Source organism: Anastrepha obliqua, chromosome 2 (genome assembly GCF_027943255.1).
Source record: "Anastrepha obliqua isolate idAnaObli1 chromosome 2, idAnaObli1_1.0, whole genome shotgun sequence".
NCBI lineage: Eukaryota > Metazoa > Arthropoda > Insecta > Diptera > Tephritidae > Anastrepha > Anastrepha obliqua.
Genome location: NC_072893.1, coordinates 45,467,721 through 45,595,727, shown reverse-complemented (window position 1 = coordinate 45,595,727; position 128,007 = coordinate 45,467,721). Strand labels below are relative to the sequence as shown.

The 128,007-nt window shown below is 36.5% G+C and overlaps 7 protein-coding genes across 14 annotated transcripts; 2 read left to right on the top strand and 5 right to left on the bottom strand.

Annotated features, from left to right (window-relative positions):
* Positions 1-25,483: 25,483 nt before the first annotated feature.
* Positions 25,484-26,035, bottom strand: LOC129238110 (probable serine/threonine-protein kinase fhkB). Its single transcript, XM_054873150.1, has one exon. The coding sequence runs from the start codon at positions 26,033-26,035 to the stop codon at positions 25,484-25,486; it is 552 nt and encodes a 183-aa protein (XP_054729125.1).
* An 84-nt stretch (positions 26,036-26,119) lies between these two features.
* On the bottom strand, positions 26,120-49,189 carry LOC129239583 (B-box type zinc finger protein ncl-1). Of its 8 annotated transcripts, none has more exons than XM_054875177.1 (9): positions 49,102-49,189; positions 33,607-36,328; positions 33,331-33,520; positions 32,442-32,897; positions 30,545-31,946; positions 29,092-29,632; positions 28,859-29,022; positions 28,567-28,799; positions 26,120-26,233 (listed from the first exon to the last, which is right to left on the bottom strand). In XM_054875177.1, exons 2-9 carry the CDS (start codon positions 34,179-34,181, stop codon positions 26,129-26,131), a joined length of 3,666 nt encoding a protein of 1,221 aa, XP_054731152.1. In that variant the 5' UTR covers positions 34,182-36,328; positions 49,102-49,189; the 3' UTR covers positions 26,120-26,128. The 8 variants fall into 8 exon arrangements, with proteins under 8 accessions (XP_054731152.1, XP_054731154.1, XP_054731155.1 ...); XM_054875179.1 differs by lacking the exon at positions 49,102-49,189 and adding an exon at positions 36,425-36,509; XM_054875180.1 differs by lacking the exon at positions 49,102-49,189 and having other exon boundaries at positions 33,607-34,828; positions 36,256-36,417.
* On the bottom strand, positions 46,045-46,350 carry LOC129238109 (kinesin-like protein klp-19). The gene has a single exon (XM_054873149.1). It carries the CDS (start codon positions 46,348-46,350, stop codon positions 46,045-46,047), a length of 306 nt encoding a protein of 101 aa, XP_054729124.1.
* Positions 49,190-49,790: 601 nt separating the features above from the next.
* Positions 49,791-52,826, top strand: LOC129237569 (anaphase-promoting complex subunit 4). Its single transcript, XM_054872392.1, has 9 exons — positions 49,791-49,997; positions 50,089-50,205; positions 50,264-50,412; positions 50,492-50,871; positions 50,941-51,117; positions 51,179-51,341; positions 51,412-51,664; positions 51,722-52,500; positions 52,562-52,826. Exons 1-9 carry the CDS (start codon positions 49,886-49,888, stop codon positions 52,700-52,702), a joined length of 2,271 nt encoding a protein of 756 aa, XP_054728367.1. The 5' UTR covers positions 49,791-49,885; the 3' UTR covers positions 52,703-52,826.
* On the bottom strand, positions 52,715-55,029 carry LOC129237570 (uncharacterized protein F54F2.9). Its single transcript, XM_054872393.1, has 5 exons — positions 54,503-55,029; positions 54,340-54,438; positions 54,160-54,272; positions 53,886-54,093; positions 52,715-53,798 (listed from the first exon to the last, which is right to left on the bottom strand). The coding sequence occupies exons 1-5, from the start codon at positions 54,959-54,961 to the stop codon at positions 53,109-53,111; spliced, it is 1,569 nt and encodes a 522-aa protein (XP_054728368.1). The 5' UTR covers positions 54,962-55,029; the 3' UTR covers positions 52,715-53,108.
* Positions 55,030-55,697: 668 nt separating this feature from the next.
* LOC129239267 (N-acetylglucosamine-6-phosphate deacetylase) lies at positions 55,698-57,913 on the bottom strand. Its single transcript, XM_054874636.1, has 6 exons — positions 57,519-57,913; positions 57,383-57,449; positions 56,777-57,042; positions 56,483-56,701; positions 56,096-56,417; positions 55,698-56,016 (listed from the first exon to the last, which is right to left on the bottom strand). Exons 1-6 carry the CDS (start codon positions 57,651-57,653, stop codon positions 55,781-55,783), a joined length of 1,245 nt encoding a protein of 414 aa, XP_054730611.1. The 5' UTR covers positions 57,654-57,913; the 3' UTR covers positions 55,698-55,780.
* A 7,730-nt stretch (positions 57,914-65,643) lies between these two features.
* LOC129238108 (uncharacterized) lies at positions 65,644-66,870 on the top strand. Its single transcript, XM_054873148.1, has one exon. It carries the CDS (start codon positions 65,644-65,646, stop codon positions 66,868-66,870), a length of 1,227 nt encoding a protein of 408 aa, XP_054729123.1.
* Positions 66,871-128,007: the final 61,137 nt, after the last annotated feature.

Below are 128,007 nucleotides of genomic sequence, written 5' to 3'. Positions count from 1 at the left end.
ATTATTTGACATTCTGACACTCAACTACATACACAAACAACACCAAAATGTAACGCACGAACATACAAATATATTAATAGAATATCTATGCATGTAATTAATTTTATTTGGTTTTCCTTTTTTTATTTCTAATTTGCAAAATACATATTTATGTATGTAGTAACTGGTGCATTTGGCAACTCTCACGTCTTCTAAGCGGCGCATCTATTCACATATCACTCGACTCGCAGTAAAATAAAGTAAAATTTAATTGTTGCTTGTTTGGTTTGGTTTTGTTTTATTATTTTTTTTTTTTTTTGTTTTTATTTTGCTTGGTTGTTTATGCATTTTTTCCTTTTAATAGATTTTTAATGTTGACAATCTGGAAAATCATTTTTCAATATTTTTCACTACAGTAATTTGTTCACTCTAATGCACAATGCAAATAACAATGTTATGCTTTTTTAATCCTGATAAATAAAACTGTTTTTCTTATAATTTTATGTTTAGCAATTTTTGCAAAGAATTTTCCGCAATTCTCATTAGTTCTCTTGAATTTTATTCCTTTTTCTCTTGGCATTCATATCCAACTTATGCGCGCATTATTCGCGACACCAAATCTGTCGACTTTTGTATGTAAGAAAAATGTTAAAAACTGTTTCACTTCGTTGGAGCTTTCGCGAATGCGCGAAATTCTAGTTTGAAAGCGTTAATTTGAAAATGTTTGTTATCGTCACTTTTTTATCTTTCTCTTGCCCAGAGAGAGAGTTGCTATTCCAGTTGTAGGAGCGAAAGAAGTCTTAAAAGTGTATGCGTTTTGAATAGCCACCTGAATAATAAAATTAGCTGGTTAAAAAGTAGCCTATATTTTGCTCTACCTAACAGTGAAAGTCCCATCAAATTCGGTTCATGCGTTCCAGAGATTAATGTTTCTCAATGGACTAGCACACAAGATGGCTGTTACACTACAGCTCGCGAGAGAACGATAGTAAAAAAAAATGTCTCAAAGCAAATTTGATTGAAAAATTAATTGATTAATGCCCGACACTGCCGCCAACTATGAAACTCAATAGCATTTCCATTTTATTTACTGCAGCAAAGAACGCGGTCTAAAATGCAGTCAAATAATAAGCAAAATGTTAACATTTATGTTAGTTGCATCGTACGGTATGTCAAATTTGCGCATACTGCAAATCGTGCTGCATTTCCGAGGAAACCCGATGTTATGTCGATTGTGCACCTCAAAAGTTTCGTTTATCTCTAACAGCACTAGAATTATTGCTTTTCTCTCGCTTAGCCATTAATCTCACTATTAAACATGCGATTTACATTCGTTACATGTTCATGACATTCGTGCCATTAGCAACACTAGCTTTTAGAGTGAGCTTTTTGTCACCTACATTTTCACTCATGCACATTTAATTCCTTGAAATTTGATAGATAAGTCGCTGTGTGGTTTAATTCGCTTAATAATTGTTATTACTATGTTAGATTGCATAAAAAATAATATTAAAAATATAAAAATAAAAATAAATATTCCTTACTTTATGCTTCAATCACTTGTTTATTTTCGGTTTACATGTTTGCATCTATTGGCTTTACACTTTATGAGCCTTTATTCGTTCTCACATTGTATGAGAGACATTAAAAGTATGTTAGGCATACTTTTAACGCTGCTCTTTTCTTTACCTTCCTGTTACAGGCGTCACTCTGTTGAAACGAGTCTCATTCGCTGTATTTACATGTAAATGAGTATGGGCATTGCGCGATTGAAAATTTCTGCGACTATTTTCAAATTTGCTTTCTTGCAGTTATCAAAAGTGGTATTCTGAAATTCGCTCCACTACATTTAGAAAATACATACCATAGCATGCGACACACAAAATATACCTACAAAAAAGTTTTTAATATCAAATTCCATTAGGCGCATCTTTTCTATTCATTTAGCGACATTTAGAGATGCATTCTTGGCGTTGAGAATTTTAGAAAAATATTAAGCGTTGTTGTTTTCATTTTTTTAACTTAAGTAAATCCATTAAAAAGAAGCGTTCTTCTGTCTACTCTTATTTTAAGTTATGTTTTGTTCTTGCTTAAAAAGTTAAAGCCTTGAAACTCAGATTGCATTTGTTCTTTTTGTTTTTTTTTTTTTTGAGTGTAAGTAAGTAATTTCAATGTGTTTTAGGAGTTTTTTCTTACAATATAATTTGTTTGGTTTTTTGTTTTTGTTTGTTTGTTTTGTTTTTTCTCAAAAAGACATTTATATAATTGTTGTATGTATTTATGTGTGTATGTATATTTTGCCCTAGAGTTAATAATTTACTTATGTTTTGCTCATTTTCACTCTGATTATTTTCAGTTTAATGTTTTATATCTATGTAGTTGTAGCTTATTGAAAATTGATTTTTTCATATTTTGTTTATATGTATGTATGTATTTATTTTTATTGTTTTTTTTTGTTTTAACATTTAACATTACATTTTGATGTGCAAAAACACTAAATTGATTACTTATGTATACATTTTTTTTTTTGGTTTTTATATATAATTTTGTCTAAAACTTGCAAGCTGGATTTGCTCTTTTGGATTTTTCTTATATTTAAATTTTTTGTATATTGTGTGCAACGCAACATTTTTAAAATTGTATATTTAATAAATACTATATTTAGTTTTGTTTTTTTCTCTACCAAAATATCATTGTTTATGTAATTGGCGATTTTAGCCTCCAATGTTCAATGACTTTTTTGTTTTTGTTTTTTGTTTTCATAATTTTGTTTGGGTTCACAACATATTTTTAGGTATATTAAGTTTTGTTGTAATTTATGATTAATACAACTACCTAAATACATATACATATACAAGTATAATATATGCGCTTAGCTTTGCTGAGCCAACGGACTCAGTGTAGGGTTGCGTTTCGGACAAAAATCGGTACTCAAGAATGCTGGTACACATTTGGTTTAATTAATACAATACTAATAGGCCTGTATATACGTTTTCTTTGTATTTATGTATATTTATTAATGTAAATATATTAATATATATATGTATATATATTGATGTATATATGTTTTTATTGTATATAGTTTTTTTTTTTAATTTTTAATGATATATACTGTGTATATATGCTATATGTTATATATATATGTATATGTGTGTGTATATCACCTAAAAATAAAATACGTAATATTTATGCATACATATGTATACTTAGTGAACGAAATATGTTTGTAACCACAAATGATCTCTCAGATGCATCTTAGACCGCTTACACGTACATAGAAATCTTTATTATTATAAAAAATTAAGACAAATTTGGAAGTCGTTGCATTTAATGACACAAAAGAAAAATATACAAACAATTTCAAAATGTTAAAGTTATTTCCAAAAATAGTTGATCAATATTTGATATATTATAAAAAAAATACGACCAAGACAACGTTAAATAAAAAAACTATAAAATGTATTGAGAAAAGTATAATACGTATAAAAAACTGTTTTTCAAACGCAATAAAGCCGATCATGTATCTCATAGTCGAACCTCATTTGAGTGCGATAATATAAATAAATATGTATAACATTTGTGGCTTCGAATCCCACGTAGAGCACGGTCCTCGCACTTTTCCAAATCTACCTACTTTCCCTCTTTCTAAAAAAAAATCTCATTCCTCGAACCCAAAACCTTATCCTTTTCAACTTCACTCCCGTATAATAGTCAGCGCGCATAATTTGCTTGTGGCTGCTAAAACAAGCAAAAACAAACAATTACACATTTCATCGTTGGCGCCAGCAAGAAGAAGCAGGCAACCGCAGTAATAGCGCATACATACCAAATTTAGCGAAGTCCTCAACCATCTGTGCGATCCTTCAGGCAGAAAAATGTGAAACACAGATGGCCAAGCAGTAAGAAGGCGTTGTTTCTAAGCAACGACCGGTGGGCATTCCCACTATTTAGCACTGGTAGTAGCAGCCTAATCACCTACCCTGTCAGAAATCAAATATATTAACGAAACCAGCGCAAGACAAGTCTTGTCGAGGCCCTATGCTCCCGAGAGGAGTGAACAAGGAAAACAAAAAAAAAATATTTATCCAAACCAAAACGATTGTGATGATATTCTACTAAAGCATCAATAGAAAAATGTCCCAATATGGTTTCGTTGATTGTATGTTTAGAACGGGGGATCATAACGGGAAATATCCCGCATTTAGTGCTGGTATTTTATTAACGCGCAAGTTCTGTGCAAAACGAAATAATTATAAGACCAAAAGCGTTTGCGTTTAATTTAAAAATGTAGAATACAAGTTATTACGTTATTATTATATTATAAGAGCTTTTGATCGCTTTATCTCGTTCTCAAATTTTTTCTATGCCCACAATTTCTTGTTTCCTTCGGTTTTCAAATTTCAGCTGTATTTACTTGAGAATTGTAGATGTACGAAGAAATTGTGTAACCACTGTTTGTCCGTTAGTCATTTGCAGTGGTATTATGAGTTGTGCAGCGAATGTGTTTGGCGAAGCGAAAGCTCTCGCGAATATTGCGGGCATTGAAATTATGAGAGGCGTATAAACACAATCACTTCGTTGGTATACCAACAAAAAAAGTGCTCATCTACATTAGCCAATTTAGACAATTCAAATCAAAATTATTCTAAACAAGAAGTGACACTATTAAACAATCAGAAATAGTGATGATACCTGAAATTTATTTTCGGAGCTCGTTCGACGCATGTTCGCTTCGCTACTCACAATACAAAACAGATAATTTCGTGTGAAGATGCATGCGCTTTAGCATTCGTAATACCGCTCGTATACTAGAGTTCTCGATTTTGTTCGTACATTTTCCGGGCGTGTGAGCGACAACACCTGTTCGTTGCTTATTACACGAAAATCTGCGAGCATGGGCTCGTGTATACCGGTTTTTTTTGGAGTAATTTCAACGATGTTTCTTTTGATTATTTAGATTTTTTGGTCAGCTCATTTTTTAAGTTTTACAAATTATTCGCACACAGTGCTAACGTCGTTGGAAGCCTAAGGAAATGCTGACAAATCAAGTTGACCAATTTTGTTTAGCTGCACAAATTGTTCGAATGTTCGAAAATTTCGTAAAAAAATTACATTAGTTGAGCAATGAACGCAGTTCGCGCGAGCATAGAGCTACTCACACTCGGGTGGATAGAGCTATAATTTGAGCCAACAAGAGATTGCCGCTTATGCGAGCTGTCTGCGACGAGAGCTTTCACAGTTTCAGTGACTTAATATCATAATGTGACATAAATCACATTCCCTGCCTAAGAATTAGTGCTTATGTGTAGGTGGCGTCTAAAAGTATGCGATAATTAACTTTTGATATCACGCGCGAATGTGGTTAACTTTGAGTTACGTGATTAGCATTTTTGCAAACGTTGCCGTAAAACATTTTTTTTTTAATTTTTATTCAACTTTGTCTTGCCCGAACGTAGTATAATGTGTAAATACTGCGCCTAAAGAATGCAATGTGAAATTAAAAATTACGAAGAAAAAAAAAAGAAAATATTATTAGGCGCTTTAATCCTTGGCGATTTTTGGGTTACCACACAGTATAAATATTATGTACGCATCATTACACCTATTAAACTACTCACATTAAACATTCGAAAATTGAATGTTAAAAAAAGTATACATTTAGGCGCACAATCTTAAGTTTTAGACATAGTTTGTGAGTTTAATTCTAAAATAAAATATTTGAATATTTTCACTTATTCCCTGCAAATTATGTGCGGGCAACTTGCGTTCAAGAAGGTTATATAGTATTATATTTCAAAATATCGCATTTTGGTTTTTGCTTGTTTTCATCATCGTTGATTACTATACTCAATTTATTTATGAAGATTCTCTAATGCTTTCAAAAATTACAGTTATTGCTTTTTGTTTACTCGTTTTGTTGACATTAAATTTGTTTTTGCTATTCACTTTGATATTTTTAATTTTTCTTATTTTGTTTTGTTGTTGCTTGTTTGTTTTTGGGTTTGTTATATTAATTTTACTATATATTATAATAACTGTTTCGAAATGCAAATTTTGACTTTTCAACTTTGTATGCTTTAGTTTTCCAAATATTAAAATAAAGTGAATTGCAGTAAAATGCGCCTAAAAGTATGTTGAGTTGAAAATATGTGTTATTGCATCAAATTAATGCGTATTAATTTTGTTGTGAGACTCAACATAATTTTTGGCGCTCACTTTTGTGTTCACTTGCAATGATTTTTCGAAAAACAAAAAATTTTGCTTATTATTTGGTGATTTTTCGTGCTTTTTTTAACTGTATGGTTCTTAAAATATATTTTTAGTTTTTAATTATATGGCGATTCAGTTGCCTGTCGTAAGACGTTGTTGTTTTTAGTAACTGATTCGTTGAGCGACAGTTATACAATACATATTTGGAAATCGAGCCCTTCTTCCATTACAAGTTGTAAGTTTTATAGTACATATTAGGTTTCTTTTTGTTATTTTTTGCCTGCTTAAAATTAGTATTATTTAACACCTTTTTCTGCCCAACCTTACTTACATAATTTATTTTTGTTTTTTCGTTTCCTCCTTTTCGTATGTAGCCCAGAGAAATGTTGTGTATGCTTTTCCTTGCAATGTAAAGTGATTTTATTTGCTTTGCTTCTGTTTTGTTTATTTTACTCTTATTGTTGATTCATTTGTTTTTGTTTTTTTATTTCTTATTTGTTACTTATGTACGTAAGTACGTAGACGTTACTAGAAAAACTTCATTGATAAATATTGTTTCATATATTACAGCATAAAAATTGTTGTTATTGTGTTTTTTTTTGTTTTTTTTTTTTTGTTTGTCATTTGTCAGGGAGAGATCAGCTAAAAAATAGGAAGAATCTTTATCATTCATTCATTATCGTCTTCGGCATCATTTTCAAATATAAAATATTGTAGTAGGTACCTATGCATGTACATACATGGCGTACTTTGTTGCTGTTGTATTGCACTATTACGTAATTAATTTGTTAGAGAAAATTTAGGAAGATAATGTACTGTAGTTTTTAGTTAGTTTGTTTGTTTTTGTTATTCAAAATGTCTTACATTACGGTTGTGTATGTACAAATATGTATACACATATGTGTGTGTGTGTATGCTTCAAAAGAGCGCTTCTGTTGCCGTTACAGGTCCGCCATTCTTAAAACTACTGTATCCATTCCACGATTTATGTTTGCCATACTCAACACAGCAACATTGCGCCTTTCTCTGCTTTTTGCTTTTCAAGTTTTCCTTACAGCTGGACACTATTTTTTTTTTATATTACTAGAAAAATAAAGGACTTTTCGATAGCTTCGTTTTTCCTTTTCGGTATGTCATTGTTTCAAAATTACTTTCTATTTGTCTGGGTATTGTTTTTCTAAATCTGAATTTGTGCTAGTTTCATGTATTAGTAATTTTTTCTTATTTTAACCATTTGCAGTATTTGCTTCGAATTTGTAAAAATGTCATTTAAAAAAAATATGGCACTAATTTTTACTTATTTTGTTTTCATTTTTATTTTTTGTTTATAATATTTTTACCTAAAAAAATTGAAATGTACTTAAGTTGCTAACCAATTTCCGCTCAAATTTTGTTTTTCGGCTATGCGTTTTTTGTTCTTCGATTTTAATGTGGATTTTTCATGGTAGTAAATTTGCTCAAAGCATACAAAAAGAACAGCGCGTGAGAAAATAAAAAAAAGGTTAGCGTACAGTTAACCAAATTTTTTAACGAAAGTAATGAAACTTTGAAGACTTTGGAGTTAAAGAAAGAAATTAAACGTAAAAATAAGTGAATATAAAAAACTAAAAAAAAAGATAAAAAAAAATTAAATAAAAAGTTTTCAAGATGCCTCCAATTCCACATTTAACCCTTTAAATGCTTATGTCGAGTATGGTAATGGTAATGGTTGTACGGGTTAGGCTAAGGCCTTTATGCACTGCGATACTTAATTATAATTATTTAGTATAACAAGGAATCGAACCAGCTCTTTAGGGGGGAGCAATTGTAGGTCTTCCTCCTCTACTAGGTGGCCTAATGCCTTACAGTTGCTGATTAAGTTTTCCATAGACTCCTCTTCATCACAGGAGAGCCTGCATGATCTTGTACTACATAACCCCATTGCGTTAAAGTGTTTATTACAGACAAAGTGACCTCTAAGTGCTTCACAGAGTAATCTGAGGTCCTTTTTATCTAGGGTTAGAGCAGATTTTGCTCTGCTGGCATTCAAGTTCAAAAACTTTTTGTAGTGATGAAGGTCACTTGTGCCGTTCCAGTGTTCACTGATTTTAGTTTGGATCCATTTTTGGGTTTCCTGTTATATACAATATATATTATTTTTGTTAAAGCCGTAAAATGGGGTTGGTCAAATGAAAAGCCCTTTTGCCCCTTTTTTAACACAAAAGTCTGCCTTCTCGTTTCCTTCATGTCCTGGTTCCCAAATCAGTGAGACCTGATTAGGAGTGGCCAGTTTGTTGAGTGTATTCTTACACTCTATTAGGGCTTTTGACTTGAATGTGAAGCTATTCAAGGCTTTGAGAACCGATTGGCTGTCCGAAAATATTTCAATTTTTACTCTCTTGAATTCTCTTTTGGATATGATTTCCATTGTTTCCATTATGGCGAAAATCTCTGCATGGAAAATCGTGGTATCTGTACTTAGTGTTAGGGATTTTTGCGCTCAAGGCCCCACTATTCCTGGTCCTACTCCTTGGATTCATCTGTGTACCATCTCGTCAACGAAAATTTTTCGTATAATGCCAGTATACCCGTTGTGAAGATAAAAAAATCGCATTCCTATTATTATTCAAAGAATCAACTGTAATTTTTCCCCCTGAAACAGGGCTTATAAAAGAGAATATTCATTAAGTCTGGAAACCTTATTTATTTTAATACACAATAGCCTGTACACTTAATAATCTTTTTACACGATAGATACGTTCGCAAATAATTTTTATAAGAAACGAAATTAGGTGAAAACCGTAGGCCGCCGTAGCCGAATGGGTTGGTGCGTGACTATCATTCGGAAGAGAACGTAGGTTCGAATCTCCGTGAAACACCAAAATGAAGAACAAGTTTTTTCTAATAGCGGTCGTCCCTCGACAGGCAATGGCAAACCTCCGAGTGTATTTCTGCCATGAAAAGACTCCTGCCATTCGGAGTCAGGTTGACTCTGTAGGTCCCTCCATTTGTGAAACAACCACAAATAGGAGGAGGAACTCCGCCAAAACACCCAAAAAATGTGTAAGCACCAAAATTAAAGAACAACTTTTCCTGAGACTTATTTAACCGCTTCGTACATACATCGAAAAATCCCACTCTATTTGCTTTATTAATTTCAAAAAAAAATTATAAAATATTGAAAATCGTGTTAAAACAAAACAATTCATGTACAAAAAGGAGTTTTTTTTTAAATTGGGTTAAATCAGATTCGTGTAAAAAGAGTGTATCAAGTTGAAATAAGAAATCTGGCGAAATACCACTACAACACGATTTTTTCAAGTAAAAAAGCATTTCGTATGCATTTCTCAGTTGATTGTGCGATGAATAAAAATATAATTTTTTTTTATTTAAAATTGGAAAAGTAATGAATTACAATCACAATGATTTTAAAGCATTAGCGGCTAGGCCATCAGCTTAAATAAAAAAAGTCTATATATTTTCTGCATTTCATGTAATAACACGCAACATTTGATTTCTGATCACAGTTGCCTCCTTTTACACGCAGAAGCATTTTACTCTGTTTAAGTCGAGTAGGCTCGTCTTCGCTGGGAAATATTAAGCAGGCAGACATTTTTTTGAAACAAATTAATTTTAAGGGTTACAAAATTTCAGGAACCCGTGATTAATGCAAGCCAATCCCGTTATTTTCGGGACCTGAACAACACCGAGATCCTGAGAATGGCATCCCTAGTTCATACACTATATTTCACGGAAAAATAAGGTGCTCCTTTTATGAAAATGAGAAAAAACTTCAAAATATATGAAAACAAATATGAAAAACATATGCATTTTGAAAATTTTGCTTTCAATTATTTCTTAAATCCACGCGTCGAGCTGTCTGATTCTACGCGATATCTCGATAGAATCGTTGGGTTTTCGGGCTATGCGAGCGATTTAATACGAAAATTGTATAAGTGCGTACTTAGGAGTTTTTCACAGTAAAAACGGTGCCTAATGCGAGATTTTCGCTTCGAAGTAAAATTATAGATGTTGACAGAAGCACTATTACAAATAATGTTCTTACAACTAGGCTCTAAAAGGACACTCTCATGCTTGGGTGGTATTTTTCGGGGGAAAAAGTAGCTGTCGATAATTTTTAATGGAAATTAACCGACTGCGATGGTTTAAGTAAAAAATAAAAAGATAGATAGATAGAAGAGTAAATAGCAGAATCGGCAAACAATTTTGGGCCCTATCGATTGAGGGAGTTTGCAGACGAAAGTTTTTTAGCAAAACTTTGGAAGATGCTAATAAAATATAGCTTTAAACGGAATATTTGCGTAAGAAACTTCTTGCTTAAACGTGCTGAGCAAAGAATTTAAAACGTAGGAGTCGAACAGATTGGAACCTTATGTAATTTTTTCATATAAGGATTAATATAGGGCCTCTTATATTCGCCATTTATCTCCGCTCGCTATCTCTCTACTCGATTAACTTGACGAAAAATTTGCATGCGAAAGCCACAACAAAGTTATCGAGCAAGATTCGTCGCTATCGCCTCATTAATTTGGTATAACTCACTGCCTTACAAACACATGTAACTTAAGGCAGCCTATATACCCACGTTGCCAAGTTATGTTTATTTATACCAGTTGCTTCATCTATTCATCACTTGCTAACGCTTGGCGGCGAAAAGAAGAGGCCTATAGAGTATACGGATTTCGTACATATACTTGCCAAATCGATCTATGGATGCAAATTGTCAAAATGACTCGCCCTCCACTCGGTATGCCGTCCTATGGATGTATGTACGCGGGTTCTTACAAAAACTTGCCAAATTTGATCGCGTGTGAATAAACGGCGCATTAAGTCATAGAAGTCGAACACAAAACCATTCGGCCTTATCGATGAATGACGATACTACAACAAAAAAAGAATTGTAAGAATATTTATTCTCATATTATCTTCTAGTTTGTGGGAATATTGGTCCACATGACTTTTCCGATAAGGATGGTAAAATTGTGAAAATTTAAAATAAAGATAAGCTAATATTTTATAATAAAAATATAGTAAAATTAATTCACCTGAAAAATTAAAAAAAAAAAAACAAGAAGAAAAACAAAAATAATTTTTTGGTGAACATTTTTTTGTTTGCAATTTTATTAAAAAATAAAATTAAAACATAAACAAAAAAGTACAATCGTATATCGAATAAAATAATAATAAAATCGTTGGCATATAAATTGGATATTATTTAAAAATTATTTTATATATGTATGTATGTATATATTAAAATAATAAAACTGGAACACAACACATGAGAGATAATATTTCATATATACTATATAATATATTTTATATATGCATGTATATTTTATGTAAAATGCAGAGTAACTTTTTTTTGTGTCGTAAACATTTTATGTATTTTTTTTTGTTTTGTTGTGTAAACACGATTGGAAAAGTTATTACAACAGAAAAGAAAAACGCTGCTGCTAAATCAGAAAAATCCTAAATACACTTTAAGCTAACGGGGGAAAGTTAACGGTAGTTAAACTCTTTTCATGAGTGTACACAATAAAGATTGAAGTATTTTTCATTTTGTTATGAACAAAGTTTGTAAATAGTTGTAGCTACTTTATGTGCATTTTCAACAATAGCATTTATGTAATTAAATATTTCAGCAAAATGCTAAGTGAAATATTCTTTTTCATTAGATTAGACATTAATTTTTCCTTTTTCTTTGTTTAAAGATGTCACACACTGTACATTGGAGATAGCTAAAAATACCGCTAAGCAGAGAGTGTTTGTTTCTCATTCAAATATTTTTGTTGCGGTCATTTCTTAAAAACTAAAATTAAAAAATTAGATAATAAATAATAACGCATAAATGCGCGGACATGGCGGGTATGTGTGAGTGTGGATGTTTATGTGGGCAAACTTACATACATATGTACATATCGCACATGTTCTTCAAAAATGACACAACTCAAGATATTTCAATAACACTTCTATTAAGTGATACTTCTTGAAACTTTTACTGCTACGTTTTCTGGCATATAACAAATTTTGAGTTGTGTATCTTTTAAACAGTATTTGCGATATGCATTCACTACTATTATGCTCCATCTATTATTTCTCTAAGTGCATATTTTTTTATTTTGTTTCGTTTAATTGTAGTACATATGTATGTATGCATGTATGCAGAGGCATATATTGCTAAATTGTGTATGTGTGTGTGTGTGTGCTCGTGTGAAGTACAATATTATTTATGCTTAATTCTTATTTGTCTTAAAATTGTTTAACGTCACACATTCTCTTTACAAAACTACATACATACTTCGTTTCTTTGCTAGCTTGTTTGTTTTTTTGCTTTCGATTGAGGAACTTGTACACCACAGATACATAAGCAATTTGTTTTTGTTGTGTTTATCTTTGTTGCTGTTGATTTGTATTCTTCTTTTTTTGTTGGTTGTATTGTATTTTATGCTTATAAATAAAATAAGGGTAATAGATTGATTAAGAGAATGTAAGTAAATCGTTTATAATTTTCTTTCGATAGAAAACAGAATGTTAAAAAATGTTTTAACACTATCTTATGATTGCTGCTGCGGCTGCTGTTAACTGCAGTAGTTTATGCTACATTATGTTAAACAGCGCAATATTTTATTGTGGTTGCTGACGGTGCTGCTAACTTCAGTAGCTGTAACCAATGTTATGTTAAATTGCTGCTACTAACATCATTAGCTGTAACCAATGTTATGTTAAATTGCGATTGCTGCTGTAGTCGTATATTTACAATGCAACATTTATGCGGTAAAGTAGCTTTGTTTGACAGAAGAGAAGAATAGCTTGGAATGAAAAAAAAATCATAATTTGGTAATAAAAATCCTATCGGTGTTTTTCAAAACTGAAAGAAAAAAAAAACACATAAATGAAAATAAAATTTCTACTAAATCAGTTAATCAACGTTTTCAGTTAAAGAACGTTTTCGTCTACTTTAAGCAATTTATTTTGGCTGACAAAGCGCAATTTCTTTCTTTTAAAACTCATCAAAACAGTCAGTCATAAGGGCTTGCTGATGCCGCTATTAAAAAATTTATTTGTTTTTATTTTCATTGATGTTCAAAATTGATGTTTTGCTTGACGAAATTGCAAAAGTTCAACGCTTTTGCTTTTAATTTTAGGTTTACATATTCTTTGCTTGCAGTCAAACAAAAAAATAAAAATCAAAAGAAATTATAAAAAAAAAAGAATAATTGCATCAATGAAGTTCTTCAGACTCTGCTGCTAAGTGTGTGAAGGTTATTTTTATTTTTTTGGCTTCTCATTTTTATTTTTTGAATTAATGAGATAATGATCCGCCGCAGTAAGGTTGCATAGCGTAATTAGAAAAAATTGTAATGACCGTTGCTCTATGCCCAACACTTAATTTGTTTCTTTAATTTATAGTTTTTGTATAAACTATATGAAAAAGGGTTTTTTGATAACATTGCCAAGATTTTCATGGAATTCGTATGATTGCTTTTACATTTTTTTCTTTATTATATTTGAATTAATATATTTGGTACCAACAGTCTGGTGTAAAATTTTGCATCCCAAGCAAATGTTTCTATTTAAGTCAAACAAAAAGCTGCTTTACACAAGTAGAGATGAACTCAGGTATCTCTATTGTAAAATTGTTTGTATTTTGAGCGGAAATTGTTTGCATATGTATATATATTTTTCATACGTAAGTTTGCTTGAAATTGTTCTTATTGCATTTCGTGTCTTCAATTATTTAATTGTTAATAGTTTATTGCGTTATTGCATTGCATTTTTATTATTATTGATTTTCTATGACAACTTGTTCAATTTTTTGGCTTCATTAAATTTAAATTCTTTACCTACTTCCATTTTTGTTTTAGTTTATTATTTTAATTAATGATATATACCTAGTAATATATGTATGTATGTGCATTGTCATTTTCATTGCCTGATTTTTTAACTGTCTTTTTTTTGTTTTGTTTTACAATGCAAATAAAAAATATCATTGAAAAATTGACATACACTAAATTTCAATGCTTTCTTTGTTTTCACAGTATATATGTACCATGTATGTACATATATTAAGTAAACGGTAAATACCATTGTTTGCAAAAACTGAATGCTCTCGCAAATTTACTTTCGTATTATTTTTGTTTAATCAGTTTGTTTAGCTTAAATTATTTCGCTTCTTTTTTGTCCTAAAACATTATTCAATTTGAGTGTATATTCATTTGCTGCTTATTATTGTTACTTAACCTTTTTGTTGTTTGTTAAATACTATATGTATTGTATGTATGTACTATGTATGATGCATGTATAGTAATTGTATATGAACTTTTCTCTATGACTCTAATTCTCTTAAAGGTTATATGCATTTTTGTTGTTATATTTTATAATTATTATTGTTATTAAACGCTAATTTCTTTTCGTAAAATGTATGTATGTATGTAGGTTTTTCTGGTAGATAGTAAAAAGGAATAGCAATAAGATCTCTTTAGTTTCTTCTAGTTTTCCACAAATTTCTTTACTGATTAACTCCCTACACACGTCAACTGTTTCATGTCCCCGCGCTAAATAAATTTTACTCTTTTTTATTTATTCACTTGTGCACTACCCATTCTCCCCCCGTTTGTATCATAAATTCGCCTCTATTATTTGTATTTGTATTTTCGCATTTTTTTTCGTCAATTTAGTTTGTGGCAGAAATTGTGAGAAAAAAATTGACATAGTTTGTGTGAAAAAACTAGAATTATATAGTCTATATAAATACAATTTTAAGACAAAAGCACAGCTATATGTATGCGTGTGTAATGGAAGAGGTTTCAATAATAAATGTTGATTGAAGAATATTATAAAATCCAGGAGTATTCAAGCGAATTGTTTTTCTTTTGCGCGGTGGGAGCCTAGGGCGGGCGGGCGGTGCTATGCTATGCTATGTCTATCTAATGTAATTTATACGGAATTTTTTTTTTTTTTTTATATTATGAAAGATCACAAACGAACCCGTAGTGGCTATAAAAATGTATATAAAAATTAAAAACCAATGCCAATCTTAAAAAAAAATCTTGTTGAAAATGAAGAATTCAACAAAGCGCTTGTTTACGCCGGTATACGCAAATATGTATGTGTTGGGTGAACAAAAAAAAAAACAGAGAAGGAAATACAAGTAATACAAGTCGAAGACTATCTGGGATAGAAATAGAGCACTCTCGATATGTTTAAATTCGATGTGAAGTTTTAATTTGAGGTTATGCCACACGACAAGTTTTTTTTTTTTTTTAACAATCAATCCGATTGTCGATTAGAAGCGAGCCACGAGCAACGGTTATAAAGGTTTTGATTCGGCTTGCGTACACAAAATAAATCTTAGCGCGACCAATTATACTCGTATTGAAAAATGTTGAGCAACATTGATAACGCCTGTAAGATACTACCGAGTAAATGCTAGAAATATTATTTGCACTAAAAATTTTGCATTCTCATCAAACAAATTTAAGGCAGTAGTACTTTGCTCGCACTAAAATTTTTATTTTATTTTTTTGCCGAGCTCGGTAACAACGCTCGTTTGCACACGCATTAAAGTGTTTTGAATACGAATAAACGCCTAGGATATGTACGTAAATAAACTGGCTTGTAATGAACTTTTTCCGTGCCAAGCTTTTATTTTTCGAACATAATTCCGCAATACCAATTTTTACTCCTTATACATATTTTTGTATAAATATTAATTTTATAATAAAGTCGTAATGAACACGATTAGAAATTTTTTAATTAAAGGTGAGAAAAAGTTCAACGAATATGACAAGACTGAATACATATTTTTGAGTACATAAAGTACCAAAAAAAAACATTTATTACACACAAAATAAAAAATACTATAATCGAGATATTTGTGCTCTTACGCGCCCGGATGACTTGATTTTATTGAAGAACTTCATTTAAGTTTATTTAAATATAAATCACAAGTAATTTTTTTTCTAATAAAATGAGTTTTTACGGCAAAATGAGTTAGTGGAAATGTATGTCTGTATGCAGATGTATATGAAAAGTTTGAAATTCGCTATCTTAAAAACAAAACAAATGCGCGACATAATTCTTCTATTACTGTATTATTGTGAAATTATAGACTGGAAGTAGTCAAAATTTTTGTTTTATCTAAAACAACCTCTTTGCAAGATTTTTAGTGAATAGTTAAAATTTAATGATTCAGTTATTTGAGAAGAAATTTAATTACTAACCTAAGTAAATCTAAAAATGAAAAGCTACAAAAAAATACTTTTAGGTTTCCCTGTAAAATGGCAATCTCAATGTTATACTCTCATACTGGTTTGCTTTGCAAAAAAAAAACAAAAATTCGTTGTTTTAGAAAGTTTTTGTGACAAATAAGTTTTTAGTGGCATACATTTTAAAATGTATTTTTTATTATTTTTTTTTTTAAATTAAATTAATTGACTTGAAAACCACTTTGTTATACAAAACTTGAAAATATTTTTTAAAACACAAAATATTTTTATTTTATTTAAAAAAAAAAAGATGTAATTTATTTAAAATGAATTGGTTATATCTTTTTATTCATTTAAATTGATTGAATTGAGAACAACTTAGTTATAAAAAAAAAAAAAATATTTTTTAAAAAAGAAAATATATTATATATTTGATTTTTTAAAGATAATTTATTTAAAATGAATTGGTAATATTTTTTTTAATTTAATTGATTGAATTGAGAACAACTTGGTTATAAAAAATTGTGAATTTTTTTCTTTTAATTTTAAAAAGTATTTTATTTAAAAAAAAGATAATCTTTTTTAATATCTCAATTAAATTGATTGAATTGAGAATAACTTAGTTATACACAATTTGAAAATATCTTTTTTTTTTGTTTCTTTATATTTTTAACACCGGACACAACGGCAGGCTATATTTTTTTCACTCATTTCGAAATCTTCAAATTTGCTGAGCCGCTTGTAGAGATTTATGTTAATTTAAAATTATTTTCCGATTATTTTTTTAACTTGCTAAAAAGTTTTTCAAAGCCTAATAATAATCTTTGGTAACAACATATGAAGTATAACGCAAGCGTTTACTTTAATTATTATAATTTGTTTTTTGCACATTTTCAATGGAAAATGTAGAACTTAGTAGTGAAGTTCGAAAGCGTGTATTAGTTTTCACAATTTCTTCAGTGAGATAGAATAATTTTGCATTGAAATGTTTATGTTGAATGGGTTTACTTAATATATATATATACTTATATATATATATATATATATATATCTACATATATATATATGTATGTATGTATAATAGTAAAACCTTATACACCTCTTGCATACTTTCCACTCAATAATTTTCTTGACTCATTTTACCGTATTGAAAAATAAAAATCGGAAAACACAAAAACGAAAAGATACCAGCATTGAAAATAATGACATTTTAATGACGCAGTAATTACTTAATAAAAATTAAGCGATATGCAGTAGTAAAATTTGTTTTTTAAAGGTGGGTACTTTGATTACTAAAATTTAATACAAATTGAAACTTTCAGTACTCTAATAGAAATTTATGCCAGGGTGATTATAAACACATATCAAGCGTCTAACGAACCTTTGTAGCGTATTAAAATGCATGATACAATACCACTCATTGGGTTGAGTTTATTAAATACATAATTTTTTTGTTTTTTCGTTTTTTTTCAACATTTTCTTGCCACATTTTCAATTTACTTTTTGAAAAATCCCCGGTTATCAAAAAGAAAAAAAAAAAAACCATAGCTTACATGTTAGCCGAAAGTGGTTTGATTTTATGTTATGCATTATCTATTTATTTATGTAGATATATATATTTTTTTATGTAAATATTATATTTTGTAAAAAGGAATTAAACTTAGTTGTAAAAAAGGAAAAACAAACAATATTTATATTGTAAATGTAAATGTAAGTTGTAAAAATTCATTTAAGGTAAATAGTCTCGTTTTGTTTGCTTCAATTTGTTTTGCTTATTATAACCTGTCACCTCGACACCTCCTCTCCTCAAACTCGCCACTCCAATATTAAGGGAGCACAAAAACTTTCGCTTCGTACTTATATACATGTATGTATGTATATATATATATAATATGAGTTGGTGTGTGAGAATGATATCATGGACCCACATTTTAATTGACTAATTAATAATATGAAAAAGTTAACAGTGCAATTAAAAAAAAAATCCATTTTAAGATGACGTGTGTCGTTATTTGGCCCTCAATCTATTATTTGTTGGATTCTCTAACAAAAAAAAAAAAAACAGCAGACTGACTTCTATTTTTTGTTTTTTCAATATTTCTTCGTTTTCCCCCATTTTCTTTGCTGTCGTTTGCACAACGTTCTCGCATGTTTAGCATTAAATACAATTCGTCGTATATATATATATAAATGTTTTATGTGTACACAAACAAATTAGGTATATATAAGTTCACGCATTTCATGTGTATTCATACGTATATGTATGTGTATTTAATCGTGTAACTATAGTATTAACTTTTTTAAATTAATTTTTTTATTATAATCATTTTTTAACATAAAAGTAAACAAAATCACTATTACAATTCAGAATGTAATATTTGTAAATATAAAAAAAAAAAATATTTGAAAAAACCAAAATTGGTGGAACGTGTTAACAATTTCGTTTTTCTAGGTCTTTGCATTTGAATTCATTGCTTCGTTTCTTTTTTTTCATTTAAATAGAAGTGCATTTAGCAATTTCAGTTTATCACAAATAGAAGAGGTTAAGGTGCAAATGTATGTGCGCGAGAACTCACCACTGAGAGCTAAGCTTTTGAGAGAAATTAAACTGTGGGGAAATCACAAATATAGAGGAGTGCGTTTTAAGAGAGATTGCAAATATTGAAACTATTTGAGTGACTTGAAGCGACAACAAGTCATAAGAAATTAAACCTAAAAAAGTTGTCAAAATGATAAAAATGTATTTTCGATCATTTATTGGATACAAATCACAATAAAATGTTAAAAAAGTGAGCTGGCGATGTAGAACAGTATAAATAAAGCAGAGAAACGCTTAAACATAAAATATCTAAAATGTGGAATTTTTCACAAAAATACAATATTAGCAAGGGTTGCGCAAATTACAAAAGAAAAAAATTTTCTGTAATTTCTGAAAACGAATCGATTTTTTAATTAATAAATTATTTTCAACCGAAACCACCTTATTAGCGATAAACCAAAAAATAGCATTTATACATACAGTGTGTCAACTATTTGATCAGTGGGCGTTTAAAAAATAATCAAGTTTCTTCAATTTCATCAGATTTTATACATCACTGAGGCTTATTTCAGAGCGGACCATGTATATATACATATATATAAGTTCCTGTCGTTCCGTTAAGTGGCAAAGAGCCTTAACAAGTTTTATCCACGCTATGAGTAGTGCTGCAATATGGCGCTACTTCCAGCTATGAACTGCTGTGTGTGTATTCTTATGGATAAGAGCCAAAGATATCAGCGTGAGAGCGAGCAGCAAAGGGACTTTTAGTGATTTCGAGAGTACAAACTAGTCAAGCAGGTGGTATAATGGTTTATCGCTTGAACTTTCACTGATTTTCCTTGTGTATGTTTTTTTTCGGTGACGTTTTAGTTGTTGTTTTGGTGGTGCTTTGAAAGTTTAAATACGCACATTTATGTTTTCCAATATTATTAGCAGAAAGTTTAAATACGCACATTTATGTTTTCCAATATTATTAGCAGAGATGCATTTTGAAATTTTAGCAAGTGTTTTGATTTTTACTCGTGCGAGCTAATCGAACCAAACAACGGAAATCGTTGTAGAAAAGCTAATTAACGATTATTTTTTTGCATCCAGTGAATAAAATTAAAATTATATATAAATATAATTTAATATTATATAAAAAAAATTAATATATATTAGAAATTGGTTAATTTAATGTATTCCAATTTTTTTCTTTTTCTCAAATAAATTGGTAAAACCACCGCTTCAAATACAAACTCTTCGTCCGATTCTATTGTTCACATTTAAAGCATACAAAGGAATACAGCAGCTCGCTCAACTTTTTTGCTGCTTTCACTGACTTCTTATTGTAAGACTACTCTCGGGTGGAACGACTATCGCTTTAAACTTCGCATAGCTTATAACGTTCGCTCTGACATCAACCTTAGAAAAAAACAGATTTTTTTTCAAGTTTTATCAGAAAAAAAAATTCGCCATGGCAAGTGGTGACTATCTTCACCAAGTAAGATTAACTCCAATTATGATCAATAAAGGCAGAATGCAAAAGACAAAAGCATGGTGATCAAAAAAAATTCTTTAGTTTTTAAGAAACCAAATTGAAAGAAATCAAGTGTGTAATTGTGATTGAGGTATCAACTTATGTACAAAAGTTGTGAAAAACTCTGAACTGAAACACAAAAGTTCGAAAAAACTTTGGTGCTCTTTAACGAAAGCCACCGAACGATCTGAATTTACATTCAACAAAGGATTGTCACCTCAGCAGCATCCTTCAAAATATATTGGGAATGTTTTATACTGTTACATCAATCATCATGAAATAGAGTTACCAGCATAAATAAAAAAGTTTTAATTTGTGTTTTTGGATTAAAGAGCTGGGCACACTGCGTATATAGAATGTGTCTAAGCTAAGTATGCAACTTCTTTTTTAAACAAAATTTTCATGTATTTGTATTTATTTATATTTTAGATGTTTGTGTGTGTGCAGGTATGAGTTATGTATATAAATATAAATTCTAAACACTTAATTGCGAAAAGGAATATAATAAAGAGGTCGCTAAGTTCTACAAGTATGCAAATTTCTTACTTTTTAATTGCATGTTTGTATACATATGTATGTTGTATGTATGTAATATTTGGAAACCACAAAAAATAGTAAAATAGTTAAACTTACACTTAATGTTTTTTTTATAATTTTTTTTTTTTTTTTTAATTTTTTAATAAAAAGGTAAAAGCACAGCAAAGTGACGTTTTATCAATTCTAAATTTTCGAGCACAAATTCAACATTTTAACAATTTATAATTATTATAATATATAGTATATTTATTTTTATTTTTTGCTTCGATAAACTATTTACGATAAGATCTTGTAAAAATTAAATATTTGTTTTAATAAATTTTTATTGGAACGAAGAAAAACCTTCCTACAAAAACTAAAATAGCGTCAAGTACGAAAGTCTCACTAACACAACAAGGACATCATTAAAAGCGCATTACGTTGATCACTTATTATTAATAAAAAAAATTAAAATATATATAATTAAATTAAAACTAGTTTTTCACTGCAATATTACAACGAGGATTCTTAAATTTTCTATTGTAAAAAAAAACAATTTAAAATGTAATGTTAAATTAAAAGCACATTTGAACTAAGTCAAACCAAATAAAAATGGTAAAAACAAAAAATATTCAATTATAAATAATTACACATTAAAATCACTTCAAACTAATAACACTTGTATTATTTTTGTAATTGTTGTTGTAGTCATTTTCGGTGAGTGGAAGTGAAAAATAATATCAATACGTTTTGGCATACAGAACGAAAATGCTGTTTGCTGCTGATTTCTCTGACGTTAGTTTCGTTAACGAAAATGGAAAATAAAAGTAATAATAATACACAAGTCTTAAGTTAAAAGTTATATAACATTACCTTAAAAAGAGAAAAAAAATCTATAGAGTAGAGAAGTTTTGTTTGACAAAACCAAAACAAAGAAAAACACAGAGCAGCAGATTTACAATTTAAAAAATGATTAGATGTCTAACTAAATCTAAAATGTAAATTTTTATATTTAATAAAATTAAGCCACTTATTAAGAAAGGGGAGTTAATTTTTTTCGGTCTATGTTTTTTTTTTGTTTTTTTTTTTTTATGAATTCAAAAGCACATTTTAAAAATAGCCACTCGAACAAAAACAAATTTACTACAATTGGCGCATAAGTGGCAAGTGTTTGAGTATGTGAAAAGAAAATTAGGTTATGTGAAAAGCAACAACCGACCAATCAATGAGAACCAAAGTGCACAGCTTGCACTTTGAAATAATGCACAGATTTAGACGTTTCAAGCTTTATGTAAAAATTATACAAATTTGTTAAAAAAACTTATAATTGTCACGTTTTCGATATCTTAAAAATTTCCATATTCATTAAGCTTCGCTTAAACTCTTTTCAAGCGCTCTAAACTATTTCTCGCTAATATATATGTGTATATATATATTATATTTTTTTTTTCATACGCTGAAATCCTTCTGTGGTAATTTCATATAAGTATATAATTTCTACACTAACAATTATTGTAAACATTTTTAAGTCATATCTACTAAGGCTATTTATAATTATAATAAAATTATGTAAATAAAAAAAATGACTTGAAAATATGCGATTATTGGTTGTGTTTGTTATGCTTTTGTTGTTGATTTTGTAGTTTGTTTCTCTTATTATACTTTCTTAATAGCATTTACTTTCCCACGATCTTAAATTTTGCCGTATACTACTGCTAAATACAGTTTTTATTATCATCTTTTTTCGCTTCATTTCACTTCAATAAAAGTCTTATACATTTACATGTTGTAAAAATTAAAATAAAACAAAACAAAAAGGATTCAAATTAAAAATTAAATAAAAAATAATATATAAAAATTGCAATAAAAATTCTTAGGTAGCTTTTTGTTTTTTTTTTTTACATTTTTTGTTATTGTTTGCGTTTTACATATTTCTTTTGTAAATATACAATAAGTTTTAAGATTTCTATTTATTCGTAATATGAAAATAAAATAAAGTTAAAAATATTTATAATACAAAAAATGACAAGAAAATATTTGAAACACGCAAGTTGCTGGTATGTTTTTAGTTGATTTTCTTTCATTTACAACAATTAATAAAATAAGTTTGCAAAAGCTAAAAAACAGGAAGAAGAAAATAGAGTATGTACTGATAATATTAATAATATTAAAATGGGGCGGATGCAACGAAAGGCCTTTTGTTAAATAGAAAATAATAATAATAATAAAAAAACATATTCATTTTTTATGGAATTTGTCGCCAACCGCCAACGTTGTAAAAGTAAAGTATTTACAAATTTGCATTTGCATTTTTGTATGTAAGTTAAGTTGTTGTTGTTTTCAGTTTGTGTGTGTATAAAGATTTAATATTGAATTTCAATACGAAAAAAAGTTTTATTTAACACAAAGAAAGTCGGATTCAAATAAACGTTAAAATATGCAGCGCAAAAAGAAAATATGTAAAATATTTCGCTTTGTTTTAAAATGTAATATAATAATTAGTATTTAAATTTTAATTTAATATTAGGTAATAATAATGTCTTGGAAAACCAGCCTTCTTTATGTTGTTTTTGTTTTGTTGTTGTTGTTGAATTCGTTTTCTATTTGCTTCTTTGTTGTAGTTGTAACAAAAATTATACTATATGTGTGTATATATATGAAGTTTAGTATTGCTTTTCCTTTACCAACCGTTTGAAGAACAAAAAAGTTAAGAAAAAAAAAATGCAGAATGATACGCGCAATCGAAAGATCTTTCACTTTCCCCACTTCTGCGTTAGTTTTATGCATTTGTCGTAGTTTTAGTTTTCAACGTCACTCTATTTCTAATTTTGGTTTAGATTTTTTATTTTTAAAATTTTATTTGCTTTGTTCAAAATGATATATTTATATAAAAATAGCAGAAAAACCTAATGGTAAAACCTACATAACCTTATATACACAGGCATATATACATATGTATGTGTGTATAAAGAATTTGCTTGTTTTCAAAAATAACAAAAGCTTAAGTTATTTTTAATTTAAAAATTAAAAATGACTATGAAGCACCCTATGGTGGCACTGCATGTTGACTTGACAATCACTTGTCACAACATCAATAACAACAAATAAAAAAAGTGGAAACCTAAACAAATTGTCAGTGCTAAATGCTTATTTCAGATGAATACAAATTAATTATTGGATGAATATGCCTGAAAATTGGTTTCTTGCAATTGCAATTCCATTGTCTGAAAACAGTTATATAAAAAAAGTATGCTTACTATGCGTCGGTTAGGCAAATAGTGTAGCGGAGGTTGTGTGCTCGTCAGGCTAATGCTAAACGTATACAAAAACATCTAATTTGCGTTTATTTAATTTTTTGCGAAAGCTAATTTTTTATTCATGTTTTTATGCGCTTAATTTAGTTCCAGCGAAAACCAATGTTTGATTTCAAAACTATAACAACTGCTGGTACATTTTCGATCGCTTAAATTTTATCACAGAATTATTCTTGGCAACACTTATTTTTTTATTATTGTTTTTTAAGAAAATTAAAATTTTTTAACATTGTGCCATTGCCATTTTATCTTCATTTAATTTTTTCTGCTTTACCACAAACTCTTTCAATTTATTTTAAATATTCCCTCGGAATGTGCCTTGTGAAATAGCAAATAGATGTATTAAATAGTTATCGGCATTTTTTTTCGTATTTTTTGTCCTTTCCTAAAAGAAGCACCTGACGGCTGCTCTGCACTTCAGCTTGTGTACACTACCCACCTAATCCGCGCACCACGTTTTCTAATGGCTTACGACAATTGCATATAGACTTTGTATGAACATACATATTTTTGTATTCAAAAGCTTTTCTTTTGTCAAATTTCACAAAAACAAAAATAAATAAATAAATTAAATTTTATTTAGTATTCTGGTAATCTGTAAAAGAAAAGCGAATTAAAAAAAAGATTCATTCGTTTTTTCCCAACGCACTTTGAGTAAATTTGTTTCTTCAATATAAAAGTGGTATAAATTTGAAAAAGCAATAAAACTTGGAAGAGATCAAAAACAATATATATTTGTATGCTAAAAGCTTTTTTTAGTTTTTTTTTTTTTGTTTAGAAGAAACAAGCTGCGTATAACTTCCATTCTTTTTTTTTTTGTTTTGTTTTTTTGGGGGATTTCGTAATTTTAAAGTTGTTATTTTCTTTATTTGAGATTTCAAATTGTCTATGCGCAGTGTTGTGTATTGGTGTTATCAAGTATTTTTTATGTGTATGTTTGTATACATTATTTTTCTTTTTCTAATTGCTATAGTTTCTTTTCATTTGCATTTTTTACTCACAAATCGTATTCTGGAAGAGATAAAATCTCTACTTATTTTAGGCATTTCTTAGTAATCGAATAATTCGTTTTCACTGGCTAATTTATACATATGCATGTATGTATGTATGGTTTATTTTGGCTGCTCTACAGCAATTACCTGCTAAAACCGTTTCTCCGACCATTCATTGCGTTGCTGATTGCGACATTGGTAGAATTTTAGTGTTGCACGTGCGGTGGTGGTTGTGGCAAAGTTCTGTCTGCGGCAACACCAACACAACTACCTATGTTGTGCTGCCCACTGTTGTTGGCAGCCCCGCCTCCACCTCCACCTCCACCATTCATCATCAACCAGAGACTTGATTTATTCTCTGTTGGACGTTGTAGCGCATTGCCAACGCTATGCGTTTGACTGTTGTTGTGAACGGCGCTGCTAATGTTACTGGTAGTGGTGTTGTTGCCAACACTGTTCAAATTGTGCTGATGCTGTTGTTGTGGTTGCTGATAATGGTGAGTTCCATGATGATGGTGATTATGCGGCTGCTGGTGGTTGTATTGTTGCTGCTGCTGCTGATAAGCGTGGTGATGATCTTTACTGGTATTGTGATTATTGCTGCCGCTATTCGATGTGTATCTATTGTTGATGGTAGCATTATTACCTGCGACAATACTATAGCCAGCACCATTTTCATAGATGCTGGCGCTGCTACTGCCACTGCCACTACCACCGCCACCGCCACTGCCACCAATGCCGCTGTTGGATACATTCATTGGAAAAGTGTTTATGTTGCCGCTGGTGTTATTATGGCTGTTGCTGCTGGCACTTATACTGCTACAACTGCTAGTTGTGGTTTTGATTTGCGATCAGTGAACGTAGAGCGTATTAAGTACTAACACATGGTGATTGTTCTTGGCCAAAGTGACTACATAACCTTCGGAGGTTATCTTCAAGCCACAACAGCGTGAAACCTTTTGTAGAGTAAAGCAAATTTTAGCAATATGAATAATATGAATACAAAATTTAACTGGGTTATTATACAGAAACACAAACACACAAAACAAAAAAAAGAAAATAAAATTTAAAAAATTTTAAGGAAAATCTCAAAGTAATATAAGTTGTACAAAAATTCACAGTTATTCAAACAAAAACCCACCCGTTTCAAGGGTTTATAAGTATATTTTCCTTTTCTTACTTCGTCCTCGCGTGACAGAAGGACGTTAAAATTTTTTTCTAATATAATATCTACCTGCAACGAGCCATCTAAAAAAGGTAAAGAGAAATATGGTGGCGCGCAGATTAAAAGGCCAGTGCCAATGGTAAAGGCAATGAAATATAAGAAATTTGTTAAATAACTTTTGTTCAGAGTTTACTTCAATGGCTACGTACATACACTGTCTGAAATTTGATGGGGCTAATTGTTGTTACAGAAAATTCTTATATATGTATAGTCTAGTGCACTTGATTAGAGGCAATAATTTTTGCGGAGGAAAATGTTTATTAAAGCAACCGTATTTGATCTAGTAACACAAGGGTTTCTGATAATTCTATTATATTATTCTCTTTGGAAAGCCATAGCGAACATAAAGAAACCAATAATCCACAATTCTCCAACTAAAAAAGCAAATAACTCTCAAGTATGGGCAAAAAGAGATATCGAAAAGTCTAAAGTTTTCACGCAAAACCTTGAAAGGATATTTGAACCCCATAAAACAATTGATGGCTTTATCCAACCCCCGCTATAAATTATTTACGCTCTTGGAAATAATTTCTCAAATTTCTAAGCAGAAAATGAAGAAAAGCTGCGATTTTTAAGCAATAACAGCTGAAGTTCAGTGATCATGAATGCGTGCATTTCATGCAATGGAAATTCTCGGAAATTTTGATTCCCAAATCAGGAAAAAAACACAAATGATGCAACCTCTTATCGCCCAATTTTGTTACTTCCACTGTTGGGAAAACTTTTTGAGAAGCTATTTGCCACCCCTAGTCCCTACAATAAAAGAAGCTCTGGAGCAAAAATGCGTCTGCTTCGCCATTTTCCTCGATGTCGCAAAGGCGTTCGACAAAGTCTGGCACGTGGGACTAATTTATAAACTTAAAACAATACTTCCGATGAAGATTACAGATCTATTAGAAGCCTATATCAATGATCAGTATTTTCGAATAAAGCATGGACTGGCACCGAATGACACAAAATCAGTACACGTAAACTTTACAAACAAAAAAATTATCGATATATTTTCACTAAACGTTCCACACGCTTACAGCGCAAAGTACATGGGCATGACGCTAGACGCCAAGCTGAAATGGGGGAAGCACATTAAGATTAAAGCGGCTGAGCTTAATATAAAATGCAATAAACTTAATTGGCTTATCGGCAGAACACACAAATCTGAGTGTCGAAAGCAAAATCAGGTTCTTAAACTAAAGTAAAAGTAATATTGAGACGATACACCGCTCTCAAAACAACGTGCTTCGAAATATCGTTAAAGCACCTTGGTTTGTCCAGAACGACAACATACACAGAGATCTGCAGGTTAACACAGTAAACGACTCAATAAACTCTTTCGCTGCTAGGCAAGCTAAAAGAATACAACAGCACTCCAGCTTCCACTCTTTGCAACGAAACAATATACACAAGAAGATTGAAAACGATCACACTACTAGACCCTGCTAAAACCGCAATATCGGCACACATGACTTAGCATGTATGGGAATTCTCGGCCAAGAGAGGCGACAGCTGAGTGTGTATATTTGTTCTTATCCAGAAAATAACTCTAATTAAAAAGCAAAAGAATTTACGTCGGAGAAAGATTTTCTCGGCTACAACCATCTTCGTGCACACTGCGAGTATACAGCAGCACAGAAAATCTAGCAAGAGAACGATACGACGACGGACTGACCCAACGCGTCGAAACAGCATGTTTCCTGGGCCTACCTTTAGATGAGCTAGACGAAGACGACCGGTGATATGCCCTACACTAGCGGGGCTTCTATTACTGTTAACTAACAAACGACGGTCTGATCCCCGTTATCGAAACGACTCGGATTTATGTATATCCGGCCAAGCACATTTCCCATAACTAATGAGGAACGCTAAAGCTGTTACGATAACAACAGGAAGTACAGGTCACTATTGAGCTCGATGGGCCATCAGATTATTGCCATATCCAAAAGTTTCACATTTGTTTTTTCCGGTGCAGCTCTTTAATATTATATTAAGAGCTATTTCGCAGACAACAGAACTACTTTTCGCTGAAATAGACATACGAAGTTTTAAAAACAATTTCAATTGGCTCACCTTAACATGTGGACACTCAAATTCCGATTGTAAAATACCATCGCGCGAATAGCAGGCTACGTGGAAGCGATTGCCATGTGAGTCACCAATCAAAATATCACCGGCATTGGAAATATCAATACCATTTGGGAAGCAAGTGACTTTCTCATTGCCGATGCGATATTGGAAAGTACCATCTTCTTGGAAGACAGCAACGCAATGACCTTTGAAGTCGCATACATAGAAATCGTTGTCTAAAAGAAGTTTAGTTAGCATACCAAATTATTTGCGTCAATATTCTACACCGTCTTACCTCGTATGGCAATATCCGAAGGTTCACGCATATAGTCACTGCAATCAAACCAACGCACCAGTTCACCATCCTCCGATATGACGAACACTGTTGGAGAAACACTATCTACAGCCACAATATGGCCCTTCGAGGTTACGGCCAAGCCAGCGACGATATCAATATATCTGAAGTGGTGAACGTAAGATGGGATATAAGTATTTATTTTGTATGTTTGTTAAATTGCAATAAATTACCTGATGGCAATCTTACGCATAAAGTGTCCGCATTTTGAGAAGATCTGCATACGTGAACGTTCATTGCCGCGATCACAGACGACAAATTTTCCATTGGTATGCATGACAGCCACCTTACGTGGATACCACAGTTGACCTTCCTCTTTGCCAGGTACGCCAAATTGGAATTTCAGTGTGCCGGTTTTGTCAAAAACTTCAATGCGATGATTATTCGTATCAGCGACAATAATCTCCTCGTCCACGCCCAAACAAAAGCCATGTGGTGAATTAAATTGACCTTTGGTGGTGCCAAGTGAACCGAATTTGCAACGAATCTGCATTGGTGTGGCTTTGTTGCGCCCGGTAACGATGTTGGTTGTGCCTGGTGCGGCACCAGCATGGAAATTTGCAATGGACATTTCGTCGACGGGTCCAGCACCAAGTGGCCCAAGTGTTGAGAGGCTGGGCGATGTGGCTGCGGGTAGGCAGAAATCTGGTAATATACAATCAATTCCGGGTGAAGCTCCGCTCGATAAAAGCTGATTCATGTCTGTGTGAAAATCTACTTGTATTATGCCAACAACAACAACAAAAAACGAGACGACGAGGTAAATAATATTCGACGTGGTGTGGTGAGTTGGCAAACACATTGGCATTTTTTTTTTTTTTTGTAATTGTTTTTTTTTTAATTTTTTTATTTATTTAATTGGTTTGTGGATTTGTGTGGATGGTGTGGTAATTAGGCAGAGCGGAACCAAACGGAGCGATGCGCAAGGACGTTTGACAAATTTTGAAGGAATTTGGTGGTAATAATAGCAGTAATGGTGATAGTAGTTGATGTGGTAGTAGTGTAGAAGCCATTTGAAAATCAAAAATAAAATGCAAGAATAAAAAGGATAAAAAGGTAAATAGAAATCAAGAAAAACAGGAAATAAATCACAAAAAAAAACTAAAAGCGAAATAACTTAAATTACAGAAACTTTTACATTTAAGAAATATTCTTAATGAAATTAGCGAAAAAATACAATTTAATTGGGCATAACTATGGATATAGTTAATAATAGCTCACATATTATATTGTAAATAATTTCGAGAAAAAGTAAACGAAATTAGCTTTTGAGCTCTAGCTCTCATAGCTAATTATTCTGAAAATTCAAAGGCAGAAATAAAAAATTATATTTAAAACAACTTTTTTTAGCAAATTTTTAAAAGCGATAACACCCTAGAAAGCCAGTTTACAAATTAACCAAAAAAAAAAAAAAACAAGCTTCAACTTCAGCCTGTTATGAAATATTCAAATCAATCGGATATCAAACTCAAAAGTGCAATAAACCTATAGCTGGTAGGTGATTTAGGTCGTGGTGGTGGTAGTGCAGAAGTAGTAATTCATAGTAGAGAATAAAATCGTCAAAAATAAAAACACCCAATTTTGCTCATTCCGATTATAAGACCATATTTTTGCAATTGTACTTACCATTGTTATTGAGCCCCATTTTGGCAAGTGCTTGTAAATTGTTAAAGGCGCGCTGATCACCTGAGAGTATATCTGCCAATGAGATTTGTTGATTTTGCGATGACGATGCTGGTACTACCGCCTGGTGGTGACCACCAGCGCCAGCACCTGGGCCCACTAAAGCATCGTTTAGAGCAACATCTGGTGTTGCCTCAGTTAGGCTGGCAAGACGTGACAAATTATACTCAAGAATACTGTTGTAAGCGCTTGGTGGTGGTGCACCACCACCAACACCGACACTATTTGCTGGCCCATTAAGTCCAGCATTGAGGTTGCCGTTAAGACCGCCGTTCATACCGCTAGTACCACCGTTGAGTCCGTTGAGGCCTTGGTTAAGTGACGCGTTTATCCCATTGCCCAATGTATTGCTGTTCAAACCAACATTTAAATTATTACCAGGTCCACTCAGCGGATTGGAGCCACCAGCATTATGGCCATGACCGTGACCATGACCTTGGCCTTGATTGTGGCCATGAATGGGACCGTGACCGCCAGTAAGCGCGTTCAAGCCGTTGGCAATACCTGAACCAGACATACCGACAGCATTGACACAGTTATTAACACCACCTTCGAAGCCTCTAACACCATTAACCCCATGTACTGGTGGTTGGCTTGGTGGTGGTAGTGGTAGTTGTTGCTGTTGCGAAATTTGATGGTGCAAAGTGGGTGGCTGATGTGGTGGGGAATCAGGAGCCATCACATTGGGCATTAGGAATCCATTGCCTAGTACCGAGAAATCACCATCAAAAGAGCTCTGCATGGATGTAGGCAGCGATATTGGGCTGCTGGCAGTAACAGAACTGCCACCAGCCAACTGTCCTTGTGAGCCACAAGTATTCATGCCACCATTACGGCTGCTCATCATGGTGGGTGGCATGCCGGGTAAAGTTGGTGGCGGTGTACTCTCCTTCGGTGAAGGAGGCGTGGATTCGGTGCGGAATTTTCCGAACGTCTCCTGGGCGACTTGTTCGAACTTCTCGGTTTTCGTGTCAAAAGTCAGCGAGTAGTTAATGTCACATTTGGGTGTACTACTAATAAGATTTATAAATTGAGTGCTTATTAGCATCTTCATTGAGAGAAACTCGGCGCCATTGGCCTGCTCCAGTACACGCATCGTAAACTTGCAGGTGCTATCGATTTTACCGCTGGTGTTCTCGATGTTCTGCAACAAATCCATAATTTTAAGTTCGCGTTCCGAGTGCAATTTGCCTAATTCGGTAAGTGATTGATCGCGACATTTTTCCAAAATCTTCTTGTAATTCTGATAGGTCTCCTCGATGCGGGCACGTGCCGAATCGTGTTGAGATTGAAGCTCAGTGAGAGCGCTGGATAGATTTGAAGCAGCAGCATCGCAATATTGCACCTAAGATGAAAATAAAATTGACCTTTAGAAATTTAATGAAGACCGTTGCTGACCCAAGAGTTTGACTCTTCAAAATCAAGAGTTTCGTTGAAAACATTTGCCCTTTTTTTTAATTCGTATACTGATATTAAACTTTTTAAGCGCGACAGATTTTTTGCAAACATTAAAGCTTTTTTTTAGAACTCTTGAAAATGTCTCACTAAATGCAAAATAGGCACATTTTACAGGCGAAAATGTGTTCTTTTAGTTGAGAATAACAATCGCGGGTCAAAAAATGAAGATTAAAAAAATATTATTTGCAGTTAATCTAAGAGATATTATATTTTTTAAGCATAGATTTCACGGACAAAATTTACCAGTATGACTTTTTATCTTTACTCGCAAGTTTTATTTTTGACTTTCGTCTAAAATATTTTTTTTTTAAATTGTTTAAAAAAACAAATTTACGCATCATATTAAGTAAACAAAACTTGTAGTATTCAGTAAGCAACTAACCTTTGATTTAGCTTCCTTCATCAAGTTCTCGACATCAACACGCACCGACTTCTCGGCCATAGCGATAAGATCGTAATGATGCTCACTACCTTTATGATCGGCAATTAAACAATCGTTGCAAACCGGAATCTGGCAATTGAAGCAATAATACTTTAGATTTTCAGCAGTATGCACATTGCAGAATAGCGGCTTATGGATGGTCAATGGTTTGTCGGCTGTAGCCTTCTGCAAGTCCTCAAGCTTGACAACCTCATGATTCTCGAAGCAACGCATATACTTGTGGGCATTATCACAACCGCTACATAAGAAATTGGCGCACTCGCTGCAACGTGATATGGCTTTCTCTTTGCTCTTGCAAGAAGTGCACGACAGCTGCTCCGATTCGATGGTGGAGAGATCAAGAATATTGGTCAAAATATAATCGCATGTCAGTGATTCAATGCCCTTGGAGCCGATCTGAAAGGGTAAGAGGAACGATTAAAAAATATGATATGTTTAAAATAATACGTTGTCTCGTTAACCTAATAAGTGAAATTTAGTTACAAAAATAATGACCAAACCTTAGTGAAAAAACTATTCAAATATTTCGAATAAGGTAAATCATTTGGCATAAGAATTAGCAGTGGTCGTTTTAAAACTCAAGAGGCTTTAAACCTCTTTCTCACTACTCAACACACTACGCACTACATTCTTGGGCCACTTTGCGTTCGACTCTCTATTTTTCAGATGGAAAACTATGCCTGGAAAAATTAATATATTTTTAGGCGCATTTCCGTTCCCAGTAAATATACAAAATTTAAATTTTCATCAAAAATTCCTTATTGTCTGCATTTTTTCATGAAGACCCGTAAAATTGTAATTTATCCAGGCATCTGTCGGCGAAACTTACCATAGTCACTTGCTTGCAAGTGGGACACTCGATAACAGATTTCAATGGTGGCATTAGTTCTCCAGCGGTCGAAGTAGTGGATGAAGCCGATGAGGAATTGCCATTCGACTCGTCTGTAAGCAATTTCAACAAACAAGATTCGCAAAAAACATGGAGGCATGAGAGCACACGAGGTGATACTAAGCGCGAGCTAAAGGTTAAAGAAAAATGAAATCATTAGGAAGTGTAAAATAGATATATATATAAATGAAGCAATGCATTTCGCATATTTCATACCTGCAGATCTTGCAATTCTTGTCCATGCCATCGGCACCCAACGAGCCACACGAATCCTCAAGCGAACCCGATTCCAAATCGCTGCCTTTATTCTCGAATACCTCGCTAAACATAGTACCAGCCAAGGAGGACGAACGCGAAGACACGCTCTTATGATCGCTGGCCACAACTCCGTTACCGTTAAATTCACGTGACAACGTTGTGTTGCCACTACCAATCGGTTCGTTGTCCATGTCCAGTGTTAGCGAACTCACAAGCTTCTCCACGATAGAATCAACAGCCACACCAGTAGACGTAGCGTTCGTATTAATATTGGACGCGCCTGTGTTGTTGCCTCCGGCACTCAAATTATTGACGATGGGGGTCAGAAGTTGCTTCTCAGCACAAGCGCTAATGCCAAAATCGGGCTCCAATGCTGACACCAGCGAGTTGCCAACCAGTGAGTTGGCAACAGCAGTACCGGAAGAGTTGTTGGATGTGGTCGAAGTGATATCAGTAGAGGTATTGGTGGTAGCGGGATCAAAGGTGGAAATGGCGGTGATCGTAGAAATTGGTTGTTCCTCGAGTGATGCCATAAGTGGCGTTTACGTTTGCGCTCGCGTTCAAAAGAAAAAAATTCAGCAATTAGCTTAGCTTTGAAGGCAAAAATTCAAATGCGCACACGATACTCAGTGCCCAATTAGATTAATTGAAGCGCAAAAACTTTCGCTTGCCGACTGACAAATGCGTGTAAGCGGACAAGAGTTTTCAAGAATGCAGAGGTTTTCGTAAAGCGTGCAAATCTCAATTGCTTGTCTTAATTATTATTAAATATATTTGTAGTATTTTTGAATATCCGGCGGCAAAAAACGGAAGTTGGAGTTTCGGTGATTTGTTTTAGGCAAATGCGGCAAATGCCGTTCTTTGTTGTTGTGTGTGTTTTTTTTTTCTAAATAGGTTTAGATTAAGGTTTTCTGTTTTTAAATCTTTTGTTGAGTTAAATTTTATGGTTTTCCCCTCTTCTCAAGTTCAAGTTTGATTAGTTTTGTTCAGAGATTTTGATATTCTGGTGGTTGATTTTGTGAGACTTCTCTTTTTTCCGAATTCCTTTGTATTTTAAGGATTTGGCTTTGGTTTTTTTTTTTAGTTTTAGTTTAAAATAATACAAATATGGCGCTCGTATCTTTGCAAATTATGAGAATATATGTGTGTGTAAATGACCAGCTCGACACGATTTCATAAACTAAAACGATGAATATTTTATATATAAGTAGTAAAAGCGATAAGAATAATGCGCGAAAAAGTTACGAATTCGTGGGAACAAAGTTTGCTTCTAAACGGCTTTCAATAAAGAAATAGGCAAAATAACGTTGGAAAAATATTTGTCGTAAATGTATATATCGTCAATTAGTAAAATGGCTTGTTTTGCGAGTAAAGTCTTAATAGAATAGAAGATTGATGTACGCCAGCTGATACGTTGTATGCCGATGTTGTTGTTTGCTCTGCAACTCAATAGTATCCAAAAGTATACGAAATTCCACTGGATTTATTTTTTTGTTTTGGGTTTCAGCTCAGCGATTGGCAATGTTCTTATTTATTTATTTTTTTTTTTGTTTTTTGTTTTGTTTTTTGGTTTTATTATTTTATGTGTTTGCTTTCGCTTTAAAATGGCGCCTTTTTTCAGACTTCTTTGCAACCACTGGTGGCACTAAATATTTCTGCACGAAAATCCAAAAGCGGATTTAAGCACAAATTGAAGCCTCTTATGGGTATCGTTGAGATTGAGATTATATTCAGTACGCAGAGCGTGTTTAGGCTCACACTTGGGCTAGTTAATCTCGATCAATCGCCTTTTTTGCGTGATTTTTTTTTTTTGTTTTTATTATGTTTTTTGCATTTGCAATTCTAATTACCAACAAAACGTTGGTTTTCACAAAGTACTTTTTTTGTTTTTGTTTTGTTTTTAGTTTGAACTTATTTGTGTTTTGTTATACATATATATGATTTAAAATAAAATATTGTAATGTATATTATTAAGTGTATAATTAAAATATTTGTTATTTCTGTTTAAAACTGGTTTAAATTTGCTTTTTGTGTGCTCTTTTCAGCTACGCACAATAAATTCCTTCGACTCTTCGTCTTTCGTGTGTCGCGCTCTGCTTCTACTTCTCTCGATTGCGTACACCGCTGCTTCCTGATTATTAATTTCTTTTACGTTATTAATTGTTGAATACTATTCAGATATATGTATGTGTATATAGAGTTGTAGAATCGTAATTATTGTTCACACATTTATTTTCTGATTAACTGATGAAATTTGTTATTGGATGCAGTTGCATAGTCGCCGTCGTTGCCTGCCCTTTGAATTCTATTCCAAGGATTTTAAGCGGAAAACCGTTTTTTGGGTCTATGCATATAACCAACTGGATGAATAATGAGCGAATTAGTTTGTTGGTTGAATTTGCGTTGTTGAAGATATGCCCACGACCTTAAGCGTTGAAGCGCACGATTGACCGCCTTATGACTTCCAACTTATCTTGCCAAAGCGCCCAATTCACTGCGTAACGAAGACTTTCTCCTTTCCTTTTGCTTCGTTATTTTGTATTTATTTTAGTGCATTTAAAGAAAATCACTCTAATATTTCCGTGTAAGCCTTTGTATAATAAATACTCAGTTTATATAGCCGCTGCTGCTGTTGATATAGCTGGGGTCTTTAGTGAACAGTCTATTAAACACCCAACGTCTGCAAAATTATTAGAAAAAAATACAGAATTTTAGCTTTTTCTTTACTTATTTTTTCACTCGGTTTCAATTGTATTTAATTTGATTTCAATCGTACGTTTAATAAAAATATTAATGGCCTGTAGAAATTTTTACATTGACTACTGCGATTTTTTAAATAATCAACAGCAAGTAGAAACGCAATAAGCTGCTTGTAAAACATTAAATTCGGCTATTTGGCGTACTGGCTTGAAAATATTTTAGTTCGGTTTTTACTGTCACTTGGACATTTTTCAGATAGTGCACTAGATTGACGGAAGGAAGTAGAAAAAACGTTAGTGGATTTTGTGAATGAGTTGATTGTTTGACGGCCGTCGTAGCCGAATGGAATGGAACGTGACTACCATTCGGGAGTACGAAGGTTCGATATTCCGTCCATGAAACACCAAAATGAAGAAAAAGTTTTTCTAATAGTGGACGCGCCTCGACAAGCATCCGAGTGTATTTCCGTGATGTAAAAGCTCCTCATAAAAGGCTGTTCGGCTTAAAACTGAAAGGTCCTCCATTTGTGGAACAATATAAAAATGCACGCCACAAATGAGAGGAGGAGCTCGGCCAAACACCTAACGAGAAGTGTACATGCCAATTTATTTTTTTATTTTTGTTTGGAGGCAAATTTTCTTCTTAGAAATCGGAAATTAAAAAAAAACAAAAAAAACTTGTGGAACTGTCTAGAAATTATATACTGATGAGGTTTATATCTTGAGGATAATATGTATACAGTGATGCTACTTTGCCAACTTCTTACACATTTTTCTTGCAAACTGCATAAGGGGTGTTGCTAGTCGACCTGCCGTTGTTGCTGAAAAGGAATAAAATATTCTCCAAAAATTTGTGGAAAGTCTGCTGAAAACTGACAGCTCTCGGCCGGACTTGAATCGAGGGAATGGTTGAACTATGTACATCCACAGTGATCGTTCGATTAAAAGCTGTTGTTTTGTTTTTTTTTTTTTGACTCACCGGAAAAATGTTAAGTGTAACAACGAAGCAATGAAATATGGAATACCTTCTACTGAAACCTTGAAGGTTCAACTCATAGTCTATATTAATACCCTCCCGTTCTTACTAAACTCCGTGAAAGAGTAAGGAAAACACGAACCGAATTGGGCAGGAGTATACCGCTCTCTCTGAAACACGGTAGATTGCCTTCATCCAGCTGACAGAACGTCTTCCAGCATTCTTTCGACGTAGAGGGAATCGACAATTTAAAAAGTTCTTTTGTAAAACACAAAAAAAAGCGTTCACGAGAGTAGAAAGGGAATTAACTCAACATTGTTGGCCTAACACTAAATCTTGTACAGGTTGATCAATTTAGAGTTATCGGATTCTAAATTGAAATAAAACAACGAAAATCCAAATTGATTAGGCAATCTTTATTATTTTTGCGACAATTATTTTTTAAGGATAATCCCTTTCAGATGTTGGCCGCAACTACGCTGTGATTCGGCTATCCGTAAACATTAATTTTGAATGACTCGCTGGAGGAATTCAGTCGGTATCTCGTGAACAATTTTAGTGACGTTGGCTTCCAATGTCTCAATCGAAGCTGGTTTATCCACAAAGCATTTAGAGTTGAGATCACACGATTTTGGTGACCAATCCACTGGCCCGGGACTAGAGATAAATTGCTCACCGAAACGACGACGCAGTAAATTCATTCTTTCACTGACTGAATGGCGGGTAGCGCCGTCTTGTTGCAACCAATTGTTGTGGAGATCACGGGCTTCAATCTCCGGCATCAAAAAGTCGTTTTTTACCATGACGCGATAGCGTTCGCCATTTCATTGTTATATTGGCGCCAGCCTCGTCTTTGAAGAAATATGATCCGATGATTCCTCCAACCGATAGGCCGCACCAAATTAATTTCCACTGGATGTAATGGTTGTTCTTGAATGGCTTGGGTTGCTCTTCAGCCAAACATGGCAATTTTACTTATTGACGTAGCCATTAAGCTAAAAATGGGCCTCATCGCTGAACTCCATAATTTGGCCTGAGCGTACGATGAACTCTTCACAGAGGCGTCAGTCTTTCCATTATGAAATGCCAATAAATACTGAAAAAATTATGTATTTAATCTGACAGTAGTCACACGTGATATTATATATAAAAAATAACCTATTGGGGAAAAATATTTCAATTTTATCACCTTTTATTAACAGTAATAGCTCAATTACTTATATTATATATTTTTACAAGATACTTCAGGCGCTGTTAATAACTGAGGGGGTTTTCAATACAAATTTGTGTTTTACTTTGCTGCGTTAATCACGACAAGGTTTTTGAGTTTTACAGCTGTAATCGATTCGATTACCTCCATATACTATAAGTACTCTATCGTTAAGATCTCATCATCATGACAGCAGTTCGGGGTGAACCATTGCTTTCATTACAATTCGCCTCATCGTCACTCGGCTATCAGCTTTTCGTTTGATATCAGAGATGCTTATAGCTCCAAGGTCGCCTTCCATGTCATCTCTCCATCGTTTTCTTGGCCCTACGGGTGGAGTAGGGTACACTAGACAGTGCTAGTTTACTGGGGCGGCAGCCCTTGATCGGGAAAAACCCGAGTCATTCCGGTAACGTAGAATCGGCTGCCATGTCTTGGCCGGCCTCTTCTCCTTCGCCTTGTGGATTTGTTCCAAAGATCTTTTTCATAGCTCATTTGTAGAAAGTGACCGTACCATCGAATCCTTTGCGCTTTGATGTACCTGATTACATTTGCACCCCTGATAAGTGTGTCTAACTTGTCGTTCTGCCGAATGCGCTAAGTACCGCCTTCGAGTGGTGCAGGTCTATATATTTTCCCTAGAATCTTTCTTTCAAACCAATTTCAAAATTAATTGATCGGTTTCATTGAATTTCAGCACCCAGACTTCGCACCCGTATGTGAGTGCTAGTCTTATGAGTTTTGTATATTCGTAGTTTCTGGTTTGTAGAAAGTAATCTCGACTTCATCAGTTTTGTACGCGCGAAGTAAGATTTATTTGCAGCTTGTATCCTGTCTTGTATGACAATCACAACGCCAAGTTACCTAAGTTCATTGCCTATTTCAAAGCTATTGCTGCCGATTTGTAAGTTAGGTGTCTATCTTTAATATCGCAAGATCGGGACGGTCAATTAAAAGCAGAAATTTCGTGAATTTATGCGATCAGAAAATTTTGTTTAGAATAATTTCATTGTTTCTGTGGATGTGTGACATGTGGCACCGTTTCGCCTGCAGACCACTGCGATGTCGCCTCAAATCCATCGACCATATTCTTAATAATGTTTTCATTTTTTGATGTTCAAATTTTAATAAAAATAACTGCAAGTTCTAGTTGATTTGATCGTTGAATTTTAATACTTTTTTTTCATATATACAAAATCATTAGGCTTTAAACAATTTTGTAAAAAACAAAAAACAAAAAAACCAGCAAAATGCAAAAACATCTCTACATGATTAACGTACAAGTGAACCAGTGAAGAATCTTCCAAATACAATTATAAATTAGCCTGCACTCGAAACCTCAATTAAAAATATTAAACGCATGAAACTAAAGCATGTTTAATGTAAATTTAAAAATCTACACGCAACCAAAAAACACGCAAAGAATTCAAAGAGTGGGGCGCCGTCTGTCCAAACATGCATACATATTTACATGCTTACATAGTACATCTGGTTTCTTATTCACCACACGCCATTGCGATCTCTGACTATAATTGCAATAAAAGACTCTTTACATTGCATTAAATATGCAAAATGTTAAGATAGTATATGTATTTACGTATATAAATTTGTGTTGCAGAGTCAAAAGTAGAAGAAACAAAAATTATTGAAAACATCAAATAAAAAGGCAAACAAAAGAGAAGAAACAAAAATTTAAGAATAGAAGCTTGCAAAGTAAATAAATAATTTAACCAGTTTGTTTGGAGCTTTGTGTTATATGGTAAAAAAAATAATAATAAAAATTAAAAAAACCAATAAAAAAACTATATATATGTACATATACATATAAAATAAATAAAAAAATAAAAATAAATAAAAAAATAAAAATAAATAAAAAAAATAAAAACAAAAAATAAATAAAAAAATTTTAAAAATAATAAAAAAATAAATAAAAAAAAAAAAATTAATACTAAAAAAAAACATAAATAATAAAAAAAAAAAAATATGTAAATAATAAAAAAAAAAAAAAAATTATAATAAAAACAGTTTGTTTGGAGCTTTGTGTTATATGGTAAAAAAATAATAACAAAAACTAAAAAAAAAAATAACAAAAAAAAACTATATATGTATATGTACATATATAAAATAAATAAAAAGAAATAGATAAATAAATAAAATAAAAATAAAAAACAAAAAAATAAAAAACAAACAAAAAAAATTATAAAAAAACATGAATAATAAGAACAGATTGAAGAAAAATATAAGAATAAAAGAAATTAAAAAAAAAAAATTAAAAATAAAATAAAAACACATTAAAAAAACATAAAACCAAAACAAACATTTAAAAAATTACAAAAAAAAAAAGTTAAAACTTTGCAATTGGTCGCGACCACAGGTGTATATAGGTAAGCGTAGCTAATTAGTTTTTAATCAATATTTACTTTGCAATTCATGATCGCGGTCGATCATTTAAGCCAGGTTGGCTGAGTAGAATATAAGTCATTGAATGTATCTTATAAATATATACATTTGTATTAAACAAACTGGCTGAGCCATCAAAAAAAAAAAAAAAAAAAAAGAAACAAAAAAACCCCTAGTCATTTCAAAAGAACGCATTTGCCACAATTTATAATATTAAGTGGTTTAATTATATTCCAAGTATGGACCAAATCTGATCTTGATATAGTTTTTCCAAATATCTTAACCACCCGAACACATTTCTTTTAGGTACATAGGTACAACTATATTCCGAGCGACTAAAATATGATTTCTAAAAATACATATCTCAAATAAATAAATATTATTTTTAAATATTTATTATTTCTCAACAGGGTTTATAAAGGTTAATTTAATAATTTAAAAATTACAAGAGTTCTACGAATTCAAAAACTTGTTTTTTAGATGGTGAATTTGCTAGCCGAGTTTTGTTTAATATAGCTAATTTTAGGCAAGTTTGCAAAATGCAGTTTCAAAGTTTTTCAATTAACTATACCTCCCTCCCTTCATGATGTTTAAAAAAACAGTTTTTGCAGTATGACTCTTGCAGAAAATGAGCGATGTGTTCCTTTTTGTTTTTTGAAATCTCCTTCTTTACACCATTTAATTACAATTTTATAAATGTTTTTGATTCGTTGTAAGTTTTTTTTCAAGCTTTGACTTTTTTTATTAAATTAACAAACAAGTAGACATTTTAAAAAATAGATGTACAATTTTCAGCAATACATACTCAAGTTCCTATGTTCTTTCCATGTATAGAGTATCCATACACATACAAAATAATGGAATCATAAATTTTTCATAAAAATATAGATTATTTTATCACAAAAATCATATATCTCAACGATCAATGCAACGAATGCAAATTGTCCTCTCTATGGAGAATATGTGCAACACCGTCGGTGGAAAATATTATCAAAAGTTAAAGAGAACTTTGAGCCACTTCAAACTTGCACCTTATTATACTAAAACTTAATGGGCTTTAGCTAATTTTTTATAACTACAACTTCATACCCCAGTTCTATAACTGTGTACCCAATATTTTTTTCTTGTTCTGATTAAAAGGTTTGAAAATTTAACGAAAGCTTTAGGATTTTTATAAATGTGCTACAAAGTTTGAAACTTTGATTTAAATTAATATTAAATATAATACATGATAAAAAAAAATAATAACAGTAGCCAAAACTGCCCAAATCATTGGGATTTTATTATTTTGTACATATATGGACGTATGTATGTATTTGCAAAAAATAAGAAACGCGTTCTTACCTTAGTGCCTCTAAAGTAAATTTTTGCGTTTATAAAATGAAAATGTATGGTGCAATATAAATATATGATTTTTATTTCATCTTCAGTACAGAAAGTCGATAATTGTGAGAGCTTTGATTATAGCAACAGCCTTTGATTCCATTAGTGACGAATGTTTAGGGGTTACTGTATTTTCTAAGGGGAGAAAAGGTTAACAACAAATTGAGGAAGCTAACAATTCACCTAACGAGCATACGACAACGCAACGTTTCAACTAGTAAACTTAATAAAGCGTGTGCAGTTCCTACACTAAAATGGGGGAAACACATTACCACCACGTAAAGTAACAGCGGAACTAATAATTATGAAAAAATTAGTTAGCAGCAGCCGACGCCACCGATCGCCCAACTAATGCGATAAAAGCAAAAAAAAAAAATATATATACATATGTATATATGAGATTTTACGGTCAGAACAACGAGAAGCAGCAAACAATGAGAAAAATACGTATACGCAACGTGTGCCAAGCAGCTTCAAACACTGAGCGACATTAAATGTGTGCATATATGTACTCAAGCAGCTATTTGATTTGTAGATACATACAAACATTCTTACACAATTGAGGATGGCTTCGTGCACAACAATAAAATATAGAGCAAGAAAGGTAACGTAACCCCGAAGCATCAGTGCAGAGCCGTAGCCGCAAGTGACAGCTGAAACTGATTGTAAAGGCGCATCTGTTCCCCATACAGATGTGCATATGTATGTATGTACATAACAGATATTTTATACACACATCTACCTACCTATGGATACCTATGTATGTATACATTATGTGCACCAATTTATGTCGTTAGACAACTGAATGTGCAATAATCCGAACATCTTTCGTGTAAATTACGTTCTATTGCAGTTATTGGATTGAAAGATGGAAAATAACGTGAAAGAAATAACTAATAATGTTTGGCGGATAAAAAATTTTTAAATGTTACATTCACACAACACACTTGTATTCGTAGACAAATTTATAAACACGGAGTCAAGGTCAATATATAGTACATATGTATGTACATATGCATGTATGAATGTCTAGAGGTTTTTGAAGCCGATGTCAAAACGGATATGCAAACATTAAAAATTGGTTTATTCTATTATGATACATTTTGAATATATTTATTATACATTTAACAAATTTATTCCGCCAGCACACAATTGCAAGCTTCCCAGAGCATTTTTGCCACAAAAATATTTTTTATGAAAACCTTTGGAACCGGCATAGGCTAGGACTCTTTCTGATTGCCCGTCACTTTGTGAGAAATATTACGAATTTTTCAATGAAACTCACAGCAGATGTTGATTCAGTACTTATTTTTCTAAAGCTGGCACCAACACAATTCAGTTAATAATAGTTTTTAAGTTATTTGTTAATAAAATTTGTTTTTTTTACCTTCACCAAATTTTGATACAATAAGTGCACTTATCAAATTTATTTTAATAATAATTTCTAATACTTTTTATTGATATATTCCATAAATTAACAATTTAAATTGCATTTTTAAGTTGCAAACTCCAAATATGCCAGCCAAGTTAACAATAACTAAAAAGCATCGCTGAAATGGAGTGCTGCCAGAAGCAAAGAAAACAATGTGAACGCGAAGCAACATACGAGTAGGAACATAATTTCCACATATTCTTCTGTTAGAATAATGAGGCGATTTTCGCCTGCAGCGCTATTTCTTTTTTTAAATAAAATATGCATACATTGTATTAAATATTAATGAAGTATTTTTGTTTTAAATAAATTACAGTGCACTCGCGATAACTCGAACTAATTAAAACAGGCGCTGTTCGATTTATCGAATTTGTTCGACTTATCAATTGAGTGTGCTATGTTAAAAAAACAGTCATCGATATCGATTTTTCGATCGATTGTTAAAAATGGAAGCCAGTAGGAAATTTCTGTAGTACAGTTTCGTTATACGAATTACATTTTGGTCCATTGGCTGGATCAATGGTGTCGCATTCGGCGGCATAAACATAGTTAAAATTAAACCATCCTCGGACTTTAACTCGATTTCGTTGGGATGTGATGGGGCATTATCAATTAGAAGAAGAGCCTTCTCAGGTAGTCCCCCATCTTTCAAATATTTTCTTACCTAAATATTAAAGTCATTTAACTTGGTTAAAAAAATTGTTTTAATGAATCTGGATTTTACCTGCGGTACGAACGAATTCATCCAGGCTGATTTGGAATTTTTGTACTCCACCGGACAGTTAAAATTTTTGAAAACACGAGGATTTCTTGCTTAGTCAATAACGAGAAGTTTAAGCTTATGGTTGCCGGTAGCGTTAGTGCAAGCCATAAATTGCCTTATCTTTCTTTTTTATAAGACTTATGGTGGACTTGGCTACCCCATATTCCTTCGCTAGAGAAGTAACACTACGTCCACGTTTAATTTTGTTAAGGACTTCAGCCCTCTCTTTTAATGTTAAACACTTCAACCTTTTACGATCCATTACTCACGTGCACTGATACACTACAAATGACAAATTTAAAGCAATTTGGTCAATGCAAGATGTTGTTCCCAGAAAACTAACGGGATATTAACGCCGAAATATTCATATGGACAATACACTAGTATACATATAATTTATATATATTACATATACTATTACATATGTATCTATGTATAAAATGTACATGTTTGAAAAGAATGTGTGTACAAATAAATTTGTTTTTTTGTTCGAGTTATAGCGCTTTTTTATTGATCGAGTTACAAAGAAGTCAATAGGGGAAAAAATGTGTTCGAGTTAGCACGTCGTTCGACTTAGCGGCTATTCGAGTTACCGCGAGTGCACTGTATATGAATATATATATCAAATATTAACATTTTATTTTTTTTTTAAATAAAACATATATATGTATGTATGAAATATTAATAGCTAATATTTTTTGTTTGAATACAAATCTAAATACACCCACCAAATACAAGTCCGTAAACTCAAAATGCATACAATCAAACATACTTTACTTAAAATCAAGCATTAATATAAATATATATGTATATAAATATATATACATATCCTTAAATATACCTATATATATGCCTAGACGTATATAATATATAAATAAACTATAAAATTTTGTATTTTTATTTATTTATTATCTTCTAAAATGTTTTATATTGTTTATTTATAAGATGTCTGGCAGCACTTCTGCTCGTTGAAATAACCAAAATAGGAGAATTCTTGGTCAATTTTACAAATTTTGAAATCAAATAACTTAAAAACTATAACCCCGCTACCGGTAAGGTTTTCACTTTTAGAAAGTAGAATGCCTCCTCTACCCCCCTTATAACCCTTTTTTTAACAGCCATGGGTAACCAGGTGGAAATTTTCCCCAAGGCTTATAATTGCATTTGAGTAGATGTTTTTAGTTGTCCTTATACGTACATTTCGTCTTTCTTGGTGGCCTCAACGGTGATAGTGAAAATCGCATTAAAACGAAGCGGCTACTGCCATAAATGAGCAGTAATAGTGAAAAAACAATGACTGCTCATTCATGGCAGTAGCCGCAACAGCGCGGCCTGATGAGCCACGCATAAGACAGTCTGTTGTTTCGTCAACCGATGAGACTTGGCTTTCGGTTAATCCTGGCATAATAATGCCATTACGGTTCTCGCGCATTTCTACAATAGATTTCTCACGGGGCTGATCTGACAACAAATCATATAATTGCTCCTGATACAACTTTTTTCTGTTCTTTTATGGAGTTATATCAGGAGCAACTATATGGCTTGTTTCGCTACGAAGTCATATTCACTTTCTAACGTTTTAATGCGTTCAAAGATATCGCACATTATTCGCGGTATAACCCCTGCATTTTCATCCAAGTCTCCATAGTGAGTCTTGCCAGAACCAGTCTGACCATAGGCAAGTATTGTGGCATTGAACCCGGAAAAGAATTTGTCCAATAGTCCCATCACAAATACACCATAGATATATTCATGCGTGTATCGTGCATCAATCACCGACGCGCTCCACAGCTTCTGGGAACCACGCTCTCGTTCTGAAGGCACAATAGGACTTTGCATACCGCCACACGCATATTATTGACATCTGACATTGCCGTTTATCTTTGTCACTTAATTTATACTTTCACCGATTTTTAATTTATACTACCGATTTTTTTCCTTGCAAGTTCATCGGTTTCTTCTCGCGGAATATTATGGCCTCGGGAGACGGTCCAGCATGCTTGACTGAGCTTTGTGTGTGTTAGTGCAGTCGGGTGTCGTCGTGTCACACATACTTGTTGTCGGCTTTTGAATGATGAAAATCAAAAATTTTAGATATTAGCGTCAATCAGCCGACACGCACACATATAAAGTTCTTGTCAAACAATGCTTGACCGTCACCCGAGGCCATTAGTCCAAAATTACTTTCTGTGTACACCGTTATAACGGAACAGAAATTAAAGCTGACAACGGGTTGCCATGTAAAGCATAGATAATATGTAAATTATATGAATAAATATATATACATTTATATATCAAAATATTATTGTAATATTTGATATTTTTTTAAATAAAACATATATATGTAATATATATAAATATATATACATATCCTTAAATATACCTATATATATGCCTAGACGTATATAATATATAAATAAACTATAAAATTTTGTATTTTTATTTATTTATTATCTTCTAAAATGTTTTATTATGTTTATTTATAAGATGTCTGGCAGCACTTCTGCTCGTTGAAATAACCAAAATAGGAGAATTCTTGGTCAATTTACAAATTTTGAATTCAAATAACTTAAAAACTATAACCCTGCTACCGGTGAGGTTTCCTCTTTTAGAAAGTAGAATACCACCTTTACCCCCCCTTATAACCCTTTTTTTTAATTCATGGGCAAACAGATGGAAATTTTCCCCGGCATATTCCATTCCATTTCAGGAAAAAACCCACGCAACAAATTAGTTGATAAGCTCGGCCTTAATCTGTACAGATTGTACGGAGTATATGAGCATCACACTACAATTATTCTGAAATGTGCACGTGTTAAATAGTAATTTTGTACAAACATAAACTTATGCTTTTGTATAAAGCTATGTACATACATATGGTATATACATAGTTGTTACAATACAATCCTAGATCAAAAATAAATTTGGGTTGCACCAAAAGCGTACATATATGTATGTACATATCTGTCATGCAATAAATATGAGGTGCCGGGTATTAAATGAGGTTGAGGAATTCAAGTACATAAGAAATCTTCTTAGATATTTAGCATACGAAAGCTTTTGAAGTTCGTACAAATCAATCCCAAAGTACATTGCTTATTTTGTTATCTTCATTAAACACAACATTTCAATATTTTCAGTTGCTTCGCAACACGTGCTTTTATATTTAAATGTAGCGCACTTTTTTATTATTATAGGAGTTTAATAACTTATGCACCTGCGAGTAGTTGGATAGAGACAAATGGCAAAAATCTATTGCATGATTTGTAGATTCTGTAACACTGCTCAGCTTGTGCATAAGCATTTTTTTCCATAATCAATCAATATTTGAATTAGCACTTTGTCTGCGCGCCGAACGTACACACATAATTTCCCAGAAAATATATACAAGTTAAGCCCTCTTGAAACTTTGTGGAATAAAAACTAATTTATTTACATATTACAAGTATTTTCCAAAGTTCCTCATTAATTCATAAATTAACCAAATAGTTTGCCGTTTAACATAAAACGTGTCCACTCGTTAGTCTGCGCATACCAGCGATCCTGTAACCTTCAAAGTGTAACACACAAGGTTCTGGCAACTCTGTGTGCTGCACAGTTCGTTGCGGTATTCGAATTATTGAAATTACCTATCTCGATGGTTTGACATCACGTATGTATAATTCATATGTGTGTGAGAATATCTGTTATTCTGTCCTTTTGCACTTGCTTCTTTACTGGTTCTTGCAATTCTTGTCCATTCTTTATGTACACTGCTTTTAAGCCGTGATTTTCTATTATTTTTTAGTTTATTAAATATTCGCCCTTTTTGTTTTGTAATTGAATCCGCGCATCTAAATAAACTAGCTAAATTTACTTGTATTAAAAAACAATATCCGTATTATAAAAATGAAATAACTTTTTTTACAGCGCTAACATAGCAGTAGTAAAAAATTAAATATTTCCATACATTATGCCCAATCCAGATCAAGTCGACCTCCTATTTGTTAAAGCGTAAGCAAATTTTCGACCCTGGATAGACAATCAGTGTAAGGAACGTTCGGCCACCCTCCGCATTCTGTTAAATGTCTAACGAGTATTTTACACATCAGTTCGTGTTCCGGAAGGCCCTGTGGCCTGCTACCAGCAAGCAAGCCCACCACCACCCAGCGAATACTACTGTGGCACGCGTACAAATACATGCACGAAAAGCCTCGTGCCCCTTAAAGCAGCAATCAAAACCATAGTACTATTGTCAATGCTCATTTGTCCTTGAAAGTAATTTTCTTTTCTCAGGCTCCAACAGAAATGTCCTTCAACTTAAAAATCTCAATTTTCATTGTAATTTGATGTTTTTGCAACTTTTAATTTTATTTTTTTAGCATTCAACACTTTTTTCACGCTATTTCTAGATTTTTTCGCGACGACCCCTTTCACCGCGCCACATGAAGAAAGAACTTTTCGTTTCCAATGTCGAGATATTTTTCAGTGTTTTTTCAATGCAAAATTACACATATTTATGTAAGTTTTCCATTTATTTTCATATCACAACATATTCAGCACATTTTATACTCCATAAATATGCAATTTTTATGAAATTTAAACACTCACCTTTGCCATCACAAGATTTTTTCACTATTAATGGAATGGCGCAGGCTGTAAAGTAAAACTGTGCGGTGTGAAAAAATTTCACGAGCATTTTGCGCCGGTTCAGTAGGGGGCATTAATATTTCCAATTGGACATTATTAATTGACAGCTGTCAGTAATCGATGTTGCCACTAAGCCTACATGCCATGCGCTTAGCCTTCACATCTTCTACATTCTACTAAAAGTGTCTTAATATATGTCGAATTTCTGTTTGCCTTTGTCTCGTATTCATGTACACCTTGCTGTCTTAACAATTCATTTTCAAAATGGCATCAAGTAAATTGGATCGCTGTATTCTTACAAGAAATTGAAGTGGTAAAATGAAAATGAAGTTGTCTATACTACGATAAAACAGCTGATGTTAATACTGTCACGGCAAGGAATGCTCTAAGGCAGATATGTTTAAACAGTGAAATTCGCGGTCACTACTTGAAATTTCTGATTCAACAGATTTTTTTAACATAATTATATAAATTAATTGATATTATAGAATCAAACAATTGTTCTGGTATTCAAAAAGGTTGTAATTAAAAAAACCTTCTGCTGGCGATACTAGAGCTCTTAATTGGTAAATGTGGCAATCCAAATAAAAGCATTTGCTTGGCAATACTTTTCGGGGGCATTGATGTAAAATTGCAATAACCAGAAGAATAGAAGTTGTCAATTTGAAAAGAAAATGGATAGTTTGTTTTTGGTGCAAATAAGATAAAATAATTAAACAAATATAAATATATATAAGTAATAAATATGGCCCAAGCGATCTTCATGAAACAAATGGGCTCCCGTATGGTGGGTGGTGCTGTTCAAACCATGGAATGGAGCAACAAAATGGATTTGATAGCCTATGGCACCGACAGAGGTAAGCCAAAAAGCCAAAAATCGAGATTGCCTAACAATAATGGAAATGGCGCAAGGGGTACAAAAATTAACTATGACTATCTATTCAACAGGGGAAGTTATAATACAACGCTTGAACTGGCAAAAGATAGTGACATTTCCTTCCCAGGGCGAAGATATTGCGGTACGTTCACTCGGTTGGCAACTGGATGAAACAGTTTTAGCAGCTGGTGCGTAAATCAAGCAATCATATTTTTATGAATTGGCATAATAACTTTTGCTTCGCAGGCTACAGCAATGGACGAGTGACATTGCTCGATGCCGAACGAGAGGACCAAATTTCAATGCTCAACTTTGAAGATGATATTAAACGCGTGTACTTTACCAAAGCTATAAAAATATCCGATTACCGTAGCACCTATCGCAATCGCAAGGAGGTAGTAGATTTATACTATGTCTAGTGCCTTTTATTCTTCTTCTTTTATTCATTAAGAAAAATATTAAACCTACCGGTAGCACACCTTCGATTTTTTTCTACCACCTTTACCTCCTTTAAGCGGCATCGGATCTTTATCAAAGTCACCGGAAGAGCAGAGATCTTTTGCTAAAGGTTCGCCCTGCTTCTTGGTAGTGATTACCGTAACTGGGAAAGTACATTTATTGCTGCTTGGAGCACTACGTGCAGGTCACATAGATTTGAAGCAGCACGCTGTCCATCCAGAAAAGTTCATAGTACATGATGTTCGTTTGAGTGGCAACTTCAATGCCATCTATGCCCTGGTTACCGATGGCTCCGACCTCAAGGTATTACATTTTCACAATGCTGTGCTACAGGAGTATATCTCACCAATGCTGCATTTAGCAGTGCACTGTGCTAATGTACTGGAGACTAAAAAGTAAGGCGTATTCACTTTTTTCTACCTTGATTTAATTTAATCCATACTTCCTGTCCTGTCGTTTTTAAGCTACATAAACGAAACCATTCAAAGTATTATGGAAGCATGGGAAACAGTGCTCTTGGAGATGGATAACAAACTAACAAAATATGCAAATCAACAACCAGAAGGCTCGATCGCCGCTGATTTTTTGGAATTGCTGGTATTTGGATATGCTACACATGAAATCGAGGACTTTCTCAGAGAGTGAGTGTAATCTATTAATATATATCTACTCAGTAATATGCAATTTAACGCCTTTTTTTAGTGATTTAAACGAGAAGGGTTTGAAAAAGTTGGCGAATTCGGTTGATCTTAGTTACTCCACTGTGGCGAGTCTTGTTACTAAGCAATTACAAAGTAGCAGCGTAAATATGTTCTATTTTCTGAATGCATTGAAAGGCCTAAGCCGCATTACTTATTTTTTTGAGGTATACGCCATTTTTATCGCCCAAAACTGTAATTATTTAGTAATCTATTTTCTCCTTATTGTAACGGTAGCCGCTTCTCTCATCAGATGCCACCCAAGAGGCGCTTCGTGCATGTGGCGCTTTCTTGATGAAAGTGTTGGAAGTGCAACAAGTCATCGATCAGTGCATCAATGACATGAAGCTATTTTTCTCTTGGCTCTGTATAGTGATTTTGCGCCTTTATCAGCATGATATACCCGAAGAAATGACACAGATAACACCGGAAGATACAATATATTTGGCGGAATACTTAAACAGCTTTGAGGACAGCGTTGTGGAAAATGGTATTAAAATATTTTTATATTTTCACCAATTTTTACTCTAAAGTAACTTCATTTCAGAGGACGGCACTGTGACAAAGCGCAAATTCAATTTGGAAAAGGTTGGGCAATATTTAGAAAACCGAAATTTGCAACAGATTGTCAAATCGGATCCGCATCACTTGTGGCATCGCTTACTAGAAGAAAACGAATGTCTACGCAATTGCTCTTTACTCTTTCCGCACGAAAAAGAAACTTCGCTTATACAGCAGCGTGACAAGCTACTAAAAACGGTCGAGGATGTTTTCAAGCGCCCCAATGAAAGTATTAGCGCTAGTTTTGTGCAGGATGCGAGCATAACGTGCGCTTCGTTGCCGCCCGCACCGGACGATGGTGACATGCACCCTGTGTTTCATAGTTCATTTTTTGTGGATGAGGAATCAAGTACAGACTTGTTGGTTACAACGATAAATTGGCACGAAGCTTTGTTGCTGGAGTTTAATAAGCAATTTTCTTTTCTAAAATGTACGCGCATCGATTTGCAACCTGGACCATTTACTAGTCATGCTTTGCGCGATGTCGTTTTTAATTCGTTAAAATTTGTTGACTTGGGATTTTATAATGAGAGCCTACTCTCGATATTGCTGCACAATAATGGACAAAATGATGATAAACAAAGCTACTTCTTGCAATGTAGTTTGGAAGCTACAAAGGGGAAACGAACGCGACACATAATGCCAAATAATGTTAACTTGGTGGATGTGGACTTTGCATGCCACATACCTGATATAATGGATGCTAACATCATAAAGCCTCTTGAAGGCGAGTGCACACGCCTGGCGGTTTCGGGCAGCAGAAAGGTGAGGCGCCGTTTATTAAATAATACAATTTTGTAACTTATTAACGAAAAAATATCTTTAGGTGGTCACCGTGCTCTCCGATCAATGCCATAAAATGACCATTTTCGAAATGGATATCGAGGACGAAGAAGATGAGACTGAAATGTCGCAAAATTCGTTGCTAGAAATAAGTAAAGAATCGGCTACATCATCAAATGAATAAAATAAAATGAAATAAGCTGAAAATTGTTTCTATTTGTATTTATTCAAAAATATTTTTACTATTTAGCCAGCTGGGATTGGTGTTATGTAGGCGCTTTTTTTTTTTGTAAAATCAAATTTAACAAAATAAAAAATGCTGAGGTACTAAACTCCCGCAACTTAAAAGCAAATTATCAAATGCCAATATGTAAATATTTGTCCTTTTTAAGGTTTACAATTGTCATGACTGGTTTCATCAATCAATTTTAAATTTATCAGACTTAAAATTTAAAATAGCAAGTTTCGTATTGGATTTGTGCAACTTTGAATTTTAAATTTATTTGATGAAACCGCACATAAGAGACATAAAAGTAAAAAATGGCAATCAAACTTCCGAAATGTTCAATAAAACTAGACACCTTCTTGCATTAATTCATTTCATACTGATAAGCAGCATCTGAATCTTCTTCGCTTGACATGTCACGCCTGCGTCTACGCTCTTTTCGTTTACTCCGTTTTTTACCTCCCTTCTCCACGGACACATCTTCCTCATTATTATCGGCAACGTTGAGCGACGCTGGTGCTTCCTCCACAATGGCCTCCGTTTTCTCATTGGTTGTCTCTTCATTGTCAGCGGCCGCTTCTTCTTCGCTCTTCTTTTGTGATTTTACTAGTTCGCATAAATATTTGTAGCGCATTAAGCACTCCTCTTTTGATTTTTCTGGCACGCAGTTGGCGATTTTTTGCCAACGATCGCCGGTTGCATTTTTACGATACTTAGTTATGGCCGATTCCAGTGCGCGCTGCTGCTCTTGTGACCAGTTTGTTTCGGGCACAAGTATGTTCTTATCAACTGGCGCGGTCTTTTTCACTTTTTCCTTCTTTGTAATTTCCTGTGCTTGTGGCGTGAATTCCGAGCTTTGTTCAGCGCTTTGGCCTGGAAGGCGGTAACCATTCTCCTTCATTTTTGCTGCCATGAAAGTTACTTCTTGCACAGAGCGATTCATTGTTTCGGCGATGATATTCCAACGTGCGCTAGAACCACCGGGATATTTTTTGACTAAACGTATGAGTTCAGTGAGATCTTCATCAGTCCAAAAGCCGCCACTCAACGTAGTCTATAGGTGGGAATAAGTGTTCATTAGTTCAGAATAGGCAATATTTCATCAGAAATGATCGTTTTTTTTTTTTTCTTTTGTTCTTACTTTTTGTAGCACAGGCTTTACAGCGTCTTCCTCTGTCAATTCGCGCGCCTGTATCTGTGAATAGCCGCGCAACTCTTCATCGGTTTTTTCCGGGGCAGTGGTGTTTTGACGTCGCTTACGTAGATTTTCCTTCTTTTCTTTCCGCAAACGTGCCTGTTCTTCCAGTTCACGCTCGAGCTCTTCCTGCCGACGCACTTCCTCGAGTTCTCTGTGAAAAAAAAAAAATCAAATCTAAGCAAAACTAGGCACAAAATATACATCTTAAACAAATTACAGTCGTCGTTTTTCCAGCGCGATTTCCTTGAGTTCATTAGCTCTACTAAAACCTTCTTTGATTGTGCGTGGTAAATGCCAAATGAAGAGAGGTATTTGGAAAGGTAATGTGTTCTGTAATCGAAAATAAACAATGAAGTATAATTGACTTGAGCGATGTCTAGATGGGTTTTTGCACTACCAAAATCGAGGGCGATGGTATTTCTTTTAGTATGACATCCATGTCAATACTTTTGTTCTTTTTCTGCAACTTTTTCAATTTAGAACCAAATACTTGCTCCTAGAGAAATGAATAGTTATAGTTGTTAATGGGCCAGGCTAGTATTACATACATTCTAACTTACGGCAGTATATTTCTTCTCCAGATACGCCGCCCACGCAAACAAATATTGGCCAATAGTAATTATAACGAAAAGTATGCCGGCTCCCTCATAAAGGCCAATCTTTCGCATGCGTCGGTAATAGTATAATGCTGACTTCCAATTTGGCAAGCCTTCCCGCAAAACTTTATTGTATTTTTCACGTTTGGAAGTCTCTCTTAGAACTTCGTAGATAGATACCAAATTACGAAACTGGATATTGGCATCTTCCGATGGATTTTTGTCCGGATGCAGGACGATGGAAAGCGAACGGAAGGCGCGTTTAATTTCAGTATTCGTCGCTTCCTGCGATATGTTCATGAACTCATAAAAGTTCTGATTGATTTCTTCAACCAAGTCGAAAATTTCTAATTCCTCAGAATCCCAGGCGAGGGCACCGAAACAGAAGCTGCACAGCAGCAATACGTAAACATAAACTTTCATTCTGCAATTTTAGTAGAATAAAAAACCAAATAAATTATATTGGTAATGTGAATAGCACGAAGTCGGGGCCAGCCACTGTAGAAATGACAACGTCAACAATTGCGAGCAAAACAAATACGGAAAATTTGACAGTTCGTTCAAGCGAAATTACAGCATGCCGCGTATGCTTGAAGTAGTAAAAAAAGTTCTTTATAACGGCCAATGCCAATCAGTAGAACAGTTAATGATGAAAACATTGTTTGCTATGGTACAAAGATTTTACATTGATGCTGTTCCAATTCGTAAGTTTTTATGTTGAAATGTTTTGCATTGTTTACACAGATAACAAAAATCAGCTGCACAACGTCCACCGCGTTTTTGTAGAGTGTGGTCCGGGCAATGAATTTACGTTCTCTGATCGGGGTATAACAGTTTGAAAAAAAGAAAACGAAAATTTGGCAGCCCTGGCACTGAGCGGCACGAATTACATGTGAGAAAAAAAACCATAAACTTTAACGCCCAACAGAGAAAGTAAATATGCTGCTACAACAACAACCCAGTCGTTCCTGGGCCTTCTCTATGTATTTACGTTCTCTGCGCCTAATTTTATAGCGTTAAATTGGCCGTTAAAATTTAAATATGAATATTGTTAAACCTTAAATGTAATCAACCAAAAAGAATACTAGGAAAAAGTTTACTCAAAGACACAAAAGCCATGGGGTAATTTCATATATATGTACAAATTAAAATTCGACCATTAAAATTGCAATAATTTTATTCCAAGAATATGTGGAATGTTAAGAACTCTAGTATATAAGGCTTTTTGATCTCAATTAAATTTTAAATGCAATCGCATAATTTCTCAATAGGACTGGAGGTAAGGGCAGCCAGTTCTTCACTTTGACAACGGTACACACAGTTGCCGTTAATCCATGTCGACTTCACAAACAAGTCATCTGTCAAAATTATAAAATCAGCGTCAGCGCCAAAATTTAAGGTGCCCTTTGTTTCGGCCATTTTTAAACAAGTAGCCGGATGTAGTGTAGCGCATTCTATCGCATATACAGTTGAGCAGTCTGAAAAAAAACGGAAGTAAAATGTTCGTCGGATTGTTAAAATACTATACTAAATTTATAAATTAAAACATTAATTTACTGGTCGCCTTCTTGAAGATGCGTACACACGCATCCAGCGGTGCTATGCTGCCGCATAGAGTATTTGTGCCTGCTATGAGCGCTTTGCCATCTCGTACTTCCAACTCCAGCTGACCCAAGTGGTGTTTGCCATCGCCTAGGCCGAGTGCTGCAATGGCATCAGTGACCAGTATAAGGCCATCGGGATGAGTGCGGTGTGCTATACGTAAAGCGGCCGGATGTGTGTGAATGCCATCAGCAATTATGCCAAAATATATCTCCTGGCCGGGTGGTATATTTTTGGATGCTAGTAAACCAACGAGACCAGGATCACGATGATGAAACTGTGCGTAATACATATTGAACTTCTACATGCTTTTCCTTATTGAGTACAAGAATAACTGCTCACCGGTAGCATGGCATTGAAAAGATGCGTAATCAATCGCGCTCCGCTTTGCACAGCCATTTCGCCTTGTGAAAAATTTGCCACTGAATGCCCCAGTGCCACCGTAATGCCCATACTTGCTAGAGCTTTTGTCACAGCACCAGTGGGATCCTTTTCCGGTGCTAGCGTAATAATTTTGACATTGCTCAAACTGCTGTAGGTGCCAATCAAGGTTTCGATACCCTGTGCGAACCACACATTAAGTTTAGAAAGTTTTTCTAAATATATTTACGAAAATTAAATGATATTAAAACTTACATTTTCAATATCTTTTATGCAGTTTTCTGGATGTGCTCCCTTCTTTTGTGGGCTAATGAAAGGACCTTCTAAATGCATACCCAAAACTTGTGCGCCTTCTGTTTTGCCTCCTACCTGTGGCATTATTTTGCGATAAGTTTCCGGTGGTGAAGTAACGACGGTTGGACAAAATGAAGTAACTCCATTTGTAATCAACTCTTTAGCGACCTTCTCGATGCCCTCGGCGACGGTGTCTACATCGTGTGAGAAGTCAACCCCATATCCGCCTGCACGAGAACAATACAAAAATTAATACGGTCAAAATAGTGGCGCTTTGTTATATTTCTTAAACGCAATGGTATCAGTGCTTTCATGCGTGTTCCTGGCAGATAACGTTTATGAGTGTGAGCACGCTGATATGATAAAACCTCGATCCACTTATTCGACGGTAATGGCAATGCACTTAAGCAGTTTAATATTCTGGTCACTCTGTATAAAGCGGCTGCTGAATGGCACTGCCTTTACGTTTTCTGGAAAACGAATTCGCGCACATACACATTTGTATTAACAAATATAAAATTAATGAAAACTGGGAGAGGGCGTTGACCTGTAATCAGTTTTGTTTACCATTGATTTGAAGTTCAATGTAGCCAGGTGCTATAATGGAGTTTTCGCAGTCGATTCGCCGATGTGCCTGTCAACAAAAGATAAAAAAAAATAGAATAAATTGCAGAGCTGGAGCATGCATCTTAATTTAAACTACCTGCTGCTTTTCGTCGAAGAACACTGGTTCTGGATTAATTATTTTGCCATCGCGCACCCAAAGATCCTCTTGTATTAGCCTATGATTACGCACCACACGACAATTCACGAATTGCAATAGTTCGCCTTGCGTCATTTGCGAAATTTCGGCAGCTGGAATTTGCGCGTGACCACGTCCGTAATAATTAAAACGAATAAAAAATAAAAAAAAAACGACAAATTAATTTGAAAACTAAGCGTGCAATCCTATAATACGCAAAACAAAGCACATCCCCCTTCACATACGACACACATCGGCGAACTATTTATGTTGTAGCCGTCTCCAAACGTTCAAACTTGGGGCCGGCAGAGCGCCAATGGAATACCAGCAGAGCTTTCTTTATGCAAGTAAAACAGCTGTTCGTGTATGGCGATAGGGTAATTGTGGTAAATTTGGTAACGATAAGAATGCGAAATTTTGTGGGGAGTTTACGAAAGCTCAAAGAGTGTGGTTCAACATAATAAAATAAATAAATAAAAAAAGTACCACATGTATAGGGTTTTCCAATAACAGGTGGTGAATTGATTGCGCTATCGAGAGATGATAACGATTCTTTGTGGCCGGAATTGGATGGTATTGATGTGGACAACGTTTATTTCCAACAAGACGGCGCTAAGTGCCACACAAGCAACGAATCTTTTACGGGACAGGTTTCCGGACCGTGTTATCTCTCGAGGAGGTGATCACTATTGGCCACCGAGATCGTGATATTGACTTAACACTTTATGACTTTTTTCTTTTGGGCCACGTGAAAGAGAAGGTCTACGCCAACAGCCCAGGGTCAATTCAAGACCTCAAAGATGAAATTCGTGAGGCTATCGAGGACATGGGGAAGCCATTTTGCAACTCGGTTATGGAAAATTTCATGAAAAGGATATTGTCCTGAAAGCATGGGCGTGGTGGCCATTTGCCTGATGTTATTTTCCACTATTAACGGCATACCTTCCTCTTCATAATGAAATTAACATCCGATCATTTAACCACACCTAAATGTCAAGGTTTTTTCTGCACTTCATGTGACATTTTTCAATTTCAGATTAACTCAATTTGAACCATGGAAAGATACACAATCGAGCAACGCGTTAAAGTAATTCAGGCTTATTATGAAAACGGACGTTCAAATCAAAATGCATATCGCGATTTTTCGAAGAAAATTATCTTAAGTGATGAGACACATTTTCACCTTAGTAGTTTCGTCAATAAGCAGAATTGCCACATTTGGGCGAATGACAATCCAAGAGTGATTGCCGCAAAACCAATGTACCCACAAAGAGTGACTGTTTGGTGCGGGTTATGAGGCCGGTCGGGCAGTTACTGTGAATAGTGTTCGCTATCGTGAGATGATAACGAACTTTTTATGTGGTTTCAACAGGACGGTGCCACTTGTCACTTCAGCTAACGAAACAATGGCTCTTTTGCGCGAAAAATTTGATGACCGAATAATCTCACGTCGCGGCGATGTCAATTCACCGCAAGATCATGTGATTTGACACCGTTGGACTTCTTCCTTTGGGGTTATTTGAAAGAAAAGATGTACGTCGATAAGCCAGCAATAAATCAAGAGCTAAAGAATAAGGTAATTCGGCACATTAACGGCATAGAATCTCAATTACGCATCAGCGTCATCGAAAATTTGGACCATCGGATAGAGGTGTGCCACCGAGGAGCGGCGGTCATTTCGCCGATATTTTATTCCACACGTAATTGAGCCTTACCAATATTATCATAATAAAGAGAAATGAAAATAATTTCCTAAAAAATGTATTTTATTCAAAATCAACACCGGCCATTGAAACTTAACCAGCCTTTACATTAAAAAATAGCATTTTTTTTTGAATATCAAAATAATACCTCTTATTGGAAAACCCTATATCATAAAAAACAGAAATGAAAATAATTTCCTAAAAAAATGTATTTTATTCAAAATCAACACCGGCCATTGAAACTTAACCAGCCTTTACATTAAAAAATAGCCTTTTTCTTTGAATATCAAAATAATACCTCTTATTGGAAAACCCTATATCATAATAAACAGAAATGAAAATAATTTCCTAAAAAAATGTATTTTATTCAAAATCAACACCGGCCATTGAAACTTAACCAGCCTTTACATTAAAAAATAACATTTTTCTTTGAATATCAAAATAATACCTCTTATTGGAAAACCCTATATGTTTGTTCCGCCTTATGCTGCAATTAGGAGGGGCACATCTTCTAAATTTATGCACGCATTTTTGAAATCTTACTGTTTTTATACTTGTAAGATTTTCCAAGGAATAAATATAAATATTATATATACATATTTACATGTATGCTTAAGTTATATTGTGAGAAATCACGAATGTTCACGAAACGACTGGCAACAATACAGATCGAGTGTGATGCTAAAACAGCATCTATGGGTAAAACAAGAATCATAGATACGAGTAATAACAAGAATTATAGAAACAAGATTGCGCCCGTCAGAGAGTGCGTGACGGCACATTAGCTGAGTTGTGCCGTGTTGCCAACCATTTGCTCTTTGCAATTAATTTAATGCTTTCTATACCCAAAATGCGAAAATTTTTATGTTTGGTGTTTCTTTCTTTTTTTTTTTTAATTTAAAGCTACCAAAACTGCAAGTTAAAACAAAACTGTATTGTTAAACAAAAGAAGGTTAAAAAAAGGTTCATTCTTATAAAATTTGATATATTGAAAGTGCGAATTTAATTTTTTAAGGTTTTGCAGAATATTAAATGTCCCTCTCTTAACTCTTCTTAAGATTGAAAACCTTTTTACACATTTTAAAAGGTGTTTGAATTTACTGAATGCGGATTAAAACCATAGAGGTGTCATCGCTTCTTCAGGCCTTCAATCCTTAGTGGGATATAGGGCATGAAGAGGTGTATTCATAGTAAAAATACAATAAACCAAAAAAATACCGGAAAATACTGAAGAAACTATAACGATATTTTTACACAAGGTGCAGCTAAAGGTAGATATGGTACTCTATCTTGTTATTTAACCTCAAATACGAGTATATCAACAAAGTCGTTCTCTAATTCTCTAGAAATTTGAAAAAATCGAAATTTTTTTTTTTTCAAAATTCGATAGTTTAAGTATTCAAAAATATCTCCCTAAAAGATTTTTCAAAATTCGAATTATTTTCGAAGTCACAACTATTTTAGTGACGCGACAGCTAGACTGGTTTGAGCGGACGGCGAACTTTAAGGGGTAACACCACTGTAGAAATTTCAAAAAATTGATTTTTTTTTATAAGCTTAAAAAATTCTTTGAACCTTTTAAAATACAGAACAAAAAGTTTTATACGTTACCGAAGTCTATTTCATTAATATTTTAAGCTTTTAACCAAGCGTGAGTGACTGCTACCTAACGACTTCTCCAAATTTCCAAACTTTAAACGCGTTTTTCTCAAAACACGTTTTCTGAAATTGGCACGCAGCATAGCTCAAACAATTTTAAATATTTTTAATCAGGTTTTTCACAACGTCTGTATAATAACCTTCTTAAGAGAAGAGCGTAGGGGATTTTCGATAGATTAATTTAAACGATTGTTATAATTATTTAAGTGCCGTTTTTTTAGTCCAAAATAGAGTCTTCAAATGCTTGCTAATTCCACAAAAATAAATATTTTTTAAATCCCCTACGTGTTTCTCTAGCTATTCTTATCTAGATTAAGAAAAAAAATGTTTCTTTGTTCCAGATTAAAATTTGCACCCTCTGTGCTGCGTGCCGCGGAGCTCCTTCAAGAGAAACCACATTACAAAAATGTCTCCAATGCCACCATTTTGTAAAATTTTTCGATCAAACTTTGTAGTTTTGTATTTTAGTATATAAGTAATAACTTCCCAAATCAGAGTGATTGTTTTCCCTTTCCTTCTATACAAAAAAATTCTTTAAAAATCGTGTTTATTTTACGCGTGTACATTGGTGTTACCCCTTAAACGTGTTTTTCTTGAAACTATTTCTTTCGATACGGTCGGCACGATATCTCAAGTTCTAATCAACCGATTTGCTTAAAGTTTATCATGAATATTCTTTAAATATATCTCTATCGGATGACTGACGAAAAACTGGAGATTTTAATTTTTTAATATGTGTAAACAATTCGAGAAATCTTAAAACTTAGGGAAAACCGACCTCAATTTTTGAGTAGCCGCCATTTTATGTATTATGAAAAAAATGCGTTTCCCTTTTTTTCTGCGTCATACGATTATGACATTCATAATAATAAGAATTTGTCATCTTTTTTTGTTCAGATGACCACAAGGGTAGAAATCGTGACGACGAGGACACTGCCTTTTATTTTCCTCTTCCACTTCAAAGACGCATAATTCCATGAACATTTTTTTTTAATTCATTTTGTATGCTCTTAATATATAAATAAATAAATGATGAAAAAATGGACCGTCAAAATATGCTCGAAGTTCGGGCCTCTAGACTAGAATACCCCCTTAAAAAAAGAGTTCCTCTTAACAAAAAACTCATAATTTATATTGTACGTAACCATAACACATTTATTTAAAAAAGCGCACATTTTAAAGACAATTTGTCACACATACTTTTATTTTCTTTAAGTGGGCTTTTTAGTGCGTTTTTATATCCAAAGTTAGGCAACATTGCAGTAGCGAGGGAGAGATTTGACTGCTGAAGGAGAAGAACATCAACAATAACCGCAACCGCGGGCAATGTGACCAGATGTTAAAAAAAATCAAGCTAAATATTAAAAAAATATAATTGTAATCGGGCCATACTGGTCACCAATTGTGCTAATATGACGTCACTCATTGCCAACTTCGCAGAGAGTAAAGTAACGGTACCACGACAGGCGCCATCTCATTATTCTTTCCATTATGAGATAATAAGGCGGTCGCCGTAGCCAAATGGGTTGGTGCGGGACTACCATTCGGAATTCACAGAGATAACGTTGGTTCGAATCTCGGTGAAACACCAAAATTAAAAAAAAACATTTTTCTAATAGCGGTCACCCCTCGGCAGGCAATGGCAAACCGCCGAGTGTATTTCTGCCACAAATAAGCTCCTCATAAAAATATTTGCCGTTCGGAGTCGGCTTGAAACTGTAGGTGCCTCCATTGGTGGAACAACATCAAGACGCACACCACATATAGGAGGAGGAGCTCGGCCAAACACCCAAAAATGGTGTACGCGCCAATTATATATATATATATATATGAGATAATAAGATGCGAAACTCTTTCATTTTGAGTGAGAGCGCGCCTATGAGCTCGTTTCAAAACTTGACAGCATTCACACATTACGGGATGATGAACAGTTGGTAGGCGAAATGGCGAGCTGCCAGAAAAAACGCGTCGAAAATAACTGACGAAAACAGTTCGTTTTTGCTTAATGGAAAAATGCCGCGATTGAAATATTTATAATTATTTGTCTTAGGCCGGCCACACACATACAGTTTCAACTGATAGTTTAAACTGTACAATTCAACTGTACAGTCTAACATCCACGTGTGTGGATATTTCAGTTTCAGTTCAATTCAACTCTACAGTTGAACTGAGACAAATGAAATTTTCAATTTTTTAAACTGAAAGTTTAAACTGATTATTACGTGTGTGGGGGTTCGCTGTACATTTCTCAGTTCAATTAAGAGGAAGTGTGTTGTATTCTGTGGTATTCCTTTTTAAAAGTATAATTTTCGCGTAGTTAAGATGGCGCGTAATAAACCTAATCAAATAATTAGCGATTTTATTGAAATGTATCGATCGGAACCTTGTCTTTGGCAAGTAAAGAGTCATGATTATCATGACCGTATGAAAAGAGATGATGCATATACCAAATTAGCAAAAAAATTGGACGAAATTGAACCTGGTGCTACGAAGAAATCTGTTATTATCGTCTTGCTTCTTCGAATCCATTGCCAAAACTGAAGAATTGAACTGTATGTGTGTTTGCTTCAACAGTGTACAGTTTCAACTGACGGTTTAAACTGTTCAGTTTAAACTATCAGTTGAAACTGTATGTGTGTGGCCGGCCTTAAACTGAATTCAATTGAAACGTAATAATTTAAAATGAAGTGAGTTTTTAGAATTTTCCAAAGCTTTTTTTTTTATATTATTTTCCCTTTTACTTTTCGTCTTGTGTTGGTTTATGCCTGTAAATTTGTATATACGTTAATATTTTATGAATTGTCCTTATTTTTATTATATGTGGGTGTATATGGGTGATATAAGGCTACTGGCAACCGCACACTAAGTACTAAATTTAGTGGTGGTGTGGGAACTAAAAATTCCCAATTTTTGTTTAAAAATACCCATTCAATATTTCTTCCGGTGTGGCATTACTCATGAATGTTATAAGGAGTGCACATTTTCCAGCGCTCTCACGAGAAAAAGAGTATCGCATCTAGTCATCCATGACAAAAATGATAAAATAATGTATTCAATTTGCCTGGATATTAAAACAAAAACACGAATGCCAGATGACAAGACTGAAGTTACCAGAGAATACGAATTGCCTCATATAGAAATTAGGAAAGTTGTTAAGCACATGTAAATAAGCAGATATGCATGCGCATATTTAGGGGTAATGATCGACAGAAGGCTCAATTTTAAAAAGCGTCTGGAATACGCAAGCTCCAAAGCTGCAAACTCCTGCGCGGCTTTATCGCAACTGATGTCCAATGTGGATGGACCAAGGCAACAAATGAGAGCATTATAAGCAAGCGTCTGCAACTCGATCCTGTTTTTCCCTGTGGAAGGGTGGGGCGACGTAGTGAAATATCCCAGCTATTTGAGACAGGCTAAACGGGTGTACAGATTATGCAATCTCAGAATCATTAGAGGCTATTGGACCATATCTGACGAAGCAGCAGGGGTAATAGCAAGCAGAATCTCCCTCGATATAAAGGTAAAATGCATGAAACGAAAATACCAGCACGCAAAAAACGCGTGGGTATCCCTCACTGAGGGACGCCTTACAGAGGATCGATGATACCACTCTGCAAAACTGGGAAGAACCATTTTCACTATGATCCCCGACATACAGAAATGGATCCGGAGAACATATGGAAACGTTACCTTCATGCTGACACAGTTTTAAACTGGGCATGGCTGTTTCAGGCAGTATTTGTACAAATACAATCACACAGACTCCCCATTCTGTCTATACTGCCAAGAAAAACATGAAACGCCTGAGCATGCCCTGTTGAAGTGCTCTAGATTTGATGGGGAACGAATCATGTGGCGCTCAAATATCGGCGAGAGCATGAGAGCTGCTAGCCTAGTGCAATATATGCTAGAATCTGAAGAAACGTGGAACTATGGTTGTAACGTAGCCTCAACAATTATGCGAAGGCTGAGACATGATGATAATGAACACAGACAAATGAGTGAATAAACACATCCTGCCCCCTCGCAGGAATATCTTACCTGGTTTTACCGAGGGGAAAAGCAGAACAGCGAGGCGATGGGGTGGTTTAGTCCGCAGGCACTATGAAGCTCGGTTCAAAATAGCCGGAGAATATCGCATGTGAATCGGGCATACGTGTAAGTCGGCCCATGCGTATCTTTAGAAGATTCCACCTCCACGGTTCGCATACCAAAAAAAAAAGAAAAAAAGGGTATTCAGTCTTATGTTGAAAATGATATAAAGTAAAGGTTAAGCCCTTGGGGGAACCTGTTATCCCTATAGGGCGCGTCCCCAGGTGGTGGATAGGGGAACGCCTCCCAGATATGGAAGGTAGGAGAGTAGGTCTCCCGCGAACCACACAGGTCGAAGACGTAAACTTCGTTAAAAAAACTCCCTCAACCCAAGGTGTGATGCGACCCGTGCCTATTGGGTGGGTTTGGCAGCCGGGGGACTAAATAAGGCTGTCTTCGTACGGAGCCCTCCTGATATCAGGCCGCCTCAGGTTGTAACGGTGGCCTTGCCATGGTATGGGGCGCTGCCATGGTCGACCGGATATTTCCCCTTTATCCTCTTTGGTCACCGCGCATGGCGACATGCGCAGCTCCCTTGGCGGGGCAGGTGACCGTACGAACCAGATGTAATGAAACCACAAAAACCTAAAAATTCGGATGACGGGAAAACAAACACGGAACAAACGGACAAAATGACGGTAAAACATACCAACGCATCGACAGTACGGACTGATAAAAAACCAAACACGCGGACAGAACTACAGGACAAGCAAACAGACAGACAGGAGGAAGCGACGGACGCACTTAAAAAACAGTCAGACAATTGGACAAGACGTACAAGCAAAGACGAACTGAGGATGACGGGGTCACCCTCAGAGGATGAGCTCTTGGCCTCCAGCCAAGAAACAGTTGAGGGCAAAGCTGTGGGCCACAGTACGCCAACAACTATAAATCAACCAACAACATCCGCTCAAGCCATGGGGCAAAAGCGTGGTAATAAAGGTCCCTCGAGGTATAAACTTTACCAGAGGTCTCTCGCTATCCTTGGCAGGATTCGGAAAAACGAGACCGAAGGTAAAGTGCATCCCAAAGATGAGACCGACAAGGCAAGATGTCAAAAGGTGGTTGCTGAATACTTGGCATTCCAAGCCGCCAACAAGACAGATGCCAAAAAACGAAACCGCTCGCATGACGAGACTGGGAAGGTAACAAAAAAGCACAAGATATCGGATCAGGGTGCAGTTGCCTCCAAACCTATCAAGCGATTTAGTGAGGTGGCACGGGACCATCTCCAAATGGCATTGGTAGACGAAACCTCTAACCGCGGGAAACCAGTGCTTGACAAATGGTCAGAGATTGAGGCACGGTTGTCTCGCATAGTCGTTGACCATGTCATGGCGAACCCGGAGGGCCAAACACCAGGTTTCGACTCGGTGGAGGTAGTCCGCGGTTACCGAGTCATTAAATGCGATGACCAATTCTCATTGCATTTCTTGACTAACGTGATTGGTAAAATCCAGAACAGCTGGGAAGGCTTGAAACTCAAGCTAATTCCGGCTAGCGAGATTCCACGAAGGCCGAGGGCTCGCATCTGGGTACCAAACATGGAGTTTGATGCCAATCAACTAATCCCCTACCTTCAGGCGCATAATCGCTCGGTGCCGATGACCGATTGGTCGATCATCAAAGCGGAGGCTCCGCAAAGGCACAGCAGGTCATTCCTCCTTCTAATTACAGAAGAGAGTCTGGAACCACTGGAGAAAGTGGGAAACAAACTTCAGTTTGGGATCAGGAAGACCCAGCTGAAGATATTCCGTTCTGCAAATCCGGAAGAGGAGCAGGATGAGGTCGATGGTGCCAACGAACTGCTGACTGGCATGCAGCTAGATGACACCGAGTCCGAAAAAGGAAACCAATAAACATGGGTTTAAAGGTTGTCCAAATTAATTTGCAGCACTCACGGTGTGCAACGGACAACCTAACCGTTCTCCTGGCGGAGGAGGACGTGGACATCGCACTAATTCAGGAACCCTGGGTGCGGAGCACCGAGGTGAAAGGGTTCACTGGGAAAACCTACAATATCTACTATAAACGGATAGAAGGTAATCCCAGAACATGTATTGTAGCTAAAAAACATTTAAACACATTTTTAATTCCATTATATAGTTCACAGGATGTGACGGCTGTTGAGGTGGAAGCCACTGACGGAGTCAGAATAACGCTTGCCTCTATATACATGGCACACGAAAGACCAGCACCGCCTGAGGAGGCTCGTAAACTTGTGCAGGAAAACCCGAACAAAACCCTGCTTCTCGGATGCGATGCCAATGCAAGGCATGCCCTATGGGGAAGCTCCGAAACAAACGACCGAGGTGAGTCTCTTTATGATTTCATAATTAACACTAACTTGTCGGTATGTAACAGGGGTAACACTCCCACTTTCACCTTTCCGAGTACGGAGTACTTCAGGGGATGGGAGGAAGTGATCGATGTTACCCTAATGTCTGAAAACAGCTCAGTAAGGTTAGACAATTGGAGGGTCTCTGATAAAAGGTCTTTTTCGGATCACAGCTGGATCCTGTACGATCTGGATCTTAATGTTGATCCGCCCTTACCGTATAGAAATCCATTAAGAACCAACTGGAAAAGGTTCAGAAATATAGTCAATAAAAGGATAGGAGAGATTCCCATCCACAAAATCACTCTCAACGAAAGCCTTGAGAGTAGGGTCACAACACTGGAGAAGGCATTTAGTAGGGCCTACAAAACGTCCTGCCCCATAAAATTTAGTAAAAAATCCCATCCCCCTTGGTGGAGCAGTGAGCTCTCAAAACTAAGGGAAAAATCCAGATCAACGTTTAACCTCAGCTACTCGACAGGAAATTGGCAATTGTACAAAGAGAGTCGGAGACAGTACAAGAAGGCAATTAGGGCCGCCAAGAAAGAGAGCTGGAGCGAATTCTGTTCGTCAATCGAATCCACCAGGGATTCTGCCAGGCTTAGCCGTGTTCTGTCCAAAGATCATTCAATGGCTTCTTGGGTCAAGAAACCTGATGGTACTTGGACAGCTACGACAGAGGAATCGCTAGAACTTCTGCTAAACACGCATTTCCCGGGGTGCAGCGTCCACGAAAGTGGGAGGGGAAGTATTAGGCGGAGCCAATATAATCCACAGCACCTCGCAAAAGAAATAATTACAAAGGAGAAAGTTGCATGGGCAATTAAATCTTTTTCACCTTTTAAATCTCCGGGGCCAGATGGGATCATCCCAAAGATGTTACAGGAAACCTTGGACTGTATCCTACCATGGCTAGAGGAAATTTTCAAAGCGTGTTTAAACCTAGGTCATATTCCAGATAGTTGGAAACTAGTCAAGGTCGTCTTCATTCCAAAAATAGGCAGGAGGGGACATGAATCAGCGAAGGACTATAGGCCAATCAGTCTTTCGTCTTTCCTGTTAAAAACCTTTGAAAGACTTTTGGATATATATCTTAGAAGCTCTTTGGAGAGCTCTGGTATATCTACTGCACAACACGCATACCTTAAAGGCAAATCGACGGAGACAGCGCTTCACGAGGTAATCGGAACAATAGAGGGCTCTCTAGAGAACAAACATTATACCATGGCGGCATTCTTGGACATAGAAGGCGCCTTTAACAATGTTAGTACAGATGCGATCCAACGGGCGTTGATAGACTTAGAGGTGGACAATTGCATCAGTAATTGGGTCATCTCTATGCTAAAAACCAGGATCATCAAAGCTAATATGGGTAATATCAGTATAACCAAGAAGGTCCACAGAGGCACCCCACAGGGGGGAGTACTGTCTCCACTTCTCTGGTTATGCGTTATCAGCAAAATCTTAATAAAACTTAATAGAGGTGGGGTAAAAGCGGTGGCGTACGCTGATGATGTGGTGTTAATGGCATCAGGACTGTGTCCTAATACGATCAGTGGGATCATCCAGAGGGCATTAGGCGAGCTTAACTCTTGGGCCACAGGCTGTGGCCTAGGTTTAAACCCACGTAAAACAGAGCTTATGCTTTTCACCACCAGATATAAGGTACCACCTTTTACCTTACCAAATATTAACGGACAAACTCTCTCACTATCACCCAGCGCAAAGTACTTAGGGGTAATTCTGGACTCCAAACTAAGCTGGAAATCAAATGTTGAAGAACGGGTAAGGAAGGCAGAAATTGCTTTATATGCCTGTAAACGTATGCTTGGAAGAAGATGGGGTATTCAGCCTAAGCATACATTATGGCTGTATAAGACGGTTATACGACCTATTCTATCGTATGGTTCGGTAGTTTGGTGGAAGGCTCTAGGGAGAGAGTACAATACCAAACTACTCGGCAGAATACAAAGATCAGCATGTGCAATAACGGTCGGTGCAATCAGATCATGTCCTAGAGAGGCTCTCAATGTACTGACACACGTTATTCCAATAGACCTACATATTAAGAAGACGGCAACCATGAGTGCATTTAGGTTAAACGAAGCGGGTCGCTGGAGAGAAAAAACTTATGGTCATGCTAGTCTATTATTGCGACAAACTCAGTTAATCTCGGTGAGAACTGACTACATCGTCCCGACGGTAACTTTCAACAGGAATTTTGCCACTCTCTTTCCAACTAAGGAAGAATGGAATAAGGGATTCTCTCTAAACAACTTCGACACTACAGTCTATACGGATGGAAGTAAAATGAGCTGCGGTGTTGGAGCTGGTATATATTCTCACAGACTTAAAATTGAGAAATCTGTGCGGCTCCCTAATACCAGCAGTGTCTTCCAGGCGGAAGTACTGGCGATTGGGGAAGCTTGTAGGCTACTAATCGCAGATTTCTCTTTTAAGGGTAATATCGCTATTCTCTCGGATAGCCGAGCTGCAATCCAGGCACTGGGTTCGGCCACAACAACCTCCAAAGTGGTGGAACAAAGTAGGAATAGCCTCACCATCTTGAGTGAAAACCATAAAGTTACCTTAATCTGGGTCCCGGGACATCGGAACATTGAAGGTAACGAAAAAGCAGATGAACTGGCAAGAGGGGGATCTGCCATGAATAACGCTCTTGCAGAATTGGTACTCACACCATTAGGTGCAGTCAAGAGCACAATTTCCCAAAAATACCTCCGAATCGCTAACTGTAGGTGGAAAGTCCAGACGAAATGCAATATTAGCAGAACGTTATGGCCCACTTACAACCTCAAGCAATCGTCGGCATTAATAAGAATGAAACGACGGGATGCCTGGAGACTAACGGCGGTCATAACGGGCTTTTGGTCTATCGGAGAACAAGCAGCCAAAATGGGTATCCCTCACAATACATACTGTCACAGTTGCAAACAACCGGAGAAAAAGGAGACAATCTTCCATTTCCTCTGTGAATGCCCTGCCCTATGGAAGGACAGACTGTTAACCCTGGGCCAACCGCTGTTCGAGAATCTCGAGCAACTATCTGGCCTCGACGTTAACAACCTAATAAGGTTCCTTAACCGCACAGACTGGATATAGTTATGCTGTAAAAAAACCGTTAAACAAGTTGGCAACGAGGATGTGGCAACAAAATGGCGCGAAAGCGCTAGTTGGATTCTGGAAGAATCACCACTTTAACCAACCAACCAAAGGTTAAGTATTGAAATTAAATAAAGCACGGAAGTTGTGTTGTTATTAGTTTGTGACTTTTATTTGGTAGTCCAGTGATCGAACTCAGAGGAGTTATAGAGCGACGTTTTATTTGTATATAGAAAAACGTAACAATATTAAATTTTTTGTAATCGTTGAAAAAGTCCTTTAATCACTCTTCGCGCCACTTCTTTGGAGTATCTTTGTATTTCTGCACCATATCTTGTCAACCTCTTATATCTTGTCTAACGGCAATTTTTAAAAAAAGCAAAAAAATTGATAACTATTATAATGACGCAAACTTACTTACTAAAATTTTCTACAAAGGTTGAACGCAAAAAAAAAAAAAATACGAATCAATTAAAAAAAAAAAAAAAAATTTGCGGAAGAAGCTATACTTTATAGGAGTCTTTCGGCTAAATAATTTTAATAAACCGTATAGGGTTTTCCAATAAGAGGTGTTATTTTGATATTCCAAGAAAAATGCTATGTTTTTTTTAGAGGTTAGGTTTTCAAGATTAAATAAAACTTATATAATTTAATGTTATGGCCAAGAATTTAGCTTTATTATAAAGATAAGGGTTTGCCATTATGTTTTAAAAATGATTTCGGGCAAGTGGCTGGCTCGAATAAATTCCAGCCGAGAGGCCCAATTTTCGACCACTTTTTGCAGCAATTGGGGCCGTATGTCAGCAATAACGCGCCGAATATTCTCTTCCAAGACGTCAATCGTCTCGGGCTTATCTGCGTAGACAAGCGACTTCACATAGCCCCACAAGAAATAGCCCAAGAAGAAATGTTATATCGCACGATCTTGGAGGCCACTCCACAGGTCCACGGCGCGAGATAATGCGCTCACCAAAAGTTTCCTTCAATAAATCGATTGTTGCGTTGGCTGTATGGCATGTAGCGCCGTCTTGTTGGAACCAAAGGTCGTCCACATCAACATCGTCCAATTCAGGCACGAAAAAGTCATTAATCATGGCTCTATAGCGCTCTCCATTGACTGTAACATTATGGCCGGCTTCATTTTTAAAGAAATATGGACCAATGATTCCCTCTGCCCATAGAGCACATTAAACAGTGCCTTTTTGAGGATGTAACGGCGTCTCAGCAATGGCTTGTGGATTATGTTGACTCCAAATGCGACAATTTTGCTTATTGACATACCCATTCAACCAAAAGTGAGCTTCATCGCTGAACAAAAACCATTATTTTCGAACCGCGCGAACCGAACCATTATTTCGTAATAAACGTTGTTCAGGTGTAAGTCTATTCATTATGAAATGGCAAACCAAACTGAGCATAAATCAAGTGACAGCTGTCAAGAAGACCATCTACGAAAAAAGTAGTGCCAACTTGAAAACCTAACCTCTAAAAAAACACCCTTTATAAATGATCGGATGTTAATTTCATTATAAAGAGGAAGGTATGCCGTTAATAGTGGAAAATATGAAATTTTCCACAACCGAATTGCAAAGTGGCTGCCCTATGTCCTCGATAGCCTCACGAATTCCATCTTTGAGGTCTTGAATCGACCCTGGGCTGGTGGCGTAGACGTGGCCCCGAAAAAAAACACAAAGCGTTGAATCACTAGATCTCGGTGGCCAATTGTGATCACCTCTTTGAAAGATACACGGTCCGGAAACTTTTCCCGTAAAAGATCAATGGATTCGTTGCTTGTGTGACGCATAGCGTCGCCTTGTTGAAAATAAACGTAGTCCAGATCAATACCATCCAATTCCGGCCATAAAAAATCGTTAATCATCTCTCGATAGCGCAATCCATTCATCAATGACACCTGTTATTGGAAAAACCTTTATATTGTATATATCTACCCCACATTGATGATCGCCAATAGACCTTCCGCGCCTAAAAGCGGGTTACTGTTTAAGATCAAAATTGGTGTCAAGAACTTCCTTTGTCTTTCTTTTCCCAACACGAGAACTCATTGGTAAAGGGTTTGTTTAAAGAGTTTGAGAACTAAAAATGATGCTACAAAACAGAAGTATGTTGGAATGAAATTTTTCTATTATAATCTGAATTATTTTTTGAATACGATATCCAGCACCGTGGCTACGAATCACATGCTCCATTCGTTCACTCCAATTTTTGACTAATTTTCCAATGCGAAATTCGAAATAAATAAGGGTCGATGATGCAGCCAGTGCTCTATGAACTTTGCAAACAGATTTCTGTTTTCAAATAAATTTTCACAATTCGGAAGCCATTTGCCAAACATTACTTGGGTTATACCTTATCCCCAAACTAACCGAATTCACTCCGAACTAAGCAATAACACTAGACACTAATTTAGAAGATAGCCACATTTATTCTTTAGAACTAAACATGAAGTATATCTGGAAAACCAGTATACCTGTAAATACAATTGCAACAGACTCCCATACAAACTAACACAAAGCATCTGGAGTAAAAATGTGTTTTGGCTTAAGCATCTGAACGACATGGGAATGGAGTTCGGTCTGAAGTTTGAACAAAACGTCACCGCTACAGACTGATAAGATCGCCATTAAAGAAGATATGCGATTAGCTGACATTACAACAATTTTCAAAGCAAGATGTAGTTTACTAAAGCGGAATGCAACTACGCATGGAAACACCCAGAATATTTGCACCCTCTGCAATTCAAACGAAGAAGAAGATATGCAGCACTTCTTAGGAAGATGTCCGGTACTGAAGGAGATCAGAATAAAATACCTAAACGCAGCGAAGCTAAATGAAGCAGAAGTAATAGATATACTTAATGGCCACAATTGGAAAAGACTAACTTGCTTTATATGCTCAGCCTTACGCTGCCGAGAATTTCTAATTGCAGAGTTTAATTATTGATTAATTTTTCAGCTGTGACAGACAACATTGTTATTGACACACATTTATTTTTTCTTTCTTTATTTATATAAATGGTGGTTAAATTACAAAGGCCGATGTTGAACGAGAGCCACACTTAAACGTCAATTTTTTTTCTGCACTTCATTTGACATTTTTCAATTTCAGACTAACTCAATTTGAACCATGGAAAGATACACAATCGAGCAACGCGTTAAAGTAATTCAGGCTTATTATGAAAACGCACGTTCAAATCAAAATGCATATCGCGCACTTCATCTTCAGTGATGAGACACATTTTCACCTCATTGGATTCGTCAATAAGCAGAATTGCCGCATTTGGGCGAATGATAATCCAAGAGTGATTGCCGAAAAACCAATGCACCCACAAAGAGTGACCGTTTGGTGCGGTTTATGGGCTCAGCGTCATCGAAAATTTGGACCATCGGATGGAGGTGTGCCGCCGAGGCCGCGGCGGCAATTTGGCCAATATTTTATTCTATGCATAATTGAGCTACACTAGTATTATCATAATAAGGAGAAACGACAATAATTTCCTAAAACAATTCTATTTTATTTAAAATCAACACCGGCCCTTGAAACTTAACCACCCTTTAGAATAATTTTGAAATTGTCCTTTCATTCTTCTTTCTTTTCGCCGAGTTTAACAAAGCGCGCCAGTCGTTTCTTTCTCGTACTAACCGGCGCCAGTTGGGAACACCAAGTGAGCCAAGTCCTTCTCCGACTGATCTTTCCAACGCAAAGGAGGTCTTCCTCTTCCTCTGCTACCACCAGCTGATACTGCATCGAATACTTTCAGAGCCAGAGCGTTAGCCGCTGGATCTTTATTCGCTGCACTATGTCTTAGGCGTCTTAAAGCTCATTGTTCAGTCTCCTACAATACACGCCCTCGCCAACGTGCAAAAGTCCAAAAATCTTCCGCAGAATCTTTCTCTCAAACACTCCAAGGGACGCCTCATCGGATGTTGTCATCGCCCAAGCTCCTGAGCCATACGGGCATGATGAGAGCCTTATAAAGTGTAAGTTTTGTTCGCCCTTTTTTTCAGTTCTTCTAAGTAAAGCTTTGTATCAATTATATTTTGTAATAATGTTTCTAATCTAAAATAAAAATAGGTCCATGTCAACGTTTGAAGGCAGTGCTTTTCCCAGTACATGCAGCTTACGGAAGGTTTACGAAGCATACAACTTTTCACATACAAAATTTCAGCCAAGTGGAAAAAGTTTTGTACCACCATTCACGGCGTATTGACTCTTCTTTATCATACATTTTGTGTAGATCCGAACTTACAACATTTTCGAACTAAGTGATCACTGAGATCTGCAACGTCTGTAAATGACTCGTGTTCGCTTAAAAAAAATTCCAACAAAGCCTAGGATGAGACAACCTTCTTTTGATGATTTAAATGGAATGTTCGTCCGCTTGACAGGTAAATTGTCTCCGAGCAGAGTGGCTGATCTCGAGAGGAAAGATACGATCATTGTACAAAAGTAAAAACACTCTTCTTCTTCCTATTCTTTGACAGTCACCCTTGGCGTGAGTTTGACCGACAGTTAAGTGGGTGATGGTGTGAGTGTCTTTTTGCTTGAGCGTGTTGGTGAGGTTGCTATGCCAAATTAGAATTTTTTCGGTAACATTAAAAAAAATAAGAGAAAAAATGTTAAATAATATATTTGACTTGGAAAATTTACAATAAAAAATATTTTTAATCATAGTAGAAGGAATTATATATTTATTTTTAAATATTGCATCGTACATTACAATAATTTATGCAATAATTCGTTGAAATATATAAAGTGGTGGTTAAGTTTTACGGGCCGGTGTTGATTTTGAATAAAATACAATTGTTTTAGGAAATTATTGTCATTTCTCTTTATTATGGTAATATTGGTATGGCTCAATTACGTATGGAACAAATATTGGCCAAATGGCCGGCGCGCCTTCGGTGGCACACCTCCATCCGATGGTCCAAATTTTCGATGACGCTGAGGCATAATTGAGGTTCTATGCCGTTAATGTGCCGAATTATCTCATCCTTTAGCTCTTGAATTATTGCTGGCTTATCGACGTACACCTTTCCTTTCAAATAACCCCAAAGAAAGAAGTCCAACGGTGTCAAATCACATGATATTGGCGGCCAATTGACATCGCCGCGACGTGAGATTATTCGGCCATCAAATTTTTCGCGCGAAAGAGCCTTTGTTTCATTAGCTGTGTAAAAAGTGGCACCGTCCTGTTGAAACCACATATCGTCCACGGCCATATCTTCCAATTCGGGCCATAAAAAGTTCGTTATCATCTCACGATAGCGAACACTATTCACAGTAACTGCCTGACCGGCGTCATTTTGGAAAAAATGCGGTCCAATGATGTCGCCGGCCCATAAACCGCATCAAACAGTCACTCTTTGTGGGTGCATTAGTTTTTCGGCAATCACTCTTGGATTATCATTCGCCCAAATGCGGCAATTCTGCTTATTGACGAATCCACTGAGGTGAAAATGTGCCACATCACAGAAGATGATTTTCTTCGAAAATTGGTCATTCATTTCCATTTCCATCCATTTCCTGCCACCATTCTGACCATTAACGACGCTTGAAACGGTCAAGAGGTTTTAGTTCTTGAGTCAATTGCACCTTGTAAGCGTGTAAATGCAAGTCTTTATGCATAATGTTCATCAACGACGAGCGTGAGAGGTGCACTTGTTGGGCACGACGACGAGTTGAGGTGGACGGCTCTTCAACCACACACACTCGAGCAGCGGCAATATTTTCTGCAGTACGAGCTGTACGATCATGCACTGGTGTTTTCACATCTCCTACAGACCCGGTTTGCTCAAACTTTTGCACAATTTTTCCGATTGTACGCACATTTGGACGATTAAATTGACCGAAAAAATCACGAAGTGCGCGATATGCATTTTGATTTGAATGCCCGTTTCCATAATAAGGCTGAATAACCTTAACCTTGTGTATCTTTCCATGGTTCAAATTGAATTAGTCTGACATTGAAAAATGTCAAATGAAATGCAGAATAAAACTTAACGTTTAGGTGTGGTTCTCGTTCAACATCGGCCCTTGAAATTTAAACACTCTTTATAAGTCGCCCACAGTTTTTTTTCAGTCAATTTAGTGTAAATGTGTTTTCAGCTCATAAATTCAACCGCAATTAAAACATTACATAAAGAATAAAAATTTTAATGAAGTAATAAAAATGGCATTACTTAGAATATTTCATAGACATTTACCACGATTCTTTGGGCGCATTTAAAAACCGCAGGAAAATTAGGAGGAATTATTAAGAGTCAACAGCTGAAAAGCGGCAAATTTCTCACCATAATAAGTAAATGGGGGTGCTACAGATTGCGCGCCCGCTTCTTCAATTGTTGTTGTTATTTTTATTGACTCTATTGCTTGTTTGTCTATTTGTCGAAATTGTTATAGGCAGTAGGTTGGCAAAATTTTATTGCCTGTGTTTATTTAAATGAATCTACTTACCTCAGACGCCGCCCATTCGGAAGCTGCACGGTACGCCGAAACGGAGTTTTACAAGCCCACAAACGACGTCCCATGCATATTTAAATGAATTTGTTCGTTCGCTCATTCGGTTGTACGTTTGTACGCTTGCACAGTCGTTTGTTCGTTCGTTCATATTCATTTAACATTTTAATGAAATTTCTTAATTATACTTGATTAACATGAAAAAGATAATCTTACGATGGCGAGGAGGATAGCTACCAAAGGGTAAGCAAGAAAACAAACAGAAAATTAAAACGAAAGAAATACAAGGGGCAGGCAGAGAGCATGACCCTTACGTGAAAAGGTAGCGAAAGAGTGCAATAGACATACACCCACACACACACATGCACACATAGCGCGGTGAACGACTGAAGCCTTACTTGAGTGACTGCGTGCACTTGGCTCTGGTAATTAAGTGAGCGCCATTTGTATGTATTTCACTGCGTGGCTGAGTGCCTAAAAGCCAGATACATACACATGTATGTATGCATGAGTATTTATACACATACACATACATATTTGAATTTGTATGTAGGGAAAAAGTTTGATCAACCAGCAGGACGCGCGCCGCGTATTGGGCCACTCGTAGTGCGAACGCAATGTACGCCGATGGTTGGTTGACTGGAGCGTTGGTGAGCAACTAAATTTATACAACACGCTCCTGTGACGCCAGCAATTGGCAGCAGTGGCTCACGCGCCGCATGCAGAATGCAGAAAATATGTAGTAGCGAGTAAACGGGATTAGTGTAGTCGTCAAGCTGCTTGTAGGTGTTAAAGTTAGTTGCTTTGACGGCGGGGTATGCGCGCGAGTCCTAAACGTGACTAAAATGGCAAGAATTTCATTACAGCTTGCCCAAGTCTCTATATACCTTTTGAAGATGCAGCTGACAGGGCGTCGAATTCGTGTAACTAACATTGAAAGCTGCGTACAGCGGATTTCTGTAATTTGTGTTATTTAATCAACAATGGAATTTCAAATGCTTATAATCTTAAATTTTTATGTAAAATTGAGTAAATCACAACCTCAACTGTAAGGAGCTAATCTGACGAAATATATAAATTAACGATTATATACAGTTTAGGTATATACAGCCTGAGCGAAAAATGCGGCATCTTAACATTTGGACCAGTTCTGACCATTTTTTTTCTTAATGTTCATTATTTTTATATACAAATTATTTTTTATAAAAAATTTAGCTCATTCTCTAACAAAAAACCATATCAAACCAAATTTCAAATTTTATACAAAAATTGAACAAATTTTTATGAAAATACAAACTTTTTAATCAGAACTCAGTATGCAGTTTCATAGCTTATTTTAGTATTAAATCAAAATAATAGCAAATCGAAGATTTTTTTTATTGCAGAAAATACCCCACTACGTCAAAAAACAAAAAAAAAAAATCGAAAATCAACGCAAGTGAGGAGTCTCTTCAACTTCTTTTAATTATAGTAAAAAGTTTTGGAATTTTTAAACAAATTTTTCGAATTTTTATAAATTTGAAACTCGAATAAAATATGGTCTTTATTATAAAATAAACTATATTTTTATTAAAAAAAAGTTATTTAGGTGTTATTTATTTTGAGGTGTTATATTTTTTTCGCGGGTTGTATGTATGGACAAATCCTATTATGCGGAAGGCATCAACAAACTAGAACAGCGTTAGACGAAGGAGACTATGTCGAATAATAAAAAAGGTTTACGCCAAACATTTAAGTAGTTTTTAATTTTGCACGGGCTTTTCAAACGACCCTCGTAACTCTAAGCGTCGCAAATGTTGGCGCCTACCAGGTGAACCAGGTCCATCGACAGCGAAAAAAAATATTCATGCGTCAAAGGATATGTTGTGCATCTGGTGGGATCAGAAGGGTGTCATCTATTATGAACTTCTTAAACCATCTAAAACTATCAGTGGCGATCGTTACAGACTGCAGCTAACGCATTTGAATCGAGCTCTCAAAGAAAAGCCGCAGTGGGACGGTAGACATGACCAACTGATTTTGCTGCATGACAACTGACAACTCCAGGCCACAAGTTGCTAAATCGGTCCAGAAATATTTAGAGGGACAGAATTGGGAAATCTTGCTCCACCTGCCGTATTCCCCAGACATTGCACCTCCGGATTTCCATCTGTTCCGATCAACGCAGCCAGCTCTTTTCGAGAGCGGTTCACTTCTTACGAGAGCATCGCAAACTGGCTAAATGAACGGATTAAGTCAAAAGAACTCGAATTTTTCGTCAGAGGAATCCGTATGCTGCCTGAAAGGTGGAGTAAAGTTGTAGCTTCTAATGGCACACACTTCACATAATATCATATATTATTTAATTGTTTAAATAATTCGTAACTTTGGCTAAGAAAGAACGGAAACTTATTCCCATACCCAATAATTCTGAAGAAATCTCTCTCATGGTTAAGGTCTCTCTCCATGGTAAAATTTGCTCCTCCTCAAATGCAGACAAAACTTCTCCGTGCGTATTTTTTGCTTATGAATCAAAACAACCACATAAATATGAGAACGAGATAAAGCGACCAAAAGCGCTTACAATGCAATAATTTTAACGTAATACCTTCATTCTACACTTTTAAATTCAAAGAAACGCTTTCGGTCTTATAAAGGGTTTTTCAATAAGGGCGGGTAGATGTTGAAATGGAATAAAATGGCGTTTGCTGTGTGGCACGTAGCGCCGTCCTGGTGGAACCACATGTCATCTAGGTCCATATGGTTCAATATGGGCCATAAGAAATTGGAAGGACCACCACGTCTACCGAAAAATGGGCGCAATGCGTGCAAGGTTTGCGTTAATGAACACTCATTTTGATAATAAAGTTTTATCATTTGAACGTGCTGTTCAATCGTGTAACTTGCCATGATAATTTGGCATAAACAACTGAATAATAAACAAAAGATTTGACAGATGTCACCAAAACAAAATGGCTGCCACAGGGCGCCAAAATCGACCCGCGCCAATTGAAAAACCCTTTATAAGGTTGGGGAATAGGTTCGTAGCGTATTTACCGAAGACTTTTATTTAAACAAAAAACAATAATTATATATAATAAGGTCTTCCCACCTCTCGACCAATTTGTTGATGCCGTTCCGCCAAACATCGCCTGGTCTGGTGTCAAAGAAGCTGTTGAGCCAGTTTCTAAGGACCTTCATATGGCTTGACAGGGAGTGGAAAAGATGGTAATGATGAGGTAAAAAGATGCTGAAGAACCTCCCATTCGAGAACTTGAAGTGCGCCTTTGACGACTTGTGCAACATGGGGCCTGGCGTTGTCGTGAAAGAGTATGGTTTGACCATGTCCATGTCAGTCGAATAGCCTCATTCACGCGATGTAGTTGAGCAATGTAGAGCTGCTTGTTGACCGTGGCTGTCTGTTGAAGCATTTCGCAGTGCACCATGCCCTCCCAGTCCTGCCAAAGACTGATCTTCTTTGGATGAAATCCGGCCTGACTCTCAGTAGTGGTGTATCTCTTGGAGCCCCCCACCCTTTTTTTTGCTTCATATTGATATTATATATAGGCACCATTTCTCATCTCCCGTGACGATTCGGTACAAAAATCGCTGCTTATGACCGCGTGTTGCACGCTGGCTGACGGGAGGCTGAGAAGCAATTTGAAGGCGACTTCCTTTGTTTTTTTTGTTGAGCTCGTGAGGGACGCAAGCTCCCAATTTTTCCATAAATCCCGTTGAATAAAGGTGATTGAGAACCGTTTTATGATCGCAGCTCATTTGTTCCGCCAATTCACGACTCCTTTGGCGACTGTTCTCCTTCAAAAGTGATTTGAGGCGAAGGAATTTAGAAGACTTTCCGCTGCCGGACGTGTCATCGACGACAAAGTCGCCATTTCTGTACTCTGCAAGCCATTTCTGTGCTGTAGACTGGCTTATGACACCTTCTCCATACACGTCGCAAATGTCCTAGGCTGCTACGGCATCTTTTTGTCCTCGATGAAAAGCAAAGAAAATCAGGTGTCGAAAATGTTGATTTTTGCTTCCTGGGTATTTCATTTCTAAGCTTCAAGACTATAAGTCTAAGGAGTTAAACAACACAAAAATATAATCAACATAGTTTTGGATAACAGAAAGAGTTCTTTCTAATGAGGGGTAAGCCCCCTTGCCAATCAGCAAAGAAATAGTTGTAAAATCAAAGAAAATATAAAAACGCTACGAACTTATTCCCCAACTCAATAGACACCGATCATAGTTCAAAAAATTCATACACGGAAATTCTTAAAGGGACTACCAATTCGACTTTCATCGACTTTTTACAAAATTTAATACTCGAACCGCCATCATTTTGTTTATTTAATATGCCAGTAAGAAATGCTGCTGCATATGAATTGTGCTTACCTTTTACTGCTGCCCGTTCTCGTACTTAGTTGCTGAAAACTTTAAGCTATCTACTGCAACGAATCAGGAACATACACCTTTTCCTCAAACACATACACATAAAATGCTTATGGTGAAAAATTAAGCTACCCAGTAAACATTCGAGATCATTAAATGGCATTCGATGGAAGAACTCATACCAGTTCGAGAGGAACTAGAATTGTGTCAGTTGGCCTATGGCCAATTGGATAGGGGTAGTCAGAATGTTAAAAACAAATCGGATTTTTTTACATTTTCTTAAAGTATAATATCTTAAGAATATTGTGTGAAAATTTGAAGTGAATCCGACAAATACTCCTCGAGTTATTCAACAATTAACAAAGGGCGCTCGGGCGCTCCGGAATCGATAGTAAAACTGTAACTTAAAAACCGCTTAGGAGATTTCAAAAAAATTTATACTGTTTTTGAAAAACATAAAAAACTCGTGCCTTGAAGGAATTTTTTTTCATAAATTTTGATTTTTTTTTCTGGAAAATAGGAAAAATACTTCCTTAGGCCCCCTTATAGTAAATTTTGAAAAAAAAGCTTCAATCAGGCACAAGATTATCTATTAATAAAACTAATTTCTCCTGTCCGATTGACTTTAGATGAAACTCCAAGGACTTGTGATTATCACCGCAAGGAACTTCTGGAGAAACCGGCTCCACACAAACCGCGATAACTTTTACAATTACTATTTTTTTTTTGAAATTTTACTAAAGTCAAGTCGAAACATGATGTGCTAATGCTATGTTTTTATTTAAAAAAAAAAAAAGAAAAAAACAATTATTGAAAACCATCTTTTTTCGGGCCTCTAACTACCCCTTAAATAACTTTTTTACTGAATTAAAAAATATATTTTAAGTTATGGAAATTCTTATTTTAACCTTTGCTTGTATACTGCAGCTGTTTCGTTCACAAGTGCCAAATATGATTAACGTACGACGCCATTTGCAAAAATTATAAATCTTCCAATAGGCTGATTAATTTTGTAAAATAGACTAAAATTATATACAACACTTATCAACACTGCCAGGGCAATCTTTCCAAGTAGAATTCGAACGAGAAGAAAACCTGTACCGATGCTAGAACCTCTGTGCTCTCTGACAGTTCCAAGATGGAATCGGGAGACGGATCAGGGGGTTTCTCTAAATCAGCCAATTTATCTATTTCGTTTAAACTACCAAATACTGCTGCATGTAGAATGCTTAGAGAACGGGGGAACGAGAGAGATATTATATTAATATTTCTTTCCGATAGCCAAGCTGTGATCAAGGCTCTGACGGCGCCATGGTGCAGAACGAAACTAGTAAACACCTGTAAGGAGGATATAAAATATCTTGAGTGTGCAGGTAACATTTCTCTGATCTGGGTTCCAGAACATAGGAACATAGAGAGAAATGAAATTGCTGATGAGCTGGCCAGGAAGCTGGTCGATTGGCATAATTTATTTCTCAGAAGAGCGCAGGACAGATGGAGTCCCATTTTCTCGTATGCTATTTCGAAAACGCTTTGATCCCAGTATAATAGACGCAGGACGTAGATAGTTCTGAGGACTCCTTCCCATTCAATTTTCAAATTCGTAGTTGTGCTTAATGGTCATTGGGCGATCGGCACACACTTAGGAATGCTAAGTTTACTATTTAATCCTCATTGCAGAAGCTGTAGGGACCTTTCAGAGAAGTAGGCTGTTCAGCACTTTCTCTGTAAATGTCCGGGTTTGGCAGCTAGACTATTAAAGTCACTGGATGCTCGTCTCTTTGATAGCGGGGGCATTGCTCCAACCTTCTCAATTAAATCAACAGCTCTGGTTGGCCGTAGATATCTGCCCGTTGGAGGTCTCGAAATTTTATCAAATTGGCGCTATAGTGCTACTTGGGGAGTGCCAGTCCGATACAGCAACCATTTCCCCTACGTTCCTACCTATCTATGTACCTCTCAACATTAAATTTTTGAAACAGAATCCAAACTTATATACATACACTCATGGACAATAAATTAGGCATGCTACATTTTCACTAGCTTTGGCTATTTTTCTTTAGTGTATTAATTTTTTATAAAAGTTAAACTCCTTACACAAAAAAAGAAAACAAAACGTAGAAAAATCGTTTTTTAAACCTTTGTACAAAAATTATGAAAATTCTGCAAATTTTCGCTAATATTTCAAACTCTTTAATTAGAATTTTTAGAATAATTTTTGGTATGCAATTTTATAGTTCATTTGATTTTAATGCAACAAAGTACAAGTTACAAGTGGCATCAAAATGCCGTTGATAATTGACAATTTTGAGAAACTAGTGAAGTTAGTTCTGAACTAGTAGATTTAATTGCAGGGATGTGCTCAATATATGTGCCATATACTCTATATACTATGTATGTCTGTATAAATAACTTGCATGTGCAAATATCAGAGTTTGTACTTGACGGAATGAAGCCATCACTTGCGGCACGCCGTTTACTACCCACACTTCGGCTGCATTTCGCGTGTGCACTTGCACCTGCAAACACTCACTTATATGAAGATATGCGTGTATGCATTAACCAAACCTAAGAAGTTCTATGAAGTATTTTCGACTTCAATCCACTGACGTTCATCTCCTGTAATATCGTAGACAACTATGTACCTTGCATGGTTGCTTACCTGGCTGTTGACAGCATAGACAAGTGCAACGAGCGCACGCCACTTATGGGCCTCTCCACGTGGGCAGATGTGCACATGTAAGTGTGTCAGTTGCTTCACATCAAGTGAGTGCATAGGGAAGCTAAGTGCATATGTGTGAGTGTAATTTCTAATTACATCAAATGCACACAGCTTTTGCCTACTAAATATTTGCCATTTCACAAAGCTTGTTCGCTTTTCATTTTCTTCGGGCACCCTCTACCTCTGCACCTCTTTACGTTTCCCACAATTACAAGAACTACTTAGTTCTCATTTTAATTGTTGCCATTTTATTGCTATTTGTTCGCGTTGTTTGCACTAAATAATGGTAATGTTTTTAATAAAACTTGTAACATATCTTTTTGTGTAAGAAACTAATATTTAACTCGCATGGCACACAACGCAGTATGGAAACCAAGTGGAAAGTGAAAAGTGGTGGAATGCTAGACAAAGTCAGTGCATGCGTCTTCCGTTGCTAACATCAACAGGTGCGTTGGGAGCTTTTGCGGTTAGACTAATATCTTTAAAAGGCGTTTTGTTATTGTTTTCGAAGTTTTATAGAGCTCGCGTTTTTTTCGAGCTGGGATTTGAAACTTTAAATTAAATTTAGTGCGCTTAGGTAGGAAAATTTGGAAAGCTTTCAGTTACAAGTAGGTAAAAATGTTTAGTTCAGTACAACGTTGTACTTTTAGGGTAAACTGAAGTACCAAGTGGCGGATGTTTTTAGGAGGTATTTGATATGAAACTTTGTAAATAATATTAGAATTTACTTTGGTTTAAGTTTTGGGGTTGGTGCGAGTATTAATGAAGTAACTGTAGGCTGATATCTGCAATCTTTCCAATATCCAGTTTCTATTGCAATCTGTACTTATTAGGTTATGCGAGAAAATTTTAGACTTGGTTAGGTTAAGTTAAGTTACTTTATTTTAACTTAATTTTGTATAGATTAGAATACGTTAGAATTGAGTTAGGTTAGGTTAAGTTGGGTTAGGTTAATTTTGGTGAGATTAAAAAAATTATATATATATACAGGGTTTGATTGAAAAGTAATGAGCTCTCCCGCGCGGAGCGTCTGTCAAGCGATTAACCGAATCGGCTGGTGGGGGAAAATGATTGTTGGACCTTCCCCTTCCACTAGAAACCGGCCCCAGTTCGCTGGCAACAGCGGTGCAGTCCACATCGCTCCGCGCGTGAAAGTTATTTTAAAACTGTGTTAGGATTTTGCAGTGGCAAAATGGAGCAACGTTACTCGATCAAATTTTGCGTAAAGCTAAACAAAGCGAGTACCGAAACCATTGGGCTTCTAAAGGAGGCTTACGGGGACCAATCTCTGCCCAGTGCCCAGGTAAAACGGTGGCACAAGTCGTTCAAGGAAGCCCGGGAGGACGTCGAAGACGAACAGCGATCTGCAAGGCCTTCGACGACGCAAACAAACGAAGATGTGAACCGGGTTCGTGAACATTGACCGTCGTGCTAGTCTACGTGAGATCAGTGACCTGTCCCCAACGGACTTCTTCTTGTTCCCGCGCCTGAAAAGAAAATTGAAGGGGAGGCGTTTCGACTCCATCGAGGCGATCCAAAAAACTGTGACAGCCGAATTGAACGCGATTCCGGCGGATGAGTTTAAAAAATGTTTCCTGTATTTTTCCTGTCCTATTTTGAAGAATATTAGTTGTATAGCTAAAAGGTTTAATAAAACTGCTTAAAAAAATAAGGCTCATTACTTTTCAATCAAACCCTGTATGTATATAATTGCGCGTACACCCCTCTTGGGTGTTTGGCCGAGCTCCTGCTCCTATTTGTATCGTTCGTCTTGAGATGTTGGTCCACAAAAGGGGGGAAATACAGTTTCAAGCCGATTCCGAACGGCAGATATTTCTTATGAGGAGCTTTTCTATGGCAGAAATTCACTCGGAAGTTTGGCATTGCCTGCGGAGGGGCGGCCGCTATTAGAAAAAAACTTTAAACCTATTTGATGATTTCCAAGAAAAAAAAACAAAAATCTACCACTATTTTTTTACAGGCGTTAAAAAGACGCAGTTTGCAACAAAACACGGTGTATGGAAATTTTAAGTTATAGCACCTTTAACGTGCAATACACACCCAATTGCATACGAAGTGGGTGGCACATACATTTAAGTGTGTGTACCAGCGGCCCATAACACACCACGAAGGAGCACATCAGCCAACCGTTGTCGTTGGCGCAGCCTTTGCCGATGTCGTTGTCTTTTAAAGCCGACACCTGACTCGCTTGCCAATTAGTTATATATGCATGCAGGTGTGTGTGAACTACATCTAAGTATAAAGACATTCCCCGCTGTTGGCACCCGAATATCCCATGCGATAAATTAATTCAAATCTCTGCTATGACTTTGTTCACTTCTACAGCTTTTCTAAACACTTTACTTGTGTTAGCATCTTCAATGTCATTTTGGAGCAATGTAGGGGCATCTTTTATGTGCTCGTATTTTCGTTAAAACTCCATTAAAGTGACGCCCCACTTTTTATGCACTCATTTATTTGGTCTTTTTTTTCTATTTCACATCTTTATATTCAGCCACGCACATACCGTTGCATACCTATATACGAGACTCTTTTCACTGAGTTTATTGCGACGCCGTCAGTTCAATGGGTCGTGCGTGCTAATGCGTGGGTTGACTTTCTTCACTGATTATAAGTTTCCTTTTGCCACTTAATACTCAGCCATAGACTGCCTAATTTTGTTAAATTTATTTAAGAAAATGCACATATGTACATTCGTATATGCGAACATATGGGTACTTATTGGGGCGCCATGTGTGTGATGCTCGTGGCAGAGTAAACGTTTCTGCTCAAAAAATCGTTATGCACGATAATTAGCATAACTTTTACTTAAACAGGGGAGCACTGCAATTACAATTAATGTAAAAATGTTACATTAGTAGTGGTATAATTTGGCAGAGTTTAATTTTTAAAGGCGGAATGAAGGTTTGATAGTTAGAAAGTTCTGTAAGTCGAAAAATCAATTTAAAGGTTAATAAATCTGATTTGGTCAAAGAACTTTGATGTCATTTTTGAAATGGAACCTGATTTCTGGGAAATGATAACAAATTGTCATACGTTTTGTCATTATTGTTGGTTGCGTGGTTTCTTGAAATACGGAGTTCATTTGGACCCTGTAGAGCAGCTCGGGGCCGAATCTCTAGAAACAAATGCATTAATTTTTAGTCAGAGTTAGAATACTGTAACTAAAGCGTTGATCTAATTTTAGTTCAATTCCAAACTTGCCCGAGACTGTCTCCGTTCTCAACAACACATAGCTCAATTGGGCCAGGTCATAGTCATGGTGAAAAGATTTTTAGAGCTTTCAGCCGATCGTTATTCGGTTCTGAACGAATTTGACAGAATCAGCTGATGGGCTGACCTCACATCCGATGTGTTTTACAAAATTTAACTTGTGTTAGTGATATACGAAAAAAATCAACCAATGACACTTCGTTCACGTCTGAACAAGGACTGATTGGAAGAGTGTTTTTTTCTTCTGAAGGTGGCAAAAAGTATTGAAAGCCGAAAAGTGTGGGACTTGTCTTTCGACTCACCCCAGCCCCGTTTCCTTCCCGCGTGGCAACCCTTAGTTACTAGTACCGTTAGGTATTACTTCACGGGAGGGGGAGCGGCCTATTGCCAGTCTGCGCTGTTGTTCAACGCGACGCAGTTTGGTAATTACCACTCTTGCCATATTAGTGACAGCGGACCAACGTTCTTCTCAGTCAATCATGATATCTACAAGGTTACTAACCATTATTGGCTTTCCAATCCTATCACTCAAATCTTCCCTTTGCATCTGCATCTTCCACTAGACAGTCACAAAGGTGCATTAGAAGTATGTGTTTGGACGAGTGTGTGAATGTGTGTGAAATGATTGTGCCAGTTTCGGCTGGCGATAAGATTGTGTTAGTGATATACGAAAACTAATCAACACAGTCTTCTTGCATGCTGCTTCGTTGCTATTGGACAGCGACTGATTGGACGAGTGCATGAATGCATATAAAAATGATCGTTCAGAATTCGGCGGCCGAATCCCACAGTGACGCGGCAGCCAAAGTTCCCCTCACAATTTTCTTTTTCACCATAGATAAAGAGTCAGGCTACAGTTGACTTTCTTGTTAGAAGAACCTTCAAGGCGAGGTAAATACTCCCTAAAGCACAGCTTTTCGCATTACAAGAATTAAATTTTAAATATAAAGTTTCTCCCTAATGGTTGAGCGTATGAGCGGGCAGGGGACCACGTTAGCCTCGTTATTCGTGCATAACTCGCACTCAAAGTCACGACGTCGCAGCGGACGGGTGAACAACGTGCATTCGCAATCAAGGCGTATTTTAAGACCAATGGTTCGTGTTCAACTGCTCGTCATAGATTTTCTTTACGTTACAACAGTTGACGTTCACGTGATGCCCCAAGTGAAGATTTGATTCGTTCATGGTGCGAAGATTCCGATGAAAATATTGAAATATTGAATGAAAATATTGAGTTTGCACGATAATCCGCGTTAGTTCGGCCACAAATCCAAAATCTGTTGTGGCGGAAATATTGAGGAAGGTTCTTCATCCTTTCAAAATTCAAATTGCGCAAGCGCTTAAGTCTAACGATTACTCACCTAAAGAACAGAATCCACTATTAAAACATCAACAGTCACTTTACAATTTGGTGAGCACTGTCGAGCAGTGGAATAATTGGATCATATTTTTTGGAAAATCGTGGGGGTAAATAATTTTAGCCGCAGGTTAATCACCTACCCTGTCAGATATCAAAATAGATTAACTCTTTCTGGCGCACTGAAAAAAATCGCTAAGAATTAAACACAAAGATTTTTTTATTTAATTTATTCAAGACATTTAATGAAGAAAATGTAAAAAAATGTTTATCCTTGCAGGATTTTGTACAAGGATGTGGTACGATTTTTATACCATCGCGCATAGAGTGCGAGGATTATTTATGAAACTCATTGAAACAAGTTTTTGTTTTGCTGAGGCAAAGTGGCACATTACAAGTTCACGGGTTCTTCCGCTGAGTTCTTCTTTGGTGGCTTGTCGTGCTGCAGTACGCATATCTACGTAAGGTTGTTCTGACTGGTTGGTGAGATGACGAGGATCGTAGGCTTGGATTTACATGCGATTTGTTTTTCTTTATGCGGACCCTAGCTTTCTTTTTATTTTTGGTTCCAAGAGTAGGTGGTGAGGCTGAACTGCATAGTATTGAAATCTAATCAAGTTTGAAGTCCTTAAGGGGTAAGTGGTACCCTATACTTTTAGAAATAATAAAAGAATTCACGACTGCAATATCAAGAAAGTGAAAAAAAAATTCGGTGCCACCACTTCCGGTTTTTTCTATTCAGCTCATAGTACTTCTTTACCTCATCTAACTTGTCAACGTTATTCATGTGCATATTAAGTCGTGTATTATTTCAGGCTTTTCGATTTCTTTGACAGAAACATCGCTTTGGCGTTGTTGTACTTTTACAAATTTACTCGGATCATGAAAGATAGATAAAGCTGTAACCTCTCTTTTGTCAATCCACTTCATAAAGAGTATACCAGAATCACTAATTTGCCAATCAACGGGGCGACGTTTTAACTGCTTACCAGGCCTAATATCGGTAGGAAGAAATTTTCGATTGGTTTGCACTATTCCGCAGCCATTTATCAACTGCTTTTTCAGTTCAAGAATCAAGTTGAACGAAGTGAAAAAATTATCGAAAAACACTTTGTTGTGTTTCCCCCCCAAAATCAGTAGTTAAGCCGAGAACGACCGTTCCTCAAGTTTTTTTTCGACTAAGTCTAAACGCTAAAAAAAAAAACACTTTTTTCATGAATTTATTGTAGCGAAACGGTTCAAGTCAGTTTATTAAAAGTTATTGCATATTATAAAGTAACATTTCAAGAATATTTGATAAAATTTTCATGTAAAAATATTGCAAAATGGGCGAATGAGAGCACATTTACGTAGACGTCTTTTCAAAAATACATTTTGCAGTAGTCAGCATATCTCAGCGTAGAATCATCTGAAATCAAAAAAATCGAATAATTTAGTTAAAGTATGAGTCAAACTTCCCCCCAATGTTTATTTTGACGATTTATTTTCATTTTCAGCCATTTGGTAGTCGTTTGAAGTAAAAGGTGATTTTTCACGAAAAAATGCCGCCATTTTGTAGGTGTAAAACCACCTTAATATAAAAAAAATGGCGAAAAAAAAAAACGTTGGGGGGAGGTTTTTTATATGTAAAATATGTGTGCAAAATTTCAAAAGGATCGGTTGAGTAGTTTTCAAATGCCAATGACCACGCACTTTAAAAAAAAAGGTTCGAGAAAACCGCGTTTAAAGTCTGCTGCGTCTCGGCAGATGTTTGAGGCGGCTCGGCTTTATGCTCTATAACTTAAAAAGTTTTGCTCGGATTGACTTAAAATTTTAACACGATATTTTTGAAATGTTTTACTACAATAACACGCAAAAAAAAAAATCGATTTTTATCCCTTTACATATAATATATCACCCTGCTTAAGTTTTTTAGCCATTGTCATTTACCGCGTGTATACCGCGCGGTGGTATACTTTTTGTACCAGGAACTTTAAACACTTTCCACACTAAGTCTTTTGATTATTTTTATTCCACTGGCTGAGTAATTAATTCATAAACACTTTATTTTATTAAAATTGTAGGAAACCGATGATGCACGTGCTTTTATTTACAAACTATGATAAATTCTGAGTAACACTTTAATACTTCAATATTCTACTCATTTTGCGCATAAAAAACATATACAGGTATAATTATCTCTTTCAAATACTTGTTATATTTTTTTTTAGAAAATATAAGCTTAAATTTGCCTGTATAAGTGGTAAAAGAATTATACCAATGCGCATAAAATGCAGGAAAATATTTAAATAAGTAGTATAAATTTTATACCAGCGCCCCGGAAAGAGTTAACGAAACCAACGCAAGACTGAGTCTTGTCGAGGCCCTATGCTTCCGGAGGAGTGAACAGGGAACAAAACTTCTTTGGATGGTGACTCTTATAGGCACATGCTGAAAGATTATTTTATTTCAATAATTAAAAACATCCATCCTTCAGTGCACACATACTTTGATTTCATCCCTAAGAAATTGTTAAGCCGTTTCGGTGACATAGTCAGCCCAGTTTCCCCGATCTTACCCCTATAGGTTTTTTTCTGGGGGGTAACTCAAAAGTAAGGAATATGGAAAAACCCAGTGACCATCTCAGCACTAAAAGAAAATATCGCTCGTGAGGTTAATGACATCCCTACATCACCTCTCCAGTAAGTGGCATAGAGTACGGAGATCAGATATCAAGAGTGTATCTGACGTAAAAGTCAACATTTAGAAGAAATAATTTAAAAAAAATAGAGTCCGCGCTTGTCTTCCTTGTAACAGTTATTGAATTGAACTTTTATCATTAGTAATTATTTTTTACTTAGCTTTTAATTCCTAACTCTGCCACCGGGCAAGTTGTATATAGATTTTTTAAGGTTCCAAGGAGACACAAAACTTCACAGAAGAGTTATCGAGAGATTTCATGGTGTATAGGGGATTGGTCTACAGAAAATCGATTTACGTGGATATCGCCACGCGCTTACATCTTTAGTTAAGTTTGATTAGGTGGAGAAGGACTTGGCTTCACTTGGAGTTACCAACTGATGCCGGTTAGCACGAGAAAGAAGCAACTGGCGCGCTTTGTTAAACTCGGCCAAAATTGCGTAAGGGGTTATGGCGCCAATCAAGAAGGACTTAGTCTCACCAAAATTAACCTACCCTAATTTTTTTAATGTGGCGGTTTATGGCGGCCGCCGTAGCTGAATGGATTGGTGCGTGACTACCATTCGGAAGACGTAGGTTCGAATCTAAGTGAAACACCAAAATTAAGAAAAAGTGTTTTCTAATACCGGTCGCCCCTCGGCAGGCTATGACAAACCTACGACTGTATTTCTGCCATGAAAAAAGCTTCTCATAAAAAATATCTGCCGTTCGGAGTCGGGTTGAAACTGTAAGTCCCTCCATTTGGGTACAACATCTCAAGTCGAACGACACAAATAGGAGGTGGAGCTCGGCCAAACACCCAAAAAGGGTGTACGCGCCTAATATATATTATGTTATTATGTAGGGTGGGCCATGTAAAATTTTGCTTTTTGAATCGGCTATAAAAAAAGAACTAATCAATATTTTTTCAAACTTTTTTTATTTTGAAGATTGAACATTGTCATTTATGAATGAAAAATATTATCGTTCAAATGACTGCCACAACTGGCTTTACAGTAGGCCATTCGATCAACCTAATTTTTAAGCACATTTGCGATTGTTTGGGCTCCAATTTCATGAATGGCAACTTCGATTTCGTGTTTTAAGGCATCAATCGTATCTGGATGGTTCGTATAGCATTTGTTTTAACGGCTCCCCACAAAAAATAGTCCAACGGGCTTAAATCACAGCTCTGAGGCGGCCAATTGATATCGGAATTCAAACACGGTAGCCAAAAGTTCGAGTGTGACTTTGACAGTGTGACAAGTTGCACCGTCCTGTTGAAACCAAATGTAATTTACTGTAACCGCGGCTCCTCCTTCATTTTCGAAAAAAAATGGCCCGATGATGCTGCCAGACCAAAAACCGCACCAAACAGTGACTCATTGTGGATGCACATGCATCTACAGTAACGTGTGGATTTTCTGAGCCCCAAATCCGACAATTTTGCTTATTGACGTGAAAATGAGCTTCATCAGAAAAGATGATTTTTCGGTAAAAATGCTCATCTTCGGTCAAACGATTTTCTGCCCATTGAGCGAACCGAAAACGCATTGGATGGTCATTAGCGTCCCATTTCGTTAATGTCAAGCCTTTAAGTAAATTATGAACACAGTTGACATGTCATTTGTGTTACCATTCTCAAAAAAATAGGTGGTTCAAAAAGCAAATGCTATATGGCCCACCCTGTATTATGTTTTGTTATGTTACAATATTTTCCCTCGTGTTAGTGTTATTTTTTGTTGTGCTATCATGGTTCGTTTTAGCCTTCTCTTCGATATTCCTCCAGGCCTATCTGTCTGTTGTTGCTAGAGATTTCTATTTGATTACTTCGAGCGTTCGTAATAGATCTACTTCTATTCAGTCCATTACTCGCCTATGTGGGTGATCATGACTTCTCGTTATTATAGGTTTGTATTGCATTATTAGTTTTCGATTCTTAGAACATGTCCAACCCGCATTAGCTTTTGCGCTTCGATGAATTGGACAAAGTCCTCGCCATTCATAAATTGGAATAAGTCTTCGTTGGTTCCTCTATGTAATCACATCTTTCGTTTCGCCTGGGGCGATGTATCCTCCTGAGTATCTTTCTTTCAAAGTCTTGAGAGATTCTTCTTCGATTGCTGCATGGACCACCCTTCCGTTCCATATGTAGCAATGGGCCTCACTATTGTTTTATACATATATACTCAGTTTGCAAGCCCTAGATAGTTTTTTTCGATTTAAATGGGTGCGTTAGGCCAAAGTAGGTTTTATTTGCCTCAAATATTCGGTCCTGAATGCCCGCTCTAGCGCGATAGTCCTTTGTGATTAGAATGCCCAAATCTGGGTTGCCCATATTCGACGGACCAATGTGTTTTTTTTTTTGATGTTGACGATAATAATAACTTTATTTAGTTCAAGTAGATTTGTTGACATCCCTTTTTGAATATGATATCTCTCAAATGGCCGCCTTGAGCCTGTACGGCGTATTGTGCCCGTTTTGCAGCATTTTCCATAGTTTTAGCTAACATTTCGGCTGGAATAGCAGCTATTTCTTCACGGATGTTGTTCTTGAGCTCTTCTATGGGTTTTGGCTTATTAATATAAACCTTTGATTTTAAATATCCGCACAAGAAGAAGTCAGGTGGCGTTAAATCGGGCGAACGCGGTGGCCAGTCAAAATCGACATTTTTCGACATCAGAGGACGAGGAAACAATTTCTTCAAAAAATCGATTGTGGTGCGAGCTGTGTATGGTGGAGCGCCGTCTTGTTGAAACCAGAACTGCCTCATACGTTTTCGACGAGTAATTGGCATCACAATTTTCTTCTTTTCTTCTTCTTCGTCTTCTTTTCACAATTGACTTCTTTTGTTGAATGTAAATTTCAACAATTTGGGAGCGCTCGAGTGGCGTGTACTGTTCCATGGTAAAAATCTGCTTGGACTGACGCTTCCAACGCGGTATGTCATTAAGTGATCTGACGTCTCTGTCAAAAAGTACAGGATTGCCAGATGGGTCCGTCGAATATGGGCAACCCTGTACTTGAATTTATCAACACCTTGAAAAGTGGATTGACTGTTTTGTGCCCTTCTTCTCTCAATGATTCGTTTGTTGGTTGACATCGAGCTCAACTCTCCCTGTTTGTTGTGTTACATCAAATTTTCTTATGCTATGTTATGATATTTATGTTAAAATGGCTATCAATAAAAAAAAACGTTTTTTTATCAGTGCGTCGGCTCTTAAGCAATCTTGAGTTGTGCTCTCCTTTAAAAATAATTTAAAAAAAAAGAGGTTGTCTGTAAAGTCGGTTTACTGACGATAGTTTAACGTGATAACGTCATAAGAAAATACTAATTGAATGGTTGCATTTTTCAAAAGAAAATTTTAATTTTATTTGTTTGTTAGATATTTTGTATGGATATAGAGAATGAGTTAACATTAACATAACATAATATACTTTAACATAACATAACATAACATAACATAACATAGCATAACATAACATAACATAACATAACATAACATAACATAACATAACATAACATAACATAACATAACATAACATAACATAACATAACATAACATAACATAACATAACATAACATAACATAACATAACATAACATAACATAACATAACATAACATAACATAACATAACATAACATAACATAACATAACATAACATAACATAACATAACATAACATAACATAACATAACATAACATAACATAACATAACATAACATAACATAACATAACATAACATAACATAACATAACATAACATAACATAACATAACATAACATAACATAACATAACATAACATAACATAACATAACATAACATAACATAACATAACATAACATAACATAACATAACATAACATAACATAACATAACATAACATAACATAACATAACATAACATAACATAACATAACATAACATAACATAACATAACATAACATAACATAACATAACATAACATAACATAACATAACATAACATAACATAACATAACATATCTTAACATAACATAATCACGTCAAAAAATAATAATAACATTAAAACAACAGGTATTATTAACAAACTTGGTTTTATTTTAAATTCTTCAAGTAAATCAAATTAATAATAACCAATAAGAACGCATATGCAAATACAAATACGTGAATTTATATATGTACATATGCGCATATACATACACATATACGCTCACTTAAGTAGGAGAGAGCAAGATGTCGAACGTTGCCGTTCGTTTGCTTTGTTTGCTTTGTCGTTCGTTCCGCGCTTTCGCTTGCAGTTCATTCAAGGTAACGACAATGAGCAAGGAAACAACAAATGAGCAAGGTAACGATAAATGAGCAAGATAACGGCAAATGAGCAAGGTAACGACACATTTTTTCGTGCGTGCAGCCTGTTAAATCGAATTATAAGACGTTATCACGTCAAAATGTATGTTGGCAGTGCTGCTAACACGATTTTATGTTTTAACTGAGATTTAATATTCGGAACGCGTCATTTGACTGATTCAAACTCTAAAGCATAGATTGTGGAGCCTTAAATTTTAGTTTTCTTCTGCTCTTATGTTGCCATTCTTCAACTCAAAGTCCTATTGGTTTTATAATTGGAAAATCAAATAACAAACAAACTTGCGAAAAAGGAAAACAAAGCATAAATAATATTTTCCAAACCCACATTGCAAAACAAATAACAACCGCATAAGCTAAGCCGAGTACAAAATACAAAGCTATTATAATGCGCTACAGTCACATCAATTTCTTTTCTCCCACCATCAAGCACCCTTTCTGGGTTAAGCGTTTTTTTTTAGGTGGCAGTTTTAGCGGTTACATTGAAGTTCTTCAAACTTATTCGCCACTATGATTGCCAAAAGATTTCAGTAACGCGGAATGAACGAACGAACGTTTCTATCTTAGTGCGCGCAAAACTTGAAATTGTATTTTGGAAACTTCCTAAATGTTGGGCTGAGACATGACGCATTTTATTGAAAATTTGGTTACAAGGCTATAGACATTGCATGTCTACAAATACAAACTTACCAACATACATACATACATGCGTACTTACAGATAAACAGAACTGAAGTTAGTGAAAGAGCTTTGATACAAACAAGTTTTTAAGAAGTTAAAGTGCATTTCAGTTTCGAGTTATTTTGGTAATTTTACCATTGTGACTTGATCGATTGTTGGCTGATAGCTATTGAACAATATTTTCATGTTTACTTGTGAATCGGATGAATTTGCCAATGAACTTTAAAGATTCCTGAAGGGTGTGTACGAATTGAACTTAGTGGTGTTTGACAAATTCACTTTGTGTATTAATGCTTTTTGACAGTCAGCCAAGACAAACGGCGGCGTTAATCGGGATTACCGGCGTAGTTAATTCTGATTCAAACTGTGGTGTGACAGATGGTTGCTGCGCGGATTAGTGAACAGCTGATTTGCCTATTCGATAGTTTTGTCAATAAAAGATGGATCGCTGGCAACTAGGAAATAATTATTTATTAAAAAACAAAATCTTAAATTGCAATTCATCAAACTGCTCCGAAATATCAAAACAATTAATGTAATTTTAAACGTGTTAGTGCAAACTAGTATTGAATCCAGTCCTTCTTGTTCTTCTCTTTAAAAGTTCGATAATTTTTCAATCATAATAGATATTAACTGTAATTTTTCATTGGAAATTTCCCTAATCTGCTTAAATTACGAGAATTAAGTCAAGTTGTCAATCCGCATTGTTTGCACTTAATTCTTGAGATGATTCCGAATTAACTCTTTGATCCCGATTCACGCCACCGTCTGTCTAGGCTACAAGATGCCAGAAGTGAAAGTGTTTGTGAGTGCAAAATTGGTGTGTGGAAGTGGTGGCAGTTTAGCGATGTGGTTGTTGTTGTTGTAACAGCGTAAATATGTTCCGTAAATATTTGAGAAACGCCGCTGGAGTGACAGTCCTTATATGTAAGTATGGTATATATTTTCCCGAGGCTCCTAGATGGAGCACAGGGCCTCAATAATCAAATTATAATTAATTTTATCTAAGGCTAAACATTTAATTTCGTTCCATGCACGGCCTGCTTTTCTTGCTTCTATGACAGTCCTTGACCGTATATAAATCCAGGTCGTTTCGGTAACGTGGAACCGGCTATCGGGAAATCTTCAAGCGACCTTACTGTTGAACGCTTAGCTCACAAGTTTTCAGGCATGAAAGCTAGTACTAACTTCACCGCCGTGAAATTTCGCCAGCAATATGCATTTGTCTTGCCGTGAAGCGTTTCTAGCAACATTGGTTTTCAAATGAGAAGAAACGTCATATTTATGAGCTTCGCGCCAGAAGCAATTGGCGAATTTTCGTGAGAAAAGTGTTTTTAAACAATCTAATATATGTATCATTAATTTACTCGCAAACAAACGGGCAGCTTTCGCTCAGTTTTAAATGACTTGAGAATTTTAAATAGGCGTGAAAAATGTTGCTGGCATCATGTTGCTGATATGTTGCGCGGAATTTTCACGGCGTGCACTGAGATACTTGCCGTGAAATACACACGAAATTTGCCGGCAATGCGATTTGTATGGATTTTGATAATCATTTGACGTGAAACGCGAACTTAGTACTATGCTTAAGAAGCGATATTTTTTATTATTTTTTGTGCACCCCTTTCAGGCGGGATGCTTTGAGCAGTAATGAAATTATGATACATTAAAGTTTATCAGAACGAAAAAAATGCATTGCTGTCAAATGGCATGCAACGTTGGAGTCAAGGGAAAATTTTGCTGGTTGGTGAATCGAATGCAGTTATTATTATGATAAAAATTATAATGCTTGAAATTATAAGAATTAAGTGAGAAATAATTTTCAGTCTTTTTAAAAACTCAGCATTCATTTTCATCTATGTAAGTCTTTTCCTGACCTAATTTTACTTTTCATTTCTGCTTCGCCAGTTAATAACTTTTGACGTACAATTGTTTATTGTTGTACGTCTGTTTAAAATTATAAATCATAAACGCCGAAGAAAAACAATAAAAAAGTTCAAAAATAAATTTAATTTTACATTTTTTACTCTGTTGGACTAATTGCTGCGACGCACACTGGGGATTCAGCGGAAGAAAGTCAAATTTGCAACATGCCACCCACGCAATGTTTAATGGTATTTCTAAATTCCAGAATAGAACCAACAATAAAATCAAAAAGAATTACTAAACTCCGACTTACAGTTTTTTTTTTATAGATATGTCAAAAGTATAATTTTTTTATAGTATTGAACTGACCAAGAAAAAACTTCAAAGCCCAAGGTGGTTTTTTTTTTTTTGCTTGAGCCGACTTCCAATTTTTTATTTTTCATTTAGGGTACGATATTTTTATATATTTTAGCCGGAAGAACAAAGGCTGTAAAGCATTTGATTATCTATTTATAATTAATTTTACGAAAAAAAAAAATCATATCCCTTCATATTCTTGGATCTGCAAGTTGAGCTACATTTACCTACGGTCAGAAACTAGTATCAACGTGTTGCTTAATAACGTCTCTTTCAGTTTTAATCAATTGCAGGTGCCACCAGGCGCCACTGATTATTTTTTGGCAATGATAATAACTAAACGCTTTCTAGTATGTGCAGAATGATAACGAAACACTTTTAATTTTGTTTTGACATTTTGATGGTAATTCAGAATTATGAACTTACATGTATCCTGTGCGTAAATATTTGCTGGCTTATATTAATAAAAAAAAAAAATTAAAATTTATGAATTTAAAAAAAAAAATTTTTTTTTTTAATTTTTTTAAAAAATAGTTTTTAGACATGTTCTTTTCATACACAAATATATACAACTTCGTTAGTAGTAAAAATGTTAATATTTTTTGGGATGTATACTTTTTTCCGCATCTCTGTACAAAAATCCCCAGTGTGCGGCGTGCACTGAGATACTTGCCGTGAAATACACACGAAATTTGCCGGCAATGCGATTTGTATGGATTTTGATAATCATTTGACGTGAAACGAGAACTTAGTACTATGCTTAAGAAGCGATATTTTTTATTATTTTTTGTGCACCCCTTTCAGGCAAGATGCTTTGAGCAGTAATGAAATTATGATACATAAAAGTTTATCAGAACGAAAAAAATACATTGCTGCCAAATGGCATGCAACGTTGGAATCGAATGCAGTTATTATTATGATAAAAATTATAATGCTTGAAATTATAAGAATTTAGTGAGAAATAATTTTCAGTCTTTTTAAAAACTCAGCATTCATTTTCATCTATGTAAGTCTTTTCCTGACCTAATTTTATTTTTCATTTCTGCTTCGCCAGTTAATAACTTTTGACGTACAATTGTTTATTGTTGTACGTCTGTTTAAAATTATAAATCATAAACGCCGAAGAAAAACAATAAAAAAGTTCAAAAATAAATTTAATTTTACATTTTTTACTCTGTTGGACTAATTGCTGCGGCAGTGCGTCAAGTCCAACCGGCGAGCCAAAGTTGCCTTATGTATTTTGACGTTATATCTGATTTTTTAATTAAAATATTGTAATTTAGAACGTTTTTATTGTGAAGTTAACATCTTTTTTGTATTCGAAATGTTTGACTATCGATCCGATCGAAGTACCACACCGCGAAAGCAAACTAATCGCCTAAAGCTTGAAAAACGTTGGAAATATTGTCATCTCAGTACTGTTTGTTTTTGTTGGTTGTCCGGTAAGGTCGATGTAATAAGGAAGTCCAGAACCTAGAAAGTATTTAAGCTCTTAAAATAAATATCATCCGATCCAGTAGTAAGACGAAACCAGGTTGCTTTGAGCTCCTTCTTTCCTTCTTCATAACTTTTTGTCTTGGAACACCCACTCTGTCGGCTGCCGTTTTGTTTTCAGCTCACATGCGCAGCATATGATCATAGGTCCAAGATTCGTTAGCTGCTAGGATGTCATAGACGTGCTTTGCATAACCGCGCTGAATTTCTTTCAACATTTTTTTATACCAATCGACACGAGTCGTCTTTCGGGCAATCCAACGAGAACAAATCGCCTTGACGACCAACTGTTCATGCAATATTGAATGTATGCTGGTTGCACTAATGCCCAAAGATGCCTCTATCCCGTGTTATGTGACTTGATTGATTGTTTCTGGCAGAACAACCGTTTTGAAATGGCCTTCACGAAATTCATTCTGCAAGGATTGACGGCCACGTTGGAACTTGTTTTACACGCATTTCAAAGTGGTGCTTCAACACCAAAAGTTGAGGTAAGTTGATAAATGCATTCCTGCTCGATAATTCACGTCGAAATCGTAATAAATCATCGCACAAAATTTTTCACAAGATGCATTTTTCAACTCACTGAAAAAAGAACAAATGAAGCTCGAAAGTGAAAACGTTATATGTATGTTATTATGCTAAAAATATCAGACTTTTCGAATTACAGCTCATCAAATGTAGTGTTGCAAAAAGGCATCCCTTGCACGCTCTAAGTCGAGTCACTGATTTATGCAGATGAACAATGCCAGATAATAATGTCAGCCTTGAAATCCATCCAAAAACCTCTCATACCAACAATTGCTACTTTTGATGAAGTAGGCAACTAAATATTAAAATCCTCTCTCGATGAGCAAAACTAACACTCGATGGACGATGACAATATCCGCTGAGGCGCCCTTGGAGTGTTTGAGAAAAAGACTATGCGGAAGATTTTTGGACCTTTGCGCGTTGGCGAGGGCGAGTATTGTAGGCCATGGAACGATGAGCTGTATGAGCTTTACGACGATATAGCGCAGCGAATAAAGATCCAGCGGCTACGTTGGCTGGATACAAACGTTCCGGCTCTGAAAGTATTCGATGCGGTACCAGCTGGTGGGCGCAAAGGAAGAACAAGGAGGAGGCCTTGGAAAGATCAGTCGGAGAAGGACTGGCCTCACTTGGCGTGTCCAACTGACGCCGATTAAAACGAGAAAGAAACGAAAGGCGCGCTTTGTTAAACTCGGCTAAATTCGCCATTCGGAAGTGCTTAGGTTTCCAATCTCTGGGCATGAAATACTATGAAAAAGTTTCTCATAAAAAACCACCAACCAAAAACCACAAATAGAAGAGGAGCTCGACCAAAACACCCAATAAAGGGTGTAAGCTCCAGTGATGTTTCTTTTCTATGCTAAGTAGTACTAATTGCGGACTCATAAATTTGAAGTATGTTTGCCTGGAAATTCGATGAAATTTACACGCTAATAAAGCCAAAATACCATTAGTCATTTCATTGATCCTTTTTGCCCTCTTAATATTTGGAATAATTCAACTTTCTTTATTATTTCTAAGAAATAACACCCATTATGTACATATTTGAATGGCTGAGAGCAATCCAAATTACTCACTAATTGAAATTAAAATAAATTAATTTTACTTTTGGCCGAAAGTTTTATTTAACTTGAACGTCTCGTTGTGCACTTAATTTGGTTGAAAGTGAACTACTCCGGCATACTTATGTACGTACTTCTATACTTATAAGTATAGTTACATGCATGCACACAGCTTTGCCAAGTACTTGACAAGTAAAGTCGTCTTTTGGCAACCATAAAACTGGCTCTCCTACTAACCATAAATCTACATATATACATACATTAGGGCGGACCATATTTCTTTGTCTACTTTGTGGCGGCGACTGAAGTATTTATTAAAAAAATATATATATACATATATAATAATAGTTATTATTATTTAAAAACTAATTTTTTTTATATACAATATATACCGATTCAACGTCGGTTATTTTTTTTAAGTGCAAATTGATCCGCCCTAATATTTATGTGCACATAAAAACCTACACATACCTATTCATTGCGAGTGAGCCAAGTAGTAAATGAGAGTTGGGCGTGAGGAGGCAACAATTTAAATTACATTCAATTAAAGTATATTTATGTGCGGCACTGTAAGTAAAATACTAAAATACCTACATGCATGCAAACATACATGAATGAATGCCAAAATGCAACCGAATTTGTATGTAATTGTATGATTGTATGAATGCCAAAAAGTCGCGTGCTTCTGTCTAGAGCGCATCTCTCCCTGCTGCTGTTTGCTCTGCCAGTTGTGCCGCTAGCCAGCTGTTAAGGCGGCCCAGGTGAGCGAATTCTGCTACGCTTCGCTCTTTCGTCGTCTAACTGGCTGCAGCAATTGAAGTGCTTTAAGTACCTGTGAGTGAAGGAAAATTTGCCAAAAATTATTGTGCAACAACATCAACAACACGCGCGCCGTTGGCTGACAAACAAACGAATAAACGAAATGCATACAAACAAAAATGCTTGACTGCTCGAAGTTTGTTTGCTTCGCTTTACCTTGAATTGTAAAGTGGCGAGCGCATCTTTGCGTCTGCATCTGTGGAATTAAAGTTTTGCTCATTTATAAATTTGACAAGTTTTGTGGTAATTTTATTTTGCTTTCTTTGCCCATTCACCAACGGCTATGCTTACTTTCTTCCCACAATTTGCGCTTCCTCTCCATTGCATCAACTATCACTCCTTTAGTGCTGCCTGTTAGGTGCTTCATTTGAATTTCTTTTGCTTTTTAATTAAAATTTCTTGGTATTTGTTTAATGACATCAGACGCTTACTTCTATGTAGCTCTAGGTATAATTCGCGCAATTCGATGTGGGCGATACTCCTCTCTCACCTGTGGCAATGGTTTTCGTTTTTAGTTTATTTTGTTTGTATTTGTTTAACTTTTTTATTAAATAAGTATTTTATTTTAGTTTAGATGTTTGTTATGAATGCAAAAACGGTCGAAATGATTAAAGACTGACCATATTCAACAAGAGTGGCTACGGTTAAAATTTTTTGTTGTAGAATTGCTCGAAATCGCATTTTTGTATTAAAGTTCGCTTTGTAATGCATAATAAAATCTAAAATGGAAATAATACAAAAGTTTTCACTTTTTGTGAGCAAATGGAAAAAAATTTGCGAAAATATCAAAATATTACAAAATTACACCGTCAGACTTATACGGCTTGAATAAAATTATGTTCATTAAAAAAAATATAAAAAAAATATAAAAAAAATTATTAAAAAAAATTATAAGAAAAAAGATTATTGTACTATGTGGATGAAAAAAAATGTCGTTGAAAATTTTTAGGAAAAAATTTTTTGGCATTTGTATTTTGTCGCATTGGTAAGCAGATTTTTCACTGGCTCGCAATACATATTTGAATATAACTTAATGGGATCCCACTAGGAAACCTTCAGGACTGAGCATAGTCTCAGCTATAAATGGACAAAAAAAGAAAAACATCTGAGAGAGTGTTTTTCACAATTAACAAAAAAAAAAAAAATACAGCGCACGCTTGATAACGTGAACGCTCTAAAGCGTGAACACCCCAAAACGTGAACAGACATTTTTGTGCATTAATACTCTGAAACGTGAACAAACCCAAAAAGCTCAATTACAATTATTTGAATGTAGTTTACATTGATCTCAAGTAATTCTGAAATTGGGGAATTCCCTAATTATAAAATAGGCATTTTATTCGTAATTGCATGTAAGGAGTAAAATATTTCAGTCGCGGTTTTGGTTTTGCGAAGAGTGTTTCATCTTATGTTTCCTGGTGAAAATTAGTTTTAAAAACCCGTGTTCTTGACATTAAAACAAAAAGCTGAAATTCTCGGTTTCTTTTAAAAAGGCTCATCTGTGACGATGTTAGCAAAGAAATATAATGTTGCTAAATCAACAATTTGTAAGATTAAAGCGAAAAAGCAAGTGATTTTAAAATGGGTAAACGACACGTATTGTGGACCTGGAAATAGAAAAACACTGCGTTCTTCAGAGCTGCCCAAAATGGAGAGAGCTCTTTACCGTTGGTTTATCCGAATGCGAGATAAAAACTGGCCAGTAAGTGCTCTAATGTTGAAAGAAAAGGCAAAAACACTGCATGCAAAATTTAAAGAACATGAAGCAAACTTCTCCGCTAGTGATGGATGGCTCCAAGGATTCAAGAAGAGGTACGGTATTAGTCTTCTTAAAATATCAGGAGGTGGCCCTCAGCTAGTGGTTTCGTTTAAAGAAAAACTTAAGGCTAAAAGGTCGAATTGGAGTTGTGCAACGATCAGTTATGTAATGCTGATGAGTCGGGGTTATTCTGGAGACTTTTGCCAGAGAAAACGTACACGTCAAGTTTGGAGAAGAGAGCCGCCGGGGTAAAGTCCGAGAAGCAGCGAATCACGTTTTTATGCTGTTCAAATGCCACTGTATTCCACAAGCTTAAGCTTTTGGTAATAGGAAAGGCGAAGCATCCACGCTGCTTTAAAAACTTTCAGTGTACCACCGACTATAAGAGCTCGAAATCCGCCTGGAAGACGTCGGCTATTTTCAAGCAATGGTTTCATAAGTCATTTGTACCACAGGTGAATATTCCTTTTAAGTTTTGTCCGAGTTTTAAGGTTAACTGGTTGTTTTTTAAGGTTACATCGTTTTTAAAGGAGAAAGCCTTACCAATTAAAGCTCTTCTCCTAATCGACAATGCTCCTTCTCACCCAAATGAAGCTGAACTGACAACGGAGAATGGGCAAATTTCGGCAATGTTTATGCCACCAAACGTTACTCCCCTCATTCAACCGATGGATCAGAATACAATAAAAAAGTTGCATTGCAGAAACAGCCGTCTAGCTTCAATAGCAGCAACAAAGTATGATTTGCTCGAGTCGCTGAAAAAAATTTAATTAAAAACAGCTATAAATCTTTTGGATGCGGCTTGGTTTCGTGTTAGTGAAGCCACATTAGCTAAGTGCTGGAACAGTATTTTAAATTTTGCGGTAAACAATGATGATTCCAAAGATAATGTTCCGTTGGCGGTTTTAAAAGAAAAAATGGGAAGCTGAACTTCGCACCTTAATGAGCAAAACCGTCGATCTCCTTAATAGTTTAAATCCTGAGGTTCGTTCGTGTTCGCAGATATGCTGAAAGATATGTATGTGGGTTATTGAAAAAACTTTTTTTGACGTGATAACGTCTTATAACTCGATTTAGCCGGCTGCACGCACGAAAAAAATTGTCGTTACCTTGCTCAATCGTCGTTAACTTGCTCATTGGTCGTTACCTTACTTGAACTGCAAGCGAGAGCGCGGAACGAACGACAAAGAGCACAATCGGCCCCGCGTTCGGCAACGTTCGACATCTGGCTCTGTCCTACTTGAGTGAGCATATATATGTATGTATATGCGCATGTGTATATAAATTCACGTATTTGTATTTGCATATGCCTTCTTCCTGTGTGCATGGTATTGAACCATTTCTCTGTTGAGAAGAGGACGATGAGAAGAAAAGTAGGAAATATGAAAGGGAGTGTTTCGAGTGTAATGTTTCTTGAAAAAGTCAAATCGATGATGGTGCCTCTTCGTGTTGTTGACTTATTAACAATCGAAATTGAACATATCTTTCATGAATTTGATAAATGTTTCGTAATTTTTCACGTTTGTGTAAATGTAACTTGACCTATTCCATTGCAATTCCATTTACTTCCTTCTCTATATCCATACAAAATATCTATCAAACAAATAAAATTAAAACTTTGTTTTCAAAATTGCAACCATTACATCAGTATTTTCTTATGACGTTGTCACGTTAAACTATCGTCAGTAAACCGACTTTACAGACAACCTCTTTTTTTTTTTTATTAAAAATTTCAGATTGAATTCACGTTACCAGTCATTCATGAATGGAACGAAGATATCGAGGAGGGCAATGCAGATGACGCTCATCAACAAGAGGACGAATCCGATGATGACAGCTTATCAGAGCAACTGGAGAAAATTAAGCCGACTGAAGCAGTGGAAATACTCAACAAGGCGTTAATATGGGCTGGTCATGAAGATGTCGATCAAAATGATATGAGTGTGCTAAGACGGTTAAGAGAGAAAGCTGTGTTTCAAGTTTTAGAAAAACAGAAGATACATACAAAAAAGATGACTGATTTTTTAAATAAAACCATCGTATGACTTAATTTTCAATTAATATGTAACAAAAACAAAAATAAAATGTGAATTTAAATGTGAAAAAATATATTTACTAAGTCTTTTTGGGGATTCCAAAACGTGAACACTTTTGTTAACGAGAACTGCCTTGGTTTGAATTAGTTCACGTTATCGAGTGTGCGCTGTATTTAATAATAATAATCAGATAGAATAATTTTAGCATTGCATAGGTTGGATTAGGTTAGCCAGGTTGCTCGGTGGCTCTAAGGCTCATTGCGATACCAGTATTGCATAAAAAATGGTACTCTTTTATGATATTTACTGCAGTATCAGAAAGGAACTTCTCTTTCCGTGAACGTCATGCGAAATGCAGAAAAATTCCATTTACAGATATTGGCTAAACAATAAATATTTGGTAAGGACATTTTGTGCTCACCTGATAATGATCAATAATGGGCTCAAACTATTTAATTATAACATTAAAGACAATTCCAAATTAATTACAAATTTAAGTAAGCAAAAGAGTGGGGAAATAAATTACCTATTGTACATACCTACATTAATAAATCAATCTACAAGAGAAGGCAAGGGAAATTTTGCACTTTACCTTTAAGCAACTGATTGAGGAATTTCAATATACGCCTGAACAGCTGATAAGCAAATTGCGTTGATTATGCCGTTAATATTCACATGCATACCCACATAGGTACTTTCATACATGCGTTGTTTTTGCACCTACTAATTTGAGTTAGTGTGACAAATTTGCAAAACCGTTTTTTGTTGCTTAAATCGCAATAAGCAACCATAATAAATCACCAAAAAAAGGGAGGAGAAGTATTGCGGCTGAGTTGTCCGTTGGGAGTTGTCCGAAAGAAATATGACAATTAGTTGTGTGTAGTAGATGCGTTGAGCGTTAGACGGCGTAGGAGAAAGTGGTTGTCCACGCGATGTTATGTACGGGTATAGGGTGCCTCAACTGCACTTTTTTATTTGGCATTGGATTTTATTAGATAAGAAAATATTGTAAAGTAATTTTTAAATTAAATAAATTCACATACAATTTTCGATTTGGCTAACGCCAGTGATAATTATTACGTGCGCAACAAAGTTCTCGTGGTTTTTTTGATGAAAATACAGCTTTATTCTGAAAAAATGGTTACAAGTGAATCATTGAAAGTATTGCCCATCGCTGGCTACTACGATTTCCCATCTTTCTGGTAGATCTCGTTTACCGTCGCGGTAAAACTGTTCATCTTTTGAGGCTATTCACGGATCAAACCATTTTTTGATGTCTTCATATGAATGGAACTGCTGGTCAGCTAGACCATGTGCCATCGATCGGAACAGGTGATAATCGGACGGTGCAATATCTGGAGAATATGGCGGGTGGGGTAGGATTTCCCATTTCAGTATTTCCAAGTAGGTCTTAACGAGTTTGGCAACGTGAGGTCGAGCGTTGTCATGCTGCTCACTTTTTCATGCCTCTTGGCGTATTGCGGCCGCTACTCGCGCTGTGCTCGGCTCAATCGCATCAATTGAAGTCGAAACCGATCTCCAGTGATGGTTTCGCTTGGTTTTAACAGTTCTTAATAAATAACACCAACTTGGTCCCACCAAATACATAACATAACCTTCGCAGCGTGAGTATTCGGGCGAGGCGACGACGTAGAAGCATGACCGGGCAGTCCCCATGACTTTCTTTTCTTTGGGTTGCTGTAATTAGTCCATTTTTCATAACCCGTCACGCTGCGATGAAGAAAACCCTTCCTTTTTGTCGCTGGAGTGGCGAAACGACGTTCAGCATCCCTTGGTTTTAACTCATAAGGAACCCAAGTCCCCTGTTTCTCAATCATTTCCAAAGCATGCAATCGCTTAGAAATGGATTGGCGGGTAACTCCTAATACTGAAGTAAGCTCTTCTTGCGTTTGACACGGATCCTCATTGAGCAATGTCTCCAAATCAGCGTATTCGAAGGTTTTTGGCCTTCCTCCACGCGGATGGTCGTCAACATTAAAATCACCGTCTTTGAAGCAACGGAACCAATCTCGGCACGTTGTTTCACTTAAAGCAGCACCTCCATAAACTGTTTGTAGCTCTCGATGCGCTTCAGCCGCCGTTTTTTTCGAATGATAGAGGAAAATCAACACTTCCCGCAAATGACGATTATTCGGCCCAAAATCAGACATTTTCACAAAACCAAAAGTATATGATACCAAAACAAAATCTGTAATGTGATGATGACGCTTAGGTTATGCTAGAATCGACTAACACACACTGCTGCCGGCATCTATTGACAAACAACGGGAACTTAGTTGCGCACCAATATTTAAATTGTGCAGTAGCAACAAAGCAAAAAAAAAAAAAACAATTGTAAGAATAGCAATTAAAAAAAGAGCTGTAAAATACTGGGTCACTTGCTGTTTAGTCTGTAAACATCGTTATTGGTTTTGCAGTGTTTTTAAGTTTATGCCTTTGATAGTCTATAATAAAATTTGAGGGGTCTATGTGGAATTCAACAGCACAAAACAGTATTTTGCTCTTGGACTGCATCTGTGTTTCAAGCAGAGGTGTATGCTGTTCAAGAAGCGATGAACTTTGTTATGGAAAACAGATGGGGAGGCAGATCTATATGTGTCTGCAGCGACAGCCAAGCTGTGCTCATGGCCTTAGACAGCCCCAACCACATCAGGGCTAGTCGAGTCCTGTAAATCGAGGCTGAACTATGTCGGTAGACATAATAGCCTGATGCTAACATGGGCCCTGGGACACGTGGGTAATGAGACCTCTAACTCCTTAGCTAGGATGGACTCTGAGGCCAATTTCTTTGGCCCAGAACCCGTTCAGCCACTCCCTTCTGCAGCCATTAAAGCCACGGTTACAAATGGGTTACTACAACCCACAAGTGAGCTTGACAGACTGAGAGGGGCTGCAGAGACAAAACTGATGTTACCTGACATATCCAACCGACTTTCGCAGTTCCTCCTATCACTAAGCAGAGGAGACTGTAGGAGGTTGGTTGGACTGATGACGGGCAGTACTCAGATTTCTTTGGAGATCGGGTAGACTTAAAGAAAATTAAAAGGGCATCCAAGTGTAGTACGATGGATTTCATTGTGTCTGAGTGCTGCACTTGCTAGTTGTCGACAAAAAAAAAAGTTATTACCTTTGATAGTGTATAATAAAATTTGAGGTGGTTAAGTTAGGGTTATATTGTATATATCACCTACAAATAATGGGTTGGTTGGTTGGTTTAAGTGGTGATTCTTCCAGAATCCAACTAGCGCTTCTGCACCATTTTGTTGCCACATCCTCGTTACCAACTTGTTTGCCAGTTATTTACAGCTTGACTATATCCAGTCTGTGCGGTTCAGGAACCTTATCAGGTTGTTGACATCTAAGTCAGACAGCTGTTCTAGACTCTCGAACAACGGTTTACCCAGGGTTAACATTTTGTCCTTCCATAGGGCAGGGCATTCGCAGAGGAAATGGAAGATTGTTTCCTTTTTCTCCATTTTGGCTGCTTTTTCTCCCACAGACCAAAAGCCAGTTATGACTGCCGTTAGTCTCCAGGCGTCCCGTCGTTTCATGTTGATCAATGTTGACGACTGCTTAAGGTTGTAGGTGGGCCATAACGTTCTGCTAATTTTGCATTTTGTCTGGTCTCTCCATCTACAATCTGCGATCCGAAGGTATTTTAGGGTAATTGCACTCTTTACTGCACCTAGTGGTGTGAATACCGATTCTGCAAGAGCGTTATTCATGGCAGATTCCCTTCTTGTCAGTTCATCCGCTTTTTCATTACCTTTGATGCTCCGATGTCCCGGGACCCAGATTAAGGTAACTTTATGGTTTTCGCTCAAGGTGGTGAGGCTATTCCTGCTTTGCTCCACCACTTTAGAGATTGTTATAGTCGCGTCCAGCGCCTGGATTGCAGCTTAGCTATCCGAAAGAATAGCGATACTGCCCTTAAAAGAGGGATCTGCGATAAGTAGCCTACAAGCTTCCCCAATTGCCAGTACTTCCGCCTGAAAGACACTGCAAGCATTAGGGAGTCGCACAGATCTTTCAATTTTAAGTCTATGAGAATATATACCAGCACAACAACACCACAATCCATTTTACTGCCATTTTACTTTGAGGTCATGTATTTTTGTGAAGCATTTCAATCCAACATATCTCATCCGTGTGGGTCATATTGACCCTTATTTTCAAAGACCTAAAAAATATTAAGCTTGATCACATTGACACTTTGGTATTTTTCGGTGCAAGCTTTGACCACTTCTAAGTAGGCTAATCTGTAGTAGTAAAGTAATTTCTACTAATCTAATCGACAAACAAGACTAGCGCTTTATAAGTCTTCGACGAAATAACAACCGATGAGATGGCCTTGTAGATTTTTGAAGCACGTTGGCGATGGCAAATTCCACAGACAATGAAACAAAGGGCAGTATAAGTTTTGCGCTCACACAGCCACAGTGCAGAAAATAAAGAGCCCGCGCTTCCATTGGCTATGCCATGTTGTACATATGAATTGCAAATTGCTGCCCCATGTCCTCGATAGTCTCACGAGTAGGTGTAGACTTTCTCTTTCACGTGCTAAGTTTTAGCTGCACTGCGTATTCTGAAAGTTGATGTTATCAACAGTCCTTAAGTGAGCAATGGGGAATATCCATGAGCCGGCCGTCCGTTATCCTAGCATACATCGCGGAGCAGATGCAATCAATCGTTCCATATTTTGCGCAGTGGTGAGGCTTCTGTGACCCAAGTGCAGCGTCAAGTGGCAGAAGAAATTTTTTATTGAATTGATCGGCTGTGGCCCTGCTTCTTTTTGGAGCTATAGATGATATCCTTAAGCAATATTTGTACACAAAGCATTAAGTAAATATTAATTTCGAATACAAAATTATTTGACCACTCATACTGATGTTTAATTTGACTCATATGCCACTCTCTTTCAGTTCAAATAAGTAGAAGACTACAGAACCGACATATGCAACTATTCGCCCAGAAGGAAGATTCATCCGTGAATATTACGTTTGACCAATGCCGTTCTGAGTTTGTCTTAGCCTATGACAGCATTTTTTAATATGTGATAATGAGGGCAGCGGTGCTCCGGAATTTGAGGTCTTCTGCATGTAAACGTTTTCGAATAGAATCTTTGGATACATTAACATCACTTTTTCTTAAAACTGCTTCAGCTGCACGCAACGATAAGTTCGGCTTTGTTACAAACAGATGAATGATCCTCTGATCTTGCTTTGGAGAGATATATTTTTTTGCCTCGTCCGGGTAAGTGATTGAATTTATTTAAGAACGTTTTCGACTGCTTAAAATATTTTCTTGTACGTAACATTTTTGGACATTTAGAGTGTGCATATAGGTGTATTGCTTCAAATCGTTTTTCATACGTGGAACTCATCAACAAGTTTGCCATTGCCCGCCGATCGAGACCGTTACTAAAAAAAAAAGTTACCTTCATTTCAGTCTTTCTTGCAAGGAGATTCGAACCTATGCATTCCCAAATTGAAGTCACGCACCAACCCATTAAGAGGTCAACATACACTTTCTAAATTTCTCACAAAACTAACAAATTGCACTATGCGTATTTCCTCTAAGTTTGAGAACTCTAAGTTTGAATTTTGCCGGCCACGCTTCTATGTATTGGACAGACTGTTCCTGAATATGTAAGTAAATTTTTAAGTCATTGCCAATTTTATGAAAAAAGTATTGCAAGAAGCTCAATAAATATTTATTTATTTTATAATTTATTTTATAAATATTTATTTATTTTATAATTTTTATACAGGGTCCGGCACGCGAAGTGTAACCATCTTCAGACCGCTCGCGCAGCTGATGCTCGGCCATCAGCTGTCTGTTAGTTGGCTAAATAGAGTATTGTTTACAAGCGCTCGGAAGCATTTTGCAGAAAAAAACGAAAATCAGTAATGGATTTCAAACGTGGGATTGCATTATATAATATTTGGCTGGAAAATCACAACTAGCTATTGTTCGTGAGCTCGAGCACCTTAAAGGAAACAAAGTTTTTGTTTATCATACCATTACTCGTTACAATGATGCTGGTAGCATCGCGAAACGCCATAGAGGTGGTCATCAAAACACTGCAACGTCAAGCGAAATGGTTTAAAAAGTGAAGAAGCGACTTGAGCGAAATCTTAGACGAAGTGCCAACCAAATGGCGTAAGAACTGGCGTAACTGAGAAATATCTGACCACAGCGTCTGCCGCATACTGAAAAATGATCTCAAAGGCAGGCAAGCCTTACAAGATCAAAAAGGCGCATGATCTCACACCAAAGTAGCAACAAGTCAGACTTGAGAGAGTGAAAGAGTTGCTTCGCCTGCCCGAAAGCGGTCAATTTGCGAACATTGTGTTTTCTGATGAGAAAGTTTTTCAAATCGAGCAAATCGTAAACTCCCAAAACGATAAGGTTTATTTGACCGACTGTTCATGCGAGAATTTGAGTCATCGATTGGCCACCAGGAGGCAGCACCCGCTACAGGTAATGGTTTGGGCCGCTGTAGACGCTGTAACCGCAGATGGGTGCTCTACAATTGTTTTAATCGAGCCTGGAGTCAAGGTAAATGCGAAATATTATCGGAAAAGTATTGTGGAGCTTACTTTGAAGCCGTGGGACAAATATTTCAGTGGCAGACCATGTACGTTTCAACAAGACTCGATACCATCTCACAAAGCTCGAGCGAACCAAGAATCGCTAAAAAAAGCGTTCCGAACTTCATAACGCCCACACAGCGGCTCTCAAATTCACTAGACGCGAGTCGGATGGATAATTCTCTTTGGGCCGTTTTGGAGAGCAAAGTCCGAACTAAAAGATTCACCAGTCTGGAGGCGCTGAAAAAAGCCATTGCTCGCTAGTGAGCCAAAATACCGGCAAGTCACATTCGGGCAGCTTGCGATTCGTTTCTGGACCGTCTCAAGGTCATATTCAAGGCAAAAGGTGGTCTTATCGAGCAAAAGTAAATTCATTCTTAATTTAATATTATTTTCACACATTTTTTACTTTGAATTGAATAAAAGCAATTTTCCAAACTAAATTTATGGTTTTTTAATTAGTTATTCTTCGAGTGCCGGACCCTGTATTTATAGCGGATTTTATGAACAAAGCCCTCCGGAAAATAAATCCTGGTTGCGCTCACTAGCAAAAGTGTCACGCTTCTCGTGGCGGTATGTTTTGCACTGCGCTTACTAAAAAACTTTCAATTCACAAACTGAGACGAAATTAAGAATTAAATAAACTGTAATTAATAATAATAATAATAATAATAATAATTGTGAGGGTTAGAAAGTAATAAGAGTTTTAAATTTATTGCGCCACCCTTTGTGTGTGTGTGTGTGTGAACCAATGCATGCGTGCTTTCAGGCTGCTGCGACTTTATTTGCAAATTCAATCAGGTTGGCGCAATTAATTTTTATTAATTCATTAATTTTTATTGTAATGACATCGATAGTAAACAGCACGCCAGCGTCAATGCCATGCGCATAATTAATTGCTTGCCCTATCATTTTAATTAATGCCTTTGTCTAACAAGAACAATATTATAGCAACAACAACTACTGCATGTTGAGAAAATATTATTATTAAATGCCAGCAACACAAATTTCATACAAATGAGAGTTGGTGGCAAAAATGCTGTGCCAATTTGTTACCTTCGCTGGCTTCAATGAAAATTAATATCTGCAGAATAAATAAATTCTTACACCACAGAAAGCATTAACAGCTTCAACGTGTCAATGACAATAACTTACCTAAATATTAATTAAATAAATATAATATATTTCCTATATTTGTATTATATTTAGTGATGACATGCACACATGCACACACACACACATACATACTCTCATCAAGTTTCACGAATAAAATTTATATGCTTGTACTCGCATGTATTATTCGAATTGCCACTGGTTAATGAATAATGGCGACTTTTTAAAAATGAATTACCAACCGTTATTATAAAATTGATTAAATTTTCCAACAAATCAACTGTCACAATTCCGTATTGGTATGCCATTCAAGCTCATCAGGCGGCATTTTGAGCACTACCCCCATTGTTGTGAATATTCCGCTACTGCGTTTCTCTTTGACTTTTGCTTGTCAATTCAATTGCTGTGAACTCATTGGAAAATTCCAAAATGTCAGCGTAACGTAACCGAAGAATGACAATTGCATCGAATTGCAATTCGATGTAACGAAATCGACATTCAATGGAACATCGCTGTGCCTTGCGGGTGAAGGGGTAATGAGCGTAAGTGAGCCGCGTTGTGGCAATGGGGCGTGACTGGAGCATTAAAAAGTATTTAACAAAATGAATAAAGTGCATTCAATTAATTTTTGAGTGAGCAATGGGTTTTGGGACAAAAGAGGGGAAGGGAGAGAGCGGGAGATCGAGAGGGGGAGAGAGAGCCCTTAATGAGTAGGGACAGTTGTGTTGGGAATATTCACTCTCGTAGCCAGTGAGAATAAAAAATAAATAAATAAAAAGTTATAGTGTGGAGGTATTCACAAGAAGAGGACATCGTACCAGAGTGGAAAGGAATGGAATTATGAAAGGCCGGAAATTGCACTCAATAAACTCATTGTACTTAAGGACTGGAAGGAGGATTTGAAGGTTAGGGAGAAACAAGTGGAGTGGGAATTAATTGATGCACTGTAAACGTCCCACGATTTTTTTAAAGAATTTTAGCAGTTTGCCGAGAGAAAGATAATGCAACTCGTCCATTTTCAATCCGACCCAAAAATATGTCATCTAACTCTCTCTCGCGGCTACCGTAGCTGACTGATTGGTGCTTGACTACCATTCGGAATTCAGAGAGAACGAATGTTCGAATCTGCGTGAAACACAAAAATGAAGAAAAGTTTTCTCTAATAGCGGACAATGGCAAACCTCCAAATTGGGGCGTAGACTCGAGCTGCTCCTTCTATTTGTGCCGTGCGTCTTGATGCTGTTCCAGTTTTGAGCCGACTCCGAACGGCAAATATATTTTATGATGAGCTTTTTCATGGCAGAAATACACTCGGAGGTTTACCATTGCCTGCCAAGGAGCGATCGGTATTAGAAAAAAACTTTTTCTTCATTTTGCTGTTTCACGGAGATTCGAAGCTATGCCTTCCGAATGGTTGTCACGCACCGAAACATTCGGCTACGGCGGCCGCTTCATCAAAATTTTGGAGTCCAGAAAAATGTACGCAGTTTTATAAACCATACAATTTTGTTGCAGTAAAGTGTAATCTAAAGTGGTTCAAAGATTGCGTTAACTTTTGAAATTTTTTTTTTGCTGCCTGCCTGTGTATTTTTTTAGGATAGGATTTTGCTCCGTAGTTAGTCCTATAAGGGCTCGCAGTTTATTTCTGTTGTCAGTTGTTTTGCAGGTATCAGTACTAAATGCATCAACGGCTCGCATGAGCTGTTTGAATAAAAACTTTGATCTGCTACAGACATGACGAAGGCAATGGTATTATCACCACAAGGACGAGCAGTGCAGGACATCGGCCACAGTCTTAAAATAGGTCCCTACATTTTCGGAATTGTTCAGGAATTCAAATATCTCGGTGTCAAAATCTACAATAAAGACAACATAACTTTTGAAATTGCTTAAAGCATACTTGAAAGACCAGCGAAAATAACAATTCATTCAATATCAGACTCTTATCGCACCAACACTTAAATACGCGAGTGAAACTTGGACACTAAACAAGACCGACGAGCAAAACTCAATGTTTTTCAGCGTAAAATTCTACGAAAATATTTGGTGCTGATTGCGAAACCGGCATTTGGAGAATATAATTCAATCACGGGCTTTAAAAGACTGTATAACCACCCAGATATTGTCAGTACAATAAAGCTTAACCGTCTACCATGGGCTGGCCACATTATATGGGACGACGAAGCTCCAAAAAATCGACTGGGCACATGCAGAAGAAATATGGGAAAGGGAAGACCAAAACTTCCGTTTGATGGCGTAGATTGGGACGCTAAGCTATTTGGCATACGTTGTTGAAGAACTCAAGCGAGGGATAAATTGAACTGGACACAAATGTTATAGGAAGTCACGACCCGGACCGAAGGAAGATTTATAATTTTTGCAAATGATCTCGTACGCCAATCATATTTAACACTTGCGAACTACACAACTGAAGTATACAAACAGACAAGAAATGAGGCGCGTCGAGGTTAAAATAGGGATTTCCATCACTCAATATAATGGTTTTTTTATTTAGTACAAAAAGTTATTCAAAGATGCAGAACCAAGTATAACGAAGCGAGAAGAACTAACTCGTGGGATGGATACAAAGACTGTCAACGCAGATTTAAGTATGCCATTAGGGCAGCTAAAACGGCGTCTTGGAGAGATTTCTGTCAAAAGATAGATAGTACCTCTGAGACAAGTAGACTCAGGAAAGTTATATCAATGAGCCACAGCAACCCTAGTTACCTCATCAAAGAGGACGGCAATTGGACAACTAATAGTGAAGAAACACTAGAATTACTATTGCAGACACACTTCCCAGGTTGTCTATGCAATGAAGATGGTAGAACTCATCCTACAGTTCTCAATGGGGGTCCTCCAATAGATTTTATTACGGAGGACAATATAAAATCTGCCATTGGCAGTTTCAAAACTTATAAATCGCCGGGACCAGATGGAATCATCCCCGCCGACCTGCAACACACAATTAGTATGATTGCACCTAGACTCGTCTCAATTTTTGAGGCAGTAGTACGACTTAGTTATATCCCCAAGAAATGGGCGGAAGTAAAAGTGGTCTTCATTCCCAAAGCAGGAAAAACCACACATACGAGACCGAAGGACTACAGGCCGATCAGCCTATCATCCTTCCTGTTAAAAACTTTAGAGCGATTGCTAGATGGGCACATCAGGGGGAAGATTGGCAACAAGCTATCACCTTCCCAACATGCATACAGCAAAGGCAAATCAGTAGAGACGGCGCTTCACTCGCTGGTCGACACGATTGAGAAATCACTTCACTATAAGGAATACACCCTTGCTGTCTTTCTAGACATCGAGGGTGCTTTCAATAACATACACCCGGAAGCAATTACCAAATCGCTAACAGAAATGGGAGTAAACAGAGCGCTCGTCTCGCTCATAGAGCGAATGCTATGTAGTCGGGCGGACGATTCGCGCAGATTTGGGTGAAACATCCTTCAAGAAATTTCCGATCAGGGGCACACCGCAGGGTGGGGTAATCTCTCCACTTCTATGGAACCTGACCGTCAATAATCTCCTTCAGGAGCTAGAAAAAATGGGAGGTAAGGTAGTCTCATACGCAGATGATATTGTAATAGCAATCTCTGGCAAACACCTTCCAACTATGTGTGATCTTCAACAAAGAGCTCTCAACAGACTATCACTATGGTGCAAGAGTCGAGGACTAGAAGTAAATCCGGGAAAAACGGAACTGATACTGTTTAGCAGGAAACACAAAACACCTGCTCTTCAACAAATTCTTTTGGGGGGAAAACCCCTTAAAGTAACAGAAAACGCTAAATACCTAGGACTTGTACTAGATAGGAAGCTAAATTGGGGACTCACAGTCGCAGACAGAGTACGCAAAGCTACGACGGCGCTATACTCCTGTGGAAGGCTCGTTGGGAAAAAATGAGGTTTGAAGCCCAGTATGATACACTGGCTGTACACAGCAGTAATTAGGCCAATTCTCTACTACGGTATTGCAATATGGTGGAATGCCCTGGAGAAGGGCGTGAACATCAAAAGGGTTGACAGGGTCCAAAGACTTGCATCTGTTTTATCACCGGTACAATGTCAACCACACCGTCGAAAGCACTAAATGTGATACTAAACTTCCTTCCGGTAGACCTGCAGGCAAAGTACATGGCGCGCAGTGCAGCAATAAGGCTGAGCACTTTAAGTAAGTGGTCAAACACAATTTATGGCCACGGCAAAATCCTGGATGGCACGTTGGGACTTCCCAGACAGGTGGACTACACAATTCCGCCTATACTTGCCACTACAACGTTCGTGACCCTCCTACCCACGAGGGAAGAGTGGGAGCGTGACGTGGTAAGACAGGGCGAGTCCATCCATGTATACACAGATGGCTCAAAGCTCGATGGCAGGGTGGGCGGGGGTGTGTATTCCGAGCATCTGGGGATTTCCTTCAGTTTTCGGCTCCCCAACTACTGTAGTGTCTTTCAGGCTGAACTGATGGCAATAATGAAAGCCGTGACACTGGTACAGTGTGATGCGATATCTGGTGATGATATCTACATTTTCACTGATAGCCAGGCGGCGATAAAATTCCTCACTAAACAGTCGACAACCTCTAAGGTAGCCATGAAATGCCGCACAACTCTTAACGAGATGGCTGAGTCATTTCACCTAACGATAGCATGGGTTCCTGGCCATTGCGACATAGAGGGGAACTGCAGAGCTGATGAACTTGCGAAAATCGGCACCAAACTTACTGATAAGCACATAGACACTGATATAGGTATACCCTTGCAAACATGTAGACTACATATCCCAGAGGAAATTGTAAGAATAGCGAATGAAAGATGGCGAAACGAAGTCACTTGCAAAATAGCCCGACAGATGTGGCCGACTCTCAATGCTAAACGCACAGAACTTCTACTAAGGAGAGACAAACATAGTCTCAACATACTGACTTCAGTCATAACGGGGCACTGCCTAATTGGTAGGCACGCCCAGAGAATGGGTGTGCAAACACATGACTTCTGCAGAAGTTGTCTAGACGAGGAAGAGGAAGAGACGATTCCGCACCTTCTGTGCCATTGTCCTACTCTATCCAGACGTAGACTCGCCAATTTGGGCAAACATTTCTTCAATGAATTAGAAGATCTCGGCTCTGTCGAAATTAAGGATCTAGCAAAATTTTTGAATAGTACACTGTGGTTTCAGGAGGGATAAGGGCCCCGGCGGCATCACAATGGGCTACGAGCCTGAGTGTGTCCACAATGGACAACCGCTTCAACCTAACCTAACCTAACCTATTCAAAGATGGATGATTAATTTTGCGACACCTTATCTAACCATTTCATCCTGAATCGTAGGTACATAGGTAAGTATGTAGGTAGGTTGGGTGGTTGCAGTAAAGACACACTTAGACCTTTCGCAGGCCCATTTTGATACCAGTGGAGCCTATCCTTACCCTACGTGTTCCTTTTCAAACCATTCGGTAACTTTAATAAACGAGCAGAGCTTCGTTAGTTTTCGATGGTCTATGTCCACTACATCGGTTAAAAATGCTGTATCAAGAGTGCGCAGCCTTCTCATAGCTAAGCTTTCACACTTACATAAAAGGTGTCTGACTGTTTCCTCTTCTTCTGTATTAAGACAGTTCCTACAGAAATCGAAGTACGGGAGTCCTAACCTTCTAGCGCGGCTGCCTAAACAATGGCCAGTTAATACCCCTATCATTTTTCTTATAGCTTCTCTGTTAAGGGGGGGGGTAAGGGATAAAAATCGATTTTTTTTTTTTGCATGTTATTGTAGTAAAACAAGGGGGTAAGGGATAAAAATCGATTTTTTTTTTTGCATGTTATTGTAGTAAAACATTGTGTTAAAATTTTAAGTCAATCCGAGCAAAACTTTTTAAGTTATAGAGCATAAAGCCGAGCCGCCTCAAACATCTGCCGAGACGCAGCAGACTTTAAACGCGGTTTTCTCGAACCTTTTTTTTTTAAAGTGCGTAGTCATTGGCATTTGAAAACTACTCAACCGATCCTTTTGAAATTTTGCACACATATTTTGCATATAAAAAACCTCCCCCCAACGCTTTTTTCGCCATTTTTTTTTTATATTAAGGTGGTTTTACACCTACAAAATGGCGGCATTTTTTCGTCAAAAATGACTTTTTACTTCAAACGACTACCAAATGGCTGAAAATTAAAATGAATCGTCAAAATAAACGTTGGGGGGAAGTTTAACTTATACTTTAACTAAATTATTTGATTTTTTTGATTTCAGATGATTCTACGCTGAGATATGCTGACTACTGCAAAATGTATTTTTGAAAAGACGTCTACGTAAATGTGCTCTCATTCGCCCATTTTGCAATATTTTTACATGAAAATTTTATCAAATATTCTTGAAATGTTACTTTATAATATGCAACAACTTTTAACAAACTGACTTGAACCGTTTCGCTACAATAAATTCATGAAAAAAGTGTTTTTTTTAGCGTTTATCCCTTGCAGTTTTCTGCTATATTCCTGTGGCCTTGTACCCAAATAAGGTGCACTGTGTAACACTTAGATAAGTCATTTAGAAGTTTAAAACATTCTAAGTCTGTTTTTGATGAGTGTGTTTTAGATTCAAGCGCTTTTATTGCCGCTTGACTGTCCGAGTATATGAAGACTTCATTTGTGGATAATACTCTCGTTTTTATTACCGTAAGTCCCTCTTTTATGGCAGTGACTTCCGCTTGAAATACACTGCAACGATCAGGTAGGCGAAATGATTGGCACACTCCGAGTTTATCGGAGTAGACGCCTCCACCTACTTTGTTGTCCAGTTTTGAGCCATCTGTGTAGATGTTTAAATCATTTTTCTTAACAATAAGCCCGTTATCCCATTCCTCTTTGGAAGGAAATACTCTGACAAAGGATTTATTCAAGTTGATATCCTTGGTCTTACAGAAATCCGTTGTGCCAGGAATGCAGGGGAATTTTTCTAAAATTGAATAGTGTCCTCTTTGGTTCGTTCCGAGTAGGCCGATTTCTCTTAGTCTGAGAGCTGCTTTGGCAGCTGTTTGCTTACCGAATTGCTCTATTGGTAAAAGGTTAAGCATAATATTTAGTGCCTCTGTGGGTGTGGTCCTAAGGGTCCCGCAGATGCAAAGACTGGCCATTCTTTGTACATGTACCATGGTTCTTTTAATGTACAATTTATCTAGAGCTGGCCACCATACTACTATGCCGTATGTTAGGATTGGTCTGACAATTGCTGTGTAAAGCCAATATACGATAGATGGGGAAAGACCGAAACTTAGTCCTGTCAGCTGTTTACAAAGGTAGAGTGCTATTGTCGCTCTTTTTACTCTATCTTCGACATTTGCCTTCGAACTTAGTTTTCTGTCTAGTATTAGACCTAAGTAGTGGGCCTCATCACTAAATGACAGTGCCGTTCCACCTAGAGTCGGGGGAGCTATATTTGGAATTTTATGTTTCCTGGTAAATAGGATGAGTTCAGTTTATTGGCGTTGACGCTTCGCCCATTTGCTTTTGACCAATTTTCAACTATGTTTAGTAAATCTTGCATGACTTCTCTAAGTGTATTGGGAAATTTCCCTCTTACTACCATTGCAACATCATCCGCATATGCTACGACACGTTGTCCTCTCTCCTCTAGGCTCTTTGGTAAGAAGTTTAATGCCAGCACCCATAGGAGAGGGGACAACACACCACCTTGAGGTGTTCCTCTGCTAACTTTTTTCTTGATCTTTGAGGTCCCTAGGGTTGCGATCACAAATCTGGATCGTAACAGCTTCTGAAACATTTTCATATGATAATTATGTAGAATTCCTTCTATTTTTATAAAATTCCAACTAAGCCAACATTTAATAAATAACCAGTAACTCTCTGAATACCACCAACAGTAATACTGTAAATGAAGAGCACAGTTTCCGCATGCTAAGTGGCTTAAAGTGAGACAGTCACACGGCTGTGCCTTCATCAAGAAAATACGGAACGAGTTAAAAAATGTGCGATGGCGGTGCATTTCAATTTCGATTGCAGTTGAAATATTTTAACAGGAAAACGTGCACGGCGCACCCAAAGTCGATGCAAGCACTTGCAAGTGTGTGTGTGGGTATGTGTGTGGATATGCGGGCGAGTGCTGAGGTTTCGAGGCTGTACTCAGCAATTATTTTCAAATTGCGCACTTTTCAACATTTTGCTACTTTCCATTGACTTTATTTCCCTATTTTTTAGCGCATTCTACTTACGATCTTTGATTTGTGCCTTTTTGCTGCTTTTTTCTGTGCAAAAAAAATGTCAGGTTTTATATCGTTTTTCTACAATGAAAAAGTATATTCCTTACAGTTTGGCACGAAACGATGTGTTTACGCATGTATGCTGGTATGTGTGTGTGTGTTTGTGTGAACATGTGCGTATTTGAGGACTTTTTTTGACCCTATTGCTTTTGTTGCTGTTGCTGTTGTGGACTACGTTAAGCCTCGTTGCCGTTTAATGGTATTTGTGTTGTTTTCAGTTTTACTTTTTTCTGGCCTTGTACTAAAATTTGTCTGCGCTGTTGTTGTGTGAGTGAGTGTCGACTGTGCGAAAAAATTGCAGCTGACAGCGCATTTTTTAAACGCCACTAGGCAGGTGCGGGGCGAACGGAGGTGGTGGCAAGGGCTGGCAATATGCTAGCGGAAATGTTGCTGCTACTGCTGTTGTGGCAGACTTTGCTAGCAGCAGCAATTAAACTCAATTGAGCGCATGTGTCCGGCAATAGCAGCGGCAATAACAAAAATTACAGTAAAAGTAACAGTAAAAGCTAAAACGACAACAACGACGTTATCAATATCGACCCCGATAACATTTTCCTGTGTGCTGTATTTGAATGGGAGTGCATTGCGAATGTTTGTGTATGGGAGTGTGTGAGTGTGTGCGTGTGTATAAACGTTAATACAATTTACGCTTAAAATGTACACAAAAGGGATGGGCTGAGTTGATGGTTGATCGATTCGATATTTATTTGTATTAGATTCTCGAGTAATGTTACTGTATTTATTGGCAGACTCAGAGAGAGAGAAAGAGATATCCCTCAAAGTGCCGAAGATCACGAAATTGAAATTTGATGAAGGCGAGCCAAGAAGTACCGAGAGCTTGGTAACTCCTAAAATACTCAGGCTAAAATGCCCATTATATTCACAGCTCAGGAAAGTAAAAGGGTACATAGTCAAAGAAAAAAGGAGAGAAGTGACTGAGAGAAAGAGATAGAATAGAATACAAACAGAGACAGAAACAGAGATAGCTAGTTCAATGAAAGTTCTCCGGATTCCTTGTGCAAATCACAAAATATCCTCCAGATTGAGAAAACGAACATTACTCATTCTCATGACATCGGCACCCAAAAATCGTAGCCCAACACTAGCAAAGACAAGACACTCACAGAGAAAGTGCTCAATGCTATCCGCCTCCTCCAGGCAAGACAGGCACATTGGGTCCTCAATGGTTGCAATGGTGCTCATATGCTGACCCCGTGGGTTGTGTCCTGTAAATAATACCAATCACCGAGCGAACGTCTTTTCTTCCAAGATTTAGTAGAAAGTTCCACAGTTTTCTCTTCGGGCTACTCCTACTTTAGTGCATAATGTAATGTTAAATGTGGTATTTATAGTCATCGCAGGCAGAATTGCCGCTGCGTGTACCTCACATATGGGCACTCAAGCATCCTCAGAAACTTTCGAGATATTAGTGCGTGCCTTCGCTTAGTTCAAGCGGAACTTTCTCCACCCATATTCCATCAAGGGAGGAGTGGACCGGGGGCAACACTTGGGGAAAGGGCTTGGTTAACCTGTTCACGGATGGCTCGAAGTAGGACGGCAGGGTTGGATGAGGAGTATTCTGCAAAGAGCTCCCCATCAAACTCAAATTCAGGCTACCGGATCACTGCAGTGTGTTCCAAGCAGATGTGGCTGCAATTAAAGAAGCAGCTGACTGGCTACTTACTTGCGTAATAACTGTTAAGAAGGTAAATATTTACTCCGATAGCCAAGCGGCAATTAGAGCCCTAGGCTGTATGATGGTGCATTCGAAACTGGTCAGGGAATACATGGTCTCTCTCTCGATTGCATCAGAATTCTTCTGTATAAAGATAATTTGGGTACCTGGTCACAGTGACATTGCTGAAAACTGCGAAGCCGACGAGCTGGCCAGGCAAGGGACCTGTGAGGCGGTGTGTCCGCGAAAGGAGAGGATCGGGATCCCCTTGACAACCGGCGCTCTACTCCTGGAAGGATGGGCTTTGCACCAAGTCAGCGAGCGCTGGGTAAGTACACGAACGTGTAGGGTCGCGTTTGTATAGGAGGCGTTCGAGGGATATTCTGAGGATGACAAAATCTCATCTCTCAAATTTCATGGTCATACTCACGGGGCACTGCCCGCGGGGTACTCATGCCGTGAGACTCGGAATCACTTCGAGTCCTTTTTGCGTCAGCTGTATGGAGGATGAGGTGGAATCATGTCAGCACCTGTCCTCAGCTGCGCAGCTATCGCGGGGCTAAGATTCAAGCATCTTGGTTCTCACTTCTTTTCTGCGCCTGATGAACTTCATCAGCAGCCTAAGGAGGTTAACACAACCGCAGACTAGTCGCCGTTCATAGTCCACAAGCACTAAACCCAATTCACCGGCAATTTCATTTTCTTAAACAGCTCGGTGTCCTGGAACCCATATAAGTACAAGAGAATAGAGGTTTTTCTTTGAGGTGTGCTTAGAATTCTCCAGGGCTTTCAGTGCTGCCTGTCACTCATTAGTTGAATCCACAGCCAATATCTATGGGTTCTTTGTAGCTAAGGAGACACGCTAGTTTTTAAAATTTCCATAAAACTATTCTTAACTAGTTTCCATGCAAATTTTTTAATGATGGAAAAAAAGAAAAAATTCAAAATTGAATACTTTATGATGTAGCCATTTTTAACTGTGAGGGCTTGATTCAACTTCTGTTGATGATTTTACAAGGCAAATCCATTAAAGATGGTGTTGGTAAATCTACTGATTTGCTTCTTTTTCTTTCGCCGTGTCCATGTGGCTGTGAGCTCAGAATGAAACAAGGCGAATTTATTATTTGTTTTTTAGTTTCCCAATATTTTGCTTTGACAATCAAACGTACATCACATTGTTTTTGGTCTAGTGCCCCACGTTTAATGACTGCCCCTTGATGATTTTATGATTAATTGTCATTCCCTTTAAATAAGCAGAAAAAAATCGGATCCTTAAACTAATATTTAAAAGAAGTGGCCAAGTTAAAAAACTATGTCATGTAACCAAATTAAAAACTGACCTAAATTATTATTATTATTATGCTACTGCGCACTGCGACCAAAAGTGATCTATTGCAAAGAGCCTATATTTTAAGGCTTTTCAAAAATTTTAGCCCATTTTAGAGCACAATACCATCAAGGGGGTAGCTTTTTCTGTTCGATTCCCGAAGAATCGATTCTGAATTTTCGGTGTCCATTTCACAGGATCGACAAATAATAGTCTCAGAGAGACCAATTTAATTCTCCTCCCACTTCTTGAGAAACTCATTAATGTGACCTTTTGTAAGTCTACAGAAAGGATCAGGACCAATTAGAGATATGTTTACCCTTTTCCAGCTAGATGATTAGCCATTTCACTTCGCTCATGTTCTTCATATCCAGGAATCCAACCTAATAATACTGTGTTGAAGCTCCCTTACATGTTAAGAAGTCATATACCATTTCTGAGGTGACTATGGTTGATAGAACTCTGATTTGCGAAGCTATTTTCCATGAAGTCAAAGGAGAAAGTGAGGTGATGAGATACTAATATTTTTAGTGGCTTTACAGGTTTTGTTAGCGACACAAGGGTAGGCTTTCCCCAAGCTTTCGAGTGTATGCATCGCTCAAGATGCAAAGATGTTTTCAGCAAAATTGTTTTTCAGAAGCAAAAGAAGCTGACTTGGAAGGCACATGTTTCGCTGAAGGTGGAGCGCGCATTAAGGATTTGTCATAGAGCTTTAGGTAAAAATGAAATCTGCTGTGATCCTATGGATTTACTTAGCAGATCAATCATCACTTATGCTTCTTAGTGACGACGGTTCATGGTTAAGTTCCCACGTCAGGAACTATACAGACTGCAAAGAAGTGTATGTTTATGCGTTACGGGGGCTGTGAGAACAACTTCCGGTGACTCCCTAAATGCTATGCTTGATTTGCTCCCGTTGGATCTTACGATACAGCAGGAAGTTAAATAAGCAAAGTGTAGACTCCATAAATATGGTTTCAGGCACGAAGACGGAACTTCGGGACACGGAGAAGTCTTTAAGATGCTATCTGAACAGTATCCACTGTTTTTGGCACCTAAAGACGAGCGGATACCCACAGTTTCATTTGGAAGGAAAATTTGATGTCAGATTTCCAGCAATCCAGAATGCATGTAGGGAGGTTTGACGGTTATCCGGACGGATAATCGAGAGGAGATGGGGCGGGAAACAGAGTGGAGTTTTCAGTGACAGTCAGGCTGCACTGAGGGCCCTGGAGAACGCGAAGCAAACCTTAAAGATTGTTCAAGAATGTAAGAAGAATCTTAATTCTGTCGCAAGGCAAAACAGATGATTGGCCAACCGTGAAACAGCGGTTCCCTCGCAAGGGTCAGAGCCAATAATCCGATTCGGTTCCGCAGGAATCATGAATTGGATCAGCGATTATGTAGGCAATCTACCTAAAGAGCGATGGTCCGGTCTAGAAGGCTGCGGAACTGCAAAGTTTTTTGTGACAAGTCCGAACAGACAACTGTTGAATTTTCTACCAAAACTTGGAAGGAAAGACGTTCGGTTAGTGGTCAGTATCATTACAGGACACAACCAACCCTTTAGCAACACCCGGAGGGATGCCGATAACCGGGTAGTAGGCCCCTGAGACTAATTCAATCGACCCCAGGAAAGGGCTCGTCAAAAATTTCATTGTTTTTCTATGTTCCTATGTCCTGGGACCGGATCAGGGAAATGTTATCTACACACCCGAAAAATTTGATCTCCTCCTTATAGGAATTGACTAGTTTAGATCTGCAACATGCCATTGTCAGAGACTTGATTGCGGTTTGACTATAGGAAAAATGTTAATCTCACTCTCACGTTCCCTAAGCATTTTGCATGCCCGCAGGATCGCAAAGACTTCTGTCTGGAAAAAAACTAGCAGTATTTGGCAGTTTAAAGGAGATAGATAAATTGGCTGATTAAGAAAAAATCCCCGCTCTACTTCCGATTCCATCTTGGAACCGTCAGTGAAGACAGAGGGGCAAGCTTCTGTGCAGACTTTCCCCTCGTTCCAATTCTGCCTACTTGGGAATATTTCCGAGCACGACCCTCAAACTCCAGTTTGCGGATGGAGAGATCTGTCCAAAGCTTAAAGAAATATGGTGTTAACTGCCTAAAAATGCTCTTATACATCTTCAGAGATTGCCTCCAGAGGCCAACCTCCTCTAACCTGAAGACACTTTAAGCAGCGATGGAAATTACATAAAAGTCAATGGAAAGTAAGTGTACAATGACGTTCAGGGCTCAATTCTTACTACTTTGTATATCTGGCAGACTTAGAACCATCCACAAAGTTTCATAGCTTTTCAGTGAGACAATGCGGGAATTAGAGGGACATTTGAGTCCAAGGTTCTCTTTTTACCTTTATGAAGTGTGGCATCCTCCGTAACCTCAACTAATCTCTCCGTTATATATGTATGTACGTATTTTATGGCACGCAAGCAACTTGTAAAATCACGAATTTTATTCCTCCTTTAAATATTTATAATCCTTTAAATCCGCATCACAACTACTATTACCCATCTCTATACAAAGTATTTTCCAATAATTCTGCTAACTAACGGCACTTTTACGCTGCCAACATTGAATGAAATAATTACAAATATCCTTTCACTAACGTTGCTGACGCATCACTAACAACTCTCCTTTCGCAGATGCTTCCCCCATTCCCTATTGCGCCCTTCGTTGTGCACAAAATGTGGTGCTTCCTTTCTTCCTGCCTTTCTAGACCGTT

Excerpts from the sequence above, each read along its gene's own strand:
- LOC129238110 (XM_054873150.1), bottom strand. The coding sequence starts at position 26,035 with ATGAATGTATCCAACAGCGGCATTGGTGGCAGTGGCGGTGGCGGTGGT.
- LOC129238109 (XM_054873149.1), bottom strand. The coding sequence starts at position 46,350 with ATGCAAAGTCCTATTGTGCCTTCAGAACGAGAGCGTGGTTCCCAGAAG.
- LOC129237569 (XM_054872392.1), top strand. The coding sequence starts at position 49,886 with ATGGCCCAAGCGATCTTCATGAAACAAATGGGCTCCCGTATGGTGGGT. Across the intron at positions 51,118-51,178 it reads ATCGAGGACTTTCTCAGAGA|TGATTTAAACGAGAAGGGTT; the intron begins GTGAGTGTAATC and ends GCCTTTTTTTAG. Across the intron at positions 51,342-51,411 it reads GCATTACTTATTTTTTTGAG|CCGCTTCTCTCATCAGATGC; the intron begins GTATACGCCATT and ends TTGTAACGGTAG.
- LOC129237570 (XM_054872393.1), bottom strand. The coding sequence starts at position 54,961 with ATGAAAGTTTATGTTTACGTATTGCTGCTGTGCAGCTTCTGTTTCGGT. Across the intron at positions 54,439-54,502 it reads TGGAGAAGAAATATACTGCC|GAGCAAGTATTTGGTTCTAA; the intron begins GTAAGTTAGAAT and ends TCATTTCTCTAG. Across the intron at positions 53,799-53,885 it reads TAAAGCCTGTGCTACAAAAA|ACTACGTTGAGTGGCGGCTT; the intron begins GTAAGAACAAAA and ends TCCCACCTATAG.
- LOC129239267 (XM_054874636.1), bottom strand. The coding sequence starts at position 57,653 with ATGACGCAAGGCGAACTATTGCAATTCGTGAATTGTCGTGTGGTGCGT. Across the intron at positions 57,043-57,382 it reads CATTGAACTTCAAATCAATG|GCGGATATGGGGTTGACTTC; the intron begins GTAAACAAAACT and ends GTTCTCGTGCAG. Across the intron at positions 56,702-56,776 it reads GCATAAAAGATATTGAAAAT|GGTATCGAAACCTTGATTGG; the intron begins GTAAGTTTTAAT and ends TGGTTCGCACAG.
- LOC129238108 (XM_054873148.1), top strand. The coding sequence starts at position 65,644 with ATGACGGTAAAACATACCAACGCATCGACAGTACGGACTGATAAAAAA.
- LOC129239583 (XM_054875177.1), bottom strand. The coding sequence starts at position 34,181 with ATGGCATCACTCGAGGAACAACCAATTTCTACGATCACCGCCATTTCC. Across the intron at positions 29,633-30,544 it reads AATGGGGCTCAATAACAATG|ATTTTCACACAGACATGAAT; the intron begins GTAAGTACAATT and ends TAATACAAGTAG. Across the intron at positions 29,023-29,091 it reads ATGCGTAAGATTGCCATCAG|ATATATTGATATCGTCGCTG; the intron begins GTAATTTATTGC and ends TCACCACTTCAG.